Consider the following 144,179-nt stretch of genomic DNA (forward strand, 5'->3'; position numbering starts at 1 on the left):
GGAGGTATAAGAGGAGAGAACTACAACTCCCAGCATGTCCAGACTGTTATTATGTGATATCAGAGGACATTACAGGAGGAGATATAAGAGGAGAGGACTACAACTCCCAGCATGTCCAGACTGTTATTATGTGATATCAGAGGACATTACAGGAGGAGGTATAAGAGGAGAGAACTACAACTCCCAGCATGTCCAGACTGTTATTATGTGTTATCAGAGGACATTACAGGAGGAGATATAAGAGGAGAGAACTACAACTCCCAGCATGTCCAGGCTGTTATTATGTGATATCAGAGGACATTACAGGAGGAGATATAGGAGAAGAGAACTACAACTCCCAGCATGTCCAGGCTGTTATTATGGGATATCAGAGGACATTACAGGAGGAGGTATAAGAGGAGAGAACTACAACTCCCAGCATGTCCAGGCTGTTATTATGTGATATCAGAGGAAATTACCGGAGGAGATATAAGAGGAGAGAACTACAACCCCCAGCATGTCCAGGCTGTTATTATGGGATATCAGAGGACATTACAGGAGGAGGTATAAGAGGAGAGAACTACAACTCCCAGCATGTCCAGACTGTTATTATGTGATATCAGAGGACATTACAGGAGGAGATATAAGAGGAGAACTACAACTCCCAGCATGTCCAGACTGTTATTATGTGATATCAGAGAACATTACAGGAGGAGATATAAGAGGAGAGAACTACAACTCCCAGCATGTCCAGACTGTTATTATGTGATATCAGAGGACATTACAGGAGGAGATATAAGAGGAGAGGACTACAACTCCCAGCATGTCCAGACTGTTGTGTGATATCAGAGGACATTACAGGAGGAGATATAAGAGGAGAGGACTACAACTCCCAGCATGTCCAGACTGTTATTATGTGATATCAGAGGACATTACAGGAGGAGATATAAGAGGAGAGGACTACAACTCCCAGCATGTCCAGACTGTTGTGTGATATCAGAGGACATTACAGGAGGAGATATAAGAGGAGAGGACTACAACTACCAGCATGTCCAGACTGTTATTATGGGATATCAGAGGACATTACAGGAGGAGATATAAGAGGGGAGAACTACAACTCCCAGCATGTCCAGGCTGTTATTATGTGATATCAGAGGACATTACAGGAGGAGATATAAGAGGAGAGGACTACAACTCCCAGCATGTCCAGACTGTTATTATGTGATATCAGAGGACATTACAGGGAGGAGGTATAAGAGGAGAGAACTACAACTCCCAGCATGTCCAGACTGTTATTATGTGATATCAGAGGACATTACAGGGAGGAGATATAAGAGGGGAGAACTACAACTCCCAGCATGTCCAGGTTTCCAAATCTCACACGTGACGTTACTCCTCTATATAAACACCGCCCCTCAGGTTCTGATCACATGACGGTGACGTCATCCCATCCGCCACTTCTCTTCACGTCTGAGCTCCGCCCCCTCCAGTTCTGATGACATGATAGTGACGTAATCACAGCTACTTCATCCACCTCTTCTGTGCTGCACTGCTGGGCTCCGCCCCCTCCGGTTCTAATCACATGATGGTGATGTCATCCTATCCGGCACTTCTCTTCACTGCTGGGCTCCGCCCCCTCCTGTTGTGATCACATGATAGTGACGTCACCTCAGGTCCTTCAGATATAGTGATATTACAGATACACGGCAGGTCCTGGTCGGTGTGTGACTGGTGGTCGCTGCTGTTCTCTCTGTTATCAGTCAGTAGATGATTTCCCGTCATGCAGAGCGGTCTATAGAGGAGATATATATATATATATGCTGCTACATTCCGGACTTACATTATTTGCTGGGATTTTGAAGGAGATCCATGATAGGAAGTAAGAAGACGCGCGGTGTGACCTCAGTGTAAGGTAAGATGACGCCACGTGGTTATTACGCAGTGTAAGGTAAGATGAGGTCACGTGGTTATAGTGCAGTGTAAGGTAAGATGATGTCACGTGGTTATAGTGCAGTGTAAGGTAAGAAGACGTCACGTGGTTATTACGCAGTGTAAGGTAAGATGATGTCACGTGGTTATAGTGCAGTGTAAGGTAAGATGATGTCACGTGGTTATAGTGCAGTGTAAGGTAAGATGATGTCACGTGGTTATAGTGCAGTGTAAGGTAAGATGATGTCACGTGGTTATATTGCAGTGTAAGGTAAGATGATGTCACGTGGTTATTACGCAGTGTAAGGTAAGATGATGTCACGTGGTTATAGTGCAGTGTAAGGTAAGATGATGTCACGTGGTTATAGTGCAGTGTAAGGTAAGAAGACGTCACGTGGTTATTACGCAGTGTAAGGTAAGATGATGTCACGTGGTTATTACGCAGTGTAAGGTAAGATGATGTCACGTGGTTATAGTGCAGTGTAAGGTAAGATGACGTCACGTGGTTATTACGCAGTGTAAGGTAAGATGATGTCACGTGGTTATAGTGCAGTGTAAGGTAAGATGAGGTCACGTGGTTATAGTGCAGTGTAAGGTAAGATGATGTCACGTGGTTATTACGCAGTGTAAGGTAAGATGATGTCACGTGGTTATAGTGCAGTGTAATGTAAGATGATGTCACGTGATTATTACGCAGTGTAAGGTAAGATGATGTCACGTGATTATTACGCAGTGTAAGGTAAGATGACGTCACGTGGTTATAGTGCAGTGTAAGGTAAGATGACGTCACGTGGTTATAGTGCAGTGTAAGGTAAGATGATGTCACGTGGTTATTACGCAGTGTAAGGTAAGATGACGTCACGTGGTTATAGTGCAGTGTAAGGTAAGATGATGTCACGTGGTTATAGTGCAGTGTAAGGTAAGATGATGTCACGTGGTTATTACGCAGTGTAAGGTAAGATGATGTCACGTGGTTATAGTGCAGTGTAAGGTAAGATGATGTCACGTGGTTATAGTGCAGTGTAAGGTAAGATGATGTCACGTGGTTATAGGTCAGTGTAAGGTAAGATGATGTCACGTGGTTATAGTGCAGTGTAAGGTAAGATGATGTCACGTGGTTATAGTGCAGTGTAAGGTAAGATGACGTCACGTGGTTATTACGCAGTGTAAGGTAAGATTATGTCACGTGGTTATTACGCAGTGTAAGGTAAGATGACGTCACGTGGTTATTATGCAGTGTAAGGTAAGATGATGTCACGTGGTTATTACGCAGTGTAAGGTAAGATTATGTCACGTGGTTATTACGCAGTGTAAGGTAAGATGACGTCACGTGGTTATAGTGCAGTGTAAGGTAAGATGACGTCACGTGGTTATAGTGCAGTGTAAGGTAAGATGAGGTCACGTGGTTATTACGCAGTGTAAGGTAAGATGATGTCACGTGGTTATTACGCAGTGTAAGGTAAGATGACGTCACGTGGTTATTACGCAGTGTAAGGTAAGATGACGTCACGTGGTTATAGTGCAGTGTAAGGTAAGATGAGGTCACGTGGTTATTACGCAGTGTAAGGTAAGATGTCACGTGGTTATTATGCAGTGTAAGGTAAGATGATGTCACGTGGTTATTACGCAGTGTAAGGTAAGATTATGTCACGTGGTTATTACGCAGTGTAAGGTAAGATGACGTCACGTGGTTATAGTGCAGTGTAAGGTAAGATGATGTCACGTGGTTATAGTGCAGTGTAAGGTAAGATGATGTCACGTGGTTATAGTGCAGTGTAAGGTAAGATGATGTCACGTGGTTATAGTGCAGTGTAAGGTAAGATGATGTCACGTGGTTATAGTGCAGTGTAAGGTAAGATTATGTCACGTGGTTATTACGCAGTGTAAGGTAAGATGACGTCACGTGGTTATAGTGCAGTGTAAGGTAAGATGATGTCACGTGGTTATAGTGCAGTGTAAGGTAAGATGGCGTCACGTGGTTATAGTGCAGTGTAAGGTAAGATGACGTCACGTGGTTATAGTGCAGTGTAAGGTAAGATGAGGTCACGTGGTTATTACGCAGTGTAAGGTAAGATGATGTCACGTGGTTATAGTGCAGTGTAAGGTAAGATGATGTCACGTGGTTATAGTGCAGTGTAAGGTAAGATGATGTCACGTGGTTATAGTGCAGTGTAAGGTAAGATGATGTCACGTGGTTATAACGCAGTGTAAGGTAAGATGATGTCACATTGTTATTACGCAGTGTAAGGTAAGATGATGTCACGTGGTTATAGTGCAGTGTAAGGTAAGATGTCACGTGGTTATTACGCAGTGTAAGGTAAGATGACGTCACGTGGTTACGCAGTGTAAGGTAAGATGACGTCACGTGGTTATAGTGCAGTGTAAGGTAAGATGATGTCACGTGGTTATAGTGCAGTGTAAGGTAAGATGGCGTCACGTGGTTATAGGTCAGTGTAAGGTAAGATGATGTCACGTGGTTATAGTGCAGTGTAAGGTAAGATGACGTCACGTGGTTATTACGCAGTGTAAGGTAAGATGACGTCACGTGGTTATTACGCAGTGTAAGGTAAGATGACGTCGTGGTTATAGTGCAGTGTAAGGTAAGATGACGTCACGTGGTTATAGTGCAGTGTAAGGTAAGATGACGTCACGTGGTTATTACGCAGTGTAAGGTAAGATGACGTCACGTGGTTATAGTGCATTGTAAGGTAAGATGATGTCACGTGGTTATTACGCAGTGTAAGGTAAGATGATGTCACGTGGTTATTACGCAGTGTAAGGTAAGATGATGTCACGTGGTTATTACGCAGTGTAAGGTAAGATGATGTCACATGGTTATTACGCAGTGTAAGGTAAGATGATGTCACATGGTATAGTGCAGTGTAAGGTAAGATGATGTCACGTGGTTATTACGCAGTGTAAGGTAAGATGATGTCACGTGGTTATTACGCAGTGTAAGGTAATATGTCACGTGGTTATTACGCAGTGTAAGGTAAGATGGCGTCACGTGGTTATAGTGCAGTGTAAGGTAATATGTCACGTGGTTATTACGCAGTGTAAGGTAAGATGGCGTCACGTGGTTATAGTGCAGTGTAAGGTAAGATGATGTCACGTGGTTATAGTGCAGTGTAAGGTAAGATGTCACGTTGATTATAGTGCAGTGTAAGGTAAGATGTCGTCACGTGGTTATAGTGCAGTGTAAGGTAAGATGTCACGTGGTTATTACGCAGTGTAAGGTAAGATGATGTCACGTGGTTATTACGCAGTGTAAGGTAAGATGACGTCACGTGGTTATAGGTCAGTGTAAGATAAGATGATGTCACGTGGTAATAGTGCAGTGTAAGGTAAGATTATGTCACGTGGTTATTACGCAGTGTAAGGTAAGATGACATCACGTGGTTATAGTGCAGTGTAAGGTAAGATGACGTCACGTGGTTATAGTGCAGTGTAAGGTAAGATGATGTCACGTGGTTATTACGCAGTGTAAGGTAAGATGATGTCACGTGGTTATAGTGCAGTGTAAGGTAAGATGACGTCACGTGGTTATTACGCAGTGTAAGGTAAGATGTCACGTGGTATAGTGCAGTGTAAGGTAAGATGATGTCACGTGGTTATAGTGCAGTGTAAGGTAAGATGATGTCACGTGGTTATTACGCAGTGTAAGGTAAGATGATGTCACGTGGTTATTACGCAGTGTAAGGTAAGATGATGTCATGTGGTTATAGTGCAGTGTAAGGTAAGATGTCGTCACGTGGTTATAGTGCAGTGTAAGGTAAGATGACGTCACGTGGTTATAGTGCAGTGTAAGGTAAGATGACGTCACGTGGTTATAGTGCAGTGTAAGGTAAGATGAGGTCACGTGGTTATTATGCAGTGTAAGGTAAGATGTCACGTGGTTATTACGCAGTGTAAGGTAAGATGACGTCACGTGGTTATAGTGCAGTGTAAGGTAAGATGACGTCACGTGGTTATAGTGCAGTGTAAGGTAAGATGACGTCACGTGGTTATAGTGCAGTGTAAGGTAAGATGACACGTGGTTATTACGCAGTGTAAGGTAAGATGATGTCACGTGGTTATAGGTCAGTGTAAGGTAAGATGACGTCACGTGGTTATAGTGCAGTGTAAGGTAAGATGACGTCACGTGGTTATAGTGCAGTGTAAGGTAAGATGACGTCACGTGGTTATAGTGCAGTGTAAGGTAAGATGACACGTGGTTATTACGCAGTGTAAGGTAAGATGACGTCACGTGGTTATTACGCAGTGATTGTGATATAACGTGTAATAATCGGACGCCATGTTCTTCACTATTTGGCAGTTTGGAGAAGATTTCGGTCGCATTGAGTTTTATAAAACCCTGTAAACATTACTGTGATTTTCACCTCTGCAGCGTTCCTATTATTAGGCGGATATGAAATGTAAAGGGTTAAATCCGCAGCAAAATTTGAATAATGCCAAGCACTATTGTACAAGTAGTCAGCAGTGTGAGATGTAGCAGAGGCAAGTGCAGTAGTAGTAGTGGTGGGGCTGGTATACATAAAATCGTGGAGGGAGGGGTTTGTGTTGTGGAGAGGGAGGGGTTTGTGTTGTGGAGAGGGAGGGGTTTGTGTTGTGGAGGGGGAGGGGTTTGTGTTGTGAAGAGGGAGGGGTTTGTGTTGTGGAGAGGGAGGGGTTTGTGTTGTGGAGAGGGAGGGGTTTGTGTTGGGGAGAGGGAGGGGTTTGTGTTGGGGAGAGGGAGGGGTTTGTGTTGGGGAGAGGGAGGGGTTTGTGTTGGGGAGAGGGAGGGGTTTGTGTTGGGGAGAGGGAGGGGTTTGTGTTGTGGAGGGGGAGGGGTTTGTGTTGTGGAGGGGGAAGGGTTTGTGTTGTGGAGGGGTTTGTGTTGTGGAGAGGGAGGGGTTTGTGTTGGGGAGGGGAGCTGGGTAGATGTAGAGTAGAGGGGGGAGGTATATGTAGGCGTAGGCCTAATTGTGGATTTTAGGCCTAGGGGATGGCGGGCTCTCTCTCTGCTGTGCGGGGGTTCCCACTTTCCCAGGACTAGACAAAGTGATTTTGCGGTTGCTATTGAGCATGGCATTGAAGGTGTCAAAAGGCCGGACTCCTAGTTACTTCCGATACTTTGTAGCGGGGCGTAAGTAAAGGTGGTGCTGAGGGGAAGAACTCCTCAACTTGCGCCATCCCCGTTCCAAACACAAGGCTACAGCGGCACTCTGTGGGTGCTCGGATGTATGATGCGGTGATGTCATGACTGCTGGATTCACTAGACTTGGGGTTTGCGTTGTACATTTGCCGGTGGTTTCCGCTCCGTCTCGGTCTTCACTCCTCGGTATTTCTTACAGTGAGTCTTGGTCCAGGAGGAGGGAGTCTGTTTAGGCTTGAGACCGATCTGTGGAGATAGCCTTTTTGTGGATGGTTGCCTGGTTGTGGCAGGCGGGGGTTGCCTGGTTGCGGGGGTTGCCTGGTTGCGGGGGTTTCCTGGTTGCGGGGGTTGCCTGGATGCGGCAGGCGTCCTGGATGCGGCAGGCGTCCTGGATGCGGCAGGCGTCCTGGATGCGGCAGGCGTCCTGGATGCGGCAGGCGTAGTTGTCCTGGTTGCGGCCGGCGTCCTGGTTGCGGCAGGCGTAGTTTGGCGGGTTGCCTGGTTACGGCAGGCGTCCTGGTTGCGGCAGGCGGAGTTTGCCTGGTTGCGGCAGGCGTCCACGTTGCTGCAGGCGTCCAGGTTGCTGCAGGCGTCCAGGTTGCGGCAGGCCTAGTTTGGCTTGTTTCGTGGGTTGCCTGGTTGCGGCAGGCGTCCTGGTTGCTGCAGGCCTAGTTTGCCTTGTTTCGTGGGTTGCCTGGTTCGGGCAGGCGGAGTTTGCCTTGTTTCGTGGGTTGCCTGGTTGCGGCAGGCGGAGTTTGCCTGGTTGCGGCAGGCGGAGCTCACATTAATATTGCAGTGATGTAAAATATCCAGTGTTTGCGTATATCTCTGCACCCGCAGAGTGCTGCTGTTTTTTGTCTGTTTGCAGTCACAGCGGACGTGCGCCTACATGTTATTTCACTGTCAGGAGGTGATCACCAGCTTGTGTTTGCATTATATGTTTATGGCACTTTGCAGGAAGTCCATCCGATCCGGCCATAAATGTGCAGTGCAGGGAGGGGTTAAATGAGTAAAAAAACAAGTTTATACTGAATCTTTTCTCACAAAACTCCTCTATAACATGCTGCCAACAGGTCCGACTGCTGTTCAACAGGACAGGTTCCCTTTAAGTAAAATCCAAGCCTAAGCTGCTGTAGAAACTCTTTTGATGCACAAAGCTCATGTCAAACACTGATTACATAGTGTGTAGCATATATTCTGAGATGACCGACAAATAGTGTGCCCTGCAGCTCCTCCCCGGCATGACCCGCAGCTCCTCCCCGGCATGACCCGCAGCTCCTCCCCGGCATTGGTCATGTGTCCGGTCTTCATTGTCTGCTCGGCCGTTTCTGCAACTTTCATAGAAGTAAATAATCGCACAGGTCCATGGCCACGGCTCCGTATATACTCTGCCTCGATATGGAGGGCACATCATCAGGTAGATCGGATGAGGTGTGTCCCTGAGGTGTGACCCACATGTATCAGGCATTTGATATATTCTGTAGATAATTGTCGGTGTAGGTCATGCGCCTTTATTCCATGTGGTGGAGGCTCGGAGAACCGGTTTCTCTCAATAAGTGATGTTCTGTATTTCACACATGATGTCGTCTCCTGTATTATTCTCTCCTCTTCTCATAAAGACGCCTGCAGTACTACAACCTCCAGAGGATCCATGTTCTCATCTAGAAAGTTCCTTGTCCTGAATGACCCACCAATGATGGACAAGGACAGCAATGAGGTGACCACAAGAATATTAAACTTCACCCTGGAGATCATCTACCTGCTGAGCGGAGAGGTAAACGTTTCTATTATTCTATGTTCTTTATTGTATTATGTAAAAAGTCACACATAAGAGGAAGAAGCCAGTGTCCTGTATACCATCTACGAGACCTTCCAAGTAACGGGAAGAAGTGAAGGTCAGCCAGCAATATGGTCCGTTATGTGTCATGGTAATAGTAATGTAGAGTAATGAGAATAGTAAGTAGTCACGTTGTAACCAGGAGGAGAAGGAGCGCAGGGACCAGGAGGAGAAGGAGCGCAGGGACCAGGAGGAGAAGGAGCGCAGGGACCAGGAGGAGAAGGAGCGCAGGGACCAGCAGGAGAAGGAGCGCAGGGACCAGGAGGAGGAGAAGGAGCGCAGGGACCGGGAGGAGGAGAAGGAGCGCAGGGACCGGGAGGAGGAGAAGGAGCGCAGGGACCGGGAGGAGGAGAAGGAGCGCAGGGACCGGGAGGAGGAGAAGGAGCGCAGGGACCGGGAGGAGGAGCAGGAGCGCAGGGACCGGGAGGAGGAGCAGGAGCGCAGGGACCGGGAGGAGGAGCAGGAGCGCAGGGACCGGGAGGAGGAGCAGGAGCGCAGGGACCGGGAGGAGGAGAAGGAGCGCAGGGACCGGGAGGAGGAGAAGGAGCACAGGGAGCGGGAGGAGGAGAAGGAGCACAGGGAGCGGGAGGAGGAGAAGGAGCACAGGGAGCGGGAGGAGGAGAAGGAGCACAGGAACCGGGAGGAAGAGGAGGAGCACAGGAGGAGGAGGAGCACAGGAACCAGGAGGAGGAGGAGCACAGGAACCAGGAGGAGGAGGAGCACAGGAACCAGGAGGAGGAGGAGCACAGGAACCGGGAGGAGGAGGAGGAGCACAGGAACCGGGAGGAGGAGGAGGAGCACAGGAACCGGGAGGAGGAGGAGGAGCACAGGAACCGGGAGGAGGAGGAGCACAGGAACCGGGAGGAGGAAGAGGAGGAGGAGCACAGGAACCGGGAGGAGGAGGAGCACAGGAACCGGTAGAAGGAGAAGGAGCACAGGAAACGGTAGGAGGAGAAGGAGCACAGTAACCGGGAGGAGGAGAAGGAGCACAGGAACCAGGAGACTCGCATGGCCGGAGTCTGTCCTGGAGACGAGGATTTCTACCACTAGTCTGACCTCCATATAGAAACATAGAAGATGACGGCAGGAGGAGAATCACATGGCCGGAGTCTGTCCTGGAGATGAGGATTTCTACCACTAGTCTGACCTCTATATAGAAACATAGAAGATGACGGCAGGAGGAGAATCACATGGCCGGAGTCTGTCCTGGAGATGAGGATTTCTACCACTAGTCTGACCTCTATATAGAAACATAGAAGATGACGGCAGGAGAATCACATGGCCGGAGTCTGTCCTGGAGATGAGGATTTCTACTACTAGTCTGACCTCTATATAGAAACATAGAAGATGACGGCAGGAACCAGGAGAATCACATGGCTGGTGTCTGTCCTGGAGACGAGGATTTCTACCACTAGTCTGACCTCTATATAGAAACATAGAAGATGACGCCAGGAGGAGAATCACATGGCCGGAGTCTGTCCTGGAGACTAGGATTTCTACCACTAGTCTGACCTCTATATAGAAACATAGAAGATGACGCCAGGAGGAGAATCACATGGCCGGAGTCTGTCCTGGAGACGAGGATTTCTACCACTAGTCTGACCTCTATATAGAAACATAGAAGATGACGGCAGGAGGAGAATCACATGGCCGGAGTCTGTCCTGGAGATGAGGATTTCTACCACTAGTCTGACCTCTATATAGAAACATAGAAGATGACGGCAGGAATCGGGAGACTGCTATATCTGTAATTTAGAGCAGGTGGGGGGGGGGGGTATTCGGTGCAGGGTCCTGGACACTTGCGATCACGGCTCTGGAGGAATTACAATGGGTTTTATTCGGTCACTGAACCTTTAAGACCATCCCCTCTGGTGTCTTTACACTTCTATACTCGTCTTTATATAACGGTCAGATGTTTTAAGGAGTGATATTTGCTGGCAGACCCTTAAAGTGTCTCTCTCCATACACAGGACTACACAATAGTGAAGAAGACATCGGGGGACTGTGTGGCCCCCAGCAGTCATGAGTCAGGAGGATGGAGCCGGAGCCCCATCATAGAGCCCGCTCCTCACTCCCGGATACATGAGAGGAACAATAAGCAGAAGATCCTAGAACTTCTCCACAAGATGGCGGAGCTGCTGACTGGAGAGGTGACGCTGCTGGGAATGCTGGGAAATTATACAGTATCGGCACTGGAGGAGTCTGGGTAATGACTGTATCATTGTTTGTGTCAGGTTCCTATAAGATGTCAGGACGTCGCGGTCTATTTCTCCATGGAGGAGTGGGAGTATGTAGAAGAACACAAGGATCTGTACGAGGAGGTCATGATGGAGGACTACCAGCCCCTCCCATCACCCGGTAAGAGGAGACCTATGTATATTCCTAGACTTCATACCCATTACAGTGGGCACAGGCTGGCACTGGCATCCATGATGAAGTCTTCGCACCTGAACATTGATGTTAAAATTGAAGAAAGTGATTATTTTTTTTGTTAGGTTTTGTGCTGCGTAACTCGGGTGCTTTAAGTGGCTTAAGCTGAACTGACGGCTCTTCTGAGAGAACGAGACCCTTTCGTTGTACGCGGGACACGTAGAATCGGTATCATCATTATTTTTTTTTAAATAAGTAAATTAGAAAATGGCTGAAAAAACCACAGCCCCTCAACGACATGCCACGTAGAAGGGGAAGTATGGAGAGGTCTCGCGGTAAAGCCGGGCAAGTATGACCGAAATCCAAATCACGAATATTCAACGATTATTTAGGCCATGCCCGCTATTTGCATACTACGCCATTGAATTAATGTTTATCCCCTGAACCTGCTGTATATAATATAACCCGACCCTGCCCCCACACAGTATAAATCCCCCATATACCCTGATGTACTCCTCACATATTACATATATCCTGATGTACTCCTCACATATTACATATATCCTGATGTACTCCTCACATATTACATATATCCTGATGTACTCCTCACATATTACATATACCCTGATGTACTCCTCACATATTATATATATCCTGATGTACTCCTCACATATTACATATACCCTGATGTACTCCTCACATATTACATATATCCTGATGTACTCCTCACATATCACATATACCCTGATGTACTCCTCACATATTACATATACCCTGATGTACTCCTCACATATTACATATACCCTGATGTACTCCTCACATATTACATATACCGTGATGTACTCCTCACATATTACATATATCCTGATGTACTCCTCACATATTACATATATTCTGATGTACTCCTCACATATTACATATACCCTGATGTACTCCTCACATATTACATATACCCTGATGTACTCCTCACATATTACATATATCCTGATGTACTCCTCACATATTACATATACCCTGATGTACTCCTCACATATTACATATATCCTGATGTACTCCTCACATATTACATATACCCTGATGTACTCCTCACATATTACATATATCCTGATGTACTCCTCACATATTACATATATCCTGATGTACTCCTCACATATTACATGTACCCTGATGTACTCCTCACATATTACATGTACCCTGATGTACTCCTCACATATTACATATATCCTGATGTACTCCTCACATATTACATATACCCTGATGTACTCCTCACATATTACATATATCCTGATGTACTCCTCACATATTACATATATCCTGATGTACTCCTCACATATTACATATATCCTGATGTACTCCTCACATATTACATATATCCTGATGTACTCCTCACATATTACATGTACCCTGATGTACTCCTCACATATTACATATATCCTGATGTACTCCTCACATATTACATATACCCTGATGTACTCCTCACATATTACATATATCCTGATGTACTCCTCACATATTACATATATCCTGATGTCCTCCTCACATATTACATATATCCTGATGTACTCCTCACATATTATATATACCCTGATGTACTCCTCACATATTACATATACCCTGATGTATTCCTCACATATTACATATATCCTGATGTACTCCTCACATATTACATATACCCTGATGTACTCCTCACATATTACATATATCCTGATGTACTCCTCACATATTACATATATCCTGATGTACTCCTCACATATTACATATACCCTGATGTACTCCTCACATATTACATATATCCTGATGTACTCCTCACATATTACATATATCCTGATGTACTCCTCACATATTACATATATCCTGATGTACTCCTCACACATTACATATATCCTGATGTACTCCTCACATATTGCATATATCCTGATGTACTCCTCACATATTGCATATACCCTGATGTACTCCTCACATATTACATATACCCTGATGTGCTCCTCACATATTACATATACCCTGATGTACTCCTCACATATTACATATATCCTGATGTACTCCTCACATATTACATATATTCTGATGTACTCCTCACATATTACATATATCCTGATGTACTCCTCACATATTACATATATCCTGATGTACTCCTCACATATTACATGTACCCTGATGTACTCCTCACATATTACATATATCCTGATGTACTCCTCACATATTACATATATCCTGATGTACTCCTCACATATTACATATATCCTGATGTACTCCTCACATATTACATATATCCTGATGTCCTCCTCACATATTACATATATCCTGATGTACTCCTCACATATTACATATATCCTGATGTACTCCTCACATATTACATATACCCTGATGTACTCCTCACATATTACATATACCCTGATGTACTCCTCACATATTACATATATCCTGATGTACTCCTCACATATTACATATACCCTGATGTACTCCTCACATATTACATATATCCTGATGTACTCCTCACATATTACATATATCCTGATGTCCTCACATATTACATATATCCTGATGTACTCCTCACATATTACATATACCCTGATGTACTCCTCACATATTACATATACCCTGATGTACTCCTCACATATTACATATACCCTGATGTACTCCTCACATATTACATATATCCTGATGTACTCCACACATATTACATATACCCTGATGTACTCCTCACATATTACATATACCCTGATGTACTCCTCACATATTACATATACCCTGATGTACTCCTCACATATTACATATACCCTGATGTACTCCTCACATATTACATATATCCTGATGTACTCCACACATATTACATATACCCTGATGTACTCCTCACATATTACATATATCCTGATGTACTCCTCACATATTACATATATCCTGATGTACTCCTCACATATTACATATATCCTGATGTACTCCTCACATATTACATATACCCTGATGTACTCCTCACATATTACATATACCCTGATGTACTCCTCACATATTACATATATCCTGATGTACTCCTCACATATTACATATACCCTGATGTACTCCTCACATATTACATATATCCTGATGTACTCCTCACATATTACATATATCCTGATGTCCTCACATATTACATATATCCTGATGTACTCCTCACATATTACATATACCCTGATGTACTCCTCACATATTACATATACCCTGATGTACTCCTCACATATTACATATACCCTGATGTACTCCTCACATATTACATATACCCTGATGTACTCCTCACATATTACATATATCCTGATGTACTCCTCACATATTACATATACCCTGATGTACTCCCCACATATTACATATACCCTGATGTACTCCCCACATATTACATATACACTGATGTACTCCTCACATATTACATATATCCTGATGTACTCCTCACATATTACATATACACTGATGTACTCCTCACATATTACATATATCCTGATGTACTCCTCACATATTACATATACACTGATGTACTCCTCACATATTACATATACCCTGATGTACTCCTCACATATTACATATACCCTGATGTACTCCTCACATATTACATATATCCTGATGTACTCCTCACATATTACATATATCCTGATGTACTCCTCACATATTACATATATCCTGATGTGCTCCTCACATATTACACATACCCTGATGTACTCCTCACATATTACACATACCCTGATGTACTCCTCACACATTACATATACCCTGATGTACTCCTCACACATTACATATACCCTGATGTACTCCTCACATATTACATATACCCTGATGTACTCCTCACATATTACATATACCCTGATGTACTCCTCACATATTACATATACCCTGATGTACTCCTCACATATTACATATATCCTGATGTACTCCTCACATATTACATATATCCTGATGTGCTCCTCACATATTACACATACCCTGATGTACTCCTCACATATTACATATATCCTGATATACTCCTCACATATTACATATATCCTGATGTACTCCTCACATGTTACATATACCCTGATGTACTCCTCACATGTTACATATACCCTGATGTACTCCTCACATATTACATATACCCTGATGTACTCCTCACATATTACATATACCCTGATGTACTCCTCACATATTACATATATCCTGATGTACTCCTCACATATTACATATATCCTGATGTACTCCTCACATATTACATATATCCTGATGTACTCCTCACATATTACATATATCCTGATGTCCTCCTCCCATATTACATATACCCTGATGTACTCCTCACATATTACATATATCCTGATGTACTCCTCACATATTACATGTACCCTGATGTACTCCTCACATATTACATGTACCCTGATGTACTCCTCACATATTACATATATCCTGATGTACTCCTCACATATTACATATATCCTGATGTACTCCTCACATATTACATATACCCTGATGTACTCCTCACATATTACATATATCCTGATGTACTCCTCACATATTACATATACCCTGATGTACTCCTCACATATTACATATATCCTGATGTACTCCTCACATATTACATATATCCTGATGTACTCCTCACATATTACATATACCCTGATGTACTCCTCACATATTACATATACCCTGATGTACTCCTCACATATTACATATATCCTGATGTACTCCTCACATATTACACATACCCTGATGTACTCCTCACATATTACACATACCCTGATGTACTCCTCACATATTACATATACCCTGATGTACTCCTCACATATTACATATACCCTGATGTACTCCTCACATATTACATATATCCTGATGTACTCCTCACATATTACATATACCCTGATGTACTCCTCACCTATTACATATACCCTGATGTACTCCTCACATATTACATATACCCTGATGTACTCCTCACATATTACATATACCCTGATGTACTCCTCACATATTACATATATCCTGATGTACTCCTCACATATTACATATATCCTGATGTACTCCTCACATATTACATATACCCTGATGTACTCCTCACATATTACATATACCCTGATGTACTCCTCACATATTACATATATCCTGATGTACTCCTCACATATTACATATACCCTGATGTACTCCTCACATATTACATATATCCTGATGTACTCCTCACATATTACATATATCCTGATGTACTCCTCACATATTACATATATCCTGATGTACTCCTTACGCCTCCACATCATTAACTGAAATATCAATAAAACCCCAAAGTTCACTACCACCAAGCTAATCTGCATTCCAAAATCCAATAACCAAAATCTGCGTTCCAAAAGCCAAATGGCGCTCCCTTCACTCTGACCCTATAACGTGGCCACACTGCAGTTTACTTCTACATATAGGTCTTTACTGTATACAGGAGAACCCGCTTAACAGTTTTGGGGTATTTGTCTTCATTGTGCACTAAAGTGGCATATCCGTTGAAAATTGCAATTTTCTCTTTGCACGATCCGCTGAGCGTTAACCCCTTCCCGACATCCGCTGTATAGGTACTGCGCAGCAGGAAACGGTCATCGGTGCTAATTGCACCGTGACTAAGTAAAGATGGTTGCTGTCCATGACAGCAGGCCACCTCTTACTTGCCCAGGGTGCCGTTTCGTCCCCCCACATCGGGGATCGCTGCTATTGGTCAGTCAATTCTGACTGGCCATTAGCAGGGATTTTTGTTAAAACTGCGCCCTAGAGTCACAGGGCACAGTTAGACAGTGGCGATTGGTACTCTCTAAGACAACAGCCATCGGCACCAACGTCGACAAGGGAGGTGGCAGTGATGCCACCTCTAGGAGCACTCTGATTGGTCGGTCTGTAATGACCGACCAATCAGTGCATCGGGGAGTGTTGTGAACATCGACACCGCTCTGCACGCCGCCATTCCAGTTTGAGGCAGCGTACAGAGCGGTTGAGAGCCTGTCTGCTGCGGATTTCCTAGGATTTGTAGTGCGTCCTGCAGTACTGTGGTGATCAGACAGAAGCAGCAAAAGGGCTCTCTTATTTTTTCCAGTCTTCTTTTTTTATTTTTTTTTGTGATCAGACAGATTTTTTTGGCCCTTTCCCTGTCCTTGGGCCTGTCCCTGTCCCTGTCCCATCCACCCCCTCCCTGTCCGAGTCCTGTGCCCACTGAGCGCTGATCAGCATCTGTGCTTAATTTTTGGCGCAGGATTTTTTTTTTTTTTTATTTGCACCATCTCTCTGTGTGCGGCCGCGACGTGCTGGTCGGCATTTGTGTTCAACTTTTGGTCCAGGAATTTTTTATTTTTGTCATTTTTTTCCAATGATAAGTTGTTTTTAGTAATAGATGGCGGCAGTTACTGACGGACGTTCAGTTGTTTTTAGTAATAGATGGCGGCAGTTACTGACGGACGTTCAGTTGTTTTTAGTAATAGATGCGGCAGTTACTGACGGACGTTCAGTTGTTTTTAGTAATAGATGGCGCCAGTTACTGACGGACGTTCAGTTGTTTTTAGTAATAGATGGTGGCAGTTACTGACGGACGTTCAGTTGTTTTTAGTAATAGATGGCGGTAGTTACAGATGGGCGTTCAGTTGTTTTTAGTAATAGATGCGGCAGTTACTGACGGGCGTTCAGTTGTTTTTAGTAATAGATGGCGGCAGTTACTGATGGGTGTTCAGTTGTTTTTAGTAATAGATGGCGGCAGTTACTGACGGACGTTCAGTTGTTTTTAGTAATAGATGGCGGCAGTTACTGACGGGCGTTCAGTTGTTGTTTTTAGTAATAGATGGCGGCAGTTACTGACGGGCGTTCAGTTGTTTTTAGTAATAGATGCGGCAGTTACTGACGGGCGTTCAGTTGTTTTTAGTAATAGATGCGGCAGTTACTGACGGGTGTTCAGTTGTTTTTAGTAATAGATGGCGGCAGTTACCGACGGACGTTCAGTTGTTTTTAGTAATAGATGGCGGCACTTACTGACGGACGTTCAGTTGTTTTTAGTAATAGATGGCGGCAGTTACTGACCGGCGTTCAGTTGTTTTTAGTAATAGATGGCGGCAGTTACTGACCGGCGTTCAGTTGTTTTTAGTAATAGATGGCGGCAGTTACTGACGGACGTTCAGTTGTTTTTAGTAATAGATGGCGGCAGTTACCGACGGACGTTCAGTTGTTTTTAGTAATAGATGGCGGCAGTTACTGACGGACGTTCAGTTGTTTTTAGTAATAGATGGCGGCAGTTACTGACGGACGTTCAGTTGTTTTTAGTAATAGATGGCGGCAGTTACTGACGGGCGTTCAGTTGTTTTTAGTAATAGATGGCGGCAGTTACTGACGGACGTTCAGTTGTTTTTAGTAATAGATGGCGGCAGTTACCGACGGACGTTCAGTTGTTTTTAGTAATAGATGGCGGCAGTTACCGACGGACGTTCAGTTGTTTTTAGTAATAGATGGCTGCAGTTACTGATGGGTGTTCAGTTGTTTTTAGTAATAGATGGCGGCAGTTACTGACCGGCGTTCAGTTGTTTTTAGTAATAGATGGCGGCAGTTACTGACGGACGTTCAGTTGTTTTTAGTAATAGATGGCGGCAGTTACCGACGGACGTTCAGTTGTTTTTAGTAATAGATGGCGGCAGTTACTGACGGACGTTCAGTTGTTTTTAGTAATAGATGGCGGTAGTTACAGATGGACGTTCAGTTGTTTTTAGTAATAGATGGCGGCAGTTACTGACGGACGTTCAGTTGTTTTTAGTAATAGATGGCGGCAGTTACAGATGGACGTTCAGTTGTTTTTAGTAATAGATGGCAGCAGTTACTGACGGACGTTCAGTTGTTTTTAGTAATAGATGGCGGCAGTTACTGACGGACGTTCAGTTGTTTTTAGTAATAGATGGCGGCAGTTACTGACGGGCGTTCAGTTGTTTTTAGTAATAGATGGCGGCAGTTACTGACGGGCGTTCAGTTGTTTTTAGTAATAGATGGCGGCAGTTACTGACGGGCGTTCAGTTGTTTTTAGTAATAGATGCGGCAGTTACTGACGGGCGTTCAGTTGTTTTTAGTAATAGATGGCGGCAGTTACTGACGGGCGTTCAGTTGTTTTTAGTAATAGATGGCGGCAGTTACTGACGGGCGTTCAGTTGTTTTTAGTAATAGATGCGGCAGTTACTGACGGGCGTTCAGTTGTTTTTAGTAATAGATGCGGCAGTTAGTGACGGACGTTCAGTTGTTTTTAGTAATAGATGGCGGCAGTTACTGATGGGTGTTCAGTTGTTTTTAGTAATAGATGGCGGCAGTTACTGACGGGCGTTCAGTTGTTTTTAGTAATAGATGCGGCAGTTACTGACGGGCGTTCAGTTGTTTTTAGTAATGGATGCGGCACTTACTGACGGACGTTCAGTTGTTTTTAGTAATAGATGGCGGCAGTTACTGACGGACGTTCAGTTGTTTTTAGTAATAGATGGCGGCAGTTACAGATGGACGTTCAGTTGTTTTTAGTAATAGATGGCGGCAGTTACTGACGGGCGTTCAGTTGTTTTTAGTAATAGATGCGGCACTTACTGACGGACGTTCAGTTGTTTTTAGTAATAGATGGTGGCAGTTACTGACGGGCGTTCAGTTGTTTTTAGTAATAGATGGCGGCAGTTACTGACGGGCGTTCAGTTGTTTTTAGTAATAGATGGTGGCAGTTACTGACGGGCGTTCAGTTGTTTTTAGTAATAGATGGCGGCACTTACTGACGGACGTTCAGTTGTTTTTAGTAATAGATGGCGGCAGTTACTGATGGACGTTCAGTTGTTTTTAGTAATAGATGGCGGCAGTTACCGACGGACGTTCAGTTGTTTTTAGTAATAGATGGCGGCAGTTACTGACGGGCGTTCAGTTGTTTTTAGTAATAGATGGCGGCTGTTACTGACGGACTTTCAGTTGTTTTTAGTAATAGATGGCGGCAGTTACTGATGGACGTTCAGTTGTTTTTAGTAATAGATGGTGGCAGTTACTGACGGACGTTCAGTTGTTTTTAGTAATAGATGGCGGCAGTTACTGATGGACGTTCAGTTGTTTTTAGTAATAGATGGCGGCAGTTACTGACGGACGTTCAGTTGTTTTTAGTAATAGATGGCGGCAGTTACTGATGGACGTTCAGTTGTTTTTAGTAATAGATGGCGGCAGTTACCGACGGACGTTCAGTTGTTGTTTTTAGTAATAGATGGCGGCAGTTACTGACGGGCGTTCAGTTGTTTTTAGTAATAGATGGCGGCAGTTACTGACGGGCGTTCAGTTGTTTTTAGTAATAGATGGCGGCAGTTACTGACGGACGTTCAGTTGTTTTTAGTAATAGATGGCGGCAGTTACTGATGGACGTTCAGTTGTTTTTAGTAATAGATGGAGGCAGTTACTGACGGGCTTTCAGTTGTTTTTAGTAATAGATGGCGGCAGTTACCGACGGACGTTCAGTTGTTGTTTTTAATAATAGATGCGGCAGTTACTGACGGACGTTCAGTTGTTTTTAGTAATAGATGGCGGCAGTTACTGACGGACGTTCAGTTGTTTTTAGTAATAGATGGCGGCAGTTACAGATGGACGTTCAGTTGTTTTTAGTAATAGATGGCGGCAGTTACTGACGGGCGTTCAGTTGTTTTTAGTAATAGATGGCGGCAGTTACTGACGGACGTTCAGTTGTTTTTAGTAATAGATGCGGCAGTTAGTGACGGACGTTCAGTTGTTTTTAGTAATAGATGGCGGCAGTTACTGACGGGCGTTCAGTTGTTTTTAGTAATAGATGTGGCAGTTACTGACGGACGTTCAGTTGTTTTTAGTAATAGATGGCGGCAGTTACCGACGGACGTTCAGTTGTTGTCTTTAATAATAGATGTGGCAGTTACCGACGGACGTTCAGTTGTTTTTAGTAATAGATGCGGCAGTTACCGACGGACGTTCAGTTGTTTTTAGTAATAGATGGCGGCAGTTACAGATGGACGTTCAGTTGTTTTTAGTAATAGATGGTGGCAGTTACTGACGGGCGTTCAGTTGTTTTTAGTAATAGATGCGGCAGTTACTGACGGACGTTCAGTTGTTTTTAGTAATAGATGCGGCAGTTACTGACGGACGTTCAGTTGTTTTTAGTAATAGATGGAGGCAGTTACTGACGGACGTTCAGTTGTTTTTAGTAATAGATGGCGGCAGTTACTGACGGGCGTTCAGTTGTTTTTAGTAATAGATGGCGGCAGTTACTGACGGACGTTCAGTTGTTTTTAGTAATAGATGGCGGCAGTTACTGACGGACGTTCAGTTGTTTTTAGTAATAGATGGCGGCAGTTACTGACGGGCGTTCAGTTGTTTTTAGTAATAGATGCGGCAGTTACTGACGGGCGTTCAGTTGTTTTTAGTAATAGATGGCGGCAGTTACTGACGGACGTTCAGTTGTTTTTAGTAATAGATGGCGGCAGTTACTGACGGGCGTTCACTTGTTATTAGTAATAGATGGCGGCAGTTACTGACGGGCGTTCAGTTGTTTTTAGTAATAGATGGAGGCAGTTACTGACGGGCGTTCAGTTGTTTTTAGTAATAGATGGAGGCAGTTACTGATGGGCGTTCAGTTGTTTTTAGTAATAGATGGAGGCAGTTACTGATGGGCGTTCAGTTGTTTTTAGTAATAGATGGCGGCAGTTACTGACGGGCGTTCAGTTGTTTTTAGTAATAGATGGCGGCAGTTACTGACGGACGTTCAGTTGTTTTTAGTAATAGATGGCGGCAGTTACTGACGGGCGTTCAGTTGTTTTTAGTAATAGATGGCGGCTGTTACTGACGGACTTTCAGTTGTTTTTAGTAATAGATGGCGGCTGTTACTGACGGACTTTCAGTTGTTTTTAGTAATAGATGGCGGCAGTTACTGATGGACGTTCAGTTGTTTTTAGTAATAGATGGAGGCAGTTACTGACGGACGTTCAGTTGTTTTTAGTAATAGATGCGGCAGTTACTGACGGACGTTCAGTTGTTTTTAGTAATAGATGCCGGCAGTTACTGACGGGCGTTCAGTTGTTTTTAGTAATAGATGGCGGCAGTTACTGACGGGCGTTCAGTTGTTTTTAGTAATAGATGGCGGCAGTTACTGACGGGCGTTCAGTTGTTTTTAGTAATAGATGGCGGCAGTTACTGACGGACGTTCAGTTGTTTTTAGTAATAGATGGCGGCAGTTACTGATGGACGTTCAGTTGTTTTTAGTAATAGATGGAGGCAGTTACTGACGGGCTTTCAGTTGTTTTTAGTAATAGATGGCGGCAGTTACTGACGGACGTTCAGTTGTTTTTAGTAATAGATGGCGGCAGTTACTGATGGACGTTCAGTTGTTTTTAGTAATAGATGGAGGCAGTTACTGACGGGCTTTCAGTTGTTTTTAGTAATAGATGGCGGCAGTTACTGACGGACGTTCAGTTGTTTTTAGTAATAGATGGCGGCAGTTACTGACGGACGTTCAGTTGTTTTTAATAATAGATGCGGCAGTTACTGACGGACGTTCAGTTGTTTTTAGTAATAGATGGCGGCAGTTACTGACGGACGTTCAGTTGTTTTTAATAATAGATGCGGCAGTTACCGACGGACGTTCAGTTGTTTTTAGTAATAGATGGCAGCAGTTACTAACGGGCGTTCAGTTGTTTTTAGTAATAGGTGGCGGCAGTTACTGACGGACCTTCAGTTGTTTTTAGTAATAGATGCGGCAGTTACTGACGGGCGTTCAGTTGTTTTTAGTAATAGATGGCGGTAGTTACTGACGGGCGTTCAGTTGTTTTTAGTAATAGATGGCGGCAGTTACCGACGGACGTTCAGTTGTTTTTAGTAATAGATGGCGGCAGTTACCGACGGACGTTCAGTTGTTGTTTTTAATAATAGATGCGGCAGTTACTGACGGACGTTCAGTTGTTTTTAGTAATAGATGGCGGCAGTTACTGACGGACGTTCAGTTTTTAATAATAGATGCGGCAGTTACTGACGGACGTTCAGTTGTTTTTAGTAATAGATGGCGGCAGTTACAGATGGACGTTCAGTTGTTTTTAGTAATAGATGGCGGCAGTTACTGACGGGCGTTCAGTTGTTTTTAGTAATAGATGGCGGCAGTTACTGACGGACGTTCAGTTGTTTTTAGTAATAGATGCGGCAGTTAGTGACGGACGTTCAGTTGTTTTTAGTAATAGATGGCGGCAGTTACTGACGGGCGTTCAGTTGTTTTTAGTAATAGATGTGGCAGTTACTGACGGACGTTCAGTTGTTTTTAGTAATAGATGGCGGCAGTTACCGACGGACGTTCAGTTGTTGTCTTTAATAATAGATGTGGCAGTTACCGACGGACGTTCAGTTGTTTTTAGTAATAGATGCGGCAGTTACCGACGGACGTTCAGTTGTTTTTAGTAATAGATGGAGGCAGTTACTGACGGGCGTTCAGTTGTTTTTAGTAATAGATGGTGGCAGTTACTGACGGGCGTTCAGTTGTTTTTAGTAATAGATGGCGGCAGTTACTGACGGACCTTCAGTTGTTTTTAGTAATAGATGGCGGCAGTTACTGACGGACGTTCAGTTGTTTTTAGTAATAGATGGTGGCAGTTACTGACGGGCGTTCAGTTGTTTTTAGTAATAGATGGCGGCAGTTACTGACGGACGTTCAGTTGTTTTTAGTAATAGATGGCGGCAGTTACTGACGGACGTTCAGTTGTTTTTAGTAATAGATGGCGGCAGTTACTGACGGACGTTCAGTTGTTTTTAGTAATAGATGGCGGCAGTTACTGACGGGCGTTCAGTTGTTTTTAGTAATAGATGGTGGCAGTTACTGACGGGCGTTCAGTTGTTTTTAGTAATAGATGCGGCAGTTACTGACGGACGTTCAGTTGTTTTTAGTAATAGATGGCGGCAGTTACTGACGGGCGTTCAGTTGTTTTTAGTAATAGATGGCGGCAGTTACTGACGGACGTTCAGTTGTTTTTAGTAATAGATGGCGGCAGTTACTGACGGACGTTCAGTTGTTTTTAGTAATAGATGGCGGCAGTTACTGACGGGCGTTCAGTTGTTTTTAGTAATAGATGCGGCAGTTACTGACGGGCGTTCAGTTGTTTTTAGTAATAGATGGCGGCAGTTACTGACGGACGTTCAGTTGTTTTTAGTAATAGATGGCGGCAGTTACTGACGGGCGTTCACTTGTTATTAGTAATAGATGGCGGCAGTTACTGACGGGCGTTCAGTTGTTTTTAGTAATAGATGGAGGCAGTTACTGACGGGCGTTCAGTTGTTTTTAGTAATAGATGGCGGCAGTTACTGATGGACGTTCAGTTGTTTTTAGTAATAGATGGCGGCAGTTACTGACGGGCGTTCAGTTGTTTTTAGTAATAGATGGCGGCAGTTACTGACGGGCGTTCAGTTGTTTTTAGTAATAGATGGCGGCAGTTACTGACGGGCGTTCAGTTGTTTTTAGTAATAGATGCGGCAGTTACTGACGGGCGTTCAGTTGTTTTTAGTAATAGATGGCGGCAGTTACTGACGGACGTTCAGTTGTTTTTAGTAATAGATGGCGGCAGTTACTGACGGGCGTTCAGTTGTTTTTAGTAATAGATGGAGGCAGTTACTGATGGGCGTTCAGTTGTTTTTAGTAATAGATGGCGGCAGTTACTGACGGACGTTCAGTTGTTTTTAGTAATAGATGGCGGCAGTTACTGACGGGTGTTCAGTTGTTTTTAGTAATAGATGGCGGCAGTTACTGACGGGCGTTCAGTTGTTTTTAGTAATACATGGCGGCAGTTACTGACGGGCGTTCAGTTGTTTTTAGTAATAGATGGCGGCAGTTACTGACGGGCGTTCAGTTGTTTTTAGTAATAGATGGCGGCAGTTACTGACGGGCGTTCAGTTGTTTTTAGTAATACATGGCGGCAGTTACTGACGGGCGTTCAGTTGTTTTTAGTAATAGATGGCGGCAGTTACTGACGGGCGTTCAGTTGTTTTTAGTAATAGATGGCGGCAGTTACTGACGGGCGTTCAGTTGTTTTCTTCTGACTGACGATCGTCCAGTAAATTCAATTTTTTTTTTTCCTTTTCTTCTCTTCTTTCTTATCTTCATATTTCTGTTCACTGTACACGTGTAAAAACACCACACAACCCCCGTAGTAAATAAAAATGTCTCAATCACCCAGTAGGATGTATTCAGTGGAGGAGGCGTCAGCCATCATCGCCTCTGACACGGAGGCGGCCAGCGAGGGAGACGAGGAATAGGCCCCACTCCCTTTAGTTTCCTCCTCCAGTGATGAGGAACCCCCCAAAGGTGACCCAGGAGAGCAGCTGAGCCAACCCCAATGATTGATCCCGTGTGGACTCCACTCCCCGAAAATGATGAGCCTCAAATTCCTGATTTTATCGGCAGCTCCGGAGACTGAAGGCCTCACGGAAATTGACTTTTTCAGGGTCTTTTTCTCTGTGGAGTTTAATTTAATGGTGGCCCAGACTAATCTGTATGCCCAACAATTTTTAACCCAAAACCCCACGTCATCATTTGTTAGGTGGACCCCAGTAGATGCAGCGGAGATGATGAAATTTTGGGGCCTTGTGCTGCCTATGGGACCAGTGAGGAAGCCAGAGGTTCGGCAATACTGGAGTGCGGACATTTTGTACAGCACCCCAATTTACCGCATGGCCATGACCCGGACTCTCTATATAATAATGATAAAGCCCTGCGCCCGCCCCAGGACGACCCCACATTTGACCATCTATTTAAAATCAGGCCACTCATTGATCATTTCTGCACCAAGTTTTCACACGTGTACACCCCCGATAAATATATTTCCATTGACGAGTCCATTGTTCATTTTAAGGGGAGGCTTAAATTCCGCCAATACCTGCCCAATAAGAGGGCAAGGTATGGAATGAAATTGTACAAACTGTGTGAGAGCACATCTGGGTATACACAAAGGTTTAGGGTTTACGAGGGGAAGGAGGCTATTATTGAACCCCAAGAATGCCCCCCCGTCCCGGGAGTTAGTGGGAAAATAGTGTGGGATTTGATGCACCCATTGCTGGACCGGGGTTATCACCTTTACGTGGAGAACTTCTACACCAGCATCCCACTAATTAGTGAAGTCCTGTAGCATGCGGTACTGTGCGCAAAAATCAGAGAGGCCTCCCTAAAACACTGCAAGGCCAAAGCCTCAGAAGGGGTGAGAGCGGGGACTATGCAGCGAGAACATGCTGTCAAATACAAGGACAAGAGGGATGTCCTTATATTGACCACAATAGATGGCAGCGGCAGCACCCCTGTCCCTGAACGAGGTACCACCCGAGTGACCCACAAGCCAGACTGCCTCCAGGGCTACAATAAGTACATGGGGGGGGGGGGGTGATCTCTCTGATCAAGTACTGAAGCCTTATAGTGCCCTACGGAAAACAAAGACCTGGTACAAAAAGCTGCCCGTGCACATTATACAGAGGGCATTATATAACGCCTACGTACTATCCCGATGTGCCGGCCGGACAGGGACATTCCTGAACTTCCAAGAGGGGGTGGTCAAGGTCCTTCTATTTGGGAGGCAACTAGTGGAAGACCACCTATCTGACAATGTTGTAACCAGATCACATTGGTGTGCACCACCTGTAGTAACTATGTATTTGGGGAAGGAAGAAGAAGAAGTTTGTGATCTGAAATTAATATGTAACTTTTATTAATATGCATTAAATGAAATGAAAATAAACAGTAAAATATCCGATGGTGTAAAAGGTATGTGTGAGTGACCCCCAAACTCACATACCTAGGCCATATATAGTGAAGATGTCATGGTTTGTGATTCATGACAAAGTGTTCAAAAAAGAAGACGTGCGACTATGCGTCCAAACCAGCAATTGTATTCTCAGGTCTGCGGTAGTGCAGTGTTAAAGCAGGGTAGCTAGTGTCACCACCATGCAGCTGCACTACAGCAAAGTGTGAACATGGGTCTAGAGACTAACCCTCTCATAGGTATGATGTGTGCCAGACCAGGAGCACAAACAGCCACTCAGGCTGTGCTGCTGTGATATGCAAAGACCTTGTGTGTGTCCTTGTTATAGAAGAAACCGTGTAGTAAATGAATTATTTGTTATGAACTGAATTAGTCGCTTTCAGTAGGGATGCCGGCAACCTTATTAGAATTGAAGCAAACGGGTCAGAGTAGTGGGAGCCACTCATGCCCGTGATGTTCCTGGTTCAGGATGAATGTTCTGCTGCACCCATACACACAATTGCCGCAGAGGGTGTGAATAGTAAGCAGACAGCTGCGCTGTCATGCCGTCGCTCTGTGTGCCAGAGCAGTAGCCTGGAGATAAGCTCTATATCCCCTGCTGTGCCGAACTAAGACGCGTGTGGCCAGCCGCTCATGTGTGACAGCAGATTGCGCTGTGCTGAGCAGCACTGTCACTAAAGCACACGGGTCAGAGTAGTGAAAACCACTCATGCCCGTGATGTTGCTGTAGGACACGGCTGATTCAGGGTGAAATCCTGCCGTACCTACAAGCACAATTGCCGCAGAAGGTGTGAGTATTGAGCAAGCAGCTGCACTCTCCCGCCGCCGCCCTGTGGATCAGAGCAGTAGCGTGGAGACCAGCTGTATCTCCCTTGCTGTGCTCGCGCCCAGTGTGAGCTCAGACGCGGCACAGATAGTGTGCCAGAGCGCAGATCCACTGTGAGTGGACCTGAGCTATGTGTGCAGCCCTGTCCCCGTGGGTGACCGGGGTAAGCAGTGATGAGGGAGCCGCACGGCAATTGCACCGGCGGTCAGATTAGAACGGCGGCTGGAAGAAGCGTACAACCAGCCGCTCGTATGTGACAGCAGGATACGCTAGGCTGAATAGCACAGCCGCACTGTTAACTGTCGGCTGAATAAACTGCTGTCACCCAGGTAGGGAGCATTGATAATTCATTGGCCTGTCAGGCATATATGGCCATGTGTTACACCAGGGAAGGATTAAAAGGATTGAGCACCCGACGCGCGTTTCGCCAGCATTCTGGCTTCTTCTAGGGGTGGGGCACCGCCATTAAACCGTCCTATTAATAGGACTGAAATTGATTGACATCCAGGCCAGCCAATCCTGAGCCTGGGAAAGAATGCAATAGTGAGGTTAACTAAATAACCACTTCAATAAGGAGCAGTGGATTATAAATGTTCACAATTCTCAGACAATAGTATCAATGTCAATTATCCAAATAGGAGTAATATAGATTTAAGGGGGCCAGAAAAAATCTCTACCGGAGAGAATCTCCTTGCAATAGAAGAAATGATTAACTAAAAGAAAATAATTCTTATTATCAGCAACAATAGTAAATAGTAAGGGAAGAATTATTCAAACAAATGTAAAATTCATTGTCCAGATATCCAGCACAGAATAATTCTCTATATTTAGAGATTACCAAATTGTCACATTTATCGCAAGAGTTATATATATATATGTGTTTCTCAAATTATCAGAAGGTCCTATGAAGAGATAACATATTCAGAGCAAAACCAGTATCAAAGGAAACTACCGAACCCAAAGTTCTCACAGTCCAGATGGATTGACTGTATTGAGATGAAATATCCATTCACTTTCTTTTTTGAGGAGTGCCAGATCTAAATCTCCCCTTCTGATGCCCAATCGTACTTGGCATATGGCCCAGCCTTTAAGAGTAGTCCAATTCAGATTATGTTTAATTTTAAAGTGTCTGGCTATTGGGGTGGGGCAGAACGATCTATTTCTAGACTGGCAATCACTCAGATTCTTATCGGAATTGATGATGGAGTTGATGTGGTCCCTGATACAGATACGTAATTCTCTCACTGTTTTGCCAATGTATTTAAGGCCACAGGGGCATTCAAGGCAATAAATCACCCCAGGTGTGTCACACCTGATGTGGTCCCTGATGCTATGCCGGGTCCCATGTGCATCTATAAAGTGTCTTTTCTGTACCAGGATTCTACAAGCCCTGCACATTTTGCAAGGATAAAATCCAGGATTCAAAGTAGTCTTGACACTGTTCGCCCTTGAAAAATGGCTACGTACTAGCAAGTTTGAAATAGTCTGGCCCTTTCTATAGCCCAAAGAGACTCTGTTGTCCAAAAGGTTCCTCAGAGTGGGGATCACTGAGCAGAACGTTCCAATGACGGTTAAGGACGTTATTCATTTCATCCCAGTTTTCATGAAAATCTGTAATGAAACGAGGTTGTTCTCGTCCTGTATCTGCTTTCACCTTTGGGACCAGCAGTGTCTGACGCTCTGTTCTCAATGCCCAATTGTATGCCCTTTTAATGCCTTTTTTTAGAATAATTTCTAACTGACAGTCTGTTTTTCAATTCAGCTGCCCTTGTTTTAAAGAGCTGAAAAGTTGAGCAATTCCGTCTAAGACGCAAAAATTCCCCCTTAGGGATCCCTTTGATAGAATGAGCACTCGTGGCATCTAGAAGGCTATTCGTGGCCGTGTCTTTACGGAAAAGGTCAGTCTCAATGGTTCCATTTTCATTTACAAAAATCCTCACATCCAAGAAGGGGATTGATTGTTGATCGGATATCATGGTCCGTTTTAAATTGAAATTATTGGTATTTAAATTTACAATGAAATTTTCCAGATCACTGGCGGAACCGTTCCAAATAAACATGTCATCAATATAACGCCGCCAAATATTGATGACTGTAAATTGATCCATAGAGGGGCAGAAAACAGATGTTTCCTCCCACCAGCCCAGATAGAGATTTGCAAAGGTTGGTGCTACTGCTGCTCCCATAGCTGTTCCGCGCACTTGTAGATAGAACCGTCCATCAAACACAAAGTAGTTGTGCTTGAGGATAAATCTAAGAGCACGTAAAACAAAAGTCCTGCGTATTGGACTGTAATCCTCCTTCCTTAATAGAAAGAATTCCACAGCACTACAGCCCGTATCATGGTCAATGCTGGTGTACAAGGACTCCACGTCACAGGTAACCAGCCATTCATTGGCCTCAAGGGAGCTACCATCCAGATCCTTGAGGATCTGCATGGTGTCCCTGGTATGGGAAGGTAACTGGTAAATTCAACAACATTGGAAGGGAATGAGACAGGTTCCCTGATCCCTAATAAATTTAAAAAGAAACTTCAATCCAAAAACCGTGTAATGCCTTCACTAGACAGCTGCCCAGCAATCAGAGTGTTTATAGATTTGGTCACACATGATCTAATGTCATTGCCTGCCATATGCCCATTTAACAACATTAGCCCAAATGGAGAAAGGGCCTTACAGGATATGAAAAAGTGGGAGGATGTGGTTTTTAAAAACTCCGATAAAGGGGGCAATGTGGTCATATGGTCTAAGGATCAGTATCTCCATGAGGCGAAGAGACAATTGATGGATAAGGCATGCTATCGCCCATTATGGGGTGACCCCACGTCACAGTTTGTCACCGATTTACAGTATCATGGTCTCAGAGGGTTTTGAAGTAGGGGCTATTACTGCGACTGAGAGGGATTTCCTCAAAGTACAAGATCCTCGGATCTCAACATTTTACCTCCTACCTAAGATCCATAAGAATTCCACCAATCCCCCTGGGAGGCCCATTGTCTCTGGTGTGGGAAACCTGACTGAAAATTGTAATCATTGGTTGGATCAGGAGCTGCGTGAATTTGTTTACCAGTTACCTTCCCATACCAGGGACACCATGCAGATCCTCAAGGATCTGGATGGTAGCTCCCTTGAGGCCAATGAATGGCTGGTTACCTGTGACGTGGAGTCCTTGTACACCAGCATTGACCATGATACGGGCTGTAGTGCTGTGGAATTCTTTCTATTAAGGAAGGAGGATTACAGTCCAATACGCAGGACTTTTGTTTTACGTGCTCTTAGATTTATCCTCAAGCACAACTACTTTGTGTTTGATGGACGGTTCTATCTACAAGTGCGCGGAACAGCTATGGGAGCAGCAGTAGCACCAACCTTTGCAAATCTCTATCTGGGCTGGTGGGAGGAAACATCTGTTTTCTGCCCCTCTATGGATCAATTTACAGTCAACATCAATATTTGGCGGCGTTATATTGATGACATCATGTTTATTTGGAACGGTTCCGCCAGTGATCTGGAAAATTTCATTGTAAATTTAAATACCAATAATTTCAATTTAAAACTGACCATGATATCCGATCAACAATCAATCCCCTTCTTGGATGTGAGGATTTTTGTAAATGAAAATGGAACCATTGAGACTGACCTTTTCCGTAAAGACACGGCCACGAATAGCCTTCTAGATGCCACGAGTGCTCATTCTATCAAAGGGATCCCTAAGGGGGAATTTTTGCGTCTTAGACGGAATTGCTCAACTTTTCAGCTCTTTAAAACAAGGGCAGCTGAATTGAAAAACAGACTGTCAGTTAGAAATTATTCTAAAAAAAGGCATTAAGAGGGCATACAATTGGGCATTGAGAACAGAACGTCAGACACTGCTGGTCCCAAAGGTGAAAGCAGATACAGGACGAGAACAACCTCGTTTCATCACAGATTTTCATGAAAACTGGGATGAAATGAATAACGCCCTTAACCGTCATTGCAACGTTCGGCTCAGTGACCCCCACTCTGAGGAACCTTTTGGACAACAGAGTCTCTTTGGGCTATAGAAAGGGCCAGACTATTTCAAACGTGCTAGTACGTAGCCATTTTTCAAGGGCGAACAGTGTCAAGACTACTTTGAATCCTGGATTTTATCCCTGCAAAATGTGCAGGGCCTGTAGAATCCTGGTACAGAAAAGACACTTTATAGATGCACATGGAACCCGGCATAACATCAGGGACCACATCAGGTGTGACACACCTGGGGTGATTTATTGCCTTGAATGCCCCTGTGGCCTTAAATACATTGGCAAAACAGTGAGAGAATTACGTATCCGTATCAGGGAACATATTAATTCCATCATTACGATAAGAATCCGAGTGAGTGTCAGTCCAGAAACAGACCGTTCTGCCCCACCCCAATAGCCAGACACTTTAAAACTAAACACAATCTGAATTGGACTACTCTTAAAGGCTGGGCCATATGCCAAGTACGATTGGGCATCAGAAGGGGAGATTTAGATCTGGCACTCCTCAAAAAAGAAAGTGAATGGATATTTCATCTCAATACAGTCAATCCATCTGGACTGTGAGAACTTTGGGTTCGGTAGTTTCCTTTGATACTGGTTTTGCTCTGAATATGTTATCTCTTCATAGGACCTTCTGATAATTTGAGAAACACATATATATATATAACTCTTGCGATAAATGTGACAATTTGGTAATCTCTAAATATAGAGAATTATTCTGTGCTGGATATCTGGACAATGAATTTTTAATTTGTTTGAATAATTCTTCCCTTACGATCTACTATTGTTGCTGATAATAAGAATTCTTTTCTTTTAGTTAATCATTTCTTCTATTGCAAGGAGATTCTCTCCGGTAGAGATTTTTTCTGGCCCCCTTAAATCTATATTACTCCTATTTGGATAATTGACATTGATACTATTGTCTGAGAATTGTGAGCATTTATAATCCACTGCTCCTTATTGAAGTGGTTATTTAGTTAACCTCACTATTGCATTCTTTCCCAGGCTCAGGATTGGCTGGCCTGGATGTCAATCAATTTCAGTCCTATTAATAGGACGGTTTAATGGCGGTGCCCCACCCCTAGAAGAAGCCAGAATGCTGGCGAAACGCGCGTCGGGTGCTCAATCCTTCCCTGGTGTAACACATGGCCATATATGCCTGACAGGCCAATGAATTATCAATGCTTCCTACCTGGGTGACAGCAGTTTATTCAGCCGACAGTTAACAGTGCGGCTGTGCCATTCAGCCCAGCGTATCCTGCTGTCATATACGAGCGGATGGTTGTACGCTTCTTCCAGCCGCCGTTCTAATCTGACCGCCGGTGCAATTGCCGTGCGGCTCCCTCATCACTGCTTACCCCGGTCACCCACGGGGACAGGGCTGCACACATAGCTCAGGTCCACTCACAGTGGATCTGCGCTTTGGCATATTATCTGTGCCGCGTCTGAGCTCACACTGGGCGCGAGCACAGCAAGGGAGATACAGCTGGTCTCCACTGCTCTGATCCACAGGGCGGCGGCGGGAGAGTGCAGCTGCTTGCTCAATACTCACACCTTCTGCGGCAATTGTGCTTGTAGGTACGGCAGGATTTCACCCTGAATCAGCCGTGTCCTACAGCAACATCACGGGGATGAGTGGTTTTCACTACTCTGACCCGTGTGCTTTAGTGACAGTGCTGCTCAGCACAGCGCAATCTGCTGTCACACATGAGCGGCTGGCTACACGCGTCTTAGTTCGGCACAGCAGGGGATATAGAGCTTATCTCCAGGCTACTGCTCTGGCACACAGAGCGACGGCATGACCGCGCAGCTGTCTGCATACTATTCACACCCTCTGCGGCAATTGTGTGTATGGGTGCAGCAGGACATTCATCCTGAACCAGGAACATCACGGGCATGAGTGGCTCCCACTACTCTGACCCGTTTGCTTCAATTCTTATAAGGTTGCCGGCATCCCTACTGAAAGCGACTAATTCAGTTCATAACAAATAATTCATTTACTACACGGTTTCTTCTATAACAAGGACACACACAAGGTCTTTGCATATCACAGCAGCACAGCCTGAGTGGCTGTTTGTGCTCCTGGTCTGGCACACATCATACCTATGAGAGGGTTAGTCTCTAGACCCATGTTCACACTTTGCTGTAGTGCAGCTGCATGGTGGTGACACTAGCTACCCTGCTTCAACACTGCACTACCGCAGACCTGAGAATACAATTGCTGGTTTGGACGCATAGTCACACGTCTTCTTTTTTGAACACTTTGTCATGAATCACAAACAATGACATCTTCACTATATATGGCCTAGGTATGTGAGTTTGGGGGTCACTCACACATACCTTTTACACCATCGGATATTTTACTGTTTATTTTCATTTCATTTAATGCATATTAATAAAAGTTACATATTAATTTCAGATCACATACTTCTTCTTCTTCATTCCCCAAATACATACCTTCTATTTGGGAACCAGGCAGGGGCGGGCACAGGCACATCTGCTGGTAGCGATGGTCCACGTATTATACCAGGGCAACATTTCCCCAATGAAGTGCCCCAAACGGCAAAGAAGGGAAGGACACAAAAGAGGTGCAGAGAGTTCCAAAAGGGGAATAAGAAAAGACACGACTTACCCCTGTGAAACCTGCCCCGAAAAACCTGGCCTGTTATCAAGGATTGCTTCAGAGTACCACACAGCCATAAATTATCACTTAATGCTTCATTAACCCCTTTATTATACCAAAAGCAACATGGCGTCCACACACACGTCCAGCTACATCCTAGCTCCAAAAGTCAAATGGCGCTTCTGAGCCCCGCCGTGTGTCCAGACAGCCAGTTATGACCACATGTGGGGGACTGTTTTACTCGGGAGAAATTGCTTTACAAATGTTGCGGTGCTTTTTCTCTTTTAGTCCTTGTGGAATTGAGAAAAAATAAGCTAAACCTATATTTTCTTTGAAAAAATGTAGATTTTCATTTTCACGGCCTACTTCCAGAAACTTCTGCCAAACACCTGTGGGGTCAAAATGCTCACTATACCCCTAGATAATTTCCTTGAGGGGTGTAGTTTCCAAAATGGGGCCACTTGTGGGGGGTTTCCACTGTTTTGGCACCGCAAGAGCCCTTCATACCTGACATGGCGCCGAAAATATATTCTAATAAAAAGGAGGCCCCAAAATCCACGAGGTGCTTCTTTGCTTCTGAGGCCGGTGTTTCAGTCCATTACTGCACTACGGCCACATGTGGGATATTTCCTAAATCTGCAGAATCCGGGCAATAAATATTGAGTTGCGTTTCTCTGGTAAAACCTTCTGTGTTACAAAATAAAGGGATTAAAAATGAATTTCTGCAAAAAAAAATGAAATTTGTAAATTTGACCTCTACATTGCTTTAATTCCTGTGAAACATCTAAAGGGTTAATAAACTTTCTAAATGCTATTTTGAATACTTTGAGGGGTGAAGTTTTTAAAATGGGGTGACTTGTGGGGGTTTGTATTGTATGGGCCCCTCAAAACCACTTCACAACTGAACTGGCCCCTGTAATAACGGCCTTTTGAAACTTTTCTTGAAAATGTGAGAAATTGCTGCTAAAGTTCAAAGCCTTGTAACGTCCTAGAAAAATAAAAGTGTGTTCAAAAACGATGCCAATCTAAAGTAGACATCTGGGGGATGTTATAACTGCCTGTCTTACAAGCAGATACATTTAAATTGATATAAAAGCAAATTTTTGCAATTTTTCGCTAAATGTTGGTGTTTTTCACAATTAAATATTGAATGTATCGAGCAAATTTTGCCAGGAACATAAAGTCCAATGCGTCACGAGAAAACAATCTCAGAATCGCTTGGATAGGTGAAAGCATTCCGGAGTTATTACCACATAAAGTGACACATGTCCGATCTGAAAAATGAGGCTCTGTCAGGAAGGTCAAAAGTGCCCAAAGAGGGAAGGGGTTAATTTCTAGTAAAGAAAAAACCCTGTGGGGTGAAAATTTTCACTACGCGCCTTTAAAAAAATGCCTTTCGGGGTGCAGCTTTCAAAATGGGGTCACAACTTGGGGGTTTGCTTTACTATTTGACCTCAGCCCTGCAATCGTGGGCCAATACTGTGAAAATACAAAAATAGGCCTCACGTGCGCAAGTTGCTCTTCACTTCTGAGCCCTGTCATATGTCTAGGTTGTGATGGTGCATTATGTGTGGTTTATTGTGAGTCCTCAGCAGAGAGGAATGACTGTAATCAGGCACCACAGGTCGTGTCTCCAGCCTATGGACAATCAGATGAGTCAGAGGTGCAGCCACAAGACAAAGTGTCCTCATTGTCCAGTCTCCACAGGGGGTCATCAGGAGGCACCACCATTACTCAGGCAGAGTGCAGTCCTGCAAAACAAGCAGGTCCAATTATCTCCCCCCCCCCCGTGTTCTCATCCCGGCTGTGGCAATACAAAATAGTACAAAGGACACAACTCACATTCAGACAGTAGAGACACAAACTAAAGTCATTATAATAAATGGTAACTAGAAACTGCCAAGATGTTCCTCCCCCTGAGGTGTATATAATGGCTTGTCCTGGGGAGGAGGGAGATCTCCTGGATGTATAATGAGAGCTGAAGCTGAGGCCGGCGCTCTGAGGATGTCCCCCCCCCCCCTGAGGGGTATATAAGGGCTTGTCCTGGGGAGGAGGGAGATCTTCTGGATTTAGGCGCTCTGAGGATGTCCCCCCCCCCCCTGTGGGGTATATAAGGGCTTGTCCTGGGGAGGATGGGGATCTTCTGGATTTAGACTTTCAGGGGAGCTGAAACGGAGGCCGGTGCTCTGAAGATGTCCCCCCCCCCCCCCTGAGGGGTATATAAGGGCTTGTCCTGGGGAGGATGGAGATCTTCTGGATTTAGACCTTCAGGAGAGGTGAAACTGAGGCCGGCGCTCTGAAGATATTCCTGTGATCACCTTATTTTGTGGACTGTGTGTTGTTCCTGCATTGAACGTGACTTGTTCTGTCAGCATTGGATGCAATAAACCCTGTTGGAGTTGCCCTGTCGTCACTGGCTCTGTTGATCGTGTATTAACCTAACGAACCCCATGACACAGGCAAATGATAAATGCCTTGAGGGGTGTAGTTTCCAAAATACGGTCATTTCTCGGGGGTTTCCACTCTACTCGGGTACCTCAGGGATTTTGTAAATTCGACATGGCACCCAAGAACCAATCCATCAAAATCTGCATGGTAAATAGCGCTCCTGCTTAGGGCCCATTTTAAATTAGTTCAGCAAAAATATCAAAATGCTGACTACACCCCTATATGAATTCCTTGAGGGGCGTAGTTTCCTAAATGAGGTCACTTCTGGGATTTCCACTGATTTGGTCCGTCAGCGGCTTTGCAAATTCGGCATGGTACCCAAAAACCACTCCAGCAAAATGTAAGCTCTGAAAGCCAAATTGCGCTCTTTCCTTTCTGAGCCCCGCCGTGTGTCCAAACCACCGTTCATGACCACGTATGGGGTATTCCCGTACTCTGTAGAAATTGCTTTACAAGTGTTGGGGGCTTTTTTGCCTTTATGTTTGCTAAAAAGGAAGAGGTCGTGCGGTTTCGATCCACATGACCATCCAGTGCCAGGAGGCAGCAGGATTAGCTGATTGGTGAGGGGTCCGGGTTCGGGTTTGTGCCGCTGGTTTTCTGATCGGCGTTTCTTGGAAAGCCGAGCAGTTGGTGTACGAGGTCCACAGAAAGTCTAGTTACCCTTTAACCTCTTAATGATGATGCTGATTTTGACTTTAAAAACTGGTAAATTATTTTGCCCCTTGCATTAGTTTTTTTGTGATTGTGGCCGTGTGAGATCTTGTTTTTTGCAGGACAAATTGTAGATTTTTTTTATTTTATTTTTTTGAACCATTGTCAAGAAATCTTTATGTAGCCTTCAGTTTTATGAGGAAAATGCAAAAAATCTTAAATATTAATAAACCGTTATTTTTTTCTGTCACTAACTGATCTGTAAATAGTAAATCTACATATGGTTTGTATGGACAGGAGCTCCGGTGTAGGGGCATACATGCGGGGAATGAAGTACATGAATCTGGTTTTTAGCCTGTTTTTTATGTGCGGAGCCGCGCCTAGTAAGTAATGTGGTCACTTGAGCACCGGGGGCCCTTCAATCAGCTGATCAGGGGGTTACTGGGAGAGGGACCTTCATCAATTTGATCTAGATGACCTCTGCTATGGATATGTCATTAATATCCACGTCCTGAAAAACCCCGTTAATCGTCCCCCACATCCAGATTGGATGACGTGCTGAGTATTCTCTGCCCACGTTTATTTCCAGCATTTTTTTTGATTGTTAACCTGTTGGTGACCAAGCACACATGTACGTCATAGGGGGTGGGGTGTTGTATGGAGCGGGCTCAGGGGCCGAGTATGCTCCATACGCTGTGTTATGCCTTTGGACACTGACACCAAGCATCACCCGTGCCACGTGTCTGCTACTCCGAGTATCTGCCTGTACATCCTCCCAGGTACTCGTCTGAGAGACTGTTATTGACTATTGTTTGGCAGCTGCTTCTCCGCTACAGCAGAGTGGTTTAGTTGGTCCATATACCGCACAGCCGCGACACGCTGCGGGTGTCAGGTGTAAATTACAGCTCACACCCTGCTCTATGGCCAGCGTGACTCCAATCCCAGCTTATTTAACCACTTAAATGATGCGGTCAATAGCGACTGCGGCATCTAAACAGTTGGCCTGGAGCTGGTAAAAAATTCACAATATGTCGCAGTAATACCGATTGGAGCGGTGACTTAAAGAGGCTCTGTCACCAGATTATAAGTGTCCTGTCTCCTACATAATGTGATCAGTGCTGTAATGTAGATAACAGTGGTCCAAGTAATAATGAGGCTGTCACCAGATTATAAGTGTCCGGTCTCTACATAACTGCTGATCACATTATGTAGGAGAACAGTGGTCCTAGTAATAAAGAGGCTGTCAACAGATTATAAGTGCCCTCTCTCCTACAAACTCTGGCGCTGTAATGTAGATAACAGTGGTTTCTATTTTGAAAAACGATCATTTTTGAGTACGTTATGAGCAATTTTCGATTTATGCTTATTACTTTCTTAATAGACAACTGGGCGTGTTTTTATTTTTGACCAACTGGGCATTGTGCAGAGGAGTGTATGACGCTGACCAATCGGTGACCAATCCGTGTCACACACTTCTCTCCATTCATGTCCATTTGTACTCAGCACAGCGTGATCTCACAAGATCCCAACAGTAACTTTACTGAAGTGTCTTGAGAGTGAATAGACTCCTCCAGCCAGAACACCATGTCAATGCACAATCCCGTCACTTCGGTAAAGTTACTATGGGATCTTGGTCAGCATCATACACTTCTCTTCACAACGCCCAGTTCATAACTTGGTCAAAAATGATAGTTTTTTTCCCAAAATAAAAACCACTGCTGTTAGCTACATTACAGCGCCAATCAGATTATGTAGGAGACAGGGCTCTTATAATTTGGTGACAGCCTCTTTATTACTAGGACCACTGTTATCTAGATTACATTATACTTTAAAGGTTGTACTGCGCATTCGCCGATTTAGGATGTAGGGCCGCACGTTCACTACACTACGGCGCCAGGCGTGAACTCTCCTAGTACGCTGCCTGGCCCTTGTCAATCAAAGGAAGGAGTGATGGAGGGGGGTTGACCTGGGGAATGACGAGAGAGCATGTTGGACCAGCGGTGACGCCCTCGTTACATGAATGTAATAAAAGCTTTTTCTCTTCAGAGGAGGCACTCCGGGGAAAGACTTAATACACGTCAGAATCCGGTGCCTAATCTATAATAGCCTGTGGATGGTTCAATACCGACATCTGGTGACCGACTCCCTTTAAGTTTAAAAAACCTAAACTTTTTCATAAAAAAAAAAGTCGATAAAAGTTTGAACTATGACATTTAACATTATTTATTAGTGAAAGCTGTATAAAGTAGTAAATAAAAATGCAAGAATTGCTGTTTTTCCCTCAACACCTTGACCGCACCACCAGGAGGGATTATCCACCCGTGAATGGACAGGAAGCTGTTTAAATTGCCCCCCCCCACCCTCCTTACCCTTTCCAGTAGTTTCCGGTCACTAGGACATGGAAAGCAGGATCTGTGTGGGATTAATACGGTTATCAGGCGCCCCGGTCTTTCTCTCCCCTGGATGAGCGAGCAATGTCTTTCATGGAGGATCGGAAAACATCCCAATGACGTTACTGACATTTAGAAATCCAGGACCTTTCTTGTAAGACCCCTTACCTCTTTATGCTCGAGGACAGATTCATCTTAAAGCACAATCCATCTTTCTTACCTAAAATGATTTGGAAGTTGCATTGTCATCAGGAGATATGACTCTGCTAATGAGAAGGAAGAAGAATTCGAGGTGTTGGATGTCCGGAGATGTGTGTGATCTTATCTACAGGGAACACCGGAACTTCGGCGGTCGGTTCATCTACTTCTTCAGTTCTAGGGAAAGAATAGAGGTTGTGGTGTTAGTAAGATCGCTATTGCATGAAGCTTCTGCCTCCCGCAAACAGATTTGTAAAGCCGCTACTTGGGCGAATCCATCCGTCTTCTTTCGCCACTAGACGTCGGTTCTAATGGTGAACTTGCCTTCGTGTGTAAGGTTCTGTCTGCCGCTATCCCACCCTAATGTTTTCTCTGTTATTCCTCCTGTCAGTGCCTGGAGGTGTTCGGGAAAGATAATTACTCTTAGCCCGCACACTTCCGGTCCGCTGTGTCCCATAGGGTGCGGGCACACGCTCGTGTGTGCTCTTAAAGTGCCAGCACGTGCACATGAAGACAATCCTCATCAACTCATGATTTCCTGGTCTATAAGAAGACCCCAGCCCTTCTGATCCTTGCCTGAGCGTTGTTAGTTTATTGCAAGTCTGTCTTGCAAATGGTCCCTAAGTGTTTCCCATTCCAGTTGTTACCCGTGCCCTGTTACCTGTTCCTGTATCCCGTGCTGTGTTCTTGTTCCTGTGCGTACTAGTTGGAGTTGTCTACTCACCTGCTGTTGTTTGCCATGTCCTGTGTCATCCGCCACGTCTTGTGCCATCTGCCTCGTCCAGTGTGATTCGCCACGTCTGGTGCAAACTGTGGCACCTGCTGTCATCCGCCATGTCTGGCGTTACCTGCTGCTCCCACCTCCATCTGTGCCAGAGCTGCGGCCACTGTCTGGACTATCCAGGTACCCTTGTGCGGGACTTTGTATTGCTGGGGTTCCCTGTTGTTTGGCCAGCTGCCTCCCTGCTATGGCGGTGCGGCCTAGTGTGTCCACATACCCACAAACCGTGACAGTACGCTCAGGCCGTGGACCCCGCTGGTCAACCTGAGACCTTGACGACACAAGCCGTGCTGGCCAAGATGCAAGACCTCCAGTCATGGCAAGACCAACTCCTCCTGTCGTGAAAGCCATTGCCCATCGGCTGTTTGCTCCAATCACAGTCATCACCGCGCCCATTCCTGCTGTTCCTCCTGCTACACTTCCTGTCTGTATCCGTGCCGATCCCCTGTGCTTCTTGCCGCTATCTCCACGCTATGACGGAGACCCGAGGACCTGCAGGGGATTTTTGAATCCGTGCCAGATCTACTTCAGACTATATGCCAGGGCCTTCTCTTCAGATGACGTCAGGATTGCCTTCATCTCTCTCCTTACTGGCAAAGCCCTGGCATGGGTTAATCCTCTGTGGGAAAATCAGCGACCAGAGACCCGTGACTTGCAAGGCTTCTTACGGTCCTTCCGCTCGATCTTTGAGGAACCTGGGAGAGTTCTTTTCGGCTGCTGCATCCCTGCTGACCCTACACCAGGGAGACCTCTCTGGGCGAGTATGCCATTCAGTTCCGTATCCTGGCTACTGAATTAACCTGGAACAACAAGGCTTTGGTGGCCACATTCTGGCAGGGACTGTCTTCGGGGATTAAGAACGAGCTGGCCGCTCGCGATCTGCCATCAACCCTGGACGATCTTATCCTACTTGCCACCCGGGTTGACATGAGGATACGGGAGCGTTCCCAAGAGGTTCTCTGGGAGAGAGAACTTCTTAGGCTGCATTCTACTTTCCAGCCATCCTCCCTCAGTCGTCCCATCAGATGATCCTATGCAGATGAACCATGTCAAATTGTCTACCTAGGAGAAGCAACGCAGACGCACTTCTGGACTTTGTCTGTATTGCGGCCTCGGAGGCCATATTGTGCGTCTGTGTCCCCAGAGGCCAGAGAGACCCAGGTGCCTAGGATTGGTTGGAGAGACAACCCTAGGTGGAATGGTACCTAATAAAGCATTGTGTTCCAAGCTGACTATTCCTGTGACCCTAGTATCCGGCGAGAGGACGCATCAAGTTTCTGCCTATCTTGACTCTGGATCTGCGGAAAATTTCATCCAAAAGGAGCTAGTGGATCAGCTTCAGTTGCCCACAGTTCCCCTGGAGACATCTTTGGCTGTTGCCTCAGTGAATGGACTGCCTCTGCCTGATCCCTTTGTTTCTAAATCCCAGCCGTTGAAGCTCCAGGTTGGAGTCCTTCATTCTGAATATATTTCTTACCTTGTTTTGCTCAAGGCCATCAATTCTGTTCTACTGGGCCTGCCTTGGCTTCGACTGCATGCCCCAGTCCTGGACTGGAATTCTGGAGAGGTTCTGCAATGGGGCTCCAAGTGCCTCGGTGGTTGTCTGTTGCAGATTCTACCTGTCCAGCCTCCTCTACCTCAGTCATTAGTGGGGCTGCCCCCCCCCCCCCATTTCGCTCAGTTTGCAGATGTCTTCAGCAAAAGGGAGACTTAGACGCTGCCTCCACATCGGACTTATGACTGCCCCATTGAACTGGTTCCTAATGCCTCTCTCCCCCGTGGACGAATATATCCTCTCTCCTTTCCAGAGTCTCTATCCATGTCGGCCTATATCAAGGAGAATTTGGAGAGGGGTTTCATACGAAAGTCTTCCTCGCCAGGGCTGGGTTCTTCTTCGTTAAAAAGAGAGATGGATCCCTTCAACCCTGCATTGACTACCGTGGTCTCAACCAGATCACGGTAAAGAACAAATACCCGTTGCCACTTTTATATCTGAACTGTTTGACTGTATACGACGAGCTAGAATTCTTTCTAAACTAGACTTGCGTGGGGCTTATGATTTGATCCGAATCAGTCAAGGGGAAGAGTGGAAGACGGCGTTCAACACTCGAGCCGGGCCGTATAAATACCTGGTGATGCTGTCAGGGTTAAACTTCCTTCTCCCTGTTATTCCACACCAAATAGCCACCTCTGTAAATTGGAAACTGAGGGCATGCATGGAAGATATGTACCAAACAGACAAATGGTGGTAGACCTCCTCCCTCAGTGAAGTAAGAACTAAACTTTATTGAACAAAGAGAGAATCACAAGTCTCCTCGCTAGAGATGTGGGATGTGCTTAAGCCCCATTGGCTCTATTCAGTTGTAAGTTCATCTGTACACTCCTCTTGCATTCCAGGGGCGGTGTCTTCCATAGGCGTGTTCCTCATACAGCCTCCATTGTTCCATAGATTCGATTCCTTTGTGTAATAAATAAATATATATATATATATATGCAAGGATAATATTTTTGCAAACAATATACATGGCAATGATCCCTGACAGTCCCCCCTAAAAATATTACTCTATCCCTGAGTCTTGCCTATCAACCTACCACTGACCACTTGAACCAGGCGGGTAGGGGTTTTGGATTTCTTCACCAGCTTGAGACGAGCTACTCCTTATGAGTAACCCCCCTTTGTACCTGGACTTCTAAGGTTTCGGAGTGGTCCTAATTTTCCCTATTCTCCTCAGGATACAGGATGGTTGTCTTGGTATAATCTACAAACCGCTGCTGGTTGTAATATATATATATATATATATATATATATATATATATATATATAATTAATCCAGTCTACATTTTTATTAATGGTAATAATTGTCGCACTGTCACTTACTGTCCTAATGGGACTTTTACCCCTGCAGATATAACAGGTCATGGGCAGCATCTTCCCCAACCCTAAAGACACCCGGGTAACATAACCACCGGGCTGTCATTGCTGCCATGTACTTCTTACATATGAGTGACAACAACCAGTGACCTTCACCTCACACCTCCACATAAAACTCCTCAGATTGTAATTTTCAGGGCCGTGGCATATTTACACACATAATTATAAACCTCAGACAATCTAAACAATAGGGCCTCAACTAATACTATAATGCTATCACCAATCTCATGCTATCACCCTCAGGTTTTGGGTCCCATCAGTTCATTAGAAGTCCTGTACATCATCGTCCTCTTCTTCTCCTGTCTACTGCTCTTCACTGACTGTCGCCCTCAGGGTAACCCACACAATTGTGGAGTCAGACTGCACAGTGGTGTCCAGTGGCGGATTTATTATTATCCTCCACCTGGTCACTTACTTATTAAAACACTTGATACTGCTGACGGATTCACTCAGGTCTTTGGTCTTTACTTTACTTTGCTGATGTCATCAGGACTTGGTTTGGTCCTTCTCATCTGTCAGACACCATCTCTTTTAGTATACGTCACCGGGCTGTACATAGCACCTCATGCTGTGAGCCTGGGGTGAGATCCCACGTAGACGGAGTAGTGGAGTTTTATTGTGACTACCACAAACCCTCCGCATCTGTCCTCTTCCTCTGGCAAGTTACTTGTCTGGGCGGCTGCTTAGAATTGTGACACTGCCGTCAGTTCATGACAAACGCGTTGTACTGGCTCAGGCTGCGCCTGCCGCATCTCAGTGATGGAGTTCATCATATTAAAAGTCTTCTAGCTCATGTTTACTGGCACTTGCCGGGGACCCAAACCTTGTCCATTGTTAAAATAAATACTAATCTGGTGATAACATCATCCGCGTACATTATAAACGTTGTTTTAAGTACATACAATAATAATGACAGGCCCTTAAACCACATGAAACACCTTTTTATATAAGAAAAACTTCTCTGTTCCACTGGACAGGGCACCTAGAAGATGTGTAATTACTGGGTACATTGTATTTGCACTTGGTGTTACACTTTCCAGCAGGATTTATTCCTGGTTTGTTTTACCTGGGAAGGCCTCTCAAGGTCTGTTCTCTTCGTGGGAGGCGGGTATGATAAGGTTGGCACCGGTCTGCCAGGACTGTTCTGTAGGCAAATCAAACGGCTCTAACAGAATTTAGCAGCATCAGCTGTAAAGCCTGGGACATACCAATTAGATCTTACCAAATCGATCCTTGCAGTCTTGGGGCATATGTGAGGTCATACATCATCAATGCAAGTGCCATCAAGAGTGCCTTGGGTGCTACCGGTTTACCTTCCTTTATCCGTCCCCATTCTGTCAGAATCTGGTTCTCACGCCTTCCGCTCCCAGTTGGACTTCCTGTGGAAAACAAGCTTTCCATCGCATAATCAGTAATTGATCTTAATCAGATAATTAATTTGAAGAAAAACATTAACAATAACATCTTTACATTAAACATTCACATTGATTGATTATATATATTTTGATATGTGTGTTTTATATATATATATATGTATTTTTGGTAAATTTTCTTATTTCATATCTAATTTTTAATTTTCAATTTTTAATCATCAATTTTAATTTTTATCTGTGTATGAATTCTCCACGGAATAATTATTTCAGTAAATTATAGCTAGTCCCCTAATGAGGCATCTTATATTAATTTGTAGTATTTAGATCATAGCATTTGGTTTTTAATTTTTTACTTAGTGCATTTTTCATCCTGATATGTGTATCCATTTGTATATTTAATATATTTCATCAGATTTTGCAATTGCCGCATTTAAATTATTGAGCATCAGAATGGATCTCTTGAGGGTTTATATATATATAGATTATCTCTTCCTCCATTGAGAAAAGGGTGTATATGATTACTCATATTTCATTACTATTTTTACCATCAATTTTTCAGATACTATAATAGTTGTCTCCTTTACGGCATCTCGAACCTCCTGGTTCGAGTTGTTTGACATCCAGTTTCTCAAGGTTGTATACGCTGAGAAATACAAAATATACATGTATTCACAGGTTCATTCGTTTACACTAGTCCTTTTCTTTTATTCCATCCTATTTATTAAAGAATTAGATGTCTATTTTGATAAATATCGTTGTGTTTGTAAATAACACGCTTACGCTATATAGCAAACAGTATGTACTTTTTTTCTGCAGGTCCCGACTCCTATTTTTCTGGAATTCCTTGGTAGCATTTTCATGTTACTATGTTCCTACGTTCCTATTTGTTATGTTTATTATCTTTTCAACTAATGATGTCATTTATTGTGTTACTATTGGTTTTGCACATGTTTATTTATATATTTTTTTTGTCTGTTTAAATCTCTTGTATCGATGACGTCACTGATGCACTGTGACCTTGATCACATTGGCGGTTTTTTTCGCCGCATGGTGTATTTAAGCAGTGTTGTTTCAATTGAAATTTATATGGCCTGAGGAAGATGCCGGTGCGGCATTGAAACGCGTAGCCTATTGAATAAAGATCATATCATCATATTATCAATCCAAGCATCATTCTTGAGTAGCAGCGCCGTTCATATCCCGTTTTTTCCTCTTCAATCATCTCTATACGGAGACCCATTGGTGTGACCGTCTGGGATTTCGGCTGCAGCACTTATTATTATCCTACGTGACTGATCTAACTTCTTGTGGTAAGCTTCCACCTGTCATCGCTTGACTGTTATTTTGGGCTTACTTACGCTATGTGGCGCCGTGTGTTTTTTTTATTGTATTATTTATTGAGCAGTAACTAGAAGTGATACATGCAAACTCATTTTATTACTTTTATATATATCTACACATATACACTTCACAGAATTCTCTGCTCTAAAATGTTCCTTTCACAACAAAAATATTTTCAAATGGGAATCTACTTGCACTGAGGAGTTATCATTTACACAAACATAATACTGATGCCTGCAATAGTCCAATGCTAAGGCTGGTCCAGAACTTTACATAAAACTTAACCTCCGTATTTAATATTCCCACAACACTTCTTGAATATCGTTATTAAACAAACTAACATTGGAATAACATCTGGAGAACTGCTGACATCTTATCATTGTACAAACACCAGTTCAATACTTTGGATAACACTGTTCCCCTGTCACTACACACAACATCTGCAGTGGGGAAGATACCGGCCTTGGCTTCAGACCACCCTGAGATCAGGTCTACACACACGAGCACCTTGTCATACACTTCTACCTCGTGTAGTTGTATGTTCTGCAGTAAGGAAGATACAGGCCGGGCTTCAGACCCCCCCTGAGAACAGGTCTACACACACGAGCACCTTGTCATACACTTCTACCTCGGGTAGTTGTATGTTCTGCAGTCGCTGGGACGGGTAATCTGGCCGGGCTGCACTTCTCACAGGTACCTTTGCTGTTTTACCGATGTCATGCCGTGCGCACATCATGCCGGCTGCTTGAAACCTAGTGGTGGCATTATTGTATCCAGGGACAAGCCAATTTACTGACACCTGGCTGCACATACTCTTGTTGTCAGTTCTGTCTTCTCTTGCTCTCTCAATTGGCTTACCCGATGATCCAATAAAGTTCCTACTATCAATGGGCCCATAATTGTGGGCGATGCCAAAAGCGTACCTAGAGTCAGTGTAAATGTCGGCTGTCTTACCTTCTGCCAGGTTACAAGCCTCAGCGAGCACCTCCAGCTCCGCTCCTTGAAATGAATGAGGTGAGAGTGGTTTCTGGGTAATTTAACTGGTGCCTCGTATCCTGTCTTGTACATACTGTATATGATCAAGTATCTCTACATTACAAATTTACATTGGAAACCCATGTCACATATAGATAGAACATCTCAAAGGGGTGGCATCTACATTCTTTAGAATAAAAACAAATGTTATGCACTATCAGGTTCTGTAAAAACTTGATTAATCCAAAAACAAAAATTACTAAAATCTTTACACAAAATTAACAATGTTCAGATAAATTTCACCTCCTCCCCCCCCCCCCCCCCCGTCCCCTAAATCTGTAAAGACTCATCTGTGAGTGAGTGACCTCTGCCTCTTGTGTAAATTTGCTGGAGGCGGATGGTCTCTTACACAGTACCTCATATTGGGTGGAGACTACAGCACAGCGTACCCAGTGCCATATTTACTGTTCTGGAAGGATCTACACAGAAAAACCTCAACATTTAGGTTACTCTCATACATATTTAATCTGGATTACTCATTGGGGTCTCATACACATTTTGTAGATCTCCGGGAACCAAATTCATTAATTCAAAACAAACCAAAATTATACCTGATCAGTCCCTTCACCATTCCCCCCTTTGTGGACTCTGTGGATGTAATGTAGCAGGGTTCAAAACTTCATCTCAACATAATAAGGTTGGGCACTCTATCTGGGGGGCACTAGTTTAACCCCCTGTAATACACAACAGCCTGGAACAAAAATGACTTTCTCCTGACAAAAATACATTTTATCTTTAAAATGACTTGCAATCATTTACCTGTAAAACATCTCACATTTTCCAAAATAACATTTAGGCCGCACTAGAGCACGTGCCTCGTGTGAACACAAAACAATTGTAATTATTCAATAACACAGAAAATAATATATCTGGTAATATTAATTACTGCAAACCAATAAACTGTATATAAAAATAGGGAACAGTGGGGGCACATACATTTTCTAGACCCCGTGCCTCACAATATCTGTAGTTTAATACATCTGAATTAACATCAAAACACATTAAATCTTATCACATCATAACACATAAATCTGCAGCGTAACTTTTATCAACAACAGCGCATGCGCAAAGATAAACTTTCCTGTACACAGAAAAAAGAAACTGATTTTAACCCCATACACAAAACACTAAGAATTTTTGTTTTTAAACATTACTGCTGTTAAAAATAAGAGCATACAATATAGATCTAAAATCAGTGCAATATTTGTTCTCTTGTCTCATCCGTCCACGCCCTGTATACCAGTCAGTCTGCTTTTCACACTGCAGACAGCACACAGCCCCCCTCCTCCACCCAACTGCATTGTACAGGAGGGGGTCACACACTCACTCCTCAGCTTCTGTTCTCACAATCTTAACAATTTCAATGCCGGCAAAACAACGTATGTATCTGCAATCATTCATCACACTATTGTATAGGAATTTTCTACGTTCAAAACATCAAACACATAATCTGTAACAGTGTCCAATCTGTCGGCCACCATCTCTATATTATGATGATGTGTCTTTTCACCAGTGCACAGCGTCCTGCACACTGAGACGGAATCTAGAATAGAAGAAAACACTGCAGCATGTGTTACTGAGGGAAATGACAAATTAACAAGGCTATCAATTCATACTGATTTGATTGGGCCAGGCGTGACCTCATCAGGGGGTGGGTGGGGGGGGCAGCCTCTCCCACAGGAACCACAGTGCTCAGCTGTGAGGGGGGCTTTGCTGTCCACAATGAGGACACACCCAACATGAGGGACTGTCGCCATTACAAGGCGGCGGCGGCGGGTCCTGTGGTTTCTAATAAATATATCATACAATGCTGTTCTTATTTCCAACTTCCCTTCGCTTCACCAAATCATACGAATAGGATCGTCGGGGTACGGGTGATCCTGATAATTCGAATATGGACCGTAAACCATCCATTATAACCGTCTTCACGTAATTTATATAACAACTTTTGGCCTGCAACCCTCTGGTCTGGCCAATACATTACCCACGACTTCTCTATGTTTACACCCCGTGTGCGCCTGTCCCACGACTTATCAGTGTTTCATACACACCCCGCGTGCGCCTTATCACGTGACTTATCACACGTTTTATCATGCCCGCGTATAAGACAGGTTAGATTTTCTATCTAGTCCCTAATTACCCAAAGGATGGTTAGTCGGGCATGACTAATTTCTTAAGGGTACGTGACCACACAGCGGGGATGTCGCTCCTGTCGCCTGAGAGCTAATCCAGGCAATCGACCAGGGTTCTATAGACCACCACAAGACCGTCCACTAACACAGATAAGACGAAGATTTATAAAATCAACTGACTTACCGTGTTATTGCGGAGGTGATCAGGCTCCTTCAGTGGGCAGTCCTGGGTGGTCTGTTTCACCCTGTGATTGTCTGTTGTCCGGATTCCGAGATCCCCTCGAGTATGGCCCCACTCTTCGGTCGCCACTTGTCAGGTTTGAACTTCCTTCTCCCTGTTATTCCGCACCGAATAGCCACCTCTGTAAATTGGAAACTAAGGGCATGCATGGAAGATATGTACCAAACAGACAAATGGTGGTAGAGATCCTCCCTCAGTGAAGTAGGAAGTCAGAACTAAACTTTATTGAACAAAGAAAGAATCACATGTCTCCTCCCTAGAGATGTGGGATGTGCTTAAGCCCCATTGGCTCTATTCAGCTGTAAGTTCATCTGTACACTCCTCTTGCATTCCAGGGACGGTGTCTTCCATAGGCTTGTTTCTCATACAGCCTCCATTGTTCCATAGATTCAATCTCTTTTTGTAATATACTGATATATGCAAGGATAATATTTTTGCAAACAATATACATGGTAATGATCCCTGGCAATGCCATTTGGACTGTGTAACGCTCCCGCGGTCTTCCAGGAATTTGTTAATGATATCTTCTGGGATCTCTTCTATATCTGTGTTTGTAGTTTATCTCGATTTGATATTTGGATTTTCTCCCCAAATCCGACGACTCATTGTAGGCATGTCCGTCAAGTTCTGCAATGATTAAGGGAGAATTGTTTATACGCCAAGCTGGAGAAGTGCGTCTTTGAGAACAGTTCTCTGCCCTTCCTGAGCTACATCATCTCGGATCAAGGTCTCAAGCTGGATCCTGAGAAAGTGAGAGCTGTCTTGGAGTGGCCACGTAATTAAAGGAACAGTGTCATCACAAATTATTTTTTTATATGTCAAAGATGTTAGTGCTTTATTAAAAACGTTTATGTTCATTTGTGTGTTTTGTGTTTTACTTTTTCTTATTTTTACACTTTTTCTTCCCTATGGGGGCTGCCATTTTTTGTTCCATTTCTGTGTGTGTCGATTAACGACACATACAGACATGGAATACGGCAGCCACAGTCCCATAGGGACTGCGAACGGCTCCCGTCCCATTGACTTCAGTGTATGGCGTCTGTGTGTGAACTGCGCATGCGCCGCTCCCACACAGTCCAATTCGAAATTGGCGCCGTCCGGCGCCATTTTCCTGTGGACCGGAAGTCGCGGCCGGACAGTAATATTACTACTTCCGGTCGCGGCTTCCGGATTTGTGCACTTGGACCAGCGGCAGCAAACGGAGCGGACGGGCCGGAGGGAGCCGCGGCGGCAGGAGCAGGTAAGAGATTTCAATGTATGTTCGTGTTTGTGTGTGTTTACTACTGTATGTAAACCTACTACACTGTGTGTTAGCTCAAAAAATGGCGACACACAGTGTAGGAGGTTACACCGTTCAAACCCCTCGTATAACCCGGCACTAGCCAGGATAAAGGAGGGGGGGATGCTGAGAGCTCACTAGAGCGAGGGCTTTTTACCCAATTTTGCAAAGCTGCAATTTTGGGGACAGCTCCATCTAGTGACCAAAAATGGGTAGTATTATAAATTAGAATTAATTTATAATATTTCCTGAGTCGTGAAAAAAATAAAAAAAATAAGAACAATGTTTAATCACCCACACACTAAATGTTTAATTTTTTTAAAAAAAACATGTTTTTCTGGCAACACATTCCCTTTAAGGCCTGAGGTCCATACAGCATTTCCTGGGATTCGCCAATTTCTACCGACCGTTTATACCAAACTTCTCATCACTGACATCTCCCATTTACACCCTTACCAAGAAGGGTGTGGACTCAAGAGGCAGAGTCTGCATTTTTTAGTCTTAAAAAGGCCTTCACTTCAGCCTCGATCCTCCATCATCCTGACTTATCTCGGCGGTTTTCATTGGTGCAGGTGCACTTCTGTTCCAGAGGAGCTCCAAAGGAAAGACAGTAGCATGTGGCTATTACTCGAGACTTTTTCTTCTGCAGAGCGCAATTACTCTATTGGGGATCGGGAGCTACTGGCCATCAAATTGGCTCTGGAGGAGTGGAGACATCCGCTAGAGGGCGCAGCTCACCCCATCTTGATCTACACCGACCATAAGAACCTTTCCTATCTTCAGTCTGCACAACGACTGAATCCCCGTCAAGCCAGGTGGTCGCTGCTGTTCTCCACTACCGTCCCGCTGACAAAAATGTGAGGGCCGATGCCCTGTCCAGGTCATTTGAGACAGAAGAAACGGTGGAGTCCCTTCAGACTATCATAGACCCGTCCTGCATTGTCACTGCTAATCCTCTGCAGGTTAGAGACATCCCTCCGGGGAGGACTTTTGTTCGGTTAGCAGACAGGAGAAGAGTTCTCCGATGGGGACACAGTTCTAAACTGGCTGGGCACCCCGGTGTTCGTAAAACCCGAGACCTCATTGCTCGTCACTTCTGGTGGCGCACGCTACCCAAGGATATTGTGGACTTTGTTTGAGGCACACACCGTGCAAGAAGAGACAAAGTGACTCACTCCAAGCCTACCGGCCTGCTTCAACCTCTGCCTGTACCCAATGCCCCCTGGCAGCACATTGTGATGGACTTTGTCACAGACTTTCCTCCCTCAGCAGGATGCAACGCTGTCTGGGTGGTGGACCGGTTCTCGAAGATGGCACATTTTATCCCGCTGACCGGCCTACCTTCTGCTCCCTGACTGGCGAGTCTCTTCACTCAGCACATCTTCCGCTTGCATGGCTTGCCCCTTCACATTGTGTCGGATCGGGGGGTTCAATTTACCTCAAAATTCTGGAGAGCCGTCTGTAAATTCCTGGATGTGAGATTGGACTTTTCCTCAGCCTATCACCCCCAGTCCAATCGGCAAGTCTAGAGTTTCAACCAGATCATGGAGAATTATCTCCATCACTTCATCTCCTTACAGCATGATAATCTGGTACAGCTTCTTCCATGGGCCGAGTTCTCGTATAACAACCACACAAGCGAGTCCACCACTTCCACTCCGTTTTACATTGTGTACAGTCAACATCCTAGAGTCCCTCTTCCAGTGTCTACTACTTCTCGGGTACCCGCTGCTGACTCTGTATTTGGGGACTTTCTGCAAATCTGGCAACCGAGCCGGTCCTCTGTTTTGCTGGCAGTCGATCGCATAAAGCGGATACAAAGAGAAGAGAGCCGCCTCAGCATCTTCCAGGTACCAAAGTCTGACTGTCCTCTCGGAACATTCGCTTGAAGGTGCCTTCATACAAGTTTGCTCCCAGGTTCCTCGGTCCTTTTGGGATTCTGCAACAGATAAACCCTGTCTCCTATAAGCTGCGGCTGCCTCCTACCCTCAGAATCCCCAACTCCTTTCATGTGTCCCTCCTGAAGCCAGTAGTCCTGAACCGCTACAACAAGACTTCCAGTTCCACGATTGCCCCCAGCTGTTCTTCTGATGTGTTCGAGGTGAGGGAGATCCTGGACTGCAAGAGGGTAGGAGGAAGGATTTTCTATTTGGTGGACTGGAGAGGGTTTGGTCCTGAGGAGAGATCCTGGGACCCGGAGGAGAACCTCGATGCCCTTGCTCTCGTTAAGAAACTCCTCTCTCGCTCTGACCCCAAGAAGAGGGGGCGTAAGAGGGGGGATACTGTAGCGCCCATGGCCGCGGGCCGACGGCTCTACTCACCTGAAGCCCGCAGCCATGGATCTGTGAGCGCTGGTCCCCATATCCTTCCTAGGAGACGCCAGCACTAACTTCCGCTCCGGTCTGCTGTGTCCCACAGGGTGCGCGCGCACGCTCGTGCCCGCTCTTAAAGGGCCAGCGCACGCACATGAAGACAATCATCATTAACTCACATGATTTCCTGGACTATAAGAAGGCCCCAGCCCTTCTGATCCTTGCCTGAGCGTTGTTAGTATATCCCAAGTCTGTCTGGCAAATGGTCCCTTAGTATTTCCCGTTCCAGTTGTTACCCGTGCCCTGTTCCCTGTTCCTGAATCCTGTGCTGTGTTCTTGTTCCTGTGCCTACTAGTTGGAGTTGTCTACTCACCTGCTGTTTGCCACGTCCTGTGCCATCTGCCTCGTCCAGTGTGATTCGCCACGTCTGGCGTAACCTGCGTCACCTGCTGTCATCCGCCACGTCTGGCGTTACTTGCTGTTCCCACCTCCATCTGTGCCAGGGCTGCGGCCACTGTCTGGACTATCCAGGTACCCTTGTGCAGGACTTTGTATTGCTGAGGTTCCCTGTTGTTTGGCTAGCTGCCTCCCCGCTATGGCGGTGCAGCCTAGTGGGTCCACATACCCACAAACCGTGACACCTTTTAAGTAAGTCGGAACAACTTACTGCTGCGAGTTCTTTCCAAAACTTACCAAAGAGACGACTGCGCTCCAGACTGACCGATGCAGCAGCATCATCATTAATAGCGGAGAACATCACATACCTCACCACAGAGAAGCAGCTCCAGACTGACCGACACATCGTCATCAGTACCGGAGAAGATCAACTGCCGCACCACAGAGAAGCAGCTCCAGACTGACCAACACATCATCATCAATACCAGAGAACATTACCCGCCGCACCACAGAGAAGCAGCTCCAGACTGACTGACGCAACATCAATACCAGAGAACATCACCCGCCGCACCACAGAGAAGCAGCTCCAGACTGACCAACACATCAGCATCAATACCAGAGAACATCACCCGCCGCACCACAGAGAAGCAGCTCCAGACTGACTGACGCAACATCAATACCAGAGAACATCACCCGCCGCACCACAGAGAAGCAGCTCCAGACTGACCAACACATCATCATCAATACCAGAGAACATCACCCGCCGCACCACAGAGAAGCAGCTCCAGACTGACCGACGCAACATCAATACCGGAGAACATCACACGTCTAACCAGAGAGAAGCAGCTCCAGACTGACCGATGCATCATCATCAATACCGGAGAAGATTACACTCCGCACCACAGAGAAGCAGTTCCAGACTGACCGACATCATCATCAATACCGTAGAACATCACACGCCTCACCACAGTGCAGCAGCTCCAGCCATCACACTAGGGGGAGTTTATTAAACATTTGACCAAATACAGCAGGCTCATTTTTGAGTTGATAATTTAGAACGGCTGGCGAATTATGTTATAAATATACATATATGTCTCGGCAGAAAAAAGGTTCCCCACCCCTAGTCTAAACTAACAAATTAAGTACAAAAAATAATCATCATGGAGACAATTGCTTCTACGATCAATCTACTCAGAGCCCATTGCTTTATGGCATCAATCGATCTACAGGGTGCATATATTCATGTTCCAATACATCCAGATTTGCAAAGATTCCTAAGGTTTGCAGTGACTTAGAGGGGAGAAGTTAATCATCTTCAATTCCAGGCCCTACCATTTGGCCTCTCGTCTTCCCTCAGAATCTTCGCCAAGAGGTCATATCTTACCTTCATCCGAAAGGGATCCTTATTATCCCATACTTTGGACGATTTGGTTAATCTCAGCAGATTCGGAACAAAAATGGAGTTCCCATCTAAAGACGACTCGGCAGTTGTTGTCGTCCCTGGGCTGGCTGATCAACCTAGAAAAATCAGACCTGATTCCAGAACAATCAAAAATCTTTCTAGTGATTCTGTTCAATTCACATCTCTACCATGAGGGAAGAGCGCCTCTCTACTTAAGGCTGTCACTTCCTTCTGCTATCAAACATCTGTTTCAATAAGAGAAATATCGTTAGTATTAGGGTTACTTACCTCTTCCATTCCCGGGCACACTTAAGAACTCCTCAGGTCTTCCTTCTGTCATGTTGGGACAAATTACAGGAATCCCTAAACCACAAAAAGAAAATCCCCTTCAGAGTGAAACCGTTTCTAGTGTGGTGGAAACAAGAAAAAAAATCTTACGAGGAGTCCACTGGTCACAGAAACATCCAGTCGTAATAAATACAGGTGCCAGTCAGTCCGGCTGGGGAGCTCACTCAGGTCATGACATAGTTTAGGGATCCTGTAATCTCTCGCAATCCAAAGCCTCTTCACATGTAAGAGAATTAACCACAGCTTGGGAAGCCCTGAAAGTCCTAGATGGATATATAAAAAAACAAAGATATCCAGATGTTTTGAGACCACAGCTCTATGGTAGCATACCTTCACAAACCGGGTTGACTAAGACGCTGTCGCCTCTGCCAGGTATGAGAACAGATTTTCATCTGGGCAGAAAACCATATCTCTTCTCTAACCACCATAAATTTCAGAGAAACCGAGAACCAGGTAGCGGACAAACTATCTGAGCAGACAAACCTGATTCACAGGAAATTGGTGTTTGAATCTGCAAATTTTCAAAGACCTCACAAGAAAATGGGGGCAGCCGGAAATCGACTTCTTTATAAACAAGAACAGAAAGGTAATGAAATTCTTCTACCAGTCCCATCAAGAGAATCCAGCAGGAGTAGATGCCCTAAGACTTGGAAGAGCAAACTCCTATATGCCTCTCACTACCAGGGTCCTAAAGAAGGTGCTGGAGGATGGAGCAAAGATTATTCTTATAGCCCAAGAGGTCATGATTCCTGTTACTAAAGATATCTCCAGAATCCCCTTGGCATCTGCCTCTCGGACAGGATCTACTGTTCCAGGGTTCAGTTCTACACCCGGTGGGGAGTTGGCTTCATCATACAAGATTTAGCATAAAGTATGGAGCACCTTCTATTCCTCCCTGAACCAGACCTCTTCATCAGATTCCTTTATTTCAACCCAAAATATCTACTACTATTGAATTTCTTCAATCCGGTCTCGATTTAGGTCTATAGACCAGGACTATTACAGTTTATGTTGCTGCCCTAGGTGCCTTCCTACATCAGAAACTAGCTGAACATCCGTGGATAAAGACATTTTTCTTTTTTCTTTCCAGCGTGTTTTCGAGGCTATTCTAGCAGGGACAAGAAAAGAGCGCGCTGCTCAGCCTGGTGTCCCTCGCCCGCTGTCATCCGCCAATAAACTGGAAGGCCAAAGCTGTTATGCTCTCCTTACGGGAAGTTTAGATCAACGATATTGAGTTGTGTTAAAGTGATGCGTAATTGGTATTGAAGGGCCAAATGTGTAAAAATGACTATACACTGCAATACATTAGTATTGCATTGTATTGTACCAGCGATCTAAAGATCGCTGGTTCAAGTCCCCTAGGGGGTCTAATAGAATGTGTAAAAAAAATAAAAAAATAATATATATATATATATATATAATGAAAAATTACAAGTTGGGGGGGGGGCCTGACTGACCATATGAGCAGACATCTTTTTGCTGAGCTCCGTCCATCGCTCATCCTGAATGGTCATCCTGACTCATTTCTCTGCTGCTTAATTGTAAATTGTGCCTCACTGACCTTTTATACCTACCTGCCTTCACCTAGCAACTTAGTATGGTGAAAATCAGTCCCATTATGCCGGCATTGGCTCTGGGGAAATTTGCACGCAAACCTGGGCAAGATGGCGCCGGCTCTCACTCTGCGGTTGTGGACTCCGGTACTCAGGCGGAGCCGATCTCTGCTGACGCACTACAAGATATCACCCTACACCAACTGTCTAACACGCTGTTGGATGCCATCACCTCCTGCCAAACATCACTCACTGGCAAGATTGAGGCGTTGCGTGTTGATCTCGGTCTTTGACACGACATTCAGCCCCTGAGGGAACGCACGACGGAAGTGGAAACACGTGTCTCAAATGTGGAAGACAGGCTCTCACTGCTTACAGCGAGGGCAGATGACCTGGCAGTGGCAGCGATCTCCTGGAAGACCAAGGTGGATAACCTCGACAACAGTCTCCGCAGGAACAATGTGAGAGTGGTCGAGCTCCTTGAGTGAATGGAGGGACAAAACCCAGAAAGATTTGCTGAGCGCTGGCTGCGTGAACTATTTGGGGAAGATGCCTTTTCCCTGGCCTTTGTGGTGGAGAGAGCCCATAGGGTTCCCACTAGGCCGCTACCTCCTGGAACCCCCCCCCGCAGGCTTTTATTAATAGCATCCTCAACTGCAAAGATCGAGACAAGATTTTGGCTATGGAGCGCAGTAAAGGTGAAATTAACATGGATAATGCACGGATATCTTTTTTTTTTTTTCCTGACTTCTCCATTGACCTACAAGAGAAAAGAGCCTCCTTTACTGTGGTCGAGAAGAGGATGAGCGAGGCTAATCTCCAATACTCCATGACCTTCCCTGCCCGACTGTGTGTACATTAGAAGGGTAAGGCCCATTACTTTGAATCTCCTTTTTGAAGCCTGGTCCTGGATGGATGGGCTCCTGCGGGCCTTGGCTCGTGCTCCCTAAGCTGTGATCCTACTGGACCAATGGGTGCCGTGATTTGTCCTCTTGGGATGTGGTAATTCTGACATACTTAACCTGTACGCTATCTCGCTGCCTGATCCGAAGACCCTGCATGTCTGGGGACATTGTTGTACCATCTGAGCGGAGACCCGATGGTCTTTTTTCCTTTCATCCTCATTTGTGAGTACTTTATTGTGATCATCAGATGGATATTACCTCAGCGACTTTGCTGCATTTTAGTTTAGAATCCTTACGTTGACTGTTCGGGATCCAAACCTATGCAATTTGAGGATTGGTATAGGTGGGGTGGGAGTGGACTGTTGGAGACGGGACTGTTCTTGAACTTTTTTTTTGCATCTCTTCCAGACATGTATTTATTTTTGAGTTATAGAATTGCTTTATTTACTTCGGAGCTGGGCATGTAGATGTATATTGGTCCATTGCCTACTGTTCTACTATGGCTGCAACACTGCTTAAATTCCTGATATGAAATGTCAAGGGTATGAATAACCCCCTTAAAGAGGCTCTGTCACCACATTATAAATGCCCTGTCTCCTACATAATGTGATCAGCGCTGTAATGTAGATAACAGTGGTCCTAGTAATAAAGAGGCTCTGTCACCACATTATAAATGCCCTATCTCCTACATAATGTAATCGGCGCTGTAATGTAGAGAACAGTGGTTTTTATTTTGAAAAACGATAATTTTTGAGCAAGTTATGAACAATTTTATATTTATGCTAATTAGTTTCTTAATCGACAACTGGGCGTGTTTTTACTTTTTACAAACTGGGCGTTGTACAGAGAAGTGTATGATGCTGACCAATCAGCAACCAATCAGTGACCAATCAAACCAATCCGGGTCATACACTTCTCATTATTCCAGCCCAGCTTCTTTCACTGCACAATCACACTGCTGTGGATCATGCTGGGCTGGAACAATCAGTTGTGTATGACGCTGATTGGTTGCTGATTGGTCAGCGTCATACACTTCTCTGTACAACGCCCAGTTGGTCAAAAGTAAAAACACGCCTAGTTGTCTATTAACCCCTTAGTGACCACTAATACGCCTTTTTACGTCGGTCACAAATGGGCTTTAGGCTAGGCTGACGCCTTTTCACGTCAGCCTAGTCTAAGTGCTGCACGGGTCTCCCGTGCAGGCAGGAGCCGGGGCTCTGCTGTCTGATGACAGCTGAGCTCCTGCTCCAACGCCCGCGATCGAAGTTTACTTTGATCGCGGCCGTTTAACCCGTTAAATGCCGCCGTCAATAGCGACCGCGGCATTTAACTTTGTTTACAGAGGGAGTGAGCTCCCTCTGTCACCCATCGGCGGCCCGCGAATGAAATTGCGGGTCTCCGATGGGGTGTCATGGCAGCCGGGGGCTTGATAAAAGCCCCCAGGTCTGCCCTGGACATATTCCTGTTAGGACGCGCCGGAGGCACGTCCTAACAGATTGCCTGTCAGATTTACACTGACCGGCAATAATGCTCTGGTATACGAAGTATACCAGAGCATTATAGCAGCGATCGGAACATCGCACAGTAAAGTCCCCTAGTGGGACTAATAAAATCAGTAATCAAAGTGAAATAAAGATTATTAATAAAAAGTACAGTAAAAAAAATCCATTTTTTTCCATAAAAAGTGGTTTTATTTAGTAAAAGTGTAAAAAAAAAAAAAAAAAGTACACATATGTGGTATCGCCGCGACCGTAATGACTCCATTAATAAAGTTAATATGTAATTTAAACCGCAAAGTGAACATCGTAAAAATAAAACGCAAAAAACCATGGCGAAATTGCAATTTTTTTCCATTGCCCCCCAAAAAAGTCATAATAAAAATGAATCAATAAGTCCCATGCACCCCAAAACAGTACCATTCAAAACTACGTCTTGTCCCGCAGAAAACAAGCCCAAAAAATCACTACATTGATGGAAAAATAAAAAAATTACGGCTCTTGGAAAGCGACGATGCAAAAACAAATAATTTTAGTTCAAAAGTGTTTTTATTGTGCAAAAGTCGTAAAACATAAAAAAACCTGTACATATGTGGTATCGCCGTAATCGTACCGACCCATAGAATAAAGGTAACATGTTATTTACGTCGCATAGTGAACGGCGTCAATTTAAAAACGCATAGAACAATGGCGAAATTACAGGTTTTTTTTAATCTCCCCCTAAAAGGTTAATAAAAGTTAATATAAAAATTATATGTACCCAAAAATGGTGCCATTAAAAAGCACAACTAATCCCGCAAAAAACAAGTCCTCGTACAGCTATGTAGACGAAAAAATAAAAACGTTATAGCTCTTTGAATGCGACTATAGAAAAACGAATAAAATAGCTTGGTCATTAGGGCCTAAAATGGGCTGGTCACTAAGGGGTTAAGAAACGAATTAGCATAAATCTAAAATTGTTCATAACTTGCTCAAAAATTATTGTTTTTCTAAATAAAAACACTGCTGTTCTCTACATTACAGCGCTGATCACATTATGTAGGAGACAGGATACTTATAATCTGGTGACAACCGCTTTATTACTAGGACCACTGTCCTGCCCCCACTTCACGCACCCCCGGGGTCTATGTGGAGCTCGACAGGCAGCTAAACACCTTCCTACTAGCCGATAAATGAGACTGGTTGAAAGTCTGTAGCTTTATTAACTGGTCATAGGATTGGGGTAAAACTGAGGAACAAACAAGAATATACATGCCATTAGATTACAGCAATACATAAGAACAAGGGCACATGAATAAATATACTACATATACAGGTAACAGGCTGACATATATTAAGCCTATATGCAAATAAACAGTAGAGATAAGTTATAGTATAGTATGAACAGTGTATGGCAGTACAAATACAGTATAGAACCAGACATGTCTGACCATGAGGCTAGGCCGAGCTTCAAAACTACACCAACTGATATATTACAGTCCCATGTAACAGAGTGAATACTGTCCTAACAGTATTCCTGTGGCTGCTGATAGCCAGTAATATAAACCATCTATCTGCTTACCGACTATGCTACGACGGCAAGAGGGATGGAATGAATCACACAGGTCCTCTCTCTGAACAGACATAGAAGAGACTGCCCTTCTTCCCAGAATGCTTTTCACCTTCTCATGGGTGGGGAAAACAAGATATTACACAATGGAGGAAATTACCAACACTGGCCACTAGATGGCACCTGGAGCACTAATTATTTGCATAGAAAATAACGTCACAAATCTCAGTCTATAATTACGCCTATGAGCAGCACAACCACTGTTATCTACATTACAGCACTGATCACATTATGTAGGAGACAGGACATTTATAATGTGGTGACCGCCTCTTTATTACTAGGACCACTGTTCTCTACATTACAGCACTGATCACATTATGTAGGAGACAGGACATTTTATAATTTGGTGGCAGCCTCTGTTACTAGGACCACTGTTATCTACATTACAGTGCTGATCACATTATGTAGGAGAGAGGACACTTATAATCTGGTGACAGCCTCTTTATTACTAGGACCACTGTTATCTACATTACAGCACTGATCACATTATGTAGGAGACAGGACATTTATAATCTGGTGGCAGCCTCTTTGTTACTAGGACCACTGTTATCTACATTACAGCGCTGATCACATTATGTAGGAGACAGGACACTTATAATCTGGTGACAGAGCCTCTTTTAAGTGAAACCTCATGTTCTCCTTTTATGCAGCCTCACTCCCCTGACGTGTGCTTATTAGAGACCCATCTTCTGCCACAACACATTCCCTCCCTGAAAAAAGACTGGGTGGGTTGGCTACATAGCTCATGTTACTCCTCCTACTCTGGTGGGGTGGTGATACTTGTGCGAAATACCCTTTGCTTTGAGATTATAAATGTTCAATCTGACCCTGAGGGGCGATATGTGTTTATAACTTGTACGGTGGATACATGTCGCTTAGTCCTCATGTCTGTCTACATTCCACCCCCTGCTGACCTGACCGTTTTGTATCCGGCTTTAGCCTTCTCCCTGACCTACCCGGATCACAAGGTGATCTGTGCTGGTGAGTTTAAAATGGTACCTGACACACTCAAGGACCGCTTTGCTAGAACGTGGGAGGAGGGGCGGCCCGGGAGAAGATCGGTGATGGGGGGAGGTGGCTGGATGTAGTTGGTTGGAAAGACTCCTGGCGACATCTCCATCCTCATGATTTACTGTACTCCTGTTCTTCCCCTACTCATCGATCTCTCCCGTATTGATAACATATTCTTCACTCCTCGTACTATGCTTAACGTATCTGATGTACGGTAACTCCAGAGTGGAAAATCTGACCACTCCCCCACGTTGCTATCTATTGATGATAGCTGGCCTCCTATATCTCGCAACTGGAGATTTCATCCATTCTGGCTATCTCAATTTCCTTGAACCAGATAGAATTGCTGACCACTAGCGACCCTATTCACTACTAATCCACCCCCCCCCCCTCTGACAATTTATTGACTTGGGTTACTGCCAAGGCATGCCTAAGGGGCTGCCTCCGCTCCTCGATCTCCTTTTGATTGTGAATATTAAGGCTGAATGGCGGAAGTTTTTTTTTTTGTAAGCAAAGATTTTTAGACTTGGGCAATCAGTCTAGTAAGCTGCTTGCGTATATGGGTGGTGCCTCCAAATGCGCCTCCTATACTATCCATTAGGGACACTAATGGGGACATGGACACTTCGGTCTCTGCCATATTTGATGTATTTCGGCAATTTCACTCTACTCTTTATACCTCGACCCTTCATGTACCTCCTAGCGCCATTAACCCTATTTACACCTCCTTTCATGCCCAACCCTTACTGCTGAACAGTTTGAAGCCCTTGATGCCCCTCTTACTGGAGAGGAGATTTCAGAGGCCATTTCCCTCCTTCCCTTTGGAAAGGCACCAGGACCTGATGGCCTTCCCCCGGATGTTCAAACTCTGTATTAGGATGTACTCATACCTCAGCTCTTTGTCACCTAAAATACGGGGTTTGTGAAGGGTTGTCTTCCTCTCTCCCGCCCGCCCTGTACGACGGAACCATAGTTATTCCCAAACATGATAAGGATGGAGGGGAATGTGGATCATATCAACCGGTTTCCCTCATTAACACAGACTGCTAATTTTTGGCTAAAGTCCTGGCCCTACATCAAAATAAGGTTATCCTAGATATAATACACTGCAATCAAATGGGCTTTATGCCAACCAAATCCACCTCTATCAATCTCCGGAAGGTTCATATGCATAACCCTATAGTGCATGACTCGGTTGGTGACAGAGCCTTGGTTTCCCTTGATACGGCCAAAGCCTTTTGATTAGTTGGAATGGGAGTTTCTATAGGCCTGCATGGAGAAGTTTGGTTTTGGGAGTTCGTTCTGTACATGGGTACGACACCTATCTGTATCGCCTATGGCCAATGTACTAACTAATGTGGGTCTGTCGGCCACTTTTTCTCTATTCAGGGGAACTAGGCAGGGCTGCCCCCTGTTTCCGGCGCGGTCTTCGCTGGCCATAGAGATGCTAGCCATATGTCTTAAATCCTCTGGGGAGTTCTTTGGGCTCACCTGCACGGGTACTGCCTCGAAGCTTGTATTGTACACTGATGATCTGATACTATTTTTGCAAGATACTCTAAATTCTTTGACGCCAGCTGTGTCAATCATAGATGAGTTTGGTCGCTATTCAGGTTTCCGTTTCAATCGGGGGAAATCGGTTGTGTATTCTATGGATGGTGCGCATCCTGATTTGGCGGCTGGAGGCCTTCCCCATGCAGGTGATCCCTATCTTCAAGTATTTGGGTATCATAATTGCTCCCACCCCTACTGATTATGTAAAACTTAACCTCACCCCTCTTATTGGATGGGTTAGAGATAAGACTGAGACCTGTCGTGGGCTACCGCTATCTCTCGCTGGGCGGGTCCATCTGGTTAAGATGTTGATTCTACCCAAACTTCTGTATATCTTCCAGCATACCTGGACCCACATCCCAAGATCTTTTTTTTTTTTACAACATTGGATAGTCTATTGGTATGCTTTCTCTGGACAGGGTCCTGAATTAAACTTCGTTTGAAACTATTGAAATGCCCAAAGGATCTAGGTGGTATGGCCCTCCCCAACTTTATGTATTATGTGGCCTCTCAACTGAGGTATCTGGGTCCCTAGATACCTATGCTGGAGATGTATGTTTTCTGTGGTGGCGGGCATGTCGGACCTGCTGATATACCTTGAATGGGGAGCCCTGACTTCAGGGCTTATACTTACCCCGCTGCATCGCGTGGCAAAGAAACTGTGGACCTCACTCCAGAGACTGATATTACAGGACCCCTTGTTTCCTGGCCCTTATGGCATAACCCCCTTCTTCGAGTGTTACATCAACTTGAGTTTACAGAATTTTGGGAGGGCCGTGGTATCACCCACCTAAAACATATGGGTGAGGGTAAATTATGGTTGACTTTTTTGAGCAATTCCAACACAAGTACGAGATTTCCCCTTGAGCCTTCTATCGGTATCTGCAGATCCGACATGCCCTCACTATGCGATTTCCGGGGTATCCTCAACATACTTTGCAAGCTCTTGAGATAATAAATATGTTTTCTCCTGGAGATCGAATTGGGCAAATGTCCTCTCTTTATGCATCACTAGTGCAAAACATATGTTCTAAACGCATTCCACCTTCTAAGGCAGGATGGTTGGGGGTTATTCCTCTTATGTCTGATAATGATTGGGAAAATATGTTGTCCTCGTGCTTACTGGTCTCACCAGCAGCTAATAATAGACTCACACAGTTCTACATCACTCACCATGCTTATCGAACGCCGACTCGGCTACACAGGATAGGAGCAATCCTGTCCACTGAGTGTCCGAGATGCCACCAGGAGGCCGCTGAATTTGGCATATGATTTGGACATGTCCATTTATTGCGTCTTTTTGGGGTGAGATCTCACTATACCTATTGCGGATAAGGAGAAGCACCTGTTACTCGGGACCCATTATTTTGCTTTATTGGTCTGACTGATGACGACTCCTCCTCACACCTTGAAAAACTTTTTGTACGCGTTGCTCTGTTTATGGCCTGGCAAGCCATTGCATTACGCTGGATGGCGACTGTGGTCCCTACTTTGGCTCAGTGGAAATCTCTTGTTAATGGTATACTACCATATGAAAAGGTTCTGTACCAACATCGTAAATGTCCTACAAAATTGGACAAGATTTGGGCCCTCTTATGTGCTCTCTCTGACTGAGGAAACGCAAGTCGGAATATGCTAATATATTGTGCTCGTTCTTTATCTCTGATCTGTGATAACATGTTGGCACTGTTGAAATGTATAATGCTCGTTTTGTTCATGTTGAACTGTTTGGCACATTAGCCTTGTTGTATAAATCTGAATCCTATAAATAAACCGAAGTTAAAGAAAAATTATTAAAAGTTCAAAAAGCCCCCTTTTTCCCCATTTTTCCTCTAAAGTAATGTAAAAAATAAAAGTAAACAAAATTGGTATCGCTGCGTCCGTAAAAGTCTGAACTATTACAATATAGTGTTATTTAAGGCTCACGGTGAACGCCGTAAAAATTAAAACATTTAAAACGGCAAAATAACATTTTTTTGAGAGATAAGTTGACCAAAGAACTATGTAATAAATGATCAAAAAGTTGTATGTACCAAAAAATGGTACCGATAAAAACTACAGCTCGTCCCGCAACAAATAATCCCTCACACCGCTCAATCCATGGAAGAATAAAAACTTATGGCTCTCAGAATTTGCTGAAACAAAACACCTATATAAATTTGGTATCACCGTAATCGTATTGAGCCACAGAATACAGTTCAGTTTGGGTTAGGGCTAACCCCAACCCTAACCCAAAAAACAATGGCGAAATAGGTTTTTCACAATTTCAGCCCGCAAATAATTATTTTTTCCAGTTCCCCAATACATTATATGCAACTTTAAATACTACCAATATAAACTACAACTCCTCCCGCAGAAGATAAGCCTTCACCCCACTCTATTGACGGAAAAATAAGAGTTATGGCTCTTGGAAGGCGGAGAGTGAAAGACTAAAACGGAAAATCAAAAAATGGCTCAGACCTTAAGGGGTTAAGGAGATGAGATTAGAATAATGACACACACAGCCTGGTTACTGACTATCATGCTCTTCTCAAGAAAGATTGCTTAGTGTGAACCATGCCTTGAGACAATCCACTTTTAGAAGACCTCAGAAGACATATGATATAGACACCTGAAGCTGGAAAAGGCTACAAAAGCCTTGCTGAAGATCTGGGTGTACAGCATATCAACCCACTGTAGACAAATTGTCTACAAATGAAGACAGCTCTTCCTAGGAGTGGGCATCCTGTTTTTAAAGTTCCTTCACGAGCCAAACGGGCAATCCTGATAGAGGTGAGCGAGAACCCGAGAGTAACAGCAAAAGACCTACTGAAAGCCTACAAGCTGCAAAAACCGCTGTCCACTATTTGAAAAACTCTAAAAAAGAAAGGTGTTCATGGAAGGACACCACGAAGATATCTGCTGCTGTCCAAAATTCATGAGGCCCGTCTCAAGTTTACCAGAGACCACCTAGATGTTCCACAGTGCTTCTAAGAAAATGCTTTATGGACATATGAGACCAAATTTAAACTTTTCAGCATAAATGCACGCTATGTTTGGAGGAAACAAAACCCGGCACACCAAAAATAAAACCTCATCCCAATTGTGAAGCATGGTTTGGGGCTGCTCTGCTTCCTCAGAGCCTGGACACCTTGCGATCATTCAGCTAACAATGCGTTCAAAGATGTATCAAAACATTTTACAGGAGAATGTAAGGGCAGCAGTCCGTGACTTCAAGCTGAAGAGGCTTTGGGTGATGCAACAAGACAATTCACAGAAAAATGGGACATAAATATACTAAAATAAATAACACAAAACCAGGCCCTACTTATTAAACCCTTCCATTTTTCCCATCCCTTGGTTGAACTTGATGGACATATGTCTTTTTTAAACCGTAGAAACTATGTAACACCAGTTCCCAACAGGACGCAAACAAGCCACAAATGCTGCAAAGAGCCCAGGTGCATTAACTAGTTATATCCACTCCAACTATTCTTAAGGGGAATGGCTTCTCAGTGTCATCACTGCACATAACCAAATCTTCAAAAAATGTTCCAGTCGCGAGTGGATATCCCTAGTTAATGCACCTGAGCACTCCCCCTCTTTGTAGCATGTGTGGCTTGTCTGCATCCTGTTGTGAACTGGAGTCTACCTGCCCATTTAGTAAGTATGGCCTGTTTTTGTGTTTTCTTGAGCAACAAGACAATGACGCAAAGCACACAAGTAAACAACTAATGGTGGACAAAGAAGATTTTGTGATTTTGAATGGCCAAGTCAGAGTCCTGACCTTAACCCTATCGAGTATCTGTGGCAGGACCTGTAGAACTGTGCACGCGAAACTTCCCAGAAATATTCAAGAAAATTTGCAGGAAGGAATGGTCCAAAACATTATGCAAATCTTATATGTAGCTTCAGGAAACGTTTGGTGGAGGTGATGAATCCTAAAGGGGAAACTACAGGTTACTAAATTCACTTCCTTTTTCTCCCTGCACTATGGATGTTCACTTGATCTGCTCAAACACACAACAGTTGTATTGTCTGTCTTTTTATTGTTAATTCAGTTAAATTGTGGTGACTCCATCATTGTAACTTCGATAACAAACACAATCTATTAGTAATCGGTAAAGAAATCCAAGTAATTTGAAAGGGGTCACTTACTTTTTCTTGCAACTTTAAAACTGGTTGACTGAAATCCTGTGCTTTATCCTTAAGACCCTATGCACAAAACGCCTTTTTTTGCCTACATTTAATGTATGTCATCGGGTTCGTTAGGTTAATACACGATCAACAGAGCCAGTGATGACAGGGCAACTCCAACAGGGTTTATTGCATCCAATGCTGACAGAACAAGTCGAACAGCACAGTCCACAAAATCAGGTACGGTCCAGTAGAACACAATACACAACCAATGATATATAATCCACCGGAAACTTCTCAGACTTCTGGCCTCAGCTTCAGCTCTCCTAAAGATCTAAATCCAGAACTCCTATCCTCCCCAGGACAAGCCCTTATATACCCCTCTTGGGGGAGGGGCGACATCTTGGCAGTTTCTAGTCACCATCATTTGTTATAATGACTCTAATTTGTATTTCTACTGTCTGTATGTGAGTTGTGTTTTTTGTACTATTATTTGTATTGCCCAACTATTGTCTGCTACAGGTTTGCTGAGCTGCACTCTAGCTGAGTAATGGTATCTCCTGATGACCCCCTGTGGAGACTGGACAATGAGTACACTTTATTTCTTGTGGCTGCACCTCTAACTCATCTGATTGTCCATAGGCTGGAGACACAACCTGTGGTACCTGATTACAGAGTCATTCCTCTCTGCTGAGGGCTCACAATAATCCACACATAATGCACCATCACAACCTCTCCCCTCATACAATAAGTGAGCTGGCCATGTGGCCTACACAGGCCGCTGGCCACCTCACTCTTAAGCCACTTATTGCAGTTCAATAGGAACAGTCCACAGGCTGTAAAGAAAGTCAATGCACAGTTATATCTGGGTTAAAGATCAATGTCTGGAAACACCACCACAAGGTTCAAGAAATTTCTACAAAAGTTCCACGTCATCTGTTAGGTTTGGAAAGTCTGATCCGGTGGCTTCCATGACAGTCCAGCCTGTGAGATGGAGTCTCTGGGGTCAGGAGGTTTGGGACCCTTTTATCCAGTTTACAGGTTTCTGCAGACTCTACATGGTCAATCCAGACACTTTCCTCCCCACTGCATTCCACCACAATATATGGGGTAATGCTGGCCTACTATCTGACCCATCACCCAGGCAAAGATCATACCAGAAAATACAGTCACTGTTCAGAATTGTAGTGAGTCCAGAGAGTTTGGTGGCAGAAGATGGGGAGATAGAAGTCCACTCAATTTGGGAACGCAAGGGCCATAATGGAAAAGGGTCTGAAGTCTCACCATCATGAAGGTCACCACTGCTGTTGGGACCAATGTCTTGTTGTACTTCACAGACCTTCTCCAACGCTTCCACCTTAGAACTCGCTAGCAGTGTTCTCATCCATGTTGGAAGACTGTGTGCATGGAGAAACCATACTGACTGCAACATCCACAACATCATTGAACACAGACAAATCAGACCTCAAGTTATCAATAGAGTTGGGTTACTCAACCTCTTGGAAATCCTGGGATGAAGGGAATGCAGGAAACACATCGCCGGGAGACACACACACATCATTGCTCACTTGGGGGTCTGTTTCGTGTGACTTAACCTTAGTTGGGCTTTCAGAACTGTCACTGGTGATCTCGGTGCTAAAAGTTTCAGGAGGTCCAGTGCTAGTTATATCTCCTGTGTCTTCATCATCCACACCAGCGCTAGTTCTATCTCCTGTATCTTTATCATCCACAGAATTTGTTTCTATAAACCTATAGACATCCTCCTGTATGAATTCCTTCTAGTCCTGAATTAAGATCAGAATCTTTTCCCGCTTCTGGGTGCTACCACGTCTTATGGGATATGCTACCTCCACATCACTCACCTCAGGCCACTCTGGAGTTTTCTTTGGAGATCTGTAGCCATCAGAGCCTGGAGCACCAGCAGCGGCACAATCCTTATAACACTGTGCTGGCCGTACACACCATGTTTGCGGCACCTCTCGCTCCGCTTGTGCCAGAGACCAATTCCAGTTCCAGTCCTTGTCCTCTGTAGTCTGACATCCTAGAACACCTATGGTCTACTGGTACAACTCCCGAGCTCACACAAGAACTTGTTCCTTCTTTGCCATAGTCAGAGCCTTATCCCAAACCCAGTGTTCAATGTCTTCCGTAGACTTTGGTCCGAGACGTCCATTGTCTCCTGGTAAACCACAATTTCTCTCCTCACGATAGACATCCTGGTGTGCAGACCTCTGTCCATCTCTCCTGCACTCTGTTGATTCCACTTCTGACACCAGTTGTCATGGGGTTCATTAGGTTAATACACGATCAACAGAGCCAGTGACGACAGGGCAACTCCAACAGGGTTTATTGTATCCAATGATGACAGAACAGGTAGCCTTCCATGGAGGGACAGCACACAGTCCACAAAATAAGGTACAGTCCAGTAGAACCCAATACGCAGCCTATGATGTATAATCCACAGGAAACTCCTCAGACTTCTGGCCTCAGCTTCATCTCTTATGAATGTCTACACCCAGAACTCCACATCCTCCCCAGGTCAAGCCCTTATATATCCCTCAGTGGGGCAGGGGGGTCAGCTTGGCAGTTTCTAGTCACCATCATTTGTTATAATGACTTTAGTTTGTATTTCTACTGTCTGTGTGTGAGTTGTGTCTTTTGTACTATTATGGGTATTGCCCGTCTATTGTCTGCCACAGCCGTGATGAGGACACAGTGGGGGAGATAATTGGATCTGCTTGGTTTGCTGGTCTGCTCTCTAGCTGAGTGATGGTGGTACCTCCTGAAGACCCCCTGTGTGGACTCGACAATGAGGACACTTTATGTCTTGTGGCTGCACCTCTGACTCATCGGATTGGCCATATGCTGGAGACCCGACCTGTGGTACCTGATTACAGAATCATTCCTCTCTGCTGATCGCTCACAATAAACCACACATAATGAACCATCACAGTATGCATTAGGAAAAAAGCTCCTGACTCATGTTATACGTAGAAAAAATAGAAGAAAACCTCCAGCTCACCAAATCCTGTGTCTCAACCGGACACCTCGCACGGATCCCCGCAACGGCCCGTGGTGGAAAAGCATGGAAAGGAAGAAAGATGATCCAGCGCTGTGTAGGGGTAAAAAGGATACGTAGATCCCACTTTTATTGGCATTCTGTCTGTCTCTGTAACAAGTAAATTGTTTTAAGCTATGTATGTCATCGTTTCGCCCATGTCCAGACAGTGATAGGCTTTAAATTCAACATGACTGGAGTTTCAGCATAAAAAATATATATCTTGTTTCCATTACATATTCATTCAATTATTTATTTGCATGCCGTTTATGTTTTTCAAGCTGTTCTCAGATTCCAGATTCTCCAGGACGGTGGTTTTAGATTTATAATTATATATACTACTCATTAAAAATATTCGTTGCATTCTACTTACCCCAATTTCCTCCGGGAAGGAGAGGGTTACTTTTTATCCACAGACTTCCACCAAACAATTTCTGGAATGTTATCCCGCCCTAATCACTAACGGTATATATGGGCGAGACATACATACATGGCTACTACATTTCTTGCCATGAATAAGAGCACTGCTTGTGCTCGAAACGCGTAGGCTCGGGCATTTGCCCGCACTACAAACCATCCTGAGACTGCGTCTCCTTTCAATTTTATACATTTTTTTTCATGCCAATAAAAGTGGGATCTACGTATCCTTTTTACCCCGACACAGCGCTGGATCATCTTTCTTCCTTTTCATGTTATACGTAGACGGTGGCGGATTAGTTGCATCACACAATACGGTATAATGGTATCTGTTTAACACACATCATGAACTCTCATGATCCTGTTTATAAATGTGTCAGTTAAATGCATACAACTATAGCCTATGGGTGACAGATGCCACAGTTAGGCATCAGTCATTGGCCTCCGTTTAAGCCCTGCCTGAATCTGCTATTTATATATATATATATATACACACACACACACACACACACACACACACACACACACACACACACACACACACCGGAGGTCGACAGGGAAACTATGAAGTGGTTTTATGGGCTGAGCCCATTCCATAACTTGTGTGTTGGCTAGGCTATATTTTACAGCCAACACTTTGCTCCAACGTGTGAGATCCCGCTCGTTTAATCACTTAGATGCTGTGGTCAATAGCGACGGCGGCAACTAAGCTTTAAGAAAGAGTTCAAAAAATCCCCCCTTTTTCCATTTTCCTCCCAAAAGCTATGTAAGAAAATAATTAAATAACTGGTATTGCAGCATCTGTACATTTCAGGACGTACATTATAACATTATTTAGGAAATATATGGAAATGTCAGCTCACCCTCCTAGGTGCACGAAGAAAACAGCGATCTCCACGCTGTAGAAACAACAATCCAGAAGGAAAAGGTTCAGCACTCCTTGTGGAATATGAAAAAATCCTCTTTATTGGTTAGATAGCCAGCGAAAGACTAACATTATTTAACCCGCACGGTGAACCCAGTAAAAAAAATTAACTAAACGCCAGAATCAGTTGTTTGTTTTTATTTGGTTATTTCATCTCCCACAAAAAATAAAATAAAAATCAAACTGTCTTATGTGCCCCAAAATGGTACCAATAAAAACTACAGCTCACTCTGCAAAAGACAACCCCTCATACCGCTCATTGGATGGAAAATAAAACGTATGGTTCTTAGAATAAAGTAACACAAAACAAAGGTTATTTTTAACAATTCGTTTTTTTCCTTGTAAAAATAGCAAAATACAAAAAGAAGTATGAACATTTGATGTCGCCATAATTGAAATGACCCAAGAAATAAAGTTAATATGTCGCACGGTGAACGCCGTTAAAGCGAAACCCAAAATACAATGGAGGAATCCTTATTTTTTTTTTCCCATTCCAGCCAGCAAATATTATTTTTTTCCGTTTCCCAGTACATTACATGGTACAATAAATGGTGCCATAAAAATTACGACTGGTCCCGCTAAAAAACAATCCCTCATACAGCTTTATAGGCAGAAAAATAAAAAAAGTTAGGACTTTTTCGGACGTATGCGTTTAATGTGGGCAAAAAATCTGATGTACACCAAGAATTAAGGACAAAGTAAAGGACTCCAGTCCACCAGTCTGACAGCTGCAAGAAAACTTAAGTGACCACTTTAGTATTTCCTGCATTTGTTTATTGATTACTTCTAAAATATTGTCTGATTGTTATCTAAGTCACCGGGTGTTTTGAAACCAGCTGGAGTCCCCGGCTGCTATCTCGGCCTGGCTACATCACTGTAACCGCCCTGTGGTCGCCCCAGTGACCTGTCCAGCTATGTCACTGCGGCTCCCCCATGGAATCGCAAGTGAAGTAGAAACTCAAAAGGTGCAATACGGCCACCATGCAGGTGGGGGGTTCTTTGTGTTGATCCCAAAGAGCTCCCATTGTTTGACAGGGTGACCAGTCTGCGGGCAGGGCAGCCTCTTCTGCATCAGGAATCTTTAGTGATAACTGTCCATATATATAGTTACATCTCTGGAACTTCCTGATGCACATGTTTAATGGAGACCTGTAATGAATGACATACAGTGACCTATAGGCTCCCATCTTAAAAAAATAAATATATATATATATATATAGCATGGTATACGTTTTTGTGGGATGAAAAAGTGTAGTCTACTACGCTACTCCATACCAGCCTTACGGAAGCCAAAGGGAAACGCTTTTTGGCCTCCCTCAGGCTAATAGAGCTGTATGGAAACATTTATTGTGTATGTCGGGAGCTTTCCCGAGGTGCACATTAAACATTGGGCATAAACATGATGTGCACCGGACTGAACACATGGCTGATACTACACGTAATAGAGTAGTGACTAACTTAAGAGATTGCCATGAACTTGCAAGGCAACTTATTCAGTTTGATCAAAATGTTAACAAAAAACCTAATGTTCATGTTTAGAAATTTCGCATATCAGCAATAGTTTAATGTATATAAAGTGGATGTGCAGTCTTTTTTTTTTCTACAGTTGTGGCTAATACAAGTGTAATTCAAAGCTTCCTAAGGCCTAGACCACACACAGTTTTTGATGCAATTTTTGAGCCAAAACCAGGAATTTATTCAAAAGCAATGGTAAATACAAAGGTAGCACTTCTACGTGTCCTGCCTCCTGGATGAACTTCTAGCGTTGGTTCAAAAAACTGCATCAAAAACCGCATGCATGTTTCAAACCAGTATGAATGTTATACATTTGTCTACTTTTTTTATTAGGACTAAAAATATATTAAATTTTTTTTTTTAACAGAAAATCCCAGTAAGAACTTAGAGGGAATTGTCATGTTACCACTAAATTATAAAGTAGAAGATGAAGATATCCTGCAGCAATCGTCAAGAGAGAGCCTGAGTACCCTTAATATACATCCAGGACTTCACAGTACAGATATATCATATAATCCCCCTAATCATAAGGAACCTTCTCCTGACCAATCACAAGTTGTTACCACAAGTACAGGTCAGAAAGGGGGTAAAAGGTTTCAATGTGGTGAATGTGGAAAACAGTTTACAAAAAGCACAAGTCTTTTTAAACACAGAAGAAGTCACACAGGGGAGAAGCCATACTCCTGTTCAGAATGTGGGAAATGTTTTATTACTAAAGGCAATCTGAAGGATCATCTAAGAATTCACACAGGGGAGAAGCCATACTCCTGTTTACTGTGTGGGAAATGTTTTGTGCAGAAATCAATCCTTGTTATACATGAGAGAAGTCACACAGGGGAGAAGCCATATTTGTGTTTAGAATGTAAGAAATGCTTTACATCAAAATCACAGCTTGTTAGACATGAAAGAAGTCACACAGGGGAGAAGCCATACTCCTGTTCAGAATGTGGCAAATGTTTTAATACTAAAGGCAATCTGAAAGATCATCAGAGAATTCACACAGGGGAAAAGCCATACTCCTGTTCATTATGTGGGAAATGTTTTATGCAGAAATCCATTCTTGGTAGACATGAGAGAAGTCACACAGGGGAGAAGCCGTATTCATGTTTAGAATGTAGGAAATGCTTTACATCAAAATCACAACTTGTTAGACATGTAAGAATTCACACAAGGGAGATGTCATTTTCATGTTCAGAATGTGAGAAATGTTTTATTACTAAATCTAAACTGGGCGATCATCAGAAAAGTCATACAGGGGAGAAGCCGTATTCATGTTCAGAATGTGAAAAATGTTTTATAAATAAATCAAATCTTGTTACACATCAGAGAAGTCATAAAGGAGAGAATCCATACTCCTGTTCAGAATGTGGGAAATGTTTTATATATAAATCCAATCTTGTTACACACCAGAGAAGTCATACGGGAGAGAAGCCGTATTCATGTTCAGAATGTGGAAAATGTTTTACATATAAATCCAATCTTGTTACACACCATAGAAGTCATACGGGAGAGAAGCCGTATTCATGTTCAGAATGTGAGAAATGTTTTATAAATAAATCACATCTTGTTACACACCAGAGAAGTCACAAAGGAGAGAAGCCATATCCATGTACGGAATGTGAGAAATGCTTTACATCAAAATCTCATCTTGTTAACCATGAAAGAAGTCACACAGGGGAAAAGCCATTTCTATGTTCAGAATGTGGAAAATGTTTTATTACTAAAGCCAAACTTGGGGATCATCAGAGAAGTCACACAGGGGAGAAGCCATATTCATGTTCAGAATGTGGCAAATGTTTTATAAAAAAATCTAATCTTATTCGACATGAGAAAATTCACACAGGAGAGAAGCCGTATTCATGTTCAGAATGTGGGAAATGTTTTATAATTAAATCACATCTTCTTAGACATGAGCGAAGTCACACAGGGGAGAAGCCATACTCCTGTTCCATATGTGGGAAATGTTTTATAATTAAATCACATCTTGTTACACATGAGAGAAGTCACACAGGAGAGAAGCCATATTCATGTACGGAATGTCAGAAACGTTTTATAAATAAATTTAATCTTGTTAGACATCAGAAAATTCACACAGGAGAGAAACCATATTCATGTTCGGGATGCGGGAAATGCTTTATAAATAAAACAGAGCTTGTTACACATGAAAGAATTCATACAGGAGAGAAGCCGTATTCATGTTCAGAATGTGGGAAATGTTTTATATATAAATCAAATCTTGTAAGACATGAAAGAATTCACATAGGACAGAAGCTATTTCCATGTTGAGAATGTGGGAAATGTTTTACAGAAAGCGCTACTTTTGTTACACCTGAGAGAAGTTACACAGGAGAATAGCCATATTTATGTTGGGAATGTGGGAAATGCTTTACAGATAAATCTGTAAAGAGGGTGAATAAAGTATCCCTGTTCACCCCATGGACTGTATATGTGTAATTTTTTTAGGTTATGTATAACATTAAAAGGACTGCAAAGTTACTAAGACACTACTCAAGAGTTTATTGGTTAGGTTGTGTTGTACTGTATATATGTTACTTTTGTCTTTCAGGGCCGCTGGAGAAACAGGCTCCGATGTCTTCCGGCACTGTCTTTTGTGCGTTGCTTTCACATAACCGGCTTCTAGGGGACAATGACAGGGACAGTATTTAGAATGGTGTGCTAGGTTTAGGATGAGCGGGGTGGTAACACTAATGAGCTTTAACAAGCTGGCAGGAGGGGCAGTGGAAAGCTAATAAAAATAAATGGTTTGGTGCCTTTTGAGGGAGAGTGGGTGAACCGTGTGAGGTGTTATAAGTGCTACTGCTCTGTGCAGGAGTCGGCTGGTCTGCAATGTAAGATTGGGACCGGGTCACCAACAGGAGCAGTCTTGTCTCCCTTCTTTGAGGCAGGGATGTACTGGAGGATGCAACTGTGGGCTGGGTAAACAGATGGAACCAGTGGATGGGTGAGTGGTACTGTGCTCAAACCTAGGAAAGGCTGTGGTGCGGCCTGGTAAGGGGAGTAGGAATACCCCTGAATTGGTGGGTCTATGAGGAAGCTGCAGCAAGGACTGGTTGCCCTATAGGTCTGATACAGCTTAGGAAATGTAGTTTGAGACTATACTAGACTGGGTGGATTAGTCGGTGGGAATAGTAGTGAAGTAGAAGCCCTTGAGAGTCAGGGGGCCCATAGAGAAGGCTTACTTTATCCTGTAGTAACTAAAAGAATAAGAATAGACCTGAGAGAAAGTGAGGAGGTAGTGGAAGTGTCTGCAAGACTTGATATGTGGAAGAACGTTGAAAGAAAATGCCCTTTTAATGCTGAAACCTTGAGAGAGTCAGGAAGCAGTGCTAGGAGGACACTGACCTGTTGCAAAAAAACAACCCTTGAGATTCAGGGAGCCATGACTTTTACAATACCCCTTGTAGGGTTAATCTCTTGGACACTCCAGATAGAGATACGGTGCCCTAGCGAACGCCCTAAGAACACAAGAGAGGCAGACGTTTGACACAGAGGCCGGAAACCTGTGGAAGAGGCATGAGTCTGTATGAAGTAACATAGCATGTGTGTGGGCTCTGGGAGACAAATAGAGACTTGTAAAAAAGGAGATATTCCTGGAAGATTAAGTGTTTCAAATAAATAGGCAGTTCATGACGTTTAAGATATTGTGCCAATTTATGTGTTATAACCATCATGATTGTGTGCCTCTATAACCATTAAAGCGTACTATCAGATGACTTTTTAGAATAAGCCATCATGTGTGTACATGAGGAAAAACACTATTTCTGGCCATATTATTACTTGTATCCTTCATTTTATTTTATTAGAGATTTCAGAGGGGAAAACTCTCTAATTCCTGAGCTAGTGGGTGGAGCCTAACTGCTATCATGACTTCTATATGCAGCACACAAAGAGAAAACGTTCTGCTCTCCAATCTCTGTATAACACACACAAAAGAAATTCCTCCAATAGAGGCCTCCTAAATCACCAATAATTGATCCCACCTGAATAGCAAATCAAATTCTCCTATCACAAAATACAGGCAGGATAACCAGTATAATGAAAAACATAACCTCTTTATTAGATACAAGATAAAATACAGAATATATAATAGAATGACAAACCCAAGATGCAAGGATTCCTACACATAAATACTAAAAACCTCTAGAACAAAATTAATGGGTAAATACAGAAACGTTAAAGTGCCTTGAACAATAAATGCAGCAGCCCTACATTGACAAGTGTCGAGCTAGGGAAAACAATTAGACTAGACAGACACAGAAAGGAGGACAGAATACAGACCAAAATAGAGGGATCCTATTCCCCAACACGTGTTTTGCCACCTGCTTCGTCCAGGCGTCTTAATCCAACTATCTTAAGGGAGGGTATATAAAGGAAGTGTCACGATCTAGGGGTATGTGGTCCTACTAGGCGCTCCACCGTAGCGGAGTAACAGTCTATAAAGTCTATGCAAAAATGCTTAGCACAAGAGTACCTGTAAGAGTACAGACAGTAGCAGGGGCTTTGGCACAGACGGAACTTGATGTGGCAGATGACGCCAGATGTGGATGATACCAGATGTGGTAAATGACAGCCAGTGTGGCAGATGACAGCATGCGTGGCAGATGATACACACAACTCCAACTAAAGGCTTAAGTATAGGAGACAACACAGCAACAGGAAGAAGGATACGGGAACACTGGGAGCAGGATACAACTAAGGGACCGTTTGCAATATGAGCATGGGTAGACAACAACAACACTCAGGGAAGGACAGAGCCCTTTTTATTGTCCAGGGTGATTTGGGGATAGGGCAATTTTTAGTAAGTGGGCGCTGGGTAATTTTTAGTAAGTGGGCGCTGGCCCTTTAAGACCGGGGACGAGCGCGCGCACCCTAACACACAGTCCAGGACAGGTTGGTATGGTCATTAAGATTCTAAGACTCTTCTGGCTTCCAGGACCTCTCCTTAGGACCAAACCCTTTCCAGTCCACTAAATAGAAAGTCCTTCCTCCTACCCTCTTGTAGTCCAGAATCTCCTGCACCTCGAACACATCAGAAGAACTACTGGGAACAACTGCAGAACTAAGAGCTTTACTGTAGCGGTTCAGGACCACAGGTTTAAGGGGGGCCACCTGGAACGAGTTGGGAATCTTGAGAGTAGGAGGCAAGTGAAGTTTATAAGATACAGGGTTTATCTGTTGCAGAACTTCAAAAGGACCAAGGAACCTGGGAGCGAATTTGTGACAGGGCATCTTGAGACTAATGTTTCTCAAGGATAGCCAGACCTTGACTCCAGGAGGGAATTGAGGAGGAACTTTTCTTTTTTTATCAGCATGCTTTTTCTTGCGGTCCACTACCTGAAGGATTGCAGACTTAGGCCTCATTTACACGAACGTATTATACGCGCGTGCGACGCGCGTGCTTTGCACGCATGTCGTACGCACCTATATTAGTCAATGGGGCAGTTTAGACGATGCGTGAATTGCACTCAGCGCGTGTGCGCAGAAAAAAACTCACGACATGTTCTATAATCGTGCGTTTTTCGCGCACTCACGCACCCATTGAAGTCAATGGGTGCGTGAAAACCACGCATGCCGCACGGAAGCACTTCCGTGCGAACTGCGTGATTCGCGCAAGAGCTGTCAAACTCCTGAATGTAAACAGAAAAGCACCACGTGCTTTTCTGTTTACAAACATCCAAACGGAGTGTCAAATTCGAGATGAGCGCACCGAACTTCACCGGGTTCGGCCAAACTCGTTTTGACCGAAACCGGTAAAAAATGTTCGGGTACGCGACGTCAGGAGACAGTCACTGTCCACGGTGCTGAAAGCGTTAAACTGGTTCAGCACCATGGACAGTGACTTCCGCTCCGAAAATCCATGAACCTGTAAAAAAAAAAAGACGTTCTGACTTACCGATAACTCCGGTCCGACCTCCCGGGATGACAGTTCAGTCAAAGTGACAGCTGCAGCCAATCACAGGCCAAGCACAGGCTGCAGCCAATCACAGGCTGCAGCGGTCTCATGGACTGCGGCGTCATCCTGGGAGGTGGGGCCGGATGACAAGAGAGGGACGCGTCACCAAGGCAACGGCCGGGAGCCCGGACTGGGGGAAGCAGGAAGTTCTTGGTAAGTATGAAAGTCTTTTTTTATTCACAGGTTGGTGTATATTGTGTTCGGCATTCACTGTCGAGGGTGCTGAAAGAGTTACTGCCGATCAGTTAGCTCTTTCAGCACCTTGGACAGTGACGGGCGTCGACTAGCCTCATCTCTATGATGGCGGCTGCGCGAAAATCACGCAGCCGCGCATCATACACGGATGACACACGGAGCTGCCAAGTGCCTTTTGCGCGCGCAAAACGCAGCATTTTTTGCGCGCGCAAAACGCACACGCTCGTGTAAATGAGGCCTTAGTTTGCTGCCAGATGTGGATAAAAGTGCCAAATGAAGAGTTAGCTGCCGGTACTTGAGTCATGGCTGGCATAGGCAGAGGAACTCGAGGATGCTGACTATACACAATGTAGAAAGGAGAAGAGGCAGTAGGCTCACTTGTATGAATGTTGTAGGAGAATTCCTCCCAAGGCAGAAGTTGTACCCAATTGTCAGGTTGGGCGGAAATGAACTGACAAAGGTAATTCTCTAAAATTTGATTTGTCCCCTCCACTTGACCATTGGACTGTGGCTGGTAGGCGGAAGAGAAGTCCAGCTTAACATCTAGCAGGATGCACAGGGCTTCTCCAGAATTTGGATGTAAATTGTACACCCCGATCCGAGACAATAGGCAGAGGAAGTCCATACAGACGGAAGATGTGCAAAATAAATAGATTTGCCAGGCGAGGAGAAGTTGGAACTCCAGTCAACGGAATAAAATGTACCATTTTTGACAAACTATCCACTACTACAAGACCATAGTACATCCAGCTGAGGGGGGAAGGTCGGTAATAAAGTCCTTAGCGATATGTTGCCAAGGGGCATCAGGGACAGACAAGTAGCAGACCAGCAGGTTTGCAGTGGGTAGATTTGTTCGAGGCACAGTTCGTACATGAGGATGCATAGTCCACAACATCCTTAGACAGCGTGGGCCACCAATACTGACGGGCTATGAAATCCTGAGTATTTCGGACACCAGAGTGCCCAGCCAGTTTGGAGCTGTGTCCCCAGCAGAGAATTCTCTTCCTGTCTGCAAGACTAACAAAAATATTTCCGGGAGGAATGTCTCTAATTTGCAGAGGTTTAGCGGCAATAATCCTAGAAGGATCTATGATATATTGAGGAATTTCCTCAGAGTCATTATTTTCAAATGATCGAGGCAGAGCATCAGCCCCATTCTTGTCTGCAGGACAGAAGTAAAGCAAGAATTGAAATCGAGCGAAGAACAGCGACCATCTGGCTTGGCGGGGATTTAGTCAATGTGCTGACTGTAGGTACATGAGATTCTTGTGATCCGTATAAATGATAATAGGGTGAACAGCGCCCATCAGCAAGAGTCCCCACTCCTCTAAGGCCAATTTGACGGCCAGCAGCTCCCATTCCCCTATGGAATAGTTGCGCTCTGCAGGAGAAAATAATTTTGAAAAGAAGCCACAGGCCACCATCTTGCCTTTAGAATTTCTTTGACATAGTAGTTCTCCAGCACCAACGGAAGACCCGTCCACCTCCAGAAAGAACTGCCGAGATGTGTAGCGTCCATGGCCGTCGGGTTCACTCACCTCCCGACGCCCGCAGCCATGGATCTATGAGCTCCGGTCCGCTGTATCCCATAGGGTGCGCGCGCGCGATCGTGCCCGCTCTTAAATGGCCAGCACGTGCACATGAAAATAATCATCATCAACACACATGATTTCCTGGTCTATAAGAAGGCCCCAGCCCTTCTGATCCTTGCCTGAGCGTTGTTAGTATATCCCAAGTCTGTCTTGCAAATGGTCCCTTAGTGTTTCCTGTTGCACTTGTTACCCATGTCCTGTTACCTGTTCCTGTATCCCGTGCTGTGTTCTTGTTCCTGTGCCTACTAGTGTTGGAGTCGTGTCCTTTGCATGGTTCATTTTAGGCTACGGGCTCATCCCTTCCCCTCCAAGGAGGCCAAAGTAGCATTTATAATCTCCCTTCGGACTGTGTAACACTCCCTCAGTCTTTCAGGAATTCGTCAATGATATCTTCCGAGATCTCCTCTATATGTGTGTTGTAGTTTATCTCGATGATATTTTGATTTTCTCCCCAGATCCGATGACCCATCGGAGGCATGTTCGTCAGGTTCTTCTGCGACTAAGGGAGATTCGCTTATATGCCAAGTTGGAGAAGTGCGTCTTTGAAAAGAGGTCTACATCATCTCGGATCAAGGTCTTAAGATGGACCCTGAGAAACTAACGTCTGTCCTGGAGTGGCCACGTCCTCAAGGCCTGAGGTCCATACAGGGTTTCCTTGGATTCGCCAATTTCTACCTGCAGTTTATTCCTAACTTCTCCTCTCTGACGGCTCCCATCTCTACCCTTACCAAAAAGGGTGTGAACGCCAAGGTGTGGACTCCAGTGGCAGAGTCCGCATTTATTAGCTTCAAGAAAGCCTTCACTTCAGCCTTGATCCTCCATCATCCTGACGTATCTCGGCAGTTCTCATTGGAGGTGGACGCTTCCTCTGTTGGTGCAGGTGCACTTCTGTTCCAGAGGAGCTACAAAGGAAAGTCAGTAGTATGTGGCTATTACTCAAGACTTTTTTCTTCTGCAGAGCGCAATTACTCTATTGGGGATCGGGAGCTACTGGCCATCAAATTGGCTCTGGAGGAGTGGAGACATCTTCTAGAGGGCGCAGCTCACCCCATCTTGGTCTACACCGACCACAAGAACCTTACCTATCTTCAGTCCGCTCAACGACTAAATCTCCGTCAAGTCAGGTGGACGCTGTTCTTCACCCGTTTCCAATTTGTGCTCCACTATCGTCCCGCTGACAAGAATGTGAGGGCCGATGCCCTGTCCAGGTTATTTGAGACGGATGATACGGTGGAGTCCCTTCAAACTATCATAGACCTGTCCTGCATTGTCACTGCCAATCCTCTGCAGGTTGGAGACATCCCTCCGGGGAGGACTTTTGTTCGGTTGGCAGACAGGAGAAGAATTCTCCGATGGGGACACAGTTCTAAACTGGCTGGGCACGCTGGTGTCCCTAAAACCCAAGACCTGATTGCTCATCACTTCTGGTGGACTACGCTACCTAAAGATGTTCTGGACTTTGTCTCTTCTTGCACGGTGTGTGCCTCTAACAAAGTTACTCACTCCAAGCCTGCCGGCCTGCTTCAACCTCTGCCTGTACCCAATACCCCTGGCAGCACATTACGATGGACTTTGTCACAGACCTTCCCCCCTCAGCAGGATGCAACACTGTCTGGGTGGTGGTGGACCGGTTCTCTAAGATGGCACATTTTATCCCGCTGACCGGCCTACCTTCTGCTCCCCGACTGGCGAGTCTCTTCATTCAGCACATCTTCCACTTGCATGGCTTGCCCCTTCACATTGTGTCTGAACTGGGGGTTCAATTTACCTCAAAGTTCTGGAGAGCCCTCTGTAAACTCCTGGATGTGAGATTTATTTTCCTCAGCCTATCACCCCCAGTCCAATGGGCAAGTCGAGAGGATCAACCAGATCATGGAGAATTATCTCCGCCACTTCATCTCTTCACAGCATGATAACTGGTTACAGCTTCTTCCATGGGCTAAGTTCTCATACAACAACGACACATGTGAGTCCACCTCTTCCACTCTGAAACAGATAAACCCTGTCTCCTATAAGCTGCGGCTGACTCCTACCCTCAGAATCACCAACTCCTTTCATGTGTCCCTCCTGAAACCAGTTGTCCTGAACCGCTACAACAAGACTTCCAGTTCCACAATTGCCCCCAGCTGTTCTTCTGATGTGTTCGAGGTGAGGGAGATCCTGGACTGCAAAAGGGTAGGAGGAAGGACTCGGTAGTCGATACATGGACGAAGAGATCCATCTTTCATCTTCACGAACAAGAATCCGTCTCTGGCCGGGGAAGAAGACTTACGGATGAACCCTCTCTCAAGGTTCTCCTTAACGTAAGCTGACATGGAGAGAGGATAGACAGGGTGGTGAGACATCAGGAAGCAATTCAACAGGGAAATTCTAGGTGCGATGGGGGAAAGAGTCTCTGCCTGCTTCTTGCTGAAGACGTCCGCAAAACTGGCGTAATGTGAGGACAGATCGGAGAGTGACCGAGGCAGTGGAGGTAAAACAGGACGAACCTGAGGCAGGCAGCGTTGAAGGCACTTGAGACCCTATTAGAGAACTTTTACCGGAAAACTAGTCGAGAATCAGAGCATGTAGACTAAGCCGAAGTAGGTCCAGCAAAATAGGGTTGATAGCTTTAGGCAAGACGAGAAAGGCAATTTGTTCAGAGTGAAGAACTCCGATTTGTATTGTCAGCGGTTCAGTGATGGACACAATAGGGTCGGGCAATGGCAGTCCATTCATGGAGGCAACAGCCAGAGTTCTCTCCAGAGGAACTGCGGGTAGCTGCAGGAGATCCACTAGATCCTGCTGGATAAAATTTGCAGCTGCTCTGGATCCTGGCGTGCATGCAAATCATGTATATACTTTTGCATCACCTGAACAGCAGTCTTAGGTTGACCAGCGGGTTCCATGGCCTGAGCATACTGTCACGATTTAGGGGTATGTAGACCCACTAGGCCAAATAACAGTCTATAAAGTCTATGCAATAGTCCTTAGCACAAGAGTCCCTGTAAGACTCCAGACAGTAGTAGAGGCTTTGGCACGGATGGAACTTGATGTGGCAGATGATGCCAGACGTGGCGGATGATACCAGACATGGTATATGACAGCAGGTGTGGCAGATGACAACAGACGTGGCAGATGACAGCAGGTGTGGCAGGTGATACACACGTCTCCAACTAAAGGCTTAGGTATAGGAAACAACAGCTGCAGGAAGAAGGATACGGGGACACTGGGAGCTGGATACAGCTAAGGAACAGTTTGCAATACAAACATGGGTAGACAATAACAACACTCAGGCAAGGAGTGGAAGGGCGGAGCCCTTCTTATAATCAAAGGGTGATCTGGGGATAGGTAGGGGAACTTTTAGTAGAGGACGAGCGTACCCTAACACACAGTCCAGGATGTGAAGATCCTCGCAAGCTGGCGTCTGAGGAGGGAGACGCTGGCAGGAGGCCAGGATTCTGCGGTCGCGGCCGTCCGACGATGGGGAGCAGCGATGAGCCACAGCCGTTGCAGGAAGTCTGGCCAATTGTAACATCCCCCACACGTGGTAACAAAATATACTGTCACGATCTAGGGGTATTTGGACCCACTAGGCCGCTCTGCAGTAGCTGAGTGGCAGCTGGCAAAGTCATAAGTCTATACAAAGTCTATGCAAAAGTTCAGAGCACAAGGGTATCTGAGAGAGTCCAGACAGTAGCAGAGGCTTAGGCTCAGATGGAATCTGACATGGCCAGTAGCACCAGACATGGCGAATGATACCACGAGTTGTGTATGACAGCAGGTGTGGCAGATGACACAATACGACTTCAACACTAGACAAGGCCCAGGAACAAACACACACGGGATACAGGATACAGTTAACAGGGCACGGGAACACTGGGAGCAGGATACAACTAAGGGACCATTTGCAATATGAACATGGGTAGACAACAATGCTCAGGCAAGGAGTGGAAGGGCGGAGCCCTTCTTATAGTCCAGGGTGAGGTGGGATAGGTTATGGAACTGTAATATGTGCATGCGCTGGCCCTTTAAGGCCGGGACCGAGCATGCACTCTAAAATCCAGGGCTGGACGGGCGTGAGAGCTGGCGTCTCCTAGGAGGAAGACGCTGACAGGAAGCCAACGGTCTGTGGCCGCAGCTGTCGCGAGGTAAGAAACGGCGTGACAGATACTGATGACTAGCACCACCCCTGCAATTATACTGAAAGAGTCCTCACTTGGATCCTTGCATCATGGGTATGTCGTTCCACCTCATATTCTGTATTTTAACTTGTATCTAATAAAGATGTTATATTTTGCATTATACTGGTTATCCTGCCTGTATTTTGGGATAGGAACATTTCACACAAAAGAAGCAGCATGGAGAACATCATACAGCAGGAATGAGGAGTGTACCTTTAATCCAGCACTGGCGTGGGAGATAACACTAGAAGCTGAAAAAACATGGAAGACATTATACAGAAGAATGTAGCTGTGAATCCAGCACTGGGCTGAGATATAACACCTAGCAGAAGCAGCAGCATGGGGGACATTATACAGAAGTACTGATCAGTGTCACTGTGAAACGAGCACTAGGCTGATATAGAACACTTATCAGAAGCTGCAGCAGCATGGAGGACATGACACAGTGGTACTGAGAAGTGTAGCTGTAAATCCAGCACTGGAGTAATATTTAACACTTATTAGAAGAGGTGAGACTGTGACAGTGTTCTCTTTTTTCAAGGGCCTCTGGGCCCTCTTATCTGAACTATGATGAATTCTCACAATGGAATTTTTGAATAAGTCAATTGACATTAATGGACTTCGCTGGAACCGGGATATTTCCTCCAGTCTATAACCACGCCAATAAACCAAGTATTGTAAGGAATTCCTCACATCATTACCAATTTCTTGTACCACAAACTCTGAATTACCCTTGACTAAGACTGGAGGAGAAGGTTTAGCAACCGGACGTAACTTAGCTGACGGAACCTTTTAATTTGATGTTCTTGGTGGACAACCAGTTCTTGTCCCCCCAGTGAAAGTTGGCCCAGAGGAGGGTTTAGTGTCAGCAGCTTTTTTTGTATTGTTTCCCAACAAGGATAGGATTTTGTTGGACCTCAGACCACACCATGGATAACTGTCTGTTATCGGCTTCGGCCTCAGATGTACTGGAATCACTGAAAGAAAAAGAAACAGGATGGAAAACATAATTGAAAAAAATGAAAGGTAAAGTTTGATCAATTCTTGGTGACTATTATTGAGGGCAAACTCTGCCAAGGGACGGCATGATAACTTGAGAAGTTTGAGGGAAAAACAGATATTCCCGGGTGCTGCTTACTGGTAAAACCCTTCTTGTGTAGTGAGGATTTAAAACAAGCAAATGTAATATCAGATATTGTTTTATTTACTACGCGTTTCAAGGCCGGACCGGCCTCTTTATCAGGTAAAACAAAAAATGCTATATCTTCCCAGTAGGACAGCTGAGTAATATCTATGTTGTTGATCAAGTGTCCGAGTAAGACACGCGGTTTGTGCGTTAGTCTGAGGGTTATTTATAGACGAAAAAGACAACTGAATCTTTAATTTGCCACAACACCCCGGTCTGGCATGATATCGATCGGAACACTACGCGGTCTAACCTGTTCTGCCAGGGTATAGGAAGTTGGGACACTATTTGCTGAACCTCTCAACTTCCCCCAAAACTCAGTTTTACCTTCCCAGGCAGGGAGATCAGTTATAATGTCCATGAATATAGGAGCCCAAGGCTCCTCAAGGATTGGCAGAGGCTCAAATCTACCAGCACCTTTGCTGAAGCGCAGACGTCACAGGCAAGGACATAGGCGTTAGTGTCATGAGCAAGCGATAGCCCCCCAAGGTAACGAGACAGGATCCGGCGGGTACCGGCGGCCCCAGGGTGTCCTGTCAGGATAGAATCAAGTACCTCCTGGAGGAACCAAAACTGGAGAGGCGCATACAATTTGCTTACAGGTAGTGGGAGATTCTGTACTCCCAAAATATTGTCAGCAAGATCTGGGGAAATAGATGCTATAACTATATCCTCGGAATAAACGTTCTCTGGTTTTGCTGTCTCAGGCTGCAGAGTTAAAAAATGATGTGAAAGTGTCGGCTCGAACATTCTTGGCCTAAAAGTAACTATCAAATTGAATTGGATAAAGAATAAAGCCCATGCGGCTTGTCGAGGATTCAGTCTTTTGACCAATTTCAAGGAGGTAAAGTTTTCATGCCATAAATTTGTGATTAGCTCCTTCTAGGAAGGGACGCGACCCCTCCACGGCCCACGTGATAGCTAGAAACTCTCCATCACTAATATCATCCTTTCTCTTAGTAGGACAAAGCTTTCGTGGAAAGAAGGCGCGTAGTTTAAGCAAAGAAACTAAACTAGAAATAATAAGTAGACGGAATTCCATTACTGAAGTACCTAGAGAAACGTAGTTTACATGCATTTGCTGTGTCTGAACACAGTCAGAAATCTAGACCTAGCAAAGTCTGCGCACCAGTAGGGTCAGAATAAAAAGTGATGCAAAAACAGGGATTAAATGTAGCGCTGCCAACATCCAAATGAGTCAGGTAGTTTGTAAAGAAAAAGGTATTTATCAACATAACATGAGTGGCTACGCGTTTCAAGCTGGTCCGGCGTCTCCCTTAGGTCAATTGGCCTATAAAACATCTGTCACTATTATTACACTGCAGTCACTATTATAACACTGCGGTCACTATTAAAGCACTGCTGTCACTACAATAACACCGGGGTAGCTATTATAACACTTTGGCCACTATTATATCACTGCGATCACTATTAAAACACTTTGGTCACTATTATAACACCGTGGTCACTATTATAACAATGCAGTCACTATTATAATACCTCGGTCACTATTAAAGCATTGCTGTCACTATAATAACACCGGGGTAGCTATTATAACACTGCGGTCACTATTATAACTTATCACTATTATATCACTGCAGTCACTATTATAACACTTTGGTCACTATTATAAGAACACATTCACTATTATAACACCGTGGTCACTATTATAACACTGCAGTCACTATTATACAGTGGAGGAAATAAGTATTTGATCCCTTGCTGATTTTGTAAGTTTGCCCACTGTCAAAGACATGAACAGTCTAGAATTTTTAGGCTAGGTTAATTTTACCAGTGAGAGATAGATGATATAAAAAAAAAAAAACAGAAAATCACATAGTCAAAATTATATATATTTATTTGCATTGTGCACAGAGAACTACGGCTGCTACGGGGCCCGCGTCATAAGAGGGCCCGTGTGGCCCGCCGGCACGGGCCCTCACCATGGTCGGAGGCTCCGCTAGCAGCCGCTGCGGCTGCTACAGCGCGACGCCACTGAACACTACGGCAGAGCAGGGAGGCATCTCCCCGCTCTGCCATTAAACATAAGACATGTATCCCCTATCCACAGGATATACACGACAGGGGATACATGTGTGATCGCTGCAGCGATAGGGAGAACGGGGGACCGAAAGTCCCCTGAAGTTCTCCATCACAAACCTCGGACTTCCGGGGTCTGTGTCGGCAGCTCCGTAGAAATGAATGGAGCGCCGGTCGAGCTTGTGCGCATGTGTGACCAGCGCTCCTTTCATTTTTATTGAGCTGCGCAGACGCCGGAAGTCAAAGGTTAGTCATGGAGAACATTAGGGGACTTTCAGTCCCCCGTTCTCCCTATCAATGCCAGCGATCACACATGTATCCCCTATCCTGTGGAGAGAGGATACATGTCTTTTAGTAGGACACACTGTAGGTCATATTTTTTTGAAGGGGGGACGCTGCATGGCATTCCCTACAGGGGGGGGGCTGTATGGCGTTCCTTACAGGGGGGCTGTATGGCGTTCCTTACAGGGGGCTGTATGGCGTTCCTTACAGGGGGGGCTGTATGGCATTCCTTACAGGGGGGGCTGTATGGCGTTCCCTACAGGGGGGGGGCTCCATATGGCATTCCCTACAGGGGGGCTCCGTATGGCGTTCCCTACAGGGGGGGCTGTATGGCGTTCTCTACAGGAGGGGCTGTATGGCGTTCCCTGCAGGGGGGGCTGTATGGCGTTCCCTACAGGGGGGGGGCTGTATGGCGTTCCCTACAGGGGGGGCTGTATGGCGTTCTCTTCGGGGGGCTGTATGGCGTTCTCTACAGCGGGGGCTGTATGGCGTTCTCTACAAGGCGGGCTTTATGGCGTTAGCGCCATAGAGCCCCCTCTGTAGATAACGCCATACAGCCCCCCCTGTAGAGAAAAATCCATTCAGCGCCCCTGTAGAGAACGCCATACAGCCCCCTCTGTAGGTAACGCTATACAGCCCCCCCTGTAGAGAACGCCATACAGCCCCCTCTGTAGAGAACGCCATACAGCCCCTCCTGTAGAGAACGCCATACAGCCCCCCCTGTAGGGAACGCCATACAGCCCCCTCTGTAGAGAACGCCATACAGCCCCCTCTGTAGAGAACGCCATACAGCCCCTACTGTAGAGAACGCCATACAGCCCCCCTGTAGATAATGCCATACAGCGCCCCTGTAGATAATGCAATAAAGCCCCCTGTAGATAACACCATACAGTCCCCTGTAGATAACGCCATACAGCCCCCCCTGTAGATAACGCCATATAGCCCCCTCTATAGATAACGCCATACAGCCCCCATGAAGATAATGCCATACAGCCCCCCTGTAGATAACGCCATACAGCCCCCCTGTAGATAACGCCATACAGCTCCCTCTGTAGAGAACGCCATACAGCCCCCTGTAGAGAACGCCATACAGCCCCCTGTAGATAACGCCATACAGCCCCTCTGTAGAGAACGCCATACAGCCCCCTCTGTAGAGAACGCCATACAGCCCCCTGTAGATAACGCCATACAGCCCCTCTGTAGAGAACGCCATACAGCCCCTCTGTAGAGAACGCCATACAGCCCGCCTGTAGATAACGCCATACAGCCCCTCTGTAGAGAACGCCATATAGCCCCCTCTGTAGAGAACCCCATACAGCCCCCCTGTAGATAACGCTATACAGCTCCTCTGTAGAGAACGCCATACTTCCCCCTCTGTAGATAGCGCCATACAGCCCCCCTGTAGATAACGCCATACAGCCCCCTGTAGATAACGCCATGCAGCCCCCACTGTAGAGAACGCCATACAGCCCCCCTGTAGATAACGCCATACAGCCCCCTTTGTAGATATCTACAGGGGGGGGCTGTAAAAAAGGCACTATCTACAAGGGGGGGGGGGGGTTGTGTAATACCCAGGGGAGGGGGGCCCCAGTCAAAAGTTTGCTATGGGGCCCAGTCTTTCCTAGTTACGCCCCTGCAAGGGAACAAATACTTATTTCCTTCACTGTATCTCTGCAGTCACTATTATTACACTGCGGTCACTATTATATCACTGCGGTCACTATTATTACACTGCGGTCACTATTATATCACTGCGGTCACTATTATTACACTGCGGTCACTATTATATCACTGCGGTCACTATTATTACACTGCGGTCACTATTATATCACTGCGATCACTATTATTACACTGAGATCACTATTATATCGCTGGGGTCACTATAATAACACTGCGGTCACTATAATTACACTGCAGTCACTATTAGATTACTTCGATTACTATTATTACACTGCGGTCACTATTATTACACTGTGGTCACTATTATAACACTGCGGTCACTATAATTACACTGCGGTCACTATTATATTACTGCGATCACTATTATTACACTGCGGTCAATATTATATCACTGCGGTCACTATTATAACACTGTGGTCACTATTACACTGCGGTTACTATTATATAACTGTGGTCACTATTACACCAGGGTCACTATTATATCACTTTGGTCACTATTAAAACACTTTGGTCACTATTATAACACAGCAGTCACTATTATAACACCACAGTCACTATTATAAAACCGCGGTCACTATTAAAGCACTGCTGTCACTATAGTAACCACTATTGTAACACCGTGGTAGCTATTATAACACTGCGGTCACTATTATAACACTTTGGTCACTATTATAACACCGTGGTCGCTATTATACCATCACAATCACTATTATAACACCATATTCACTATTTTAACACCGTGGTCACTACTATAACAATGCAGTCACTATTATAATACCTCGGTCACTATTAAAGCACTGCTGTCACTATAGTAACACCGGGGTAGCTATTATAACACTGCGATCACTACTATATCACTATGGTCACTATTATAACACTGCGGTCACTATTATAACAACACATTCACTATTATAACACTGTGGTCACTATTATATCACTGCGGTTACTATTATATCACTGCGATCACTATTATTACACTGAGATCACTATTATATCGCTGTGGTCACTATTATAACACTGCGGTCACTATAATTACACTGCGGTCACTATTATTACACTGCGCTCACTATTATAACACTGCGGTCACTATTATAACACTTTGGTCACTATTATAACACTGCGGTCACTATAATTACACTGCGGTCACTATTATAACACTGCGGTCACTATTATATTACACTGCGATCACTATTATATCACTGTGGTCACTATTATAACACTGTGGTCACTATTATTATACTGCGGTCACTATTATAACACTGCGGTCACTATTATTACACTGCGGTCACTATTATAACACTGCGGTCACTATTATAACACTGCAGTCACTATTATTACACTGCGGTCACTATTATTACACTGCGGTCACTATTATATCACTATGGTCAGTATTATAACACTGCGGTCACTATTATAACACTGCGGTCACTATTATTACATTGCGGTCACTATTATTACACTGCGGTCACTATTATTACACTGTGGTCACTATTATAACACTGTGGTCACTATTATTACACTATGGTCAGTATTATATCACTGCGGTCACTATTATTACACTGCAGTCACTATTATATCACTATGGTCAGTATTATATCACTGCGGTCACAATTATTACACTGCGGTCACAATTATAACACTGCGGTCACTATTATTACACTGCAGTCACTATTATTACACTGTGGTCACTATTATAACACTGCGGTCACTATTATTAAACTGTGGTCACTATTATATCACTATGGTCACTATTATTACACTGTGGTCACTATTATTACACTGTGGTCACTATTATAACACTGCGGTCACTATTATATCACTATGGTCAGTATTATATCACTGCGGTCACTATTATTACACTGCAGTCACTATTATATCACTATGGTCACTATTATTACACTGTGGTCACTATTATATCACTGCGGTCACAATTATAACACTGCGGTCACTATTATTACACTGTGGTCACTATTATTACACTGTGGTCACTATTATAACACTGCGGTCACTATTATTACACTGTGGTCACTATTATTACACTGTGGTCACTATTATAACACTGCGGTCACTATTATATCACTGCGGTCACTATTATATCACTATGGTCAGTATTATATCACTGCGGTCACTATTATTACACTGCAGTCACTATTATATCACTATGGTCACTATTATTACACTGTGGTCACTATTATATCACTGCGGTCACAATTATAACACTGCGGTCACTATTATTACACTGTGGTCACTATTATTACACTGTGGTCACTATTATATCACTGCGGTCACAATTATAACACTGCGGTCACTATTATTACACTGCGGTCACTATTATTACACTGTGGTCACTATTATAACACTGTGGTCACAATTATTACACTGAGATCACTATTATTGCACTGTGGTCACTATTATTACACTGTGGTCACTATTATATCACTGCAGTCACTATTATATCACTATGGTCAGTATTATATCACTGCGGTCACAATTATAACACTGCGGTCACTATTATTACACTGCGGTCACTATTATTACACTGTGGTCACTATTATTACACTGTGGTCACTATTATTACAATGTGGTCACTATTATAACACTGCGGTCACTATTATATCACTGCGGTCACTATTATATCACTGCGGTCACTATTATATCACTGCTAATAGTAGAGAGTTACCACAGCACTGAACCGCCAGAACGGTGCACGTCTCTTCAGAACCCGGTCCAAGGTTCTTCAGTATCAGGCAAAAAGTAGACAAGGAGGCAGCACATCCAAAATGTAGAAAACCTTTAACAGCCATGCAACGTTTCAATCCCTCAGGACTATCTCTCTGGGTTTCGGTGCCTACAGAGTATAGTTACCCTGCTTGCTTCATATCTCTGATAATACTTTGGATACATATGGATTTATACCGTTCTATCGCCATAGAAAATAGTTTGGGGGTATGTATAGATATTTACATACACTACGACATGATCTCATTTTTATATCAATCGGTGCCAGTATCCGGATGTTTTTTACACTGGCTTACATGCTGTACTTACATAGTTACATAGTTACATAGTTAGTACGGCTGAAAAAAGACACATGTCCATCAAGTCCAACCAAGGGAAGGGAAAAGGGAAGGAAAAATTTCTACACATAGGAGCTAATATTTTTTTGTTCTAGGAAATTATCTAACCCTTTTTTAAAGCCATCTATTGTCCCTGCTGCGACCAGCTCCTGCGGTGTCTACTGTCCCTGCTGTGACGGCTCCTGCGGTGTCTACTGTCCCTGCTGTGACGGCTCCTGCGGTGTCTACTGTCCCTGCTGTGACCAGCTCCTGCGGTAGGCTATTCCATAAATTCACCGTTCTTACTGTAAAGAAGCCTTGTCGCCTCTGCAGCTTGAACCTTTTTTTCTCCAGACGGAGGGAGTGCCCCCTTGTTTTTTGAGGGGGTTTTACAAGGAACAGGATATCACCATATTTTTTGTATGTGCCATTAATATATTTATATAAGTTAATCATGTCCCCCCTTAGTCGTCTTTTTTCAAGGCTAAATAGGTTTAATTCTTTCAATCTTTCCTCATAACTTAAATTCTCCATGCCCCTTATTAGCTTCGTTGCTCTTCTTTGTATTTTTTCCAACTCCAGGGCATCCTTTCTATGAACTGGAGCCCAGAACTGAACTGCATATTCTAGATGGGGCCTCACTAATGCTTTGTAAAGTGGCAATATTACATCTCTGTCCCGCGAGTCCATGCCTCTTTTAATACACGACAATATCTTGCTGGCCTTTGAAGCAGCTGATTGACACTGCATGCTGTTATTGAGTTTATGATTTACAAGAACACCCAGATCCTTCTCAACAAGTGAATCCGCCAGTGTAGCGCCCCCTAGGACATATGATGCATGCAGGTTGTTGGTACCCAGATGCATAACTTTACATTTATCTACATTAAACTTCATTTGCCAAGTGGACGCCCAAACACTTAGTTTGTTTAAATCTGCCTGTAATTCATGAACATCTTCCATAGTCTGAACTATATTACATAGCTTGGTGTCATCTGCAAAAATAGAAATATTGCTATTAATCCCATCCTCTATATCATTAATAAATAAGTTGAATAATAGTGGTCCCAGCACTGAACCCTGGGGTACACCACTTATAACCGGGGACCATTCAGAGAAGGAATCATTGACCACAACTCTCTGGATACGGTCCTTGAGCCAATTCTCAATCCAATTACAAACTATATTTTCTAAACCTATAGTCCTTAATTTACCCATTAGGCGTCTATGGGGGACAGTGTCAAATGCCTTTGCAAAGTCCAAAAACACTAAATCCACAGCGGCCCCTCTGTCTAGACTTCTGCTCACCTCTTCATAAAAACAGATTAGGTTAGTTTGACAACTTCTGTCCTTAGTAAAACCGTGCTGGCTGTCACTTATAATGCTATTTATTGTCACATAATCCTGTATATAGTCCCTCAATAGCCCCTCAAACATTTTCCCCACGATGGATGTTAAGCTTACTGGTCTATAATTACCCGGGGAAGACCTAGAGCCCTTTTTGAAAATAGGCACCACATTTGCGCTGCGCCAGTCCCTTGGCACTATACCAGTCACTAGAGATTCTCTGAATATTATGAAAAGGGGGACAGAAATAACCGAACTAAGCTCTTTAAGAATTCTAGGGTGTAACCCATCTGGTCCCGGAGCCTTGTGCACATTTATTTTATTTAATTTAGCTTGGACCATCTCTACATTCATCCAATTCAGTATATCAACTGATATATTAACAGCACTGGCACCGGCTACATCAGCTGCTCTTTCTTCAGTTGTATATACAGAGCGGAAGAACCCATTTAGTAACTCTGCCTTCTCTTGATCCCCTGTGACCAACTCCCCATTACCATTATCTAGGGGTCCTACATGTTCAGACCTTGGCTTTTTTGCATTTATATGCTTGAAGAATTTTTTAGGATTTGTTTTACTATCCTTGGCCACCTGCCTTTCATTTTGTATTTTTGCTAATTTTATTACATTTTTACAGATTTTATTAAGCTCTTTATATTTTACAAAGGCTACAGCTGTACCCTCAGATTTGTATTTTTTAAATGCCCTTTTTTTGTCATGTATTGCCCCTTTCACAGAAGGTGTAAGCCATGTGGGGTTTAATTTGAGTCGTTTATACTTATTACCTGTAGGAATAAATTTTGCACTATAATAACTCAAAGTAGATTTGAAAATCTCCCATTTATCATTTGTTCCATTATTTGACATTAGTTCTTCCCAGTCCATATCCTGAATTGCCGCCTTCATCCTGGGGAAATTGGCTTTCTTAAAATTAAATGTTTTTGCCCTCCCAGCCTGCGTTTGTTTTTTACAGTATAGGTAAAATGTAACTATATTGTGATCACTGTTACCGAGGTTTTCACGAACATTGACATTCCCAACAAGATCTGCATTATTAGAAATGACCAGATCCAACAGAGCTTCACCTCTAGTCGGGTCTTCCACAAACTGGCCCATAAAATTTTCCTGCAACAGGTTGAGGAAATGTCTCCCCTTTGCAGTTGAAGCCGAACCATGACACCAATTAATATCCCGGAAATTAAAATCTCCCATTATCACTACAGTACCCGCCTGTGCAGCCCGCTCCATCTGTTTATATAGCTGAACTTCCATCTCCTCAGTTATATTGGGGGGTCTATAGATTACACCAAAAGTAATTTTTTCAGTGTTTACCTCCCTTTCTAGTTCCACCCACAAGGTTTCAACCTCCTCACAGTCTTCACCCACTATTGTCTCTTTCACACTCGCCTTCATATCACTTCTCACATACAGACATACACCACCGCCTTCATATCACTTCTCACATACAGACATACACCACCACCACCTTCATATCACTTCTCACATACAGACATACACCACCGCCTTCATATCACTTCTCACATACAGACATACAGCACCACCTTCATATCATTTCTCACATACAGACATACACCACCGCCTTCATATCACTTCTCACATACAGACATACACCACCGCCTTCATATCACTTCTCACATACAGACATACACCACCGCCTTCATATCACTTCTCACATACAGACATACACCACCGCCTTCATATCACTTCTCACATACAGACATACACCACCACCACCTTCATATCACTTCTCACATACAGACATACACCACCGCCTTCATATCGCTTCTCACATACAGACATACACCACCACCTTTCCTATTTGTCCTGTCTTTACGAAAAAGTGTAAAACCCTGTAGATTTACAGCCCAGTCATGTGAAGAGTCCAGCCATGTTTCAGCAACACCAACTATATCTATATTTTCTTCCAGTATCAAGGCCTCCAGCTCCCCCATTTTACTTGCTAGACTTCTGGCATTTGTGAACATACACTTTAACTTGCCTGTCAGTTTTTCACTTTTATTATCAGAAATGTGATTTGACATTAATCGGTCCTTTTTATTTACACTGATGTTTTGTAACGAAAGGATCTCCTTATCTTGTTGTCCAGTCCTCTCCCCACATTCTGTTTCTCCCCCCACCAATATAGTCTGACCCCTCTCTAACCTGGCTACCCCTTTTTTTTCTACATTGATATATTGTAGTGGACTGATGGGATCGATTATAGTTCCCATTTTTTTTCCCTTTTAGATACCCCTCTCCTTTTCTCCTATGGTGTGAAACGGATCCTGTAGTCTTTTTCCTTGATGTGGCTTTACAGCCAATCATGGACCATTAGTTTGTCAGCACTAAGTTGATGCTTTTGCCATCTTTCAAGATGGCCGCCGCGAGAGTTATGGACTAACCGCGCATGCGCGAGAATTACATTGCGTAATCTCGCGGGATTTCGGCATACACCCACTGATTAGACCTGCTTCCTCATACACATGTGGGACATACGCAGCTGATATACGGGGACGCCGTAAACATACTAGGAGCATATATACACCTGGGTGATCTGTTAACAATGAATCCACTGTTTACACTTGGACTGCCTATTGTCTGTGCCAGTCCCTGATTAAACTGCATGTTTACACATAATCTTCCCCCCTATTCATGTCTGTATTTTACAATTGAATTATTTGTAATATTTTATACACTTATTTCATGCTTTTATTTGATCACTGTTTTATTGCTAATTGACTCTGTGAGTCTTAAATACTTGGTTTTTGCATGTGTTTTACTATTGAAACGTTGCATGGCTGATTAAAGGTTTTCTACAATTTTGGAAGTGCTGCCTCCTTGTCTATTTTTTGTATTATATTACTGCGGTCACTATTATAACACAGATCACTATTATATCACTGCGATCACTAATATTACACTGCAGTCACTATTATAACACCGTGGTCACTATTATAACACTGCAGTCACTATTATATTACTGCGATTATTATATTACTGTGGTCACTATTACACCGGGGTCACTATTATATCACTGCGGTCACTATTACACCGGGGTCACTATTATATCACTGCGGTCACTATTATTACACTGAGATCACTATTATTACACTGCAGTCACTATTATAACACCAGGGTCCCTATTATTACACTGCAGTTACTACTATTATTACACTGTGGTTACTATTATTACACTGCGGTCACTATTATTACACTGCAGTCACTATTATTACACTGAGATCACTATTATTACACTGCGGTCACTATTATATCACTGCGATCATTATTATATTACTGTGGTCACTATTACACCGGGGTCACTATTATATCACTGCGGTCACTATTATTACACTGAGATCACTATTACTACACTGCAGTCACTATTATAACACCAGGGTCCCTATTATTACACAGCAGTCACTATTATTACACTGCAGTTACTACTATTATTACACTGCAGTCACTATTATATCACTGCGATCACTATTATTACACTGCGGTCACAATTATTACACTGCGGTTACTATTATATCACTGCGATCACTATTATTACACTGCGGTCGCTATTGTATCACTGTGGTTACTATTATTACACAGCTGTCACTATTATTACACTGAGATCACTATTATTACACTGCAGTTACTACTATTATTACACTGCGGTTACTATTATTACATTGTGGTCACTATTATTACCATGAGATAACTATTATTACACTGCAGTCACTATTATATCACTGCGGTCACTATTATATCACTGCGATCACTTTTATATCACTGCGATCACTATTATATCACTGCGGTCACTATTATAACACCAGGGTCACTATTATTACACTGCGATCACTATTATATCACTGCGGTCACTATTATAACACCAGGGTCACTATTATTACACTGCGGTCACTATTCTTACACTGAGATTACTATTATTACACTGCCATCACTATTATTACACTGTGGTCACTATTCGTACACTGAGATTTTTATTATTACACTGCAGTTACTATTATAACACTGTGGTCACTATTATTACACTGAGATCACTATTATTATACTGCGGTCACTATTATTACACTGCGGTCACTATTATAACACTGTGGTCACTATTATAACACTGCGGTCACTATTATATCACTGGAATCACTATTATTATACTGCGGTCACTGTTATATCACTACGGTCACTATTATATCACTGCGGTCACTATTATATCACTGTGATCACTATTATTACACTGCAGTCACTATTATATCACTACGGTCACTATTATAACACTGCAGTCACTATTATATCACTGCGATCACTATTATATTACTGCGATTATTATATTACTGTGGTCACTATTACACCGGGGTCACTATTATATCACTGCGGTCACTATTACACCGGGGTCACTATTATATCACTGCGGTCACTATTATTACACTGAGATCACTATTATTACACTGCAGTCACTATTATAACACCAGGGTCCCTATTATTACACTGCAGTTACTACTATTATTACACTGTGGTTACTATTATTACACTGCGGTCACTATTATTACACTGCAGTCACTATTATTACACTGAGATCACTATTATTACACTGCGGTCACTATTATATTACTGCGATCATTATTATATTACTGTGGTCACTATTACACCGGGGTCACTATTATATCACTGCGGTCACTATTATTACACTGAGATCACTATTACTACACTGCAGTCACTATTATAACACCAGGGTCCCTATTATTACACAGCAGTCACTATTATTACACTGCAGTTACTACTATTATTACACTGCAGTCACTATTATATCACTGCGATCACTATTATTACACTGCGGTCACAATTATTACACTGCGGTTACTATTATATCACTGCGATCACTATTATTACACTGCGGTCGCTATTGTATCACTGTGGTTACTATTATTACACAGCTGTCACTATTATTACACTGAGATCACTATTATTACACTGCAGTTACTACTATTATTACACTGCGGTTACTATTATTACATTGTGGTCACTATTATTACCATGAGATAACTATTATTACACTGCTGTCACTATTATATCACTGCGGTCACTATTATATCACTGCGATCACTTTTATATCACTGCGATCACTATTATATCACTGCGGTCACTATTATAACACCAGGGTCACTATTATTACACTGCGATCACTATTATATCACTGCGGTCACTATTATAACACCAGGGTCACTATTATTACACTGCGGTCACTATTATAACACTGCGGTCACTATTATAATACTGCGGCCACTATTATTACACTGAGATCACTATTATTAGACTTCGGTCTATTATATAAGTTCGGTCACTATTATATCACTGCGGTCACTATTATAATACTGCGGCCACTATTATTACACTGAGATCACTATTATTACACTTCGGTCTATTATATAACTTTGGTCACTATTATTACACTGCAGTCCCGATTATATCACTGGTCACTATTATTACACTGCTGTCACAATTATAACACTACGGTCACCATATATCACACAAGATCACTATTACACTGAGATCACTATTATATCACTGCGGTCACTATTATATCACTGCAGTCACTATTATATCACTGCGGCCACTTCTATTACACTGAGATCACTATTATTACACTGCGGTCACTATTGTATAGCTGCAATCACTATTATATCACTGCGGTCACTATTATAATACTGCGGCCACTATTATTACACTGAGATCACTATTATTACACTTCGGTCTATTATATAACTTTGGTCACTATTATTACACTGCAGTCCCGATTATATCACTGGTCACTATTATTACACTGCTGTCACAATTATAACACTACGGTCACCATATATCACACAAGATCACTATTACACTGAGATCACTATTATATCACTGCGGTCACTATTATATCACTGCAGTCACTATTATATCACTGCGGCCACTTCTATTACACTGAGATCACTATTATTACACTGCGGTCACTATTGTATAGCTGCAATCACTATTATATCACAGCGGTCACTATTATTACACTGCGGTCACTATTATTATACTAAGATCACTATTATATCTGTAGCGTCCATGGGCCGGGCCGTAGGGTTTACTCACCTCCCAACTTCCTAGGAGACACCAGCGCTCACTTCCGCTCCGGCCTGCTGTGTCCCATGGGTTCGCGCGCACGCTTGTGCCCGGCCTTAAAGGGCCAGCGCACGCACAGGTGAGAATCATCATCATCATCAACGGCCCATGATTTCCTGGTCTATAAGAAGGCCCCAGGCCTTCTGATCCTTGCCTGAGCGTTGTTAGTTATCCCAAGTCTGTCTTGCAAATGGTCCCTTAGAGTTTCCCATTCCAGTTGTTATCCGTGCCCTGTTACCTGTTCATGTATCCCGTGCTGTTCTTGTTTCTGTGCCTACTAGTGTGGGGGTCGTGCCACGTCTGGAGGGATTAGCCACGTCTGGCGCAACCTGCGGCACCTGTGTCATCCTCTACGTTTGGCGTTACCTGCTGCACCCATCTCCATCAGTACCGGAGCTGCGGCTACTGTCTGGACTATCCAGGTACCCTTGCGCGGGACATTGTATTGCTGGGGTTCCCTGTTGTTTGGCCAGCGGCCTCCCCGTTACGTCGGTACGGCCTAGTGGGTCCACAAACGCTCAACGTGACAATATCACTGCGGTCACTATTATATCACTGCGGTCACTATTATTACACTGCGGTCACTATTGTTACACTGCGGTCACTATTATATCACTGCGGTCACTATTATTACACTGCGGTCACTATTATTACACTGCGGTCACTATTATAACACTGCGGTCACTATTATTACACTGCAGTCACTATTATATCACTGCGGTCACTATTATATCACTGCGGTCACTATTATTACACTGCAGTCACTATTATATCACTGCGGTCACTATTATTACACTGCGGTCACTATTATATCACTGCGGTCGCTATTATATCACTGCGGTCGATATTATATCACTACAGTCACTATTATATCACTATGGTCACTATTATTACACTGCGGTCACTATTATATCACTGCGGTCACTATTATATCACTATGGTCAGTATTATATCACTGCGGTCACTATTATTACACTGCAGTCACTATTATAACACTGCGGTCACTATTATTACACTGCGGTCACTATTATTACACTATTATATCACTGCGGTCACTATTATATCACTATGGTCAGTATTATATCACTGCGGTCACTATTATTACACTGCAGTCACTATTATATCACTGCGGTCACTATTATATCACTGCGGTCCCTATTATATCACTGCGGTCCCTATTATATCACTGCAGTCACTATTATTACACTGCGGTCATTATTATTACACTGCGGTCACTATCATTACACTGCGGTCACTATTATATCACTGCGGTCCCTATTATATCACTGCAGTCACTATTATATCCCTATGGTCACTATTATTACACTGCGGTCATTATTATTACACTGCGTCACTATCATTACACTGCGGTCACTATTATATCACTGCGGTCACTATTATATCACTGCGGTCCCTATTATATCACTGCGGTCCCTATTATATCACTGCAGTCACTATTATATCCCTATGGTCACTATTATTACACTGCGGTCATTATTATTACACTGCGTCACTATCATTACACTGCGGTCACTATTATATCACTGTGGTCACTATTATATCACTGCAGTCACTATTATATCACTATGGTCAGTATTATAATAATAATAATATAATAATCTTTATTTATATAGCGCCAACATATTCCGCAGCACTTTACAATTTAGAGGGAACATGAAACAAACAATATCAGACATTACATAGTGACAAAGATCATTTACAATTCAAACCTGGGGATTGAGGAGCCTGCTCGCAAGAGCTTACAATCTATGAGGACATAAGGGAGACACAAAGTGTAACAGTGTTTGTTCTGTTCAATGGTCCGGCCATTTTTATACACATGCGGTCACTATTATTACACTGTGGTCACTATTATATCACTGCGGTCACTATTATTATACTGCAGTCACTATTATATCACTATGGTCAGTATTATATCACTGCGGTCACTATTATTACACTGCAGTCACTATTATAACACTGCAGTCACTATTATTACACTGCGGTCACTATTATTACACTATTATATCACTGCGGTCACTATTATTACACTGCAGTCACTATTATATCACTGCAGTCACTATTATATCACTATGGTCACTATTATTACACTGCAGTCACTATTATATCACTGCGGTCACTATTATTACACTGCAGTCACTATTATATCACTGTGGTCACTATTATATCACTGCGGTCACTATTATTACACAGCGGTCACTATTATTACACTACGGTCACTATTATTACACTGCGGTCACTATTATTACACTACGGTCACTATTACTACACTACGGTCACTATTATTACACTACGGTCACTATTATTTCACTGCGGTCACTATTATATCACTGCGGTCACTATTATTACACTGCAGTCACTATTATATCACTACGGTCACTATTATTTCACTGTGGTCACTATTATATCACTGCGGTCACTATTATTTCACTGTGGTCACTATTATATCACTGCAGTCACTATTATTTCACTGTGGTCACTATTATATCACTACGGTCACTATTATTTCACTGCGGTCACTATTATATCACTGCGGTCACTATTATTACACTGCAGTCACTATTATATTACTGTGGTCACTATTATATCACTGCGGTCACTATTATTACACAGCGGTCACTATTATTACACTACGGTCACTATTATTACACTGCGGTCACTATTATTACACTACGGTCACTATTACTACACTACGGTCACTATTATTACACTACGGTCACTATTATTACACTATTATATCACTGCGGTCACTATTATTACACTGCAGTCACTATTATATCACTGCAGTCACTATTATATCACTATGGTCACTATTATTACACTGCAGTCACTATTATATCACTGCGGTCACTATTATTACACTGCAGTCACTATTATATCACTGTGGTCACTATTATATCACTGCGGTCACTATTATTACACAGCGGTCACTATTATTACACTACGGTCACTATTATTACACTGCGGTAACTATTATTACACTGCGGTCACTATTATTACACTGCGGTCACTATTATATCACTGCGGTCACTATTATATCACTGCGGTCACTATTATTACACAGTGGTCACTATTATTACACTACGGTCACTATTATTACACTGCGGTAACTATTATTACACTGCGGTCACTATTATATCACTGCGGTCACTATTATTACACAGTGGTCACTATTATTACACTACGGTCACTATTATTACACTGCGGTCACTATTATTACACTACGGTCACTATTATTACACTGCGGTCACTATTATTACACTACGGTCACTATTATTACACTGCGGTCACTATTATTACACTGCGGTCACTATTATATCACTGTGGTCACTATTATTACACTGCGGTCACTATTATTACACTACAGTCACTATTATTACACTACGGTCACTATTATTACACTGCGGTCACTATTATTACACTACGGTCACTATTATTACACTGCGGTCACTATTATTACACTGCGGTCACTATTATATCACTGTGGTCACTATTATTACACTGCGGTCACTATTATTACACTACAGTCACTATTATTACACTACGGTCACTATTATTTCACTGTGGTCACTATCATTATGCTGCGGTCACTATTATTAACTACCTATAAATATACGTGAGGACATATCAAAGTATCCCAAACTGAATAAATACCACAAAGTACACAATTAGAGATGAGCGAACCGGGACAACCGAACCCGGTTTCGGTCCGAACATCGGGAAAAGTTCGGTTCACAGCGAATCCGAACTTCACCGGGTTCGGCCGAACACGTTTTGACCGAACCCGGTCAAAAATATTATACAAATCGGCAGCCACTTGTCTCTATCAATCACTGATAGAGAAAAGAGACTGCTGATTAAAAATAAAATAAAAAGCATTTCATAAGTACCCGGTCGTTATCTTGGTGACGAGTCCCTCTTCTTCCTCCAGTCCGACCTTCTTTTCTGACGCAGCAGCCTGTGATTGGCCTGTGATTGGCTGCAGAGGCCGTGGCAGCCTGTGATTGGCCTGTGATTGGCTGCAGAGGCCGCGGCAGCCTGTGATTGGCTGCAGCGGTCACATGGGCTGTAACGTCATCCAGGAATGTCGGGCCGGATGTCGAGAGGAACGCGTCACCAAGGCAACGGCCAGGAGACCGGACTGGAGGAAGCAGAAAGTTTTCGGTAAGTATGAACGTCTTTTTTTTTTACAGGTTGCTGTATATTGTGATCGGTAGTCGCTGCCCAGGATGCTGAGTTACTGCCGATCGCTTAACTCTTTCTGCACCCTGGACAGTGACTATTTACTGACGTCGCCTAGCAACGCTGCCGTAATGGCGGGTGCACACATGTAGCCACCCGTCATTACGGGGCCTCATGCACACGACCGTAAAAACACCCGTTATTACGGGTCGTAATTATGGCCCGAAATAGCGGGCCCATAGACTTCTGTTAGCCACGGGCACCTTCCCGTTTTCTCACGGGAAGGTGCCCGTGCCGTTAAAAAGATAGAACATGTTCTATTTTTTTATTTTACGGGCCATGCTCCTATACTTTATAATGACAGCACGGCTCGGAAAAATGACCGGCTGCCCGTGGCCGGCCGTGCTCATCTCCTTAAATACTCTGTGCTGCCTTAAACTCTGTGGACAGGTCAGGATCCTGTTTCTTTTAAATGCTGCTGGGGAACCTGCTCGATCCACTATATAAGGCTGCGCTACAGTGCAGCATTTAAAAGAAACAGGATCCTGACCTGTCCACAGAGTTTAAGGCAGCACAGAGTATTTCAGGAGATGAGCGTGCGGATCTTGTGCGGGGTGGTGACTTGCCAATCATGTGAAGGTGTTATTGAGGACAGGAGTGGAGGAGAGGTAACAGACTGAGAGCTACGTAATGGTAAGAGCAGAGTTCACAGCAGCACAGAATCTGCACGCTCATCTCCTGAAATACTCTGTGCTGCCTTAAACTCTGTGGACAGGTCAGGATCCTGTTTCTTTTAAATGCTGCACTGTAGCGCAGCCTTATATAGTGGATCGAGCAGGTTCCCCAGCAGCATTTAAAAGAAACAGGATCCTGACCTGTCCACAGAGTTTAAGGCAGCACAGAGTATTTCAGGAGAGGAGCGTGTGATTGGCTGCAGCGGCGACATGGATGAAACGTCATCGCTGGAGGCTGGACAGGAGGAAAGTAAGTATGAACGTTTTTTTTATTTTTTTTTATTACATTAAAATTGTATTTTCCGTGCACCGAGCATGTACTGTCCAGGGTGCTGAAAGAGTTACCGCCGATCAGTGCAGCCCATTAACTCTATCAGCACCCTGGACAGTACCATGCTCGGCGCACGGAAATTACAGGTTCGGTCAGAACTAGTTCGGTCCGAATCAAACTTTTTCGTGAAATTCGGCGAACAAGCCGAACCAAACTTTTCATAAGTTCCCTCATCTCTATACACAATATGTACCATGAAAAAAATAGAAATACTTTATTACAATAATCCTAAAAACATTTTGGCCATTAAAGGTTAAAAAACAAACAATGACACAGACAAATGAAAAATAGTGTGGAGATGCGATGAGGACTACACGGATAACATGCTAGTGACACGCAAACATCTGGTGATGAGGTAAGTACAGAAGATTTACTTCAAAAAAGATATATATGCACTGAATTTATTAAAAAAATACTAAATATATCACATGGCAACAAGACATAGATCAACTACACAAATAGCCACTGGCAGAAGAAATGGGTTCAGAAATGTGTAGATACAAATCCAAAATAGGAGTATAAAGATCAAAGAAACAATCACCCAACATAAGGGACCAAAGAGCTAGACCGACGCGTTTGTTGCATAATGAGTCAAAACAAACACCTTATCTTTACACGCAACGCCCCGACACGCGTTTCGCCGTCAGCTTTCTCAAGAGGTACTGACTGATGGGATAACGGTCATTATAAATATAGAATGTGGTGGGAGGAGATTCAAAAAGAATCCAATAGCCACTCGGGATACACAGCATCTGGCGCTCTAATCACAAACGTCACAAGTGTAGACATGACATACCGTGATTATAAATTCAGAGTGACTTGCGTAGCTAACCAGACTCTCACGTGTGTGCGGGCGCCCCGAAAACGTGCAGTGCGCAGGTGCACCTGCATCATCAGGGGAAGCACAACGCGACTCGCACATTAGATGACGAGAAGAGAGTGGCCATTTTGGAGACTGGCAAATATGCCAGAAAAATGTGAACTTAGAATCGGAGCAGGAGGGACATGTTAAAAGACACCGGGGCAGATCAGCCACCCCAGATCACCCCAAAACAATTAGGGGAGAAAGGAGTGGAGGATGCGCCCCAGCGATCAAGCACCATGTAAACATGCCCATATAAAAATGAATAAATATAAACTGGCAAAGCACGTTCATTATCCACATAACATAAAGTGAAGTGTTGCACAAATTGGTGTGTAAATATTCCATGTTGTTTACAAACACATCCGCATATCTATTCACTTGTGTAAATAGAAACCCAGACCAGGTCATATAATACAAACATATAAGAATTCTATATAATAGAATATCAAATAAAACAATATAGAGAAATAAATAATAATGAAGGTGAAACGTATGAGTGCGGGGAGTGATCGCACGTGCGCATGGTCCTGATAAAAAGTCAGAGAAATAAATGTGAAAAAAATGGGATGAGGCCCGCGCCTGACAGATAAACATTATTAATCAGAAAACACCAATTAATAATATTCACAAACTAATTTAACATTGCAGAATCATTATAACATAAAATGTGTCAAATATAACTGATAATAATAATAATATGTGTGAGTGACAAATACAAAAATATATGTCAACATCATTATGTGATAAAAAATAGAATAATAATAAGAAGCAATAAGTGGCACAAGTATATAAATGTCAAACATGTCTTAATATGAGAATATAAGCAACGGGAATATATACAATGATAATGAAATAAACCAACACAGAACCAGTACAGATAAAAACAGATATAACTGACCCTCCTAACATGCAACACCCACATCTCACCCGCACAATGTACCACATAATAGAAGAATTCGCTTCACATCGAGACATATAAGCATCGCGTGCCGATCAATCAGTCACAGAGAGCCTGGAGGACTCGGACACCTGTAGAAAGAATATACAGATCTGTATCCAAAAAATCTTCCACCATAATATATATGAATATCACAAAGTGAGAAATACATAAAATGTCCCAAACACAGACATGGTGTGGAAAATCTACCACAAGTCATCCCATCAGACACACGTCATCCCATCAGACACACGTCATCCCATCAGACACACGTCATCCCATCAGACACACGTCATCCCATCAGACACACGTCATCCCATCAGACACACGTCATCCCATCAGACACACGTCATCCCATCAGACACACGTCATCCCATCAGACACACGTCATCCCATCAGACACACGTCATCCCATCAGACATAAGTCATCCCATCAGACACAAGTCATCCCATCAGACACACGTCATCCCATCAGACACACGTCATCCCATCAGACACAAGTCATCCCATCAGACACACGTCATCCCATCAGACATAAGTCATCCCATCAGACACACGTCATCCCATCAGACATAAGTCATCCCATCAGACACACGTCATCCCATCAGACACACGTCATCCCATCGGACACACGTCATCCCATCAGACACAAGTCATCCCATCAGACACAAGTCATCCCATCAGACACACGTCATCCCATCAGACATAAGTCATCCCATCAGACACACGTCATCCCATCAGACACACGTCATCCCATCAGACACAAGTCATCCCATCAGACACACGTCATCCCATCAGACACACGTCATCCCATCAGACACACGTCATCCCATCAGACACAAGTCATCCCATCAGACACACGTCATCCCATCAGACACACGTCATCCCATCAGACACAAGTCATCCCATCAGACACACGTCATCCCATCAGACATAAGTCATCCCATCAGACACACGTCATCCCATCAGACACACGTCATCCCATCAGACACAAGTCATCCCATCAGACACACGTCATCCCATCAGACACAAGTCATCCCATCAGACACACGTCATCCCATCAGACACACGTCATCCCATCAGACACACGTCATCCCATCAGACACACGTCATCCCATCAGACACACGTCATCCCATCAGACACACGTCATCCCATCAGACACACGTCATCCCATCAGACACAAGTCATCCCATCAGACACACGTCATCCCATCAGACACACGTCATCCCATCAGACACACGTCATCCCATCAGACACACGTCATCCCATCAGACACAAGTCATCCCATCAGACACACGTCATCCCATCAGACACACGTCATCCCATCAGACACACGTCATCCCATCAGACACAAGTCATCCCATCAGACACGCGTCATCCCATCAGACACAAGTCATCCCATCAGACACAAGTCATCCCATCAGACACACGTCATCCCATCAGACACACGTCATCCCATCAGACACAAGTCATCCCATCAGACACACGTCATCCCATCAGACACACGTCATCCCATCAGACACACGTCATCCCATCAGACACACGTCATCCCATCAGACACACGTCATCCCATCAGACACACGTCATCCCATCAGACACACGTCATCCCATCAGACACACGTCATCCCATCAGACACACGTCATCCCATCAGACATAAGTCATCCCATCAGACACAAGTCATCCCATCAGACACACGTCATCCCATCAGACACACGTCATCCCATCAGACACAAGTCATCCCATCAGACACACGTCATCCCATCAGACATAAGTCATCCCATCAGACACACGTCATCCCATCAGACATAAGTCATCCCATCAGACACACGTCATCCCATCAGACACACGTCATCCCATCGGACACACGTCATCCCATCAGACACAAGTCATCCCATCAGACACAAGTCATCCCATCAGACACACGTCATCCCATCAGACATAAGTCATCCCATCAGACACACGTCATCCCATCAGACACACGTCATCCCATCAGACACAAGTCATCCCATCAGACACACGTCATCCCATCAGACACACGTCATCCCATCAGACACACGTCATCCCATCAGACACAAGTCATCCCATCAGACACACGTCATCCCATCAGACACACGTCATCCCATCAGACACAAGTCATCCCATCAGACACACGTCATCCCATCAGACATAAGTCATCCCATCAGACACACGTCATCCCATCAGACACACGTCATCCCATCAGACACAAGTCATCCCATCAGACACACGTCATCCCATCAGACACAAGTCATCCCATCAGACACACGTCATCCCATCAGACACACGTCATCCCATCAGACACACGTCATCCCATCAGACACACGTCATCCCATCAGACACACGTCATCCCATCAGACACACGTCATCCCATCAGACACACGTCATCCCATCAGACACACGTCATCCCATCAGACACAAGTCATCCCATCAGACACACGTCATCCCATCAGACACACGTCATCCCATCAGACACACGTCATCCCATCAGACACACGTCATCCCATCAGACACAAGTCATCCCATCAGACACACGTCATCCCATCAGACACACGTCATCCCATCAGACACACGTCATCCCATCAGACACAAGTCATCCCATCAGACACGCGTCATCCCATCAGACACAAGTCATCCCATCAGACACAAGTCATCCCATCAGACACACGTCATCCCATCAGACACAAGTCATCCCATCAGACACACGTCATCCCATCAGACACACGTCATCCCATCAGACACACGTCATCCCATCAGACACACGTCATCCCATCAGACACACGTCATCCCATCAGACACACGTCATCCCATCAGACACACGTCATCCCATCAGACACACGTCATCCCATCAGACACAAGTCATCCCATCAGACACACGTCATCCCATCAGACACACGTCATCCCATCAGACACACGTCATCCCATCAGACACACGTCATCCCATCAGACACAAGTCATCCCATCAGACACACGTCATCCCATCAGACACACGTCATCCCATCAGACACACGTCATCCCATCAGACACAAGTCATCCCATCAGACACGCGTCATCCCATCAGACACAAGTCATCCCATCAGACACAAGTCATCCCATCAGACACACGTCATCCCATCAGACACACGTCATCCCATCAGACACACGTCATCCCATCAGACACACGTCATCCCATCAGACACACGTCATCCCATCAGACACAAGTCATCCCATCAGACACAAGTCATCCCATCAGACACACGTCATCCCATCAGACACACGTCATCCCATCAGACACACGTCATCCCATCAGACACACGTCATCCCATCAGACACACGTCATCCCATCAGACACACGTCATCCCATCAGACACAAGTCATCCCATCAGACACACGTCATCCCATCAGACACACGTCATCCCATCAGACACAAGTCATCCCATCAGACACAAGTCATCCCATCAGACACACGTCATCCCATCAGACACAAGTCATCCCATCAGACACAAGTCATCCCATCAGACACACGTCATCCCATCAGACACACGTCATCCCATCAGACACACGTCATCCCATCAGACACACGTCATCCCATCAGACACACGTCATCCCATCAGACACACGTCATCCCATCAGACACACGTCATCCCATCAGACACACGTCATCCCATCAGACACACGTCATCCCATCAGACACACGTCATCCCATCAGACACAAGTCATCCCATCAGACACAAGTCATCCCATCAGACACACGTCATCCCATCAGACACACGTCATCCCATCAGACACAAGTCATCCCATCAGACACACGTCATCCCATCAGACACACGTCATCCCATCAGACACAAGTCATCCCATCAGACACAAGTCATCCCATCAGACACAAGTCATCCCATCAGACACGCGTCATCCCATCAGACACAAGTCATCCCATCAGACACAAGTCATCCCATGAGACACACGTCATCCCATCAGACACAAGTCATCCCATCAGACACAAGTCATCCCATCAGACACGCGTCATCCCATCAGACACAAGTCATCCCATCAGACACGCGTCATCCCATCAGACACAAGTCATCCCATCAGACACAAGTCATCCCATCAGACACACGTCATCCCATCAGACACAAGTCATCCCATGAGACACACGTCTACATACAGAAGTAAAACTAACGATGCTCCAGGACCTAAATCATTGATCAAAGGAAAGACGCGAAGGACATTTCTTCATTTAAGCCGTGTGCAGAGCTGCTATTCAGCTTCGTTATCCACTTACATTCGATACGCTCAAGTTTTCGGAAAGCGTCACTGCCGCGACATCCGATGATAATTTTATCAATACCATGTACTTTCACATCTTGCCATCCGTTGTTATGATGGTCACGAAGGTGTCGTGTCCTCATTATTTCTCTTTTTTCGTGGTTGTTGAATGAGACGACCGTTGCGCTCAGCGTTACCTGCTCCCTGGTATCCCGTCTCAATGTCATTTCTGCGATATCCACGTTGTGAAGAGCGGGTCTTCAAACACTGGAATTCATTTTCAAAATTAGATTGGGAATCACATACCCGTCTAGCCCTCAGGAATTGGCCCGTAGTTTGTACTGTGATTTTAATATCCAAGAATTCTATAAGATCCTGACTGATCACACTTGTTAGGTTAATATTGCATTCATTGCTATTCTGGATGACTAAACACCTGTCCAGTTCAGCTCGCACACCCTCCTGATTCTAACGCCCGGACCGCGTCCAATTCTTCCTGTGCTTCATTTCACCTCCCACGTTTTCATCCACAAAATTCCATTTTCTTTTTGTTGGGTGCTGCCTCGTTTCGCATCTCCTAGTTCTCATAGGACGACTCCCATGTGAAGTCCCAGAGGTTACGCTTTCCAATGATGATCAAGATTCAGAACTAACTATCGTAGAATGACCCCGACGTTGCCATTTATAAACTCTTTGTTCTTCAAAATCCAACAGATCGCGTTGGAATTTTTTGGACTTAAATTCTTTTATATCATTCTCCCATTTAATATATTCAATGCTCAATTCATGTTCGAATTTAGCAAGAAGTTCAGGGTTCAGATCTGTTTTGACTTTATCCTGTAGAGGTTAGAGTTATTAATTTTTAAATTTCCTCCAATTGCTTTTTATCCCATCCAATCAAAAGCTCCATAAACGTCTGTGAGCAGGATTTACTTGCTTCCTCCCATCGGGATCGTAAGATCAGATCATCAAAGGGAAAAGAAGGAAACGCCTGAACACGCGGGCCCTGGGGATAAGTTCTTTAGTTAAGTATTGTTCCAAAGCCGCCTTATCCACCAGACTCGCATTCTTCGCTTTAATAAATCCTTCAATTTCTTTTGGGTTTCCAATATTCCCATGTGGGTTACACCTATAGGTCCTACAGCATCATTATTAAAAACCTGAGTCACGAGTGACAGCCAATTGGTTTCCCTGGTATGGAAATCCATATTAGTAACAAGGCCTATTAGAAACAAATCAAGATAATGATATAGACCCTAGACAAACGTCATAAATTAGGCATCCGCACATATCAGAACAACAAAACTGACTACCTATAAATATACACTACCTTTCAAAAGTTTGGGGTCACCCAGACAATTTTGTGTTTTCCATGAAATCTCACACTTATATTTATCAAATGACTAGATAATACAGTCCAGACATTGACAAGGTTAGAAATAATTATTTTCTCCTTCAGACTTTGCTTTGGTCGCTCCATTTGCAGCAATTCCAGCATTGCAGACCTTTGGCATTCGAGCTGTTAATTTGCTGAGGTCATCGGGAGACATTTCCCCCCCCCCATGCTTCCAGAAGCCCCTCCCACAAGTTGGATTGGCTTGATGGGCACTTCTTGGGTACCATACGGTCAAGCTCCTCCCACAACAGCTCTATGGGGTTGAGATCTGGTGACTGCGCTGGCCACTCCATTACAGATAGAATACCGGCTGCCGGCTTCTTCCCTAAATACTTCTTGCATCATTTGGAGGTGCTTTGGGTCATTGTCCTGTTGTAGGATGAAATTGGCTCCAATCAAGCGCTGTCCACAGGGTATGGCGTGGCGTTGCGGAGTGATCGCCTTCCTTATTCACAATCCCTTTTACCTTGTACAAATCTCCCACTTTACCCCAGACCATCACATGACCTCCACCATGCTTGACAGATGGCGTCTGGCACTCTTCCAGCATCTTCTCAGTTGTTCTGCGTCTCACAAATGTTCTTCTGTGTGATCCAAACACCTCAAACTTCCATTCGTCTGTCCATAACACTTTTTTCCAATCTTCCTCTGTCCAATGTCTGAGCTTTTGCCCATATTAATCTTTTCCTTTTATTAGCCAGTCTCAGATATGGCTCTTTCTTTGCCCCTCTGCCCTGAAGGCCGGCATCCCGGAGTCGCCTCTTCACTGTAGACGTTGACACTGGCGTTTTGCGGGTACTATTTACTGAAGCTGCCAGTTGAGGACCTGTGAGGCGTCTATTTCTCACACTAGAGACTCTAATGTACTTGTCTTGTTGCTCAGTTGTGCAGCGGGGCCTCCCACTTCTCTTTCTACTCTGGTTAGAGCCTGTTTGTGCTGTCCTCTGAAGGGAGTAGTACACACCGTTGTAGGAAATCTTCCGTTTCTTGGCAATTTCTCGCATGGAATAGCCTTCATTTCTAAGAACAAGAATAGACTGTCGAGTTTCACATGAAAGCTCTCTTTTTCTAGCCACTTTGAGAGTTTAATCGAACCCACAAATGTAATGCTCCAGATTCTCAACTAGCTCAAAGGAAGGTCAGTTTTATAGCCCCTCTAAACAGCAAAACTGTTTACAGCGGTGCTAACATAATTGCACAAGGGTTTTCAAGTGTTTTCTAATCATCCATTAGCCTTCTAACACAGTCAGCAAACACAATGTACCATTAGAACACTGGAGTGATGGTTGCTGGAAATGGGCCTCTATACACCTATGTAGATATTGCATTAAAAACCAGACATTTGCAGCTAGAATAGTCATTTAGCACATTAACAATGTATAGAGTGGATTTCTGATTCATTTCATGTTAATTGTTTTTTTTGCAAAAATAAGGAAATTTCTAAGTGACCCTAAACTTTTGAACGGTAGTGTACGTGAGGACAAATCAATGTATCCCAAACGGTCACTATTATTTCCATTGTCTCTATTGGTTTAGTGTTTTATTTTCCTGTATGCAGCAAATCATATAAATATGGGTGGGGCAAAGGGAACAAATGTTGAATGGCGTCCTCCATACAGAAATGTATTACTGGGACTTTCGCACCTCTACCTCATGTCTTATCCAAAGTATCGCAAATAAGAGGACATTACAGGAGGAGATATAACAGGAGAGAACTACAACTCCCAGCATGTCCAGACTGTTATTATGGGATATCAGAGGATATTACAGGAGGAGATATAAGAGAAGAGAACTACAACTCCCAGCATGTCCAGGCTGTTATTATGTGATATCAGAGGACATTACAGGAGGAGATATAAGAGGAGAGAACTACAACTCCCAGCATGTCCAGGCTGTTATTATGGGATATCAGTGGACATTACAGGAGGAGATATAAGAGGCGAGAACTACAACTCCAAGCATGTCCAGACTGTTATTATGTGATATCAGAGGACATTACAGGAGATATAAGAGGAGAGAACTACAACTCCCAGCATGTCCAGACTGTTATTATGTGATATCAGAGGACATTACAGGAGGAGATATAAGAGGAGAGAACTACAACTCCCAGCATGTCCAGACTGTTATTATGTGATATCAGAGGACATTACAGGGAGGAGATATAAGAGAGGACTACAAATCCCAGCATGTCCAGGAGGAGGTATAAGAGGAGAGAACTACAACTCCCAGCATGTCCAGACTGTTATTATGTGATATCAGAGGACATTACAGTAGGAGATATAAGAGGAGAGGACTACAACTCCCAGCATGACCAGACTGTTATTATGTGATATCAGGGGACATTACAGGAGGAGATATAAGAGGAGAGGACTACAACTCCCAGCATGTCCAGACTGTTATTATGTGATATCAGAGGACATTACAGGGGAAGGTATAAGAGAGAACTACAACTCCCAGCATGTCCAGACTGTTATTATGTGATATCAGAGGACATTACAGGAGGAGATATAAGAGGAGAGAACTACAACTCCCAGCATGTCCAGGCTGTTATTATTTGATATCAGAGGACATTACAGGAGGAGATATAAGAGGAGAGAACTACAACTCCCAGCATGTCCAGACTGTTATTATGTGATATCAGAGGACATTACAGGAGGAGATATAAGAGGAGAGAACTACAACTCCCAGAATGTCCAGGCTGTTATTATGTGATATCAGAGGACATTACAGGAGGAGATATAAGAGGAGAGGACTACAACTCCCAGCATGTCCAGACTGTTATTATGTGATATTAAGGGACATTACAGGAGGAGATATAAGAGGAGAGAACTACAACTCCCAGCATGTCCAGACTGTTATTATGGTATATCGGAGGACATTACAAGAGGAGATATAAGAGGAGAGAACTACAACTCCCAGCATGTCCAGGCTGTTATTATGTAATATCAGAGGACATTACAGGAGGAGATAAAAGAGGAGAGGACTACAACTCCCAGCATGTCCAGACTGTTATTATGTGATATCAGAGGACATTACAGTAGGAGATATAAGAGGAGAGGACTACAACTCCCAGCATGACCAGACTGTTATTATGTGATATCAGGGGACATTACAGGAGGAGATATAAGAGGAGAGGACTACAACTCCCAGCATGTCCAGACTGTTATTATGTGATATCAGAGGACATTACAGGGGAAGGTATAAGAGAGAACTACAACTCCCAGCATGTCCAGACTGTTATTATGTGATATCAGAGGACATTACAGGAGGAGATATAAGAGGAGAGAACTACAACTCCCAGCATGTCCAGGCTGTTATTATTTGATATCAGAGGACATTACAGGAGGAGATATAAGAGGGGAGAACTACAACTCCCAGCATGTCCAGACTGTTATTATGTGATATCAGAGGACATTACAGGGGGAGATATAAGAGGAGAGAACTACAACCCCCAGCATGTCCAGACTGTTATTATGTGATATCAGAGGACATTACAGGAGGAGATATAAGAGGAGAGAACTACAACTCCCAGAATGTCCAGGCTGTTATTATGTGATATCAGAGGACATTACAGGAGGAGATATAAGAGGAGAGGACTACAACTCCCAGCATGTCCAGACTGTTATTATGTGATATTAAGGGACATTACAGGAGGAGATATAAGAGGAGAGAACTACAACTCCCAGCATGTCCAGACTGTTATTATGGTATATCGGAGGACATTACAAGAGGAGATATAAGAGGAGAGAACTACAACTCCCAGCATGTCCAGGCTGTTATTATGTAATATCAGAGGACATTACAGGAGGAGATAAAAGAGGAGAGGACTACAACTCCCAGCATGTCCAGACTGTTATTATGGGATATCAGAGGACATTACAGGAGGAGGTATAAGAGGAGAGAACTACAACTCCCAGCATGTCCAGACTGGTATTATGTGATATCAGAGGACATTACAGGAGGAGATATAAGAGGAGAGAACTACAACTCCCAGCATGTCCAGACTGTTATTATGTGATATCAGAGGACATTACAGGAGATATAAGAGGATAGGACTACAACTCCCAGCATGTCCAGACTGTTATTATGTGATATCAGAGGACAATACAGGAGGAGATATAAGAGGAGAGGACTACAACTCCCAGCATGTCCAGACTGTTAATATGTGATATCAGAGGACATTACAGGATGAGATATAAGAGGAGAGAACTACAACTCCCAGCATGTCCAGACTGTTATTATGGGATATCAGAGGACATTACAGGGAGATATAAGAGGAGAGGACTACAACTCCCAGCATGTCCAGGCTGTTATTATGTGATATCAGAGGACATTACAGGAGGAGGTATAAGATGAGAGAACTACAACTCCCAGCATGTCCAGACTGTTATTATGTGATATCAGAGGACATTACAGGAGGAGGTATAAGAGGAGAGAACCACAACTCCCAGCATGTCCAGACTGTTATTATGTGATATCAGAGGACATTACAGGAGATATAAGAGGATAGGACTACAACTCCCAGCATGTCCAGACTGTTATTATGTGATATCAGAGGACATTACAGTAGGAGATATAAGAGGAGAGGACTACAACTCCCAGCATGACCAGACTGTTATTATGTGATATCAGGGGACATTACAGGAGGAGATATAAGAGGAGAGGACTACAACTCCCAGCATGTCCAGACTGTTATTATGTGATATCAGAGGACATTACAGGGGAAGGTATAAGAGAGAACTACAACTCCCAGCATGTCCAGACTGTTATTATGTGATATCAGAGGACATTACAGGAGGAGATATAAGAGGAGAGAACTACAACTCCCAGCATGTCCAGGCTGTTATTATTTGATATCAGAGGACATTACAGGAGGAGATATAAGAGGATAGGACTACAACTCCCAGCATGTCCAGACTGTTATTATGTGATATCAGAGGACATTACAGGAGGAGATATAAGAGGAGAGAACTACAACTCCCAGAATGTCCAGGCTGTTATTATGTGATATCAGAGGACATTACAGGAGGAGATATAAGAGGAGAGGACTACAACTCCCAGCATGTCCAGACTGTTATTATGTGATATTAAGGGACATTACAGGAGGAGATATAAGAGGAGAGAACTACAACTCCCAGCATGTCCAGACTGTTATTATGGGATATCAGAGGACATTACAAAAGGAGATATAAGAGGAGAGAACTACAACTCCCAGCATGTCCAGGCTGTTATTATGTAATATCAGAGGACATTACAGGAGGAGATAAAAGAGGAGAGGACTACAACTCCCAGCATGTCCAGACTGTTATTATGGGATATCAGAGGACATTACAGGAGGAGGTATAAGAGGAGAGAACTACAACTCCCAGCATGTCCAGACTGGTATTATGTGATATCAGAGGACATTACAGGAGGAGATATAAGAGGAGAGAACTACAACTCCCAGCATGTCCAGACTGTTATTATGTGATATCAGAGGACATTACAGGAGATATAAGAGGATAGGACTACAACTCCCAGCATGTCCAGACTGTTATTATGTGATATCAGAGGACAATACAGGAGGAGATATAAGAGGGGAGGACTACAACTCCCAGCATGTCCAGACTGTTAATATGTGATATCAGAGGACATTACAGGATGAGATATAAGAGGAGAGAACTACAACTCCCAGCATGTCCAGACTGTTATTATGGGATATCAGAGGACATTACAGGGAGATATAAGAGGAGAGGACTACAACTCCCAGCATGTCCAGGCTGTTATTATGTGATATCAGAGGACATTACAGGAGGAGGTATAAGATGAGAGAACTACAACTCCCAGCATGTCCAGACTGTTATTATGTGATATCAGAGGACATTACAGGAGGAGGTATAAGAGGAGAGAACCACAACTCCCAGCATGTCCAGACTGTTATTATGTGATATCAGAGGACATTACAGGAGATATAAGAGGATAGGACTACAACTCCCAGCATGTCCAGACTGTTATAATGTGATATCAGAGGACAATACAGGAGGAGATATAAGAGGAGAGGACTACAACTCCCAGCATGTCCAGACTGTTAATATGTGATATCAGAGGACATTACAGGATGAGATATAAGAGGAGAGAACTACAACTCCCAGCATGTCCAGACTGTTATTATGGGATATCAGAGGACATTACAGGGAGATATAAGAGGAGAGGACTACAACTCCCAGCATGTCCAGGCTGTTATTATGTGATATCAGAGGACATTACAGGAGGAGGTATAAGATGAGAGAACTACAACTCCCAGCATGTCCAGACTGTTATTATGTGATATCAGAGGACATTACAGGAGGAGGTATAAGAGGAGAGAACCACAACTCCCAGCATGTCCAGACTGTTATTATGTGATATCAGAGGACATTACAGGGAGGAGATATAATAGGAGAGAACTACAACTCCCAGCATGTCCAGACTGTTATTATGTGATATCAGAGGACATTACAGGGAGGAGATATAAGAGGAGAGGACTACAACTCCCAGCATGTCTAGACTGTTATTATGTGATATCAGAGGACATTACAGGGAGGAGATATAAGAGGAGAGAACTACAACACCCAGCATGTCCAGACTGTTATTATGTAATATCAGAGGACATTACAGGAGGAGATATAAGAGGAGAGGACTACAACTCCCAGCATGTCTAGACTGTTATTATGTGATATCAGAGGACATTACAGGGAGGAGATATAAGAGGAGAGAACTACAACACCCAGCATGTCCAGACTGTTATTATGTAATATCAGAGGACATTACAGGAGGAGATATAAGAGGAGAGGACTACAACTCCCAGCATGTCCAGACTGTTATTATGTGATATCAGAGGACATTACAGGGAGGAGATATAAGAGGAGAGAACTACAACTCCCAGCATGTCCAGGCTGTTATTATGGGATATCAGAGGACATTACAGGGAGGAGATATAAGAGGAGAACTACAACTCCCAGCATGTCCAGGCTGTTATTATGTGATATCAGAGGACATTACAAGAGGAGATATGAGGAGAGAACTACAACTCCCAGCATGTCCAGACTGTTATTATGTGATATCAGAGGACATTACAGGAGGAGATATAAGAGGAGAGAACTACAACTCCCAGCATGTCCAGACTGTTATTATGTGATATTAGAGAACATTACAGGAGGAGATATAAGAGGAGAGGACTACAACTCCCAGCATGTCCAGACTGTTATTATGTGATATTAAGGGACATTACAGGAGGAGATATAAGAGGAGAGGACTACAACTCCCAGCATGTCCAGACTGTTATTATGTGATATCAGAGGACATTACAGGAGGAGATATAAGAGGAGAGAACTACAACTCCCAGCATGTCCAGACTGTTATTATGTGATATTAGAGAACATTACAGGAGGAGATATAAGAGGAGAGGACTACAACTCCCAGCATGTCCAGACTGTTATTATGTGATATTAAGGGACATTACAGGAGGAGATATAAGAGGAGAGAACTACAACTCCCAGCATGTCCAGACTGTTATTATGTGATATCAGAGGACATTACAGGGAGGAGATATAAGAAGAGAGGACTACAACTCCCAGCATGTCCAGTCTGTTATTATGGGATATCAGAGGACATTACAAGAGGAGATATAAGAGGAGAGAACTACAACTCCCAGCATGTCCAAACTGTTATTATGTGATATCAGAGAACATTATAGGAGGAGATATAAGAGGAGAGAACTACAACTCTCAGCATGTCCAGGTTGTTATTATGTGATATCAGAGGACAATACAGGGGGAGATATAAGAGGAGAGAACTACAACTCCCAGCATGTCCAGACTGTTATTATGGGATATCAGAGGATATTACAGGAGGAGATATAAGAGAAGAGAACTACAACTCCCAGCATGTCCAGGCTGTTATTATGTGATATCAGAGGACATTACAGGAGGAGATATAAGAGGAGAGAACTACAACTCCCAGCATGTCCAGGCTGTTATTATGGGATATCAGTGGACATTACAGGAGGAGATATAAGAGGCGAGAACTACAACTCCAAGCATGTCCAGACTGTTATTATGTGATATCAGAGGACATTACAGGAGATATAAGAGGAGAGAACTACAACTCCCAGCATGTCCAGACTGTTATTATGTGATATCAGAGGACATTACAGGAGGAGATATAAGAGGAGAGAACTACAACTCCCAGCATGTCCAGACTGTTATTATGTGATATCAGAGGACATTACAGGGAGGAGATATAAGAGAGGACTACAAATCCCAGCATGTCCAGGAGGAGGTATAAGAGGAGAGAACTACAACTCCCAGCATGTCCAGACTGTTATTATGTGATATCAGAGGACATTACAGTAGGAGATATAAGAGGAGAGGACTACAACTCCCAGCATGACCAGACTGTTATTATGTGATATCAGGGGACATTACAGGAGGAGATATAAGAGGAGAGGACTACAACTCCCAGCATGTCCAGACTGTTATTATGTGATATCAGAGGACATTACAGGGGAAGGTATAAGAGAGAACTACAACTCCCAGCATGTCCAGACTGTTATTATGTGATATCAGAGGACATTACAGGAGGAGATATAAGAGGAGAGAACTACAACTCCCAGCATGTCCAGGCTGTTATTATTTGATATCAGAGGACATTACAGGAGGAGATATAAGAGGAGAGAACTACAACTCCCAGCATGTCCAGACTGTTATTATGTGATATCAGAGGACATTACAGGAGGAGATATAAGAGGAGAGAACTACAACTCCCAGAATGTCCAGGCTGTTATTATGTGATATCAGAGGACATTACAGGAGGAGATATAAGAGGAGAGGACTACAACTCCCAGCATGTCCAGACTGTTATTATGTGATATTAAGGGACATTACAGGAGGAGATATAAGAGGAGAGAACTACAACTCCCAGCATGTCCAGACTGTTATTATGGTATATCGGAGGACATTACAAGAGGAGATATAAGAGGAGAGAACTACAACTCCCAGCATGTCCAGGCTGTTATTATGGGATATCAGAGGACATTACAGGAGATATAAGAGGATAGGACTACAACTCCCAGCATGCCCAGGCTGTTATTATGGGATATCAGAGGACATTACAGGAGATATAAGAGGAGAGAACTATAACTCCCAGCATGTCCAGACTGTTATTATGTGATATCAGAGGACATTACAGGAGGAGGTATAAGAGGAGAGAACTACAACTCCCAGCATGTCCAGACTGTTATTATGTGATATCAGAGGACATTACAGGGAGATATAAGAGGAGAGGACTACAACTCCCAGCATGTCCAGGCTGTTATTATGTGATATCAGAGGACATTACAGGAGGAGATATAAGAGGAGAGAACTACAACTCCCAGCATGTCCAGACTGTTATTATGTGATATCAGAGGACATTACAGGAGGAGATATAAGAGGAGAGGACTACAACTCCCAGCATGTCCAGACTGTTATGATGGGATATCAGAGGACATTACAGGAGGAGGTATAAGAGGAGAGAACTACAACTCCCAGCATGTCCAGACTGGTATTATGTGATATCAGAGGACATTACAGGAGGAGATATAAGAGGAGAGAACTACAACTCCCAGCATGTCCAGACTGTTATTATGTGATATCAGAGGACATTACAGGAGATATAAGAGGATAGGACTACAACTCCCAGCATGTCCAGACTGTTATTATGTGATATCAGAGGACAATACAGGAGGAGATATAAGAGGAGAGGACTACAACTCCCAGCATGTCCAGACTGTTAATATGTGATATCAGAGGACATTACAGGATGAGATATAAGAGGAGAGAACTACAACTCCCAGCATGTCCAGACTGTTATTATGGGATATCAGAGGACATTACAGGGAGATATAAGAGGAGAGGACTACAACTCCCAGCATGTCCAGGCTGTTATTATGTGATATCAGAGGACATTACAGGAGGAGGTATAAGATGAGAGAACTACAACTCCCAGCATGTCCAGACTGTTATTATGTGATATCAGAGGACATTACAGGAGGAGGTATAAGAGGAGAGAACCACAACTCCCAGCATGTCCAGACTGTTATTATGTGATATCAGAGGACATTACAGGAGATATAAGAGGATAGGACTACAACTCCCAGCATGTCCAGACTGTTATAATGTGATATCAGAGGACAATACAGGAGGAGATATAAGAGGAGAGAACTACAACTCCCAGCATGTCCAGACTGTTATTATGTGATATCGGAGGACATTACAGGAGGATATATAAGAGGAGAGGACTACAACTCCCAGCATGTCCAGACTGTTAATATGTGATATCAGAGGACATTACAGGATGAGATATAAGAGGAGAGAACTACAACTCCCAGCATGTCCAGACTGTTATTATGGGATATCAGAGGACATTACAGGGAGATATAAGAGGAGAGGACTACAACTCCCAGCATGTCCAGGCTGTTATTATGTGATATCAGAGGACATTACAGGAGGAGGTATAAGATGAGAGAACTACAACTCCCAGCATGTCCAGACTGTTATTATGTGATATCAGAGGACATTACAGGAGGAGGTATAAGAGGAGAGAACCACAACTCCCAGCATGTCCAGACTGTTATTATGTGATATCAGAGGACATTACAGGGAGGAGATATAATAGGAGAGAACTACAACTCCCAGCATGTCCAGACTGTTATTATGTGATATCAGAGGACATTACAGGGAGGAGATATAAGAGGAGAGGACTACAACTCCCAGCATGTCTAGACTGTTATTATGTGATATCAGAGGACATTACAGGGAGGAGATATAAGAGGAGAGAACTACAACACCCAGCATGTCCAGACTGTTATTATGTAATATCAGAGGACATTACAGGAGGAGATATAAGAGGAGAGGACTACAACTCCCAGCATGTCTAGACTGTTATTATGTGATATCAGAGGACATTACAGGGAGGAGATATAAGAGGAGAGAACTACAACACCCAGCATGTCCAGACTGTTATTATGTAATATCAGAGGACATTACAGGAGGAGATATAAGAAGAGAGGACTACAACTCCCAGCATGTCCAGACTGTTATTATGTGATATCAGAGGACATTACAGGGAGGAGATATAAGAGGAGAGAACTACAACTCCCAGCATGTCCAGGCTGTTATTATGGGATATCAGAGGACATTACAGGGAGGAGATATAAGAGGAGAACTACAACTCCCAGCATGTCCAGGCTGTTATTATGTGATATCAGAGGACATTACAAGAGGAGATATGAGGAGAGAACTACAACTCCCAGCATGTCCAGACTGTTATTATGTGATATCAGAGGACATTACAGGAGGAGATATAAGAGGAGAGAACTACAACTCCCAGCATGTCCAGACTGTTATTATGTGATATTAGAGAACATTACAGGAGGAGATATAAGAGGAGAGGACTACAACTCCCAGCATGTCCAGACTGTTATTATGTGATATTAAGGGACATTACAGGAGGAGATATAAGAGGAGAGGACTACAACTCCCAGCATGTCCAGACTGTTATTATGTGATATCAGAGGACATTACAGGAGGAGATATAAGAGGAGAGAACTACAACTCCCAGCATGTCCAGACTGTTATTATGTGATATTAGAGAACATTACAGGAGGAGATATAAGAGGAGAGGACTACAACTCCCAGCATGTCCAGACTGTTATTATGTGATATTAAGGGACATTACAGGAGGAGATATAAGAGGAGAGGACTACAACTCCCAGCATGTCCAGTCTGTTATTATGGGATATCAGAGGACATTACAAGAGGAGATATAAGAGGAGAGAACTACAACTCCCAGCATGTCCAAACTGTTATTATGTGATATCAGAGAACATTATAGGAGGAGATATAAGAGGAGAGAACTACAACTCTCAGCATGTCCAGGTTGTTATTATGTGATATCAGAGGACATTACAGGAGGAGATATAAGAGGAGAGAACTAAAACTCCCAGCATGTCCACACCGTTATTATGTGATATCAGAGGACATTACAGGAGGAGATATAAGAGAGAACTACAACTCCCAGCATGTCCAGACTGTTATTATGTGATATCAGAGGACAATACAGGGGGAGATATAAGAGGAGAGAACTACAACTCCCAGCATGTCCAGACTGTTATTATGTGATATCAGAGGACATTACAGGAGATATAAGAGGATAGGACTACAACTCCCAGCATGCCCAGGCTGTTATTATGGGATATCAGAGGACATTACAGGAGATATAAGAGGAGAGAACTATAACTCCCAGCATGTCCAGACTGTTATTATGTGATATCAGAGGACATTACAGGAGGAGGTATAAGAGGAGAGAACTACAACTCCCAGCATGTCCAGACTGTTATTATGTGATATCAGAGGACATTACAGGGAGATATAAGAGGAGAGGACTACAACTCCCAGCATGTCCAGGCTGTTATTATGTGATATCAGAGGACATTACAGGAGGAGATATAAGAGGAGAGAACTACAACTCACAGCATGTCCAGACTGTTATTATGTGATATCAGAGGACATTACAGGAGGAGATATAAGAGGAGAGGACTACAACTCCCAGCATGTCCAGGCTGTTATTATGTGATATCAGAGGACATTACAGGAGATATAAGAGGAGAGGACTACAACTCCCAGCATGTCCAGACTGTTATTATTTGATATCAGAGGACATTACAGGAGGAGATATAAGAGGAGAGGACTACAACTCCCAGCATGTCCAGACTGTTAATATGTGATATCAGAGGACATTACAGGATGAGATATAAGAGGAGAGAACTACAACTCCCAGCATGTCCAGGCTGTTATTATGGGATATCAGAGGACATTACAGGAGATATAAGAGGAGAGAACTACAACTCCCAGCATGTCCAGGCTGTTATTATGTGATATCAGAGGACATTACAGGAGATATAAGAGGAGAGGACTACAACTCCCAGCATGTCCAGACTGTTATTATGTGATATCAGAGGACATTACAGGAGGAGATATATGAGGAGAGAACTACAACTCCCAGCATGTCCAAGCTGTTATGTGATATCAGAGGACATTACAGGAGGAGATATAAGAGAAGAGGACTATAACTCCCAGCATGTCCAGACTGTTATTATGGGATATCAGAGGACATTACAGGAGGAGATATAAGAGGAGAGAACTACAACTCCCAGCATGTGCAGACTGTTATTATGTGATATCAGAGGACATTACAGGGAGGAGATATAAGAGAAGAGGACTACAACTCCCAGCATGTCCAGACTGTTATTATGTGATATCAGAGGACATTAAAGGAGGAGATATAAGAGGAGAGAACTACAACTCCCAGCATGTCCAGGCTGTTATTATGGGATATCAGAGGACATTACAGGAGGAGGTATAAGAGGAGAGGACTACAACTCCCAGCATGTCCAGACTGTTGTTATGTGATATCAGAGGACATTACAGGAGGAGATATAAGAGGAGAGAACTACAACTCCCAGAATGTCCAGGCTGTTATTATGTGATATCAGAGGACATTACAGGAGGAGATATAAGAGGAGAGGACTACAACTCCCAGCATGTCCAGACAGTTATTATGTGATATCAGAGGACATTACAGGAGGAGATATAAGAGGAGAGGACTACAACTCCCAGCATGTCCAGACTGTTATTATGTGATATCAGAGGACATTACAGGAGGAGATATAAGAGGAGAGAACTACAACTCCCAGCATGTCCAGACTGTTATTATGTGATATTAGAGAACATTACAGGAGGAGATATAAGAGGATAGGACTACAACTCCCAGCATGTCCAGACTGTTATTATGTGATATCAGAGGACAATACAGGAGGAGATATAAGAGGAGAGGACTACAACTCCCAGCATGTCCAGACAGTTATTATGTGATATCAGAGGACATTACAGGAGATATAAGAGGAGAGGACTACAACTCCCAGCATGTCCAGACTGTTATTATGTGATATCAGAGGACATTACAGGAGGAGATATAAGAGGAGAGAACTACAACTCCCAGCATGTCCAGACTGTTATTATGTGATATCAGAGGACATTACAGGAGATATAAGAGGATAGGACTACAACTCCCAGCATGTCCAGGCTGTTATTATGTGATATCAGAGGACATTACAGGAGGAGATATAAGAGGAGAGAACTACAACTCCCAGCATGTCCAGGCTGTTATTATGTGATATCAGAGGACATTACAGGAGGAGATATAAGAGGAGAGAAACTACAACTCCCAGCATGTCCAGACTGTTATTTTGTGATATCAGAGGACATTACAGGGGGAGATATAAGAGGAGAGAACTATAACTCCCAGCATGTCCAGACTGTTATTATGTGATATCAGAGGACATTACAGGAGGAGGTATAAGAGGAGAGGACTACAACACCCAGCATGTCCAGACTGTTATTATGTGATATCAGAGGACATTACAGGAGGAGGTATAAGAGGAGAGGACTACAACTCCCAGCATGTCCAGGCTGTTATTATGTGATATCAGAGGACATTACAGGAGGAGGTATAAGAGGAGAGGACTACAACTCCCAGCATGTCCAGGCTGTTATTATGTGATATCAGAGGACATTACAGGAGGAGATATAAGAGGAGAGAACTACAACTCCCAGCATGTCCAGACTGTTATTATGCGATATCAGAGGACATTACAGGGGGATATATAAGAGGAGAGAACTACAACTCCCAGCATGTCCAGACTGTTATTATGTGATATCAGAGGACATTACAGGGGGATATATAAGAGGAGAGAACTACAACTCCCAGCATGTCCAGACTGTTATTATGTGATATCAGAGGACATTACAGGAGGAGATATAAGAGGAGAGAACTACAACTCCCAGCATGTTCAGACTGTTATTATGTGATATCAGAGGACATTACAGGAGGAGATATAAGAGGAGAGAACTACAACTCCCAGCATGTCCAGGCTGTTATTATGGGATATCAGGGGACATTACAGGAGGAGGTATAAGAGGAGAGAACTACAACTCCCAGCATGTCCAGACTGTTATTATGGGATATCAGAGGACATTACAGGAGATATAAGAGGAGAGAACTACAACTCCCAGCATGTTCAGACTGTTATTATGTGATATCAGAGGACATTACAGGAGGAGATATAAGAGGAGAGAACTACAGCTCCCAGCATGTCCAGACTGTTATTATGGGATATCAGAGGACATTACAGGAGGAGATATAAGAGAGGACTACAACTCCCAGCATGTCCAGACTGTTATTATGTGATATCAGAGGACATTACAGGAGGAGATATAAGAGGAGAGAACTACAACTCCCAGCATGTCCAGGCTGTTATTATGTGATATCAGAGGACATTACAGGAGGAGATAAAAGAGGAGAGAAACTACAACTCCCAGCATGTCCAGACTGTTATTTTGTGATATCAGAGGACATTACAGGAGGAGGTATAAGAGGAGAGGACTACAACACCCAGCATGTCCAGACTGTTATTATGTGATATCAGAGGACATTACAGGAGGAGGTATAAGAGGAGAGGACTACAACTCCCAGCATGTCCAGGCTGTTATTATGTGATATCAGAGGACATTACAGGAGGAGATATAAGAGGAGAGAACTACAACTCCCAGCATGTCCAGACTGTTAATATGTGATATCAGAGGACATTACAGGAGGAGGTATAAGAGGAGAGGACTACAACTCCCAGCATGTCCAGACTGTTATTATGTGATATCAGAGGACATTACAGGAGGAGATATAAGAGGAGAGGACTACAACTCCCAGCATGTCCAGACTGTTATTATGTGATATCAGAGGACATTACAGGGAGATATAAGAGGAGAGGACTACAACTCCCAGCATGTCCAGGCTGTTATTATGTGATATCAGAGGACATTACAGGAGGAGATATAAGAGGAGAACTACAACTCCCAGCATGTCCAGACTGTTATTATGGGATATCAGAGGACATTACAGGAGGAGATATAAGAGGAGAGAACTACAACTCCCAGCATGTCCAGGCTGTTATTATGTGACATCAGAGGACATTACAGGAGGAGATATAAGAGAGGACTACAACTCCCAGCATGTGCAGGCTGTTATTATGTGATATCAGAGGACATTACAGAAGGAGATATAAGAGGAGAGGACTACAACTCCCAGCATGTCCAGACTGTTATTATGTGATATCAGAGGACATTACAGGAGGAGATATAAGAGGAGAGAACTACAACTCCCAGCATGTCCAGACTGTTATTATGCGATATCAGAGGACATTACAGGGGGATATATAAGAGGAGAGAACTACAACTCCCAGCATGTCCAGACTGTTATTATGCGATATCAGAGGACATTACAGGGGGATATATAAGAGGAGAGAACTACAACTCCCAGCATGTCCAGACTGTTATTATGTGATATCAGAGGACATTACAGGAGGAGATATAAGAGGAGAGAACTACAACTCCCAGCATGTTCAGACTGTTATTATGTGATATCAGAGGACATTAAAGGAGGAGAGATCAGAGGAGAGAACTACAACTCCCAGCATGTCCAGACTGTTATTATGTGATATCAGAGGACATTACAGGAGGAGATATAAGAGGAGAGAACTACAACTCCCAGCATGTTCAGACTGTTATTATGTGATATCAGAGGACATTACAGGAGGAGATATAAGAGGAGAGGACTACAACTCCCAGCATGTCCAGACTGTTATTATGTGATATCAGAGGACATTACAGGAGGAGGTATAAGAGGAGAGAACTACAACTCCCAGCATGTCCAGACTGTTATTATGTGATATCAGAGGACATTACAGGAGGAGATATAAAAGGAGAGAACTACAACTCCCAGCATGTTCAGACTGTTATTATGTGATATCAGAGGACATTACAGGAGGAGATATAAGAGGAGAGAACTACAACTCCCAGCATGTCCAGGCTGTTATTATGGGATATCAGGGGACATTACAGGAGGAGGTATAAGAGGAGAGAACTACAACTCCCAGCATGTCCAGACTGTTATTATGGGATATCAGAGGACATTACAGGAGATATAAGAGGAGAGAACTACAACTCCCAGCATGTTCAGACTGTTATTATGTGATATCAGAGGACATTACAGGAGGAGATATAAGAGGAGAGAACTACAGCTCCCAGCATGTCCAGACTGTTATTATGGGATATCAGAGGACATTACAGGAGGAGATATAAGAGAGGACTACAACTCCCAGCATGTCCAGACTGTTATTATGTGATATCAGAGGACATTACAGGAGGAGATATAAGAGGAGAGAACTACAACTCCCAGCATGTCCAGGCTGTTATTATGTGATATCAGAAGACATTACAGGAGGAGATATAAGAGGAGAGAACTACAACTCCCAGCATGTCCAGGCTGTTATTATGGGATATCAGGGGACATTACAGGAGGAGGTATAAGAGGAGAGAACTACAACTCCCAGCATGTCCAGACTGTTATTATGGGATATCAGAGGACATTACAGGAGATATAAGAGGAGAGAACTACAACTCCCAGCATGTCCAGGCTGTTATTATGTGATATCAGAAGACATTACAGGGGGAGATATAAGAGGAGAGGACTACAACTCCCAGCATTTCCATGGCTGTTATTATGTGAAATCAGAGGACATTACAGGAGGAGAGATAAGAGGAGAGGACTACAACTCCCAGCATGTCCAGACTGTTATTATGTGATATCAGAGGACATTACAGGAGGAGATATAAGAGGAGAGAACTACAACTCCCAGCATGTCCAGGCTGTTATTATGTGATATCAGAGGACATTACAGGAGGAGATATAAGAGGAGAGGACTACAACTCCCAGCATGTCCAGACTGTTATGTGATATCAGAGGACATTACAGGAGGAGGTATAAGAGGAGAGAACTACAACTCCCAGCATGTCCAGACTGTTATTATGGGATATCAGAGGACATTACAGGAGGAGATATAAGAGGAGAGAACTACAACTCCCAGCATGTGCAGACTGTTATTATGTGATATCAGAGGACATTACAGGAGGAGATATAAGGGGAGAGAACTACAACTCCCAGCATGTCCAGACTGTTATTATGTGATATCAGAGGACATTACAGGAGGAGATATAAGAGGAGAGGACTACAACTCCCAGCATGTCCAGACTGTTATGTGATATCAGAGGACATTACAGGAGGAGGTATAAGAGGAGAGAACTACAACTCCCAGCATGTCCAGACTGTTATTATGGGATATCAGAGGACATTACAGGAGGAGATATAAGAGGAGAGAACTACAACTCCCAGCATGTGCAGACTGTTATTATGTGATATCAGAGGACATTACAGGGAGGAGATATAAGAGAAGAGGACTACAACTCCTAGCATGTCCAGGCTGTTATTATGGGATATCAGAGGACATTACAGGAGGAGAGATACGAGGAGAGAACTACAACTCCCAGCATGTCCAGACTGTTATTATGTGATATCAGAGGACATTACAGGAGATATAAGAGGAGAGAACTACAACTCCCAGCATGTCCAGGCTGTTATTATGGGATATCTGAGGACATTACAGGAGGAGAGATAAGAGGAGAGAACTACAACTCCCAGCATGTCCAGACTGTTATTATGTGATATCATAGGACATTACAGGAGGAGGTATAAGAGGAGAGAACTACAACTCCCAGCATGTCCAGACTGTTATTATGTGATATCAGAGGACATTACAGGAGATATAAGAGGAGAGAACTACAACTCCCAGCATGTCCAGGCTGTTACTATGGGATATCAGAGGACATTACAGGAGGAGATATAAGGGGAGAGAACTACAACTCCCAGCATGTCCAGACTGTTATTATGTGATATCAGAGGACATTACAGGAGGAGATATAAGAGGAGAGGACTACAACTCCCAGCATGTCCAGACTGTTATTATGTGATATCAGAGGACATTACAGGAGGAGGTATAAGAGGAGAGAACTACAACTCCCAGCATGTCCAGACTGTTATTATGGGATATCAGAGGACATTACAGGAGGAGATATAAGAGGAGAGAACTACAACTCCCAGCATGTGCAGACTGTTATTATGTGATATCAGAGGACATTACAGGGAGGAGATATAAGAGAAGAGGACTACAACTCCTAGCATGTCCAGACTGTTATTATGTGATATCAGAGGACATTACAGGAGGAGATATAAGAGGAGAGAACTACAACTCCCAGCATGTCCAGGCTGTTATTATGGGATATCAGAGGACATTACAGGATGAGATATAAGAGGAGAGAACTACAACTCCCAGCATGTCAAGACTGTTATTATGTGATATCAGAGGACATTACAGGGAGAAGATATAAGAGAAGAGGACTACAACTCCCAGCATGTCCAGACTGTTATTATGTGATATCAGAGGACATTACAGGAGGAGGTATAAGAGGAGAGGACTACAACTCCCAGCATGTCCAGACTGTTATTATGTGATATCAGAGGACATTACAGGAGGAGATATAAGAGGAGAGAACTACAACTCCCAGCATGTCCAGACTGTTATTATGTGATATCAGAGGACATTACAGAAGGAGATATAAGAGGAGAGAACTACAACTCCCAGCATGTCCAGACTGTTATTATGTGATATCAGAGGACATTACAGGAGATATAAAAGGAGAGAACTACAACTCCCAGCATGTCCAGACTGTTATTATGTGATATCAGAGGACATTACAGGAGGAGGTATAAGAGGAGAGGACTACAACTCCCAGCATGTCCAGACTGTTATTATGTGATATCAGAGGACATTACAGGAGGAGATATAAGAGGAGAGGACTACAACTCCCAGCATGTCCAGGCTGTTATTATGGGATATCAGAGGACATTACAGGGAGGAGATATAAGAGGAGAGAACTACAACTCCCAGCATGTCCAGACTGTTATTATGGGATATCAGAGGACATTACAGGAGGAGATATAAGAGGAGAGGACTACAACTCCCAGCATGTCCAGACTGTTATTATGTGATATCAGAGGACATTACAGGAGGAGATATAAGAGGAGAGGACTACAACTCCCAGCATGTCCAGGCTGTTATTATGGGATATCAGAGGACATTACAGGGAGGAGATATAAGAGTAGAGAACTACAACTCCCAGCATGTCCAGACTGTTATTATGTGATATCAGAGGACATTACAGGGAGGATATATAAGAGGAGAGGACTACAACTCCCAGCATGTCCAGACTGTTATTATGTGATATCAGAGGACATTACAGGAGGAGATATAAGAGGAGAGGACTACAACTCCCAGCATGTCCAGACTGTTATTATGGGATATCAGAGGACATTACAGGAGGAGATATAAGAGGAGAGGACTACAACTCCCAGCATGTCCAAGCTGTTATTATGGGATATCAGAGGACATTACAGGGAGGAGATATAAGAGGAGAGAACTACAACTCCCAGCATGTCCAGACTGTTATTATGGGATATCAGAGGACATTACAGGAGGAGCTATAAGAGGAGAGGACTACAACTCCCAGCATGTCCAGGCTGTTATTATGTGATATCAGAGGACATTACAGGAGGAGATATAAGAGGAGAGAACTACAACTCCCAGCATGTCCAGACTGTTATTATGGGATATCAGAGGACATTACAGGAGGAGGTATAAGAGGAGAGAACTACAACTCCCAGCATGTCCAGACTGTTATTATGTGATATCAGAGGACATTACAGGAGGAGATATAAGAGGAGAGAACTACAACTCCCAGCATGTCCAGGCTGTTATTATGTGATATCAGAAGACATTACAGGGGGAGATATAAGAGGAGAGGACTACAACTCCCAGCATTTCCATGGCTGTTATTATGTGAAATCAGAGGACATTACAGGAGGAGATATAAGAAGAGAGAAACTACAACTCCCAGCATGTCCAGACTGTTATTTTGTGATATCAGAGGACATTACAGGAGGAGGTATAAGAGAGGACTACAACTCCCAGCATGTCCAGACTGTTATTATGTGATATCAGAGGACATTACAGGAGGAGGTATAAGAGGAGAGGACTACAACTCCCAGCATGTCCAGGCTGTTATTATGTGATATCAGAGGACATTACAGGAGGAGATATAAGAGGAGAGAACTACAGCTCCCAGCATGTCCAGACTGTTATTATGTGATATCAGAGGACATTACAGGAGAAGGTATAAGAGACGAGGACTACAACTCCCAGCATGTCCAGGCTGTTATTATGTGATATCAGAAGACATTACAGGGGGAGATATAAGAGGAGAGGACTACAACTCCCAGCATGTCCTGGCTGTTATTATGGGATATCAGAGGACATTACAGGGAGGAGATATAAGAGGAGAGAACTACAACTCCCAGCATGTCCAGACTGTTATTATGTGATATCAGAGGACATTACAGGGAGGATATATAAGAGGAGAGGACTACAACTCCCAGCATGTCCAGACTGTTATTATGTGATATCAGAGGACATTACAGGAGGAGATATAAGAGAGGACTACAACTCCCAGCATGTCCAGACTGTTATTATGGGATATCAGAGGACATTACAGGAGGAGATATAAGAGGAGAGGACTACAACTCCCAGCATGTCCAAGCTGTTATTATGGGATATCAGAGGACATTACAGGGAGGAGATATAAGAGGAGAGAACTACAACTCCCAGCATGTCCAGACTGTTATTATGGGATATCAGAGGACATTACAGGAGGAGCTATAAGAGGAGAGGACTACAACTCCCAGCATGTCCAGGCTGTTATTATGTGATATCAGAGGACATTACAGGAGGAGATATAAGAGGAGAGAACTACAACTCCCAGCATGTCCAGACTGTTATTATGGGATATCAGAGGACATTACAGGAGGAGGTATAAGAGGAGAGAACTACAACTCCCAGCATGTCCAGACTGTTATTATGTGATATCAGAGGACATTACAGGAGGAGATATAAGAGGAGAGAACTACAACTCCCAGCATGTCCAGGCTGTTATTATGTGATATCAGAAGACATTACAGGGGGAGATATAAGAGGAGAGGACTACAACTCCCAGCATTTCCATGGCTGTTATTATGTGATATCAGAGGACATTACAGGAGGAGATATAAGAGGAGAGGACTACAACTACCAGCATGTCCAGACTGTTATTATGTGATATTAGAGGACATTACAGGAGGAGGTATAAGAGGAGAGAACTACAACTCCCAGCATGTCCAGACTGTTATTTTGTGATATCAGAGGACATTACAGGAGGAGATATAAGAGGAGAGAACTACAACTCCCAGCATGTCCAGACTGTTATTATGTGATATCAGAGGACATTACAGGGAGGAGATATAAGAGGAGAGAACTACAACTCCCAGCATGTCCAGGCTGTTATTATGTGATATCAGAGGACATTACAGGAGGAGGTATAAGAGGAGAGAACTACAACTCCCAGCATGTCCAGGCTGTTATTATGTGATATCAGAGGACATTACAGGAGGAGGTATAAGAGGAGAGGACTACAACTCCCAGCATGTCCAGGCTGTTATTATGTGATATCAGAGGACATTACAGGAGGAGATATAAGAGGAGAGAACTACAACTCCCAGCATGTCCAGACTGTTATTATGTGATATCAGAGGACATTACAGGAGGAGGTATAAGAGGAGAGAACTACAACTCCCAGCATGTCCAGACTGTTATTATGGGATATCAGAGGACATTACAGGAGGAGATATAAGAGGAGAGAACTACAACTCCCAGCATGTCCAGACTGTTATTATGTGATATCAGAGGACATTACAGGAGGAGATATAAGAGGAGAGAACTACAACTCCCAGCATGTCCAGGTTTCCAAATCTCACACGTGACGTTACTCCTCTATATAAACACCGCCCCTCAGGTTCTGATCACATGACGGTGACGTCATCCCATCCGCCACTTCTCTTCACGTCTGAGCTCCGCCCCTTCCAGTTCTGATCACATGATAGTGACGTAATCACAGATTCTTCATCCACCTCTTCTGTTCTGCTGGGCTCCGCCCCCTCAGGAACAGATCACATGATAGTGACGTAATCACAGCTACTTTATCCACCTCTTCTGTGCTGCACTGCTGGGCTCCGCCCCCTCCCGTTGTGATCACATGATGGTGACGTCATCTCAGGTCCTTCAGATATAGTGATATTACAGATACACGGCAGGTCCTGGTCGGTGTATGACTGGTGGTCGCTGCTGTTCTCTCTGTTATCAGTCAGTAGAGGATTTCCCGTCATTCAGAGCGGTGTATACGGAGGGTATATATATATATATATGCTGCTACATTCCGGACTTACATTATTTGCGGGAGACGTGTAATAAGAAGACGCGCGGTGTAAGGTAAGGTGACGTCACGTGGTTATTATACATGCTCTGTGTGGAGGGGGGGGCTGCTCTGTGTGGAGGGGGGGGGGCTGCTCTGTGTGGAGGGGGGGGGCTGCTCTGTGTGGAGGGGGCTGCTCTGTGTGGAGGGGGGGGGGGCTGCTCTGTGTGGAGGGGGGGGGGGGCTGCTCTGTGTGGAGGGGGGGGGGGGCTGCTCTGTGTGGAGGGGGGGGGGGCTGCTCTGTGTGGAGGGGGGGGGGGGGGCTGCTCTGTGTGGAGGGGGGGGGTCTGCTCTGTGTGGAGGGGGGGGGGCTGCTCTGTGTGGAGGGGGGGGGGGCTCCTCTGTGTGGAGGGGGGGGGGGGGCTCCTCTGTGTGGAGGGGGGGGGGGGCTCCTCTGTGTGGAGGGGGGGGGGGGGGCTCCTCTGTGTGGAGGGGGGGGGGGGGCTGCTCTGTGTGGAGGGGGGGGGGGCTGCTCTGTGTGGAGGGGGGGGGGGCTGCTCTGTGTGGAGGGGGGGGGGGCTGCTCTGTGTGGAGGGGGGGGGGGCTGCTCTGTGTGGAGGGGGGGGGGGCTCCTCTGTGTGGAGGGGGGGGGGGGCTGCTCTGTGTGGAGGGGGGGGGGCTCCTCTGTGTGGAGGGGGGGGGGGGCTCCTCTGTGTGGAGGGGGGGGGGCTCCTCTGTGTGGAGGGGGGGGGCTGCTCTGTGTGGAGGGGGGGTCTGCTCTGTGTGGAGGGGGGGGGGCTGCTCTGTGTGGAGGGGGGGGGGCTGCTCTGTGTGGAGGGGGCGGGTCTGCTCTGTGTGGAGGGGGGGGGCTGCTCTGTGTGGAGGGGGGGGGCTGCTCTGTGTGGAGGGGGGGGGGGCCGCTCTGTGTGGAGGAGGGGGGGGGGCCCCTCTGTGTGGAGGGGGGGGGGCTCCTCTGTGTGGAGGGGGGGGGGCTCCTCTGTGTGGAGGGGGGGGGGGCTCCTCTGTGTGGAGGGGGGGGGGGGCTCCTCTGTGTGGAGGGGGGGGGGCTCCTCTGTGTGGAGGGGGGGGCTCCTCTGTGTGGAGGGGGGGGGGGGGCTGCTCTGTGTGGAGGGGGGGGGGGGCTGCTCTGTGTGGAGGGGGCGGGTCTGCTCTGTGTGGAGGGGGCGGGTCTGCTCTGTGTGGAGGGGGGGGGCTGCTCTGTGTGGAGGGGGGGGGGGCTGCTCTGTGTGGAGGGGGGGGGGGCCGCTCTGTGTGGAGGAGGGGGGGGGGCCCCTCTGTGTGGAGGGGGGGGGGCTCCTCTGTGTGGAGGGGGGGGGGGGCTCCTCTGTGTGGAGGGGGGGGGGCTCCTCTGTGTGGAGGGGGGGGGCTCCTCTGTGTGGAGGGGGGGGCTCCTCTGTGTGGAGGGGGGGGGGGGGCTGCTCTGTGTGGAGGGGGGGGGGGCTGCTCTGTGTGGAGGGGGGGGGGGGCTGCTCTGTGTGGAGGGGGGGGGCTCCTCTGTGTGGAGGGGGGGGGGCTCCTCTGTGTGGAGGGGGGGGGGGCTCCTCTGTGTGGAGGGGGGGGGGGCTCCTCTGTGTGGAGGGGGGGGGGGGCCTGCTCTGCGTGGAGGGGGGGGGGGCTGCTCTGTGTGGAGGGGGGGGGGTCTGCTCTGTGTGTGGGGGGTATTTGGGGGCCTGCTCTGTGGGGGGGGGGTATTTAGGGGTCTGCTCTGTGTGGATTCTTCTTTTCTATGTATTATGACGTGTCCTGTAGGGATTCTCCTTTTCTATGTACTATTTTTTCTTCTGTAGGGATTCTCCTTTTCTATGTATTTTCTAGTAGATAGATGGGACGTTGTTCTGCTGTAGAACGTTCTGACATTTTATCCATTGTTTCTATGCTGTCTGTTGCATTCGTACGGTTTCGGATGATCCGGTTACATTGGCCACTATTACCCTGACACTGAATCCATGAGAAGATTACGAGGGGGAGATAAACATCAATATATAATGATGTGGAGACACTTCTACCATCTATATATTTATTCTGCAGTATGTTTACCTCCCCGGTATCCGTCATGAGTCAGGTCTTTATTGTCTGTTTCTGTAACTACCATGGAATTGAATTGTGCCGCACATACTCCATCTAGTTGTGGCGACCACCTCACCAGGCGGGTATGGGGTCACGGGACTCTGTTCTCCACAAAGGTGTTGTCGGTGCCGGTGTCACGAGGGCTTCGTGGACCCCTGGGCAGACCCGTCTTGGCGGTAAGGCAGCTGGCCGACAGGACGCAGGTCAAAGTCTATAGTTGGTATAGGGTACCTGTGGCAGCACAGATAGTAGCGAGGCAGGAACTTGGCAGCAGGTGGACGACAGGTGTGGAGAGGCAGGTCAGGCGTAGAATACAGCAAGCACGGCACTAGATCAGGATACAGGAACAGAAACAGGAAACAATAGGGGGCCATTTGCAAGACAGACTAGGGATACAACAACAAAGCTCAGGCATAGAACTAGCGGGCTGGATCCCTCTTATAGTCCAGAGTACTCACAGGTCAGAGGTCAGGAACGAGATCTGGGATCCGGCATTGGTGAGTAGCACGAGCACTGGCTTCTCCTGAGGAGGAGACTGGGGCCAGCGCTCGCCGACTCGTGGCTGCTGCTGTCGGGAGGAACGAAGCTGACAGCCCGCAGCCACGGACATGACAGCCGGTCATGCCCCTTTATTCCATGTTTTGGAGGCTCGGAGAACCGGTTTCTCTCAATAAGTGATGTTCTGTATTTCACACATGATGTCGTCCTCTGTGTGATTCTCTCCTCTTCTCATATAGCCGCCTGCAGTACTACAACCTCCAGAGGATCCATGTTCTCATCCAGAACGTTCCTTGTCCTGAATGACCCACCAGCAATGGACAAGGACAGCAATGAGGTGACCACAAGAATATTAAACTTCACCCTGGAGATCATCTACCTGCTGAGCGGAGAGGTAAACGTTTCTATATTTCTATGTTCTTTATTGTATTATGTAACAAGTCACACGTAGGAGGAAGAAGCCAGTGTCCTGTATACCATCTACGAGACCTTCCAAGTAACGGGAAGAAGTGAAGGTCAGCCAGCAATATGGTCCGTTATGTGTCATGGTAATGTAGAGTAATGAGAATAGTAAGTAGTCACGTTGTAATCAGGAGGAGAAGGACCACAGGGACCGGGAGGAGAAGGACCACAGGGACCGGGAGGAGAAGGACCACAGGGACCGGGAGGAGAAGGACCACAGGGACCGGGAGGAGAAGGACCACAGGGACCGGGAGGAGGAGGAGAAGGAGCACAGGAACCGGGAGAGGGAGCACAGGAACCGGGAGGAGGAGGAGAAGGAGCACAGGGACCGGGAGGAGAAGGAGCACAGGGACCGGGAGGAGAAGGAGCACAGGGACCGGGAGGAGAAGGAGCACAGGAACCGGGAGAAGGAGCACAGGAACCGGGAGAGGGAGCACAGGAACCGGGAGGAGGAGGAGAAGGAGCACAGGAACCGGGAGGAGAAGGAGCACAGGAACCGGGAGGAGAAGGAGCGCGGGAACCGGGAGGAGAAGGAGCGCGGGAACCGGGAGGAGGAGGAGCGCGGGAACCGGGAGGAGGAGGAGCGCGGGAACCGGGAGGAGGAGGAGCGCGGGAACCGGGAGGAGGAGGAGCGAAGGAGCGCGGGAACCGGGAGGAGGAGGAGCGCGGGAACCGGGAGGAGGAGGAGCGCGGGAACCGGGAGGAGGAGGAGCGCGGGAACCGGGAGGAGGAGGAGCGCGGGAACCGGGAGGAGGAGGAGCGCAGGAACCGGGAGGAGGAGGAGCGCAGGAACCGGGAGGAGGAGGAGCGCAGGAGCGCAGGAACCGGGAGGAGGAGGAGAAGGAGCGCAGGAACCGGGAGGAGAAGGAGCGCAGGAATCGGGAGGAGGAGGAGCGCAGGAACCGGGAGGAGGAGGAGGAGAAGGAGCACAGGAACCGGGAGGAGGAGGAGGAGAAGGAGCACAGGAACCGGGAGGAGGAGGAGGAGAAGGAGCACAGGAACGGGGAGGAGGAGGAGGAGGAGAAGGAGCACAGGAACCGGGAGGAGGAGGAGAAGGAGCACAGGAACCGGGAGGAGGAGGAGAAGGAGCACAGGAACCGGGAGGAGGAGGAGCACAGGAACCGGGAGGAGAAGGAGCACAGGAACCGGGAGGAGGAGGAGGAGGAGAAGGAGCACAGGAACCGGGAGGAGGAGGAGAAGGAGCACAGGAACCGGGAGGAGGAGGAGGAGGAGAAGGAGCACAGGAACCGGGAGGAGGAGGAGGAGGAGAAGGAGCACAGGAACCGGGAGGAGGAGAAGGAGCACAGGAACCGGGAGGAGGAGAAGGAGCACAGGAACCGGGAGGAGAAGGAGCACAGGAACCGGGAGGAGAAGGAGCACAGGAACCGGGAGAAGGAGCACAGGAACCGGGAGAAGGAGCACCGGGAGGAGGAGAAGGAGCACAGGAACCGGGAGGAGGAGAAGGAGCACAGGAACCGGGAGGAGGAGAAGGAGCACAGGAACCGGGAGAAGGAGCACAGGAACCGGGAGGAGGAGAAGGAGCACAGGAACCGGGAGGAAGAGAAGGAGCTCAGGAACCTGGAGGAGGAGGAGAAGGAGCACAGGAACCTGGAGGAGGAGGAGAAGGAGCACAGGAACCGGGAGGAGAAGGAGCACAGGAACCGGGAGGAGGAGAAGGAGCACAGGAACCGGGAGGAGGAGAAGGAGCACAGGAACCGGGAAGAGAAGGAGAAGGAGCACAGGAACCGGGAGGAGGAGAAGGAGCACAGGAACCGGGAGGAGGAGGAAGAGAAGGAGCACAGGAACTGGGAGGAGGAGAAGGAGCACAGGAACCGGGGGGAGGAGGAGGAGGAGAAGGAGCACAGGAACCGGGAGGAGGAGAACCACAGGGACCAGGAGGAGAAGGACCACCGGAACCAGGAGAATCACATGTCCGGAGTCTGTCCTGGAGACGAGTATTTCTACCACTAGTCTGACCTCAATATAGAAACATAGAAGATGACGGCAGGAACCAGGACACCGCTATATCTGTAATTTAGAGCAGGGGGTGGGGTATTCGGTGCAGGGTCCTGGACACTTGCGATCACGGCTCTGGAGGAATCACAATGGGTTTTATTCGGTCACTGAACCTTTAGACCATCCCCCCTGGTGTCTTTACACTTCTATACTTGTCTTTATATAACGGTCAGATGTTTTAAGGAGTGATATTTGCTGACAGACCCTTAAAGTGTCTCTCTCCATACACAGGACTACACAATAGTGAAGAAAACATCGGGGGACTGTGTGGCCCCCAGCAGTCATGAGTCAGGAGGATGGAGCCGGAGCCCCATCATAGAGCCCGCTCCTCACTCCCGGATACATGAGAGGAACAATAAGCAGAAGATCCTAGAACTTCTCCACAAGATGGCGGAGCTGCTGACTGGAGAGGTGACGCTGCTGGGAATGCTGGGAAATTATACAGTATCGGTACTGGAGTAGTCTGGGTAATGAGTGTATCATTGTGTGTGTCAGGTTCCTATAAGGTGTCAGGACATCGCTGTCTATTTCTCCATGGAGGAGTGGGAGTATGTAGAAGAACACAAGGATCTGTACGAGGAGGTCATGATGGAGGACTACCAGCCCCTCACATCACCCGGTAAGAGCAGACCTATGTATATTACTAGACTTCATACCCATTACAGTGTGCACAGGCTGGCACTGGCATCCATGATGAAGTCTTAGCACGGTCATGTGGGAACAGCATATGACGAGTTTACATGGACCAGGGCCATCTCTTGACATGAATATTTTGTAGGTCCCTGACATGGGTCTGGTGAGTTCCTTGTCCACCGTCATTATAATGTATATCACAGAGCACGGGTCTTCACTCTCCCATTATGGGCTTTCATCCTTCCGGGCGATGCTCTTTCTGCCATTTGATGTGTAAAATGAAGAAGTTGATAGATCCTCTTGATGGCAGGTGCTCTATACAGTTCATCTATTGTCCGAGTAGTGGAATTGGGAATATTGCGAAATGTTCATGCCCAGAAATTAACGTTGTCTAAAGTCTCCATCATTTAGAAGACCAAACATCTGATAATCGAGAGGACGCGCCACTATGGAGCCACGGGAGGTCTGTGCACCATGGGGAGACCAAAACACTGCATATTTTGGGGTGTCACCCAGGTCATACTTGGCCCGTGAGGTGACAATGTAGATCGTAGACGGAAACCAGAAGAAGCCTGTGGCAGTCTCAGCCTGATGGACTCAACGAGGGCTTCACTTTCATGGCCGCCTCTGAAAAGCATTTGAGAAAATATTTTATTCAATTCTCTGAAATTTGAAGCCATGACTTGTGTCCATCCCTGTGACCATCCCGAGCACGTATATAAGATGTTCCGTACGCTCCCGTATTTATACCTCATTGGTGGTGGCGACAACTTTACCTTGACATTTGTATGGTCTCCGACCTGCCTGTAACCACTCGTCTGATTATATCCGTGATCCATAGGTGCCGCCATAGGGTTGTACTACACAGTCAGTATGAGA

The 144,179-nt window shown here is 44.5% G+C and overlaps 2 protein-coding genes and 1 pseudogene across 2 annotated transcripts in view; all 3 read left to right on the plus strand.

Annotated features, from left to right (window-relative positions):
- Positions 1 to 1,655: 1,655 nt before the first annotated feature.
- Positions 1,656 to 76,337, plus strand: LOC142677661 (uncharacterized). Its single transcript, XM_075847275.1, has 5 exons — positions 1,656 to 1,891; positions 8,662 to 8,816; positions 10,850 to 11,029; positions 11,114 to 11,237; positions 74,224 to 76,337. The coding sequence occupies exons 2-5, from the start codon at positions 8,694 to 8,696 to the stop codon at positions 76,140 to 76,142; spliced, it is 2,346 nt and encodes a 781-aa protein (XP_075703390.1). The 5' UTR covers positions 1,656 to 1,891; positions 8,662 to 8,693; the 3' UTR covers positions 76,143 to 76,337.
- Positions 76,338 to 137,479: 61,142 nt separating this feature from the next.
- Positions 137,480 to 144,179, plus strand: part of LOC142677663 (uncharacterized) — a 255,835-nt pseudogene continuing 249,135 nt past the window's right edge.
- The window catches only part of LOC142677660 (uncharacterized), a 13,836-nt gene continuing 7,248 nt past the window's right edge, over positions 137,592 to 144,179 (plus strand). The window contains exons 1-4 of the mRNA XM_075847274.1: positions 137,592 to 137,680; positions 140,429 to 140,583; positions 142,899 to 143,078; positions 143,163 to 143,286. Coding sequence (XP_075703389.1) covers positions 140,461 to 140,583; positions 142,899 to 143,078; positions 143,163 to 143,286 — 427 coding nt within the window. The 5' untranslated portion in view covers positions 137,592 to 137,680; positions 140,429 to 140,460. The remainder of the gene's footprint in view (positions 137,681 to 140,428; positions 140,584 to 142,898; positions 143,079 to 143,162; positions 143,287 to 144,179) is intronic.

The sequence above is a fragment of the Rhinoderma darwinii genome (genome assembly GCF_050947455.1).
Source record: "Rhinoderma darwinii isolate aRhiDar2 chromosome 2 unlocalized genomic scaffold, aRhiDar2.hap1 SUPER_2_unloc_44, whole genome shotgun sequence".
Lineage (NCBI taxonomy): Eukaryota > Metazoa > Chordata > Amphibia > Anura > Rhinodermatidae > Rhinoderma > Rhinoderma darwinii.

Bases quoted from the DNA above. Each gene is read 5' to 3' on its own strand.
- LOC142677661 (XM_075847275.1), top strand. From the start codon at position 8,694: ATGTTCTCATCTAGAAAGTTCCTTGTCCTGAATGACCCACCAATGATG. The intron at 8,817-10,849 runs GTAAACGTTTCT...CTCCATACACAG, and splicing joins TCTACCTGCTGAGCGGAGAG to GACTACACAATAGTGAAGAA. The intron at 11,238-74,223 runs GTAAGAGGAGAC...TTTTTTTAACAG, and splicing joins CCAGCCCCTCCCATCACCCG to AAAATCCCAGTAAGAACTTA.